At 39.2% G+C, this 120,017-nt stretch overlaps 8 protein-coding genes and 1 long non-coding RNA gene across 20 annotated transcripts; 4 read left to right on the top strand and 5 right to left on the bottom strand.

Moving 5' to 3' along the window:
• Positions 1 to 19,555: 19,555 nt before the first annotated feature.
• LOC115732137 lies at positions 19,556 to 24,548 on the bottom strand. Of its 3 annotated transcripts, none has more exons than XM_030662800.2 (6): positions 24,392 to 24,548; positions 22,347 to 22,531; positions 21,243 to 21,981; positions 21,063 to 21,149; positions 20,099 to 20,271; positions 19,556 to 20,021 (listed from the first exon to the last, which is right to left on the bottom strand). In XM_030662800.2, the coding sequence occupies exons 2-6, from the start codon at positions 22,431 to 22,433 to the stop codon at positions 19,824 to 19,826; spliced, it is 1,284 nt and encodes a 427-aa protein (XP_030518660.1). In that variant the 5' UTR covers positions 22,434 to 22,531; positions 24,392 to 24,548; the 3' UTR covers positions 19,556 to 19,823. The 3 variants fall into 3 exon arrangements, with proteins under 3 accessions (XP_030518660.1, XP_030518667.1, XP_048127031.1); XM_030662807.2 differs by having other exon boundaries at positions 22,347 to 22,526; positions 24,392 to 24,546; XM_048271074.1 differs by having other exon boundaries at positions 22,347 to 22,492; positions 24,392 to 24,543.
• Positions 24,549 to 26,779: 2,231 nt separating this feature from the next.
• LOC115733081 (uncharacterized protein At1g03900) lies at positions 26,780 to 30,195 on the bottom strand. Its single transcript, XM_030663752.2, has 8 exons — positions 29,895 to 30,195; positions 29,154 to 29,185; positions 28,351 to 28,451; positions 28,190 to 28,262; positions 27,996 to 28,027; positions 27,674 to 27,764; positions 27,407 to 27,518; positions 26,780 to 27,309 (listed from the first exon to the last, which is right to left on the bottom strand). Exons 1-8 carry the CDS (start codon positions 30,003 to 30,005, stop codon positions 26,995 to 26,997), a joined length of 867 nt encoding a protein of 288 aa, XP_030519612.1. The 5' UTR covers positions 30,006 to 30,195; the 3' UTR covers positions 26,780 to 26,994.
• Positions 30,196 to 34,836: 4,641 nt separating this feature from the next.
• LOC115729615 lies at positions 34,837 to 35,357 on the top strand. Its single transcript, XM_030660230.1, has 2 exons — positions 34,837 to 34,967; positions 35,063 to 35,357. Exons 1-2 carry the CDS (start codon positions 34,876 to 34,878, stop codon positions 35,355 to 35,357), a joined length of 387 nt encoding a protein of 128 aa, XP_030516090.1. The 5' UTR covers positions 34,837 to 34,875.
• Positions 35,358 to 61,425: 26,068 nt separating this feature from the next.
• Positions 61,426 to 65,610, top strand: LOC115731585 (exportin-2-like). Its single transcript, XM_048271053.1, is given in 3 exon segments — positions 61,426 to 64,271; positions 64,273 to 64,528; positions 65,276 to 65,610. Coding segments are annotated over 2 exon segments (2,925 nt in total). The 5' UTR covers positions 61,426 to 61,598; the 3' UTR covers positions 64,525 to 64,528; positions 65,276 to 65,610.
• Positions 65,611 to 76,240: 10,630 nt separating this feature from the next.
• LOC125312603 lies at positions 76,241 to 76,627 on the top strand. Its single transcript, XR_007196649.1, has 2 exons — positions 76,241 to 76,290; positions 76,381 to 76,627. It is a non-coding gene; the product is annotated as an uncharacterized LOC125312603 (long non-coding RNA).
• Positions 76,628 to 77,860: 1,233 nt separating this feature from the next.
• Positions 77,861 to 78,907, bottom strand: LOC115731680. Of its 2 annotated transcripts, none has more exons than XM_048271104.1 (2): positions 78,482 to 78,907; positions 77,861 to 78,407 (listed from the first exon to the last, which is right to left on the bottom strand). In XM_048271104.1, the coding sequence occupies exons 1-2, from the start codon at positions 78,505 to 78,507 to the stop codon at positions 77,990 to 77,992; spliced, it is 444 nt and encodes a 147-aa protein (XP_048127061.1). In that variant the 5' UTR covers positions 78,508 to 78,907; the 3' UTR covers positions 77,861 to 77,989. The 2 variants fall into 2 exon arrangements, with proteins under 2 accessions (XP_048127061.1, XP_030518225.1); XM_030662365.2 differs by having other exon boundaries at positions 77,861 to 78,390.
• Positions 78,908 to 79,569: 662 nt separating this feature from the next.
• LOC115731654 (14-3-3-like protein D) lies at positions 79,570 to 82,944 on the bottom strand. 4 transcript variants are annotated; one of them, XM_048271098.1, is made up of 7 exons: positions 82,704 to 82,944; positions 81,700 to 82,006; positions 81,492 to 81,579; positions 80,772 to 80,881; positions 80,520 to 80,662; positions 80,049 to 80,098; positions 79,570 to 79,964 (listed from the first exon to the last, which is right to left on the bottom strand). In XM_048271098.1, the coding sequence occupies exons 1-7, from the start codon at positions 82,768 to 82,770 to the stop codon at positions 79,962 to 79,964; spliced, it is 768 nt and encodes a 255-aa protein (XP_048127055.1). In that variant the 5' UTR covers positions 82,771 to 82,944; the 3' UTR covers positions 79,570 to 79,961. The 4 variants fall into 4 exon arrangements, with proteins under 4 accessions (XP_048127055.1, XP_048127054.1, XP_030518214.1 ...); XM_048271097.1 differs by having other exon boundaries at positions 79,570 to 79,928; positions 82,704 to 82,943; XM_030662354.2 differs by having other exon boundaries at positions 80,049 to 80,101; positions 82,704 to 82,942.
• An 892-nt stretch (positions 82,945 to 83,836) lies between these two features.
• On the top strand, positions 83,837 to 89,763 carry LOC115731638 (protein CONSERVED ONLY IN THE GREEN LINEAGE 160, chloroplastic). Of its 4 annotated transcripts, none has more exons than XM_048271089.1 (9): positions 83,838 to 85,134; positions 86,090 to 86,139; positions 86,263 to 86,440; positions 86,680 to 86,760; positions 86,869 to 86,960; positions 87,713 to 87,805; positions 88,665 to 88,733; positions 89,007 to 89,167; positions 89,500 to 89,763. In XM_048271089.1, exons 1-8 carry the CDS (start codon positions 84,817 to 84,819, stop codon positions 89,161 to 89,163), a joined length of 1,038 nt encoding a protein of 345 aa, XP_048127046.1. In that variant the 5' UTR covers positions 83,838 to 84,816; the 3' UTR covers positions 89,164 to 89,167; positions 89,500 to 89,763. The 4 variants fall into 4 exon arrangements, with proteins under 4 accessions (XP_048127047.1, XP_048127046.1, XP_030518173.1 ...); XM_030662313.2 differs by having other exon boundaries at positions 89,007 to 89,196; XM_048271090.1 differs by having other exon boundaries at positions 83,837 to 85,131; positions 86,087 to 86,139; positions 89,007 to 89,763.
• A 401-nt stretch (positions 89,764 to 90,164) lies between these two features.
• Positions 90,165 to 96,873, bottom strand: LOC115731597 (phosphoenolpyruvate carboxylase 2). Of its 3 annotated transcripts, XM_030662257.2 has the most exons (10): positions 96,373 to 96,868; positions 95,435 to 95,826; positions 95,244 to 95,328; positions 94,352 to 94,574; positions 93,731 to 93,834; positions 93,548 to 93,635; positions 93,275 to 93,429; positions 92,009 to 93,007; positions 91,090 to 91,476; positions 90,165 to 90,645 (listed from the first exon to the last, which is right to left on the bottom strand). In XM_030662257.2, exons 1-10 carry the CDS (start codon positions 96,538 to 96,540, stop codon positions 90,346 to 90,348), a joined length of 2,901 nt encoding a protein of 966 aa, XP_030518117.1. In that variant the 5' UTR covers positions 96,541 to 96,868; the 3' UTR covers positions 90,165 to 90,345. The 3 variants fall into 3 exon arrangements, 2 of the variants coding, with proteins under 2 accessions (XP_030518117.1, XP_030518159.1); XR_004014263.2 differs by lacking the exons at positions 90,165 to 90,645; positions 91,090 to 91,476 and having other exon boundaries at positions 92,835 to 93,007; positions 93,275 to 93,476; positions 93,513 to 93,635; positions 96,373 to 96,870; XM_030662299.2 differs by lacking the exons at positions 90,165 to 90,645; positions 91,090 to 91,476; positions 92,009 to 93,007; ... (4 more) ...; positions 95,244 to 95,328; positions 95,435 to 95,826 and adding an exon at positions 96,037 to 96,071 and having other exon boundaries at positions 96,339 to 96,873.
• Between the last annotated feature and the right edge of the window lie 23,144 nt (positions 96,874 to 120,017).

Genomic DNA, 120,017 nt, shown 5'->3' with positions numbered 1-120,017 from the left:
GATTTTCAAGAAATCGTTACTCACGTTAACTCATCATTAAACTCGTTGCGAGCATAAGCATAGCGCGCAGCTTTGTATGCATTCAGCTTCACGTTGAGTTCCGCTACCACCCCAACGAGTTCAATGTGAGACCGCGAGTAGAACTCAACGTGAGGCTAGATGCATACAAAGCTACGCGCGATACTTATGCTCGCAACGAGTTCAATGATGAGTTAACACGAGTAACGATTTCTTGAAAATCTTTGTTTTTTTAACTCAAGAACTGAGGTTGATATATGTATTTCCTTCAGAAATACGTAACGTCTTGCCCTTGATGATGCACGAGAAAACACAAGGTGTGATCTCTATGATACCGTGGAGGAGATTCAAGACCATACTACTTTGGTCTTGGATATTGTATCCGAAGCCAAGGCATTTGTATCAATGCCGTCGCGTATCATGTGAGGTCGTCGTCGTTTGAGACGCGTGCAGATCGGATCGAATGTTACGCCTGGACCAAAACGAATATAACCGGACGTTTGGAAGCTACCGGGCCGACTCTTAAGGCGACCACCGTTACCTTCCCCTTGCCATGACAAGCGTAAGAGTAGTCTCCATCTTTTTTTTTTTCTTTTGTGCTTTTGGGTCATAGTGGCCCAACTATCCAATGTAATGTATTTATTTTCAATGCAGACATCTTTTGCGCTATTCATTTATCCGAAAAGCGAACAAATTTGACAGAGTCGAGCTGTTTAGTATGAGACTTAAGATATGAACTTGACGTAAACTACTTACGAAGCAAATGCTAAAACAAGTCACATGGTGTATAGTATTCGGAAAATGTTGGCATTGCCCGTTACTAGCTCTTAGCAAAATAATTCAAGTAGAGATACACACCGACTCCTTCATTATTTGACATGAAAATTTTACCTCCTTCACCACCGTAAATGCCAACGACGCTGAAATGATATGCCACCCTCTCGATCACTACTGCCCGCTTCTTCACGCTCTTATTCCGATTCCTTCATGATGGTTAAGTTAGTCTAACCTCTTTTTTTTTCGCTCACTTAGTGAACAAGTTGAGCACATTAACTCATCATTAAACACGTTGCGAGTATAAGCATCGCGCGTAATTTTGTGTGCAGCCAGCCTCACGTTGAGTTCTGCTACCCAGACTCATTGGGCGAAAAGGTGGAGAAGAGTGAGAGATAGAGAAAAAGAGAGAAAGATGGAGAAATGAACGAGCAGTGTCTCGCATTTTAAAGGAAGAAGCAGCGTAGGTGGTCCTCCTCTTGCCAGAAAAAGCCCTGACATTTCTTGTGTCTAAAAGCATGAAAAGGTCTCAAAGAGGTAAAAAATTTATAGCTCTTTAAGAGTAGGAAATTCAGCAACCAGGAGAGGAGTGACGAAGAAGAGAGAACTGACTTCTTTCATGAATCTTCTCTATAACTTAGCTTGGAGCTACCGTATTCTCTCTCCCTGAACTTTTTCAATCATCTATGAAGCACCGACACGCCAAACCTCTCGGCGTGTCGGTGTCGGACACGGACACGCGTCCAACTCGTTCTGACACGCGTTTGACACGGGGTCAACGCGTGCTGGAGGTCCGACACGTAGTCAACACCAGCAACGCTTCGGGGACACGCGAGTCGTGAAGAAGGAGGGCGGGAAAGGCAGATCCGAAGGGCAGAGATCGGTGGGGAAAGGGGGAAAGAGCACCTCGGGCCATGAGAGGGATGAGGGAGGGAGCCGGCGATGCGCGGCGAGCGTCCGAGCGGGGAACAGCTTTCGTGTGCGAGTGAGCAGAGAGCAAGCGGGGAACAGCTTTCGTGTGCGAGTGAGCAGAAAGCAAACGAGCAGGAGGACAGAGCGAGACAGAGAGGAGTGAGAGGAGTGTGAGATGTTTTCAAGAAGCAAAAAGGAGGATGTCGGGGGGTGGGGGGGCAACGGAGAGAAAAGAGAGATGAAACATGTGAGATGTTCTTTCGGTGATTTTTTCAAAAAGCAAAGAGAGAGAAGAGGGGGAGACGTGAAAGAGGAGGGGAAGAGTGTGCAGACACATTAAGAATTTTTTTTAATTCATTATTTATTTATTTTTATAGGCTGATTGGATCAAATTATGGAAATACCTATGGTATGAGCTTTCTTTTTATTATATGAACTCCTTTTGCAAATTCTCCATTTTATAAAATAAATTATAAAAATAATAACATATCATGCATATATAAAAATATATTTAATATATAACGTGTCCCCAACGTGTCGGAAATTTCTATTTTTTAGAAATGACGTGTCGACGTATCGTGTCGTGTCGCGTGTCAGTGTCGGTGCAACGGAGAGAAAAGAGAGATGAAACATGTGAGATGTTCTTTCGGTGATTTTTTCAAAAAGCAAAGAGAGAGAAGAGGGGGAGACGTGAAAGAGGAGGGGAAGAGTGTGCAGACACATTAAGAATTTTTTTTAATTCATTATTTATTTATTTTTATAGGCTGATTGGATCAAATTATGGAAATACCTATGGTATGAGCTTTCTTTTTATTATAAGAACTCCTTTTGCAAATTCTCCATTTTATAAAATAAATTATAAAAATAATAACATATCATGCATATATAAAAATATATTTAATATATAACGTGTCCCCAACGTGTCGGAAATTTCTATTTTTTAGAAATGACGTGTCGACGTATCGTGTCGTGTCGCGTGTCAGTGTCGGTGCTACTTAGTCAATCATCGAGTTAAGCATTAGTTCTCTCTCTTCTTCTTCCTTTTTCTCTGCGCTTTCAGCGAGGTGGAGGACGCCGTAGTCGCTTGTAAGTATCGAAATCTTTGTCTCACAATTTCGTTTGCAAATACAAAGTCCGACGTAATTATCACATGATCTCGGCTAAAATTAGGCAAATGAACATTCCTATAAATCAGCCAATGAGACATCATGTACAATCAACAGTGTTACACGTTTTTCTAAGGGGAAAAAAAAAGAAAAAAAGAAAAGAAACCTAGACCTCTTCGGTCATATATACTCACAGGATTGTCATGAGACTACGGTTATTCAACAACAGAATTAACAATCATGAGCCCAGCATAATCCAAGAGTCGTGACTCGTGAGATATTCAAGCCGTGTCAATGAATGCGTAGAGGGGAATGATTAGAGAAGCCAATTAGAAACAAGCATCCTTTGATCAGCTCCAAATATGTCTGTATTCACACAGTCAAATAATGGAGAAGCGATGTCGTTAACGTGTATCGGGCAACGTAGTACCTGGCCTTTCCACGTGGGGCTCTTGTAGACTTCTCTAATTGGCTTAAGAATAGCTGTAACTTCATTGTCATGAAGTTACAGCTATTCAACAACAGAAGTGGGAGGTGCTGAAAAGCAGGAAGGACAGAGGAGGATTAGGTTTTAAAGACCTTGTTACTTTCAACAAAGCCATGTTAGGGAAACAAGCCTGGAGACTCTTACAATCCCCTTCGGCCCTTTGGAGTCAACTAATGAAAGGGATTTATTTCCCAGAAGGGAAGTTTTTAAATGCAAACAAAGGATCTAGACCATCGTGGGGGTGGCAAAGTATACTTGTGGGCAGAGAGACTATAAAACAAGATGTGAAATGGTCAGTGGGAGATGGATCTAGTATTAGAATTAGAGAAGACAAATGGTTGCAGCGGGGCTGCATTGGAGCGCCAGGAAGCCAAGGAGAGCCTCAATTTGTAGCTGAATTGATAGATCAGGAGTCCAAACAATGGGATGAACAGAAATTGACAAATTTTTTTGATGAAAACCTGAAAAGGGAGATTCTAGCTATTCCACTCAGTTCCAACATGACGAAAGACAAATTAATATGGACTGGCGACGGCTCCGGGGAATATTCAGTTAAAAGTGGGTACAACAAAGTCCACTCAGTAGTTTTTATCAATAACAGTGACCACGCATCCTCATCTTACCAGCCTCCCAGAAAGTTGTGGAATTCAATTTGGCTATTGCACACTTACCCAAAGATCAAGTTTTCTTGTGGAGCATATGCAACAATGCCCTCCCCACGAAAGAAAATCTCTTTAAGAGAAATATTGTACCTGACCCACTGTGCCCTGTTTGTGGTCGAGCACCAGAAACATTGGAACACTTGTTCATCCTCTGCGAAGGCACCAAACCGGTATGGACAGATTCTCAGTTCAGTATTAACTCCTCTCCTCGAAAAATTACCAGAATCGAAAGGTGGATCTCACAGATACTTACCTCGGACTCTACTTCACTGTCGAACGAGCTTTTCGCTGGAATACTTTGGCGGATCTGGAAGGGCCGCAATACCCTGGTCTTCCAAGGGCTGCAGCCATGTCCGAGAACCTATTCAGTAGATGGAGAAGCAGACCAATTTCTTTTCAGGAGATGGAACCCACTCGTGAAAAATCGCAAGAAAGGCAAGGACGATTCACCTGTCCGATGGGTTCCCCCGGAGAAGGGGACCATGAAATATAACGTTGACGGATCTCGGATCAGCGATGCCTTGGAGGGATCGATAGCTGGTATTTGCAGGGAATCCGATGGACTAATTATTGACGGCTTCGCCGTGAAAGTTGAAGCTGGATCTGCTCTGGAGACCGAAGCCCTAGCTGTTCGTGAGGTTCTGTCGAGGATAGCGAAGACACGAGAAGTACACTCATCTGATCTGAAGGTAACAGTTAGTACTGATAGCATACCAGTTAAAGAGTGCTTATCAGACCAAGTTATCTGCCCATGGAATGCGAAGCCCATCTTGGAAGATAGTAAACAGCTCTTGGCCCAACTCGCTGGTGTCTCAATAGTTCATGAGGACGGTGGGAAAAATCAAGTTGTGGATTGGACTGTGAAAGCTCACAGAAGGAATGCTCTCCCCAAGAATTGGCTGTCTATGCCCCCTCGCCCACTATGGGATTTATTGTGTTTTGATTCTGAACTTAATGTCTTTCATCCGTGAGTTAGTAATGAAGTTTATCTTATGACCAACAAAAAAAAAACAACAGAATTAATAATCTCTCGCTCATGTGTCGGTGAATGCCTTTTTGGTGACAAAAAAAGTGGGTGTGAGAATTAAAGAGGTGAGAAGACTCCTTTACTTTAGTGTTGTGAAAAGTAGCAGTGTGATAAAAAAAACGCATGTAATACTTGTCTCTCCAAAACACTGGTGCTCTCCTATCATAAAGTCCAAGCTCAAAACAGCCTCTGTCCCTCCGTTCAACTTCTTTCCAACAGAGTATATGTTGTTGGTCCCCACTTCTCAGACTTTCCTTTCTTAATCACCTGCGCTTTTTGGAGACCACTCAAAAATTTCTGGCAAGGGTAGCTTCAACCAGCGACGTTGAGGCAGGCGGAGAGAGACACCAGGTCAAAAGAAGATTTGGAGTCAGTGACGGGGGAGAAGAAGATTTTTCCCACTTTGCTGATCGTCCTCGAATGAAACTGACGCTGGAGTTCGATTGTTTAATTTTGATAAGCTGTACAAAATATTATATACAAACGCGGGTTCCGGGCATAATGAGAAACACAAGACTCCTTTTGTATTGTTTTGTATTCTTTGCAAAAAAAAAAAAAGGGGTTCACGGGAAAGAAATGGGCTGAGGTCCTTTTGTTGTCCTTTTTCTTGATGAGGTGACGGGAGAGGATAGGGCTTGAACGTTTTGCTGTTATTGCTTGTTGCTTATTGGCAAGAAGACTCCCTTTGTGTTGCTTTCTTGCACAACACTGGAGACAGTTTGCATTAGGCGAGGTGGGCGTAATGGTGGGCAGTAGCGTGAGTAGATGACCAAGCTTGCACCCTGGGATTCGTGAAAAGATGGGAGAGGTGAAGAGGTGGATGCCCACTCTTTTGCATTGAAAAGGTTTCGACGTTGTCAACAACGTAGCATCTCTGTACCTTTTTTTCATCCATGTTGGGATTCGTATTGATTGATCATCTTTTACTCCTTTTCATGAAAAGGACCAAACCTCCAACTCCACTCCCCTTCTTTCTTTTCCCCTTCCCCTCCCCCATCTTTTCACCGATCCCTGTCCCTCTCGAGCACGAAAGGGACGGACACCATTAACATGGGAGTGATGAAATGCACCCATGTGCATCCACCAGGTGTAATAAAACAACACTCCAAATGAGATAGTGATGGACGTGGATGCTGTCCTAACCCCCCCTTGTCATCTTTCATTGTTTCATCTCTCCTTTCATTGTCTCTCTCATGGATTGATGAATTCCTTTTTTATGAATAGAAGCGGGTTCTAGCCTTAATGAGATGAGACACGAGACTTCTTTTGTTCTGTCTTTTTATTTCGTGCCCATCACACTTGCGACTAACATTAAAAAAAAAAGGTTGTACGACGTGGCGTGTGAGTAATGGGCAATAGGGTGTCTAGATCTCCGAGCAATGAAGTGAAGGGAAAGCTTGTAAACTTGGGTTTTTTTTTTTTTAACGAGAGGTTTTGAAGGTTTTTCTTTGGATTATCCTTCCTTGTTGTTGCTTTCTACAAAGAAGAAGGCTCGGATGGATTCTAATTATGAAAAAAAAGAAATGTAGTTTTACTAATTGAACGTGGATTTCCTTTCTTTTGTCTTTTGCCTGTGCTTTGTGTTTTCTTGGATTTGACTATGACTACTCATGGCTTTTTTATCGTCTGACATTTCTTGGGTTTCTTTGCATGAAAAGAGGGTCTTAAGGAGAGTTACGAAGGAGGCAATGATCACTAGGGTTTGGTTTTGGTTTCTTCGGCAATCCAGCTATTCCTGTGCAAAATAGAATAATAATAATAATAATATTTCACAGCTCCTCTCTCTCTCTCTCTCTCTCTCAACCTTTTCTCCGAGTGATTCCCAAGGCCAATCGTGTGACGCCACGTGGATTTCTATCCTCGAAGTGCGAGGCTTTTATGGAGGAAAATTTATTCGGTCGTTGGAGGGGAGGGCAACGACAGAGAAAGGCCTTATTCCGGAAGGGAGGGGTGTGAATTTGTTGTTGCTTGCTCAGTCATTTTTCATTGAAACGGCAGCCTGCCAGCCAGAGAGGGAAGAGAATGCTCCGGAATTTCATTTTTTTTTTTCATTTGACAACAGACACGTGTCGCCATTTGAGAAGAACAAATTAAAAAAAAAATACATAGATACCGGAAAGAAAAGGGGAAAAAAAAAGTGGACGTTGATGTTGAAATGTTTACACGACATTCACGAGAAGGATGTGTTCATCCATCATAACAAGATCGTGCTGCTCTGAGAAAAGTTGCTTTTGGATTAAAAAAAAAAATCCAATCTATTACATACACACTTCTTAAGTAAAAGTAATTATAATGAAGTTTATTGCTATCTCTCTCCCTTTTCACTGTTCAAGTCCCGAGAGACCTTTTACATTAACCATTTTTCACTCTGCATTTATTCACTTTTACAAGGAACTTTAGAATATTTTAACATGGCTTTCTCAAAACAATTTGCATGGAACCGAATGACTTGGGTCTTCATCAGGTTTCAGAGAACGAAAATTTAGAAATCAGTTTCTTATTCATATGTTTAGATAGCCGTGAGGCAAGGAGTTCAGACCAGACAAGACCTGACCTGAGCAAAAGCAAAGCTGAATCATGTAAAGTCTCAATCGCCATCAATTTCCCTGCAAAACTCCAACTCCTCTTTTTAACGAAAGAAAACAAAGAGCCCATGAAAGACTCAACCCTCGTTCAAGTCCCCTCTCTCTCTCCGTGCAAACTCTCTCTCTTCCGTACACGCGTTCTTTTAATGAAAGAAAAAGGAGCAGTGACGGGAGGAGAACAAGATTTTTCACATTTTCCTTTTGATAGATGATTTGATGTAAGCATGTAAACAAATTGTGTTTACGAGGTTGTCGTTGTGGTTGCCGGTTGTCCAGTGATTTGATTCCGAGGTGCATGAGAAACCTACGAACCGTCAATGGTTGCGCGTACTCTATGACCCGGAGAAAGCGGATCAGACTTCACAACCACCCTATCTTTACCCTCATTAACTCATCTCACCTGCTCGCGGCAGCAAAAGCTTTTAGAGGCAGAGGCAGAGGCAGGACTTTCCAATTTCAGATGCTTCTTGCGTCCCATATAGAGCGTTCAGACAAGACGAGCATGGGAATCGTACGAAAAGATCAAACATGGAACATCTTTAGACAAGATATTTTCAAAGATGTTGGACCATATCAGTTCTCTGCTCTTTGATATTAATACGATGAAAGCTACTTCAAAGTCCAACTTCCAGCAAATGACAGATATATTTATATCTACATCAAAGTAAACAAACTTTAAGATGGTTTAATAAACTCTGTCTCTACTACCATAAACATGTATTCAAGTAGTATATTGGGTGATTCCCACGTCTAGACTTCCCTTCTTACTCCCTGCTCTCTTCTGGACCAACTCCGTATTTCTTGGTAACCCTAGCTTCCATCCGAGGAGATGTTAAAGCAGACGGAAAAGGACTGGTCAAACCCCGGTCAAAACTTAAATTAACCATTTTTCACCGTGCATTTATTTTACTTTTTCACGGAACCTTTAAAATATTTGGAAATTTTTCAAAAAATGGCCCAAGCGCTCCCGTTCTCTTAAATAAAGATATGAAATAGACTTTGTTTCAAATAAAAACCCGAAATACCACCATTATCTCAAAGAAGGGCCTGAAATGGCTATAGTTGTTTCAAATAAGGGCCTGAAATTTTTCGACCGATCAAGGGCAATTTTTTCAAAATGTAAATTTCATCTAATTTTTTGTCAAATTAAATTTAAAAAAAAACAAAAGTAAGAAAAAAGAGCAAAAAATCAAGTGGGAGCACCTCCCGCCTGTGGTTGCCGCTCCACAGTCGGTGGGGCGGCGGCGATAGCCGTTGGGCTCAGCGAGGGCCAACGACCCCACCGACTAGAGGTGAGAGCTGGGAGAGGGCTACAACTCTCTCCTAGATCTGGGCAAGGGTCGCCTGTCAACCCTCATGTAGATCCAACCAAGGGCCTTGGCCATCTGCCGGGACCAGGGTAGACGGCGCCCTTCGACCCATCCCGGTCTCGGCCAATGGCCGCAGCCCTCGCTAAGGCATTGGCGACCATTGTGTTTCTTTGTTTTTTCTTTTAATTTTTTATTTTTCTTTCAAAATCTCTTAAAAAATAGAAAAATAAAAAATAAAATAGAATAGTAAATAACTAAAATGCCTCTAACTAAAGTGACTCAAGCCTTTTTTTTATACTAATATAGTCACTTCAAACTCTTATTTAAAATAATGTGTACTTTATGCCCTTCTTTGAAATAATAAGAGTATTTCAATATTTGAAATAAGGTCTATCTCATATCTTTATTCGAGAAAATGAAGATGTCTTTATTTAGAATTTTTCAAAATATTTTAACATGGCTTTCTCAAAACAATTTGCATAGAGCCGAATGACTTGGTCATCATAAAGGTTTCAGAAAAGGAAAATTTAGAAATCAGTTTCTTAGTCATATGTTTAGCTAGCTGTCAGGCAAGGAGCCAGACCTCACCTGAGCAAAAAGCTGGATCATGTCAAGTCTCAAATCGCCATTAATTTCCCTGCAAACTCCAACTCTTTTCAACAAAAATAAAGGAAGAGCACAAGAAAGTTTCAATCAGAGCTAAATAAATCTTTAAACTATTTCGCCGGAACTCTAAAACATAAAATTTCGGAGAATATTTCTTACCTTTCGGGAAAAGAAAAGATTCGATTGATAATTAGGGATGCAAGACGTATGGGTACCAACATTTTAAAATAAATATATCCATGGAGCCTGCCATCTCTATATATCAAATGGATAGACTAAGAGAGAAATCTTCCTTATCTGGTGAGATACCTCTTCGTAACCACACCAAGGATCCAGAGAAGCCCCCGATTACGAAGGGTCCTCGTTCAAGTCCTCTCTCTGCAAACCCTCTCTCATCCTTGCGCGTTCTTTTAATGAAAGAAAAGGAAGAGCCAGAAAATCTCCATCTCTCTTGATTAAAGATTCTTTTGCCTTTTAGAGAGGCTTGTGAGTATGCAAACAATGTTTGGATTCGGTTTTAATCACAGCAAAGTAAAACGTAAAACAACGAGAAAGAGAAATCGAAACACGAGATTTACCTTTAAATTAGAGCTACATCCAATATAGAATTTTACTATAATTAATACATTGCACCTTTCGCTACATCTCTCAATTAAAAGTGAAAAAATGTATATATAGTAATAGTTATTATTGAGCTCAAGCCCCAATTATCAATAAAAAAATATGAGCTTAAATCGTAAAAATCTTCCGGTGTCCAAAGGGCGCTGCCCTCTTGAAACCTTGCCGGGGCGGTTCTTCCGAACTCTCGCCCGCTCATCGTTGGGGAGTATGAACCATAATCCCAACAAATAAAGCCGCATGATTACCAAAAGGCAAGGAAGAGTGAGTGTGTACTGGGGGGATCGCTCTCATCTTTTCCTCTTTTTGTGGGCAGAAAAGTGATCTCCCTAGTTCCGTATTGATTTGGTTTTTGCTGGAACAATTTTATACTAGTTAACAAACAAAACGCGATTATGTTTCAAAAGTTACTTTGTTATATTCACAGGAGCTATTTTTTTTTTTTCTGGAATTTTTCTAGTTCAGGGACAAGCTACTTTGCCTTCATGCGCCGACGGACGGGTGAGAGAGTTGTGGTGGCATGAAAGCCCAGATCAGCCCCACAACCATCCTCCTTTGCTCGTCATTTACTCATCTCACATGCTTGGAGCAGCGAAGGCTTATAAAAGGAGAGGCAGAGGCAGTGTCGTAGTGATCCCAACACCGTCACAATATGAAAAAGGCTGTACAACGTGACGCGATAGTAATGATCCCGTGGCAGTGTTTTTAAAGAAAAGGAAGAACACACGTAAGTGTCACGCGCCGAGGTTTTCATGGCATGATTGGTTGATCCCATGGCTTAGGGTTTTCTAGGGTGCTCTTGTTGGAAAATATAATAGAATTGAGTAATAATGTAGTCGCACTTTGAGGCATGTAATCACTCTCTTTTAGGATCAATTTGCTCCCACAAAGTTGCTACAGGTTTTTGGCAAATTTCCTTGAGAATACAACAAGGTTACGATAAAAATACTAGATAGCAATTCTAGCAAATCTCCCAAAACTCTCTACGAAATAATAAAGATTGGTTGTCTCTCTTTTAAAGGAAAACGAAAAAATAAAAGCTAACCACGGAAATTGAACAGAATTGTCCTTTATATAATACTAATAGAACACACCTCTTGGTATCCAAACTGCCCATGTACGTCCAAACTACCCATGTACGAACGCACATATTCATGTCCGAAACATTGCCCATGTACGAACGCACCTATTCATGTTCGAAACATTGCAATTTGGACATGACCGTTTGTGAGTAATAACAATCATTCGAACAATCATCATTCGGATGCAACTATAATATCCGCAATCATTCGGACAATCGCCGTTCGGACGCAACTATAATGTCCGAAACATAACAATCATTCGGACACAACTATTCGTAAGTGACAATCGTCGTTCGGACGCAATCGTACCCATCATACTTATTCATGTCCGAAACATTACAATTTGGACATGACCGTTCGTAGCGATAACAATTATTCGAGACACAACTGTTCGTAAATGACAACCGTCGTTCGGGCGCAACTGTTCATGTTCGAACCCACTCACGGGTATAGTAGGGTCTAGCTCACTTGCCCATTTCTTTATTCTGAAAGACTATTGTGGCCTTATAACTAAAAAATATATTTGCACTCTTCTTTCTATCCTATATGAGATTGAAAATGCAGCTTTTATTTTACAAACAAACTTCAACAGCTTTAGGATGCTCTAGAATATTTTCAAGGGCTAGTAATATTGTAATTGTCTCGTATTCCAGAAGCTTCGATGGTTAGATGGAAAAATATGATATTAGCCATTAAATCGAGATACGTTCAAGGGTCGTAATCCGAGGCCCTCTATTATATAAAAAGGTGTTTTCCCCTCATTTGATCATAAAAAAAGATCTAATAAAGAAATACAAAAGCATTTCATCGAGAGCTTCTCTCTAGAATTCTCTTTCTACGATCCGAGTAGAAGCTCCAACAATATAAGGAAGCGCAAATCAATCCTCAAGTGTTGGCCCGTGACACAAATCCAATTTCTTCAGTAATCCTCGTTCAAAGACCTCCTCTCTCTTTCATCCGTACATGCGTCCTTTTAATGAAAGAAAATGAATTGGTGAGAAAATCTCCATCACTCTAGATTAAAATGGCCTTTCAGTTAGTCCATATTGGGGGACCGGGCTGAAACGTGACCTCCCTAGTTCTATATTGATTTGGTCTTGGGGGAACAATTTTATATTAGTTCACAAGGTACTTAATTATACTCGCAAGAGGTATTTTTTTCTTCATTAATAGACGCATAAATACGTTTAACTTCATCACTCTTCAATGACACACATAAATTATCATATCTACACATATTAGATGTGGTCTAGTTATGCAATAATATCTAAAATAAGCAAAAATTACATCACGAAATAAAGGAGACCAAAGTAATGTGGGACAATTAAAATGTTCAATTAAAGTCCCGTGGTAAATTTTAGAAATGCAAAGGGTATTGACAATTGTGAGCCATTATAGGAATATGTTAAACATATATATAGGGCCTTCCTAATGGCCGTGGATCATGTGCAGATGAATAAGTTAGTCTAGGCACCGAGCCCTCATTTTATAAGATGCTTTCTCTCTCTTTCTTGGCTTTTTGGCCGACGTGGGACATGGAGTAAACGAAAAGGAAGAATGGAAAGGGAGAACGAAAAGGGAGAAGAACCGTGGCTATTTTGCCCCACGTAGCGTGGGTATTTTGCCGATCGACGCTAGGAGCTTGAGAAGTTGTTGAACCCTATTCCAAACCCCGTTTTTGATCAACTCGTTTCAATTGGGAGGCTCATTACTGATTACCAAGATGCGAGTGATGCGGCTGGGTCTGCTGTGGCTAATGGGGATGAGGCACTTGATGATGATGTGGGTGTTGCAGTTGAGTTTGAGGATAATGAAGATGACAATGAGGAGAGTGATCTCGATTTGGTCCAGGAGGATGAAGAGGAGGACGACGATGTTGCAGAACCAACCAGTTCTTTGGCCATGCAGATGGGTGTCGGGATAGATGATGATGATATGTGGGAAGCTAGTGAGGGCATGAGCTTGAATGTTCAGGACGTCGATGCTTATTGGCTTCAAAGAAAGATTTCTTCGGCTTATGAACAACAGATTCATCCCAGCAGTGTCAGAAGTTTGCAGAGGGGGTGCTGAAGATTCTTGCAGAGGGGGTGCTGAAGATTCTTGCTGAAGGGGATGCTAAGGAGGTTGAGACTAAGCTATTGTTGCACCTTCAGTTTGATAAGTCCATCCTCATTAAGTTTTTGTTGCGGAATAGGTTCAAAATCGTATGGTGCCAAATATACTTGAATCCTATGTCTTTTCTCTTCGGCTGTTTGGGTGTTTTTCCTATTTATTTATTTGTGAAATATAAAAAATATATATTTAATATACAATTTATTTCATATCGAAATTCTCTATTTTTTGAAAACTCCTATATGGGCGGGTTATGTCATATCCCGTGTCTCGTATTGCGTTGGTACTAACAAGTGATTGAGGACTAAGAGCTTTTGCTTCTGTGAAAAGAAGGGTTTCTCTTTTTTTACGTTATGTATATATTTTGTTGTCTCTTCTTTTCTTTCCTTTTTGGAATAATGAATCTTCATTATCCTCGTACCTTCCCTGCAATTTAATAAGAAACACGAAGAAAGCCCCAAACGTCTCGTCAAAAGGCAATGGCCTAATTATGTTCCCCCAAACTTCCATTCGAATTCGTGACGAGTAAGATAGGATGGTGCTGCTGTAGCCAGAAAATTTATTCCACGGTCGATAAGAAGAAAACTAGAAGAACGACATGATAACGAATCAAATTTGTCTTGCGGAAGATCGAAGTTAAACATTTAAAGAAAAAAGATTTGCGTGTGATGTGGGCAGAGAATAATACTTTCAAAGAGATCACTGCATCAAACTTCCTCTTTTTTTTTTTTTTTCTGTCACCAAGCTTTTTTGTGTGTTGGATAAATCACTTAAACTTCCATGACTTTTTATTGGATACATAACCTTTGGGAAAATTACTAAAAAAAAGTATTAAACTTATTGTAATTGTATCAATTCAGTCCTAAACTTTTTACATTTATGTCAATTCAGTCCATCTGATCAACTTTGATTAAAAATCACTAACTTGACAAATTTTTAATAATATATTAGTATTTTCTTTTTCTTTTATTTCTATCTTCTTTTTCGTCTAGCCCAGCTGGAGGAAATGGGCTAGGGTTCCGGCGACGACCCAGAAACCAGATTGGCGCTACCTCAGAGTCTGCTTGTCGCATTGCTCACGAACGACCTCATGTTCCCCATCGTTCTCCTCCAGTTTCTCGCCACTAGTGAGTGAGCTCTCCCCCTATCTCTCTAGGTTTCTGAAATTTGTTTGGTCAGTTATGGAAAAGAGGGAAATTGAAATAGGTGGGGATGGGTTTCCAAGTCAGAATCAAAACCGAGGTTTGCGATTTGAAAGCATAGAGGGAAGGACGGACTGAAGAATTTCGCTGAGCAGAATGACCCAGCTCGTGACGTCGACCGGACATGGAAAGTACGGACTAAGTTTCCTCTTTCATTCCCCATAGGTGACCGGAGGGACTCGGATAAATGCAAGCGAACCAAATCTCAATTTTTGTGTGGCGAGGGCGAGCTTTGCTTGAGGTCGGCATCCGATGAAGAAAAAGAAAGGAAAGAAAGAATGTTTAAAAGATAAAAAATCGAAAAAAATATTAAAATATTATTAAAAAATTATCACATCAGCAATGATAGTGTCACATCGACTATTTTTGGTCAAAATTAATCAGATAGATTGAATTAACATAAATACAAAAAGTTTATGACTGAATTGGTACAAATACAAAATGTTTAAGATCGCACCGACAAAAAAAAAAAAAAGTTAAAAGATTGAAGTGACACAATTACAGTAGGTTTATAATTTTTTTGGTAATTTTCCCCGTAACTTTTCATGCCATTATCTTTCTTTTTTTCCTACGGCAAGCGACACAACGAGTGATATATGCATTAGGCAACTATCGACATCACCATGATTTGCTTAACCCAAATGGACCATTCAATCCATCTAGATTATCATCTCGCGCATTACTATGAATATATACATGACGGGACAAAATAATTTGATGTAGATATGAATAGAATATCTTTGATTTTTTGTTTCAAGTAAAACTGTAATAACTATGATAGAGGACGAAATTTTATCTTAAAAGAATTATTCAAATTATAAAGATGTATCTTCTATATAATCTTCTTTTTTTATCACTCATGATTGGCACATCATCCAAATACAATGCCTTGTAACTAAAAAAGTTGTATATATTGATCCATCAAAATGCGGATCTTAGAGAGGCATGTTAAAAAATGGAAAAATTAGTTAATTTTCGATTGGACGACTCTGTGAATTTTAACTATAGATCTCTATAGATCTTAGAGCCCCTCTGAATAAAAAGATAATTAATACGGTGGGTGATGACGGAGATGATAAAAGTTCAAGGCGATTATTTTCAGTCTGTCCTTCACAATAGGTGTTAGGTGAAGTTTTGCCAAAAATAACATGACGAAGTTTTACTTCATCTTTTATTTTAACTTTTGTATTGATTGATCTTTTACTTCATCTCTGAAGGTGTCCTTCTGCTCAGTCCCCAACATTGAGCGAGTGGTCTTGTTTCATCAAAGGATCAAACCAACCCCCACCCCCACCCCTTCTTTTGTTTTCCTCTTTACCTCGTCCATCTTTTTCATGAACCCCTGTCCCTCACGTCGCCCACAACTGTTGTTTACCGCTGCTAGATCCATCCACTTGCGGATAATTAGTCAAAACAAAAAAAAGACTAACGTTTATTAACAAATTCACTTTTTCTCGCGAACCCGTTATTATTTACCGATGCTAACGAGAACACTATGGTGATGATCATGTTGGCCTGTTTCGGCCAGCGGTGCTTTGTCAATTCTTCTGAAACAGAAGAAGTTCAAGTATTGATCTCACCCGCGAACATGCTCTCATATACATGACATGGGAGTAATGAAATGCCCCCATGTGAATCGACTAGGTGTAATAAAATAATGTTCCATTGGAGAGAGGGGAACATATTTACTGACCAAAGGCGCGTCATTAAACGCGTACCCAATAGATATATCATAGGGGAATGGTTACAAAGGCCAAATAGAAACAAGCACCCTTTGATTCCGACCAAAAAAAAAAAAAAAAAAACAAGCACCTATTGATGAGGTATAAATAGATACGTATTTACCCAGTCAAAGAATGGAGAACTGATGTTGTCAACATGTACTAGTCTTGTAAAAGGGTGTCCAACGTGATGTGGGAGTAATGGGCAGTAATGTGACCAGATGACCTAGCAGTGACTAGTGCGCATTTGAGGTCTTTTTAGTGTCCTTCCTCTTGATGAGTTGAGAGGTGAGGACAAGAGGATTTGAAAGTTTTGGTTGTTCTTGCTTATTGCTTATTGACACCATTGACATACAAAACAAAAAAACCTATCAGAAAAGATCTCCAAATAATCACCACGTGAATACTCTACTCGATATATCATCTTTATGTTGATTTATAAAAGATACTTACATAACTCCGAACTCGTGAGATTTTGTGGGACTGCCGTAGTTTAAACTTTAATTATTAAATCGTATTTTAAAATTTAGTTATTAAACTTACGTTTAGTCTGGTCTTTTTTGCCTAGTATTAAGTGTAAACATAATTAGAGAGACAAACGCTAATATCATATAAGATTTTGTGGGACTTCTGCCATCTGTTCTAAAAACTTAAGCAGTATGTATGCCAACAACACCCAGCTCTTTGACCGGCCAATGGATCTAGCTGCACGCCTCCAACAAACCTTTGTTTATCTTTGTGCGGTCGATGTGCGGCATATTAAAGTCCCTTATAAACAATCAATTCTTTTAGTGTGATCTTTTTCGGCTCTCATGCATGTGTTTTTTTTTTTAATGTATTCGGTCAATTTGAAGGACGGTATGCTAAAGCAACATTAACTGCGGCCTGGAATAACCTGAACGAGGTATTCACGCATTTACTGCTGCAACACTTTAACGATCGCAGTATCCTCGATCTCGTGGAAATTGACTAGGCTGGCGACGGAACCTGGCGGAGGATCCGCTTCCTGATGGTAGGGGCCGGATTCACGTAGGGCGACCAGAGCTTCTTCCACTTCCCGGTCTAATTATTTGCAAAATAATCCAGTTTCTGCAAACACCAATGTAGATCTTTTTTTGCCCTGGTGGAAACTTAGAACTTGGTAATCGCGCTTAAAAGTTCAACGTTGGACGTCAACAACATTTGCTTGGATTGGTAATCCTTACGGTTCAGAGATATAGCGTGCTTATGGTTTGATTGCAAGTTTTGTCCAATAATACTGTATATGTATTCGCAAGCTTTTTCATGGAATTAATAAGGTCTAATGATTAATCATGACATACACCATCGATGTTTAAAAATATTTCCACGAGTGATTCTATCCATCATTAATTTTGGAATTATAACTCTTTATTATCTCGCTAACCCTCTTTGATAGTATCGGTAGTTAGATAAGATCGCTTGTCAAAAAAATATTCACAGCAAATGATATTTGCTCTAGTTTTCCCTTTATTTATTCAACCTTGGCCAACATGATTTTTTTTAAACGATATTTTCCCATTTTCTTTACTTATCTGATTTATCTGGGATTTGTCATTGGCGTAAAAAGCAAGTAGAAATTTGGCGAGAATAGTTGGGAGGAGGTAAGATTTTGAGACATGGAGTTGGTGTCAATTTTGTTTCAAAGGTCTTCGGGAGTGCTGAATCAAATTCACTCTTCATATCCTACTTTTGAAGGATATTTTTCTGTAGGGAGAAAATATTTGCTGGGACTAGCTTATTTTCCGCATTTGCAACGTTGGAAAATTCGAAAAACGTTTTCAAAGAAGTTATTTTCTGCGAAACAAATGGAGCCATGGAAGAAACTTGCACCTCCAAAAGTTAGTGAAAACGGTTCATTTATGTTGTCGGTGATGCAAAGCAAGGGGTAATGTTGCATTGCTCCGTTGAATTTTATTGGAGCCCGTTTCTAGTTCAACTAGAAGTGGACCGTGCAAATGATACCAGCATTCTCATTCTTGACAAGATCTACGCCTCAGCCAAGAAATAGGAACGTGCCAATGTCATGATCTTTTTGACCCAAAAAAAAAAAAACAATGTCATGATCTTCAACCCCGGTCGTTGGTGGAATCACTTTCATATTATAAGGCCTTTAAACAAGACCTTGAACCATATGTTAATACCAACGGTCACCCAGTTGACTGCCTATCGTTACTTATGAGCTTGGACAGGAGCCAGAATTACTATTTCGCAGTTGGAACTTTGTCCCAGTGCAAGAAGGAGCTATTTTCAGAACATGGAGACAGAGCTAGCATTCGAGATAGCCCTGAAGACTCGGGTGTGGGTTGGATCGTTGTCAACGCAACAGAAGCAAAAGTCCATTTTCGAAGTATATCGCCAGAACATCATGGGAAGCAATGGCGTCACAACGAAACCCAGCCTATCATGGACAATTCGTACCAAGAAACATTTCCACACACCATCAGAGAAATCACAGAGAGAACCATAGAGAGATCGACGACTCCGGTAATGTACCTTGACATCACAAAACTGTCGGAGTATAGGAGAGATGCTCGTCCGACAGTGTACACGAGCAGGGGAGGAAAGTTATTGACAGCAGAAGAGAAAAGACATCCAGAAGTTCACGCTGATTGCAGCCATTGGTGTCTCTCTGGACTGCCTGATACATGGAACCGGCTTCTGTATGCATACTTGGTTTTAGACAGCACCAGAGGGCAAAGGCAGCTCTATTTCTTCACATTTGGCAGTCTGACTAATTTGGATGAACCACTCTATTTCTTTCTTCTTCTTTTTCGAATTCTATTTTGTTCAAATAACAGTAGAGGCATTAGGAAGAGGAACTAGAAGACGGGGCTCAATTGGCATTAGTAAAAATACCAACAGCAGTCATGACAGAGGGAATGTAATCCAACCGTCTGAGCGATTGAGGCACGTTTCATTTCTGTGCCCAACATAGTAACAGAATTTACTCTAGCTTTCTCATTGGCCAGTACAGATGATATAGCTGCCAACGCAAGCTGTGATTTAGGCACCTGACTTAGCTGCCTTGCAAACACTCTTTGATGTGTTGCAGATGCTTCCATTGTATTTTTTAGAGGAAGTAAAATGAACACTTTCCGATTTGCGAGCGCCATCTGCATTACAAGACAGTACCAAGCTAACAAGAACACCAGGTTTGCCCACCACGAGAAGTACAACCATGTCTTCATATGCGCAGCTCAGGTGCCACCCCACCAACAACATCTTCTACAAGAGGATGATCGGTCGTCTTCGACTTAAATTCTCAGGGATACCATTCTAGGAGAGACAAAAGGAAACTAAAATGTACAAGAATGAAGCAAATCTAAAGAGAGGATAAATGGAATAACTTGGGTCACCTCCATATAGCTCTTACGCATGAACAAAGCCTTACCCGGCATGATAGAGATTTATACAATAATAAGTGGGTCATCCTCTTTATGATAACACGTAGAGTAGCTTTCAATTTTGTAGCAGGAGAAGATTTAGCCTGCCAATATAGTATATTTAGATCGCCTTCAACAAGAATGGAGGCTGCACAAACTATAGAAATCTAATATGTACAGGATATTTGTTAACATGCTTAGAGTAACTCCCACTCAGGTTCGGAATAATCATGAGCTTGTGTTTTCTCCTCCTCCTCTAAGTTGAGAGTTGGCCTGGACCTTCTTCTGCAATCTTTACTGGGTTCTGCGTCAACTCCATGCCATGTAGCAAGTTGCTCATACTCCAGAATCCTTGATGACTTCTTTTTTGAAGAAAAGGCATCTCGAACTTTTTTCTGATGGAAATGTCCATTAAGGAAGATTCAAGCACCAAGGGAAAGAAGTCGAATGAGATTACAAAGACTGAGAATACCTTATATGATCGGTGTTTGCCTTCCCTCCGAGCAACAAAATGAATTTCATCATTATTCACAACGATGCAAGATTCCTCAAGTTTTGCCTTGTCGATTTGATTGAAGGTTGCGGCATCTTGTTCAGTGTCAAAATCGCCCTTGGTTGTATTCATCCTCGAGCCATTTGAACATCCTACAATATTTGGTTGCTGTAATTCTTATGCTTCAAAACAAAGTTAAGCACCATTTAAAGTAGTCACACATAGCAAATGATCATCAGCACTGCCCTATTTTTGAGCAGGTAAATCTAGATTAAAGGGAATTGCGTACTTCAAGTCCATATCATCTACTATGAGGAAAAGAAAACCGCTGCATGGAACACAGGTGGCACTGACATATAGACCACTCATGTGCACGCCCACAAACACATGCACATGCACATGCGCACGCAAGCGCACATAGTCGCATTCTCACAGCATCCCTGGACTTTATACCAGGGTTTGATGACCCCAGACATGTGTGGGTACACTCGTGCATTTGTGTGTGTTGAGCGCACACGCGCACACTTATGGTACCACTGGACCAGTCTTGTTTCTTGCTACTATGCACAAATAATGTTCTTCTTATCATCTTTCTTGCCCATTCGAGATCAATTTATGAGGAAAATCATGTGGCAGAAAACATGGGTGTGACTTCATTACAACAGCAAATGGCTAGAGCTTCCAATATTAGTCATAGGAGAAAGAACAAGAGACCTGGAATCCTCAAAGAACAATGTAAAAACCATTGAATAAGCTTAAGACACCAAAACGCAAAAAGGGTCCATCTGGTTTAGTGGAAATGCTTTGGTTCCTTTAGAACCCAGTCAGCAGAACAGACTATGGGTTGATACTAAACATGGCATCTTTCTCCAAGAAATCCTAGGCAATCATTAATATAGGCAATGTAGAAGTCCTGAATGCAACGAGACTCATTAACTAATACCTGGCAGAGGGAAAACGTATCTGCTGCAGATGTTTTCACTCATTGTAGAGGAATCCACAGAATCTGCCTCGATATCTGAGAAATAGACTGAAGCACAAATATACAAGTGGAGAGAGAGGTAAGTCTAATGTGTGATACACATAATTAATTTGATTGAGGTGGAAAAGAAAGAACTATTACCATATGACTCGACCAATGGAACACCAGAAGTCGAGGGAGTTTTAGTCTCTCTTTCACAGGTCGCCAGAGATTGATCCGATATAAGTTTGTTTAACAGTGCGCCATTACCTGAAGATTCTGGTGCACACCTACTTCCTCTTTCAGTATTATTGATATGATTTTCCATGGTGTCACCCTTGTTAATTTCAACAGAAGCGGAGCTTGCAATTGTGGTTTGATCATGGGCTGATTCATCATTTTCAGTCAAGAAACCTATAAACTCTGGCTCACCTGGAGCGATAACCTTTGAAGTCTCAGCAGATGGCATACTATTTACACCAGAGTTCTCATTGACAGTGATAGCTGATTCAGGCACAGATTTATCATCAGTACTTCCTGAATGTAGGTCAGGAGAAGCCTTTTGCAGGGCAGAAACCTGAAATGGTGTTTGACAAGTATTATCTGCACAAGAAGTTCCTCGAAAACGCGGTGCACGTAGGACATCTTTCTTCACATCACCAAGTATTTTTGAATCCTCACTCAGTTGATAGATAGCCTTTGCTGGTTCTCTTTTCCGACATACTTTCACCTTCTTGCATACCTGGACATCATTGCATCTTACTACAGAAAATTCAGGGGCTGTCACTTTGTCAGAGTCAATGCATGATGGAGGAAGCATATCTTCCACAACTTCCGAGCAGAACTTCTTAACACTGGCACCAACAGTCTGGACTTGATTCTCAACAAATTTAACTGTATCCTGTCCACAGAAAACATCAACTCGAAATATAACACATGCGAATGGAGTTCATTTACAGATTTAGGATCAGAGAGTGAAACTAAAACAGTTCGTTCAACCATTGAAGATACGAACAGATATCTGTAAACCTGACAACAAGAACAGATGAAAATGGTATCATCAACAGCAGAAAGAAGAAAGCTGAGGTGGCATGCACTAAGAAAGACAATTTCAATCACAGTGGTAGATATCTCAGTTAGTAATGAGAAACTGCGGAAACGGATCCACCAACCGCCCTCCTCTTTACAGTCCCTCAACAGCTCATGATGGTCATAGCTAGGCAGCACATACACAAGCAAACCTTCGACTCAAGAATTAATATGTACCTGGTACATGATTTCTTCCACCTCCAAGCACATAGCTTCAAACTTCTGGTATATGTTTCCAACCCATGTTATGCCTTTTACATCCATAGTTTAATTGCCAGAGATTTGGCCTAACTGAGGTTCTGATAAGTACTTCACCCACTCCCCTCGAATTTCAGGCAGTTATAACTCCTTCAGCATCTGCTCTACGTGAAATTTGTCAAAATAAGAAAAAATTCAGAAATGCTCAAATGAAAAGTCAAATGCAACATAGACCCAAGTTGATAACAATACCGTCCAAATTAAGGGCCTGAAGGCATCAAAGAGTGCAACAAAGGGCTGATGCAATAAAGACATAAGCTTATTGAGGCAAAGTAATCATGAATATGAGCAATGTACCAAACTAGAAACTAGCAACTGATCGCAGCATGTTTAACGAACCCATCATCCAAAGAGAACAGCTTAAACGGAAAATATCATAATCTCATCCAAAGTCTAACAATATGAAATCAGAAACCTTTAACCAAGCATGCGGATACCACATGGAGTTATGAATACTAGTATTTACTGCCCAACATATAATGAATGGCACCATCTTAGATGCAAACCAAAGATGCTTGATAGTCTATGAAAACCCAGTGTTCTTTGCAGATTCATGTTAACGATAGCTGCGGTATAATTTCTGCACACCATCCCTCAGACCCTCTACTTCTACTGACAAGAATAAGGATAACAACATGTTACTTAAAACATCTCAAATATTTATGAAGCATCAATTTTATCAGACACCATTGTTCTGGAAATTACCAAAAAGCCATCCTACCAAGCAGACATTTAAGTGATAGATTATCCATCAAGTCATGAACTACCTATTAGATAAAAAGAAATATTGCAGGATAGAAGTTCTTGCTCTTATTTCAGATTCTATAATAGGATTCAGCAAGTGAACAAAGGGGATCTGAAAATCCCATTCTCATCATTCATATGAGTTTGTGATTAACAAGCATATCAAGAAGGCATATCTCTAGATGGCTTAATAATGCAAGACAGAAACTATGCTTCAGGAGTTCCATGTCAAAGATGTAACTTAAGTGGAGCAACCTAGGTTTGAAGCTGTAATTCTTCAATCTCGATTAACTTATTGTTTGAATGATGTATCTAGATGTACATATGAAACTCGCATTCTTGTAAGTAGAAATATGGTTCAAAGCTTCGGATAAGAAATTAATGTCCAAGCACTATAGCTGCTCTTCTGACAAGAAAAGTCGAAAAAGAATTTGTTGTTGTTGCATACATAGAAGCTTCTGAACAATCCCAGCTCCTGATTATTCGCGTAATTGTCAAATTACGGTAAATTGCTCGCCAGATGAGGACAGTGCCAAATCGGTAGTAGAAAGAGCTAGCTAATACTTTGCCAGATGAGCACAGTGTCAAATTGGTAGTAGAAAGAGCTAGCTAATACTTAAAAGGCGACGCCAGAATAGTTAGCCACCAAAGTATGCACCATATTCATCTACCCTTTCTTGCTATACACTCGAAACTTCAGCAGTCCAAAGCTTGTACAGCTCCTAACTAATCACTAACAAATCACGATAAGAGTTTCAGAGAATAAACGAAAATTACAGAAAGGAGAGGTATCAAAACAATTGCTCCATGAAGTATATTACCCTATCATTGAAGCTGCAACAGAGCAAAATAAATCAACCGGTCTCCACTCGAAAAGTAAGTATTACCTCTCATATAGGAAAAAACTACCAAAAACGTCCATACCCGCGACCCAAGAAAAAGCAATTAAATCTCAAGGACATAGAAACCAAGTTTCGCATAACATCGTCAAGCTAAGCGACACTCTCAGTAACATTCAATCCATCAACCAGCTCCAAATAAGCAAAAACAGAGTTTCCTCGGAACAGGCAAGTCAGGTTCTTCGACCACTAGACTTCAATTCAATCATCAGAACAAGTTCTTCGCATGATCGTCCACACGATGATGAAAAAGAGGAAGAAATATGCACATGCCCAGCAAGTCACGATTGAAATCAAATTATCGAAGATTGAAAGACTTACGTGCTGCACGAGACAAAGAAAACCCAGAAGGGAGAAGCTCCGGAAATTTGGTATTTCGCTGCAAAATCCCAGCTTTGGTTTTGCTTTTATCTCACACAAGCATTCAACCAAACTACGAACAAAGGGAAAACTCAGAGAGGAAGAGAGGGCAGGGAGGCGTGCGGACAGTTCTTTAGGTTTATTTGGGGGACCATTGACTGACACGTGGCATGATCATGATATAAAACATTGGTCAGGATCTTCAATTAGGCTTGTTCTGACTTCTGGCTCCCCCAACCCCAAAAAAAAACAAAAAGGCTTGTTCTCTCCTATTCTTATTTTTCTTGGTTGAGCTTTTTCGTATCATTCTTAACGCGATTTTCTTCAAGAATGCCCAAAAACAAAAGTAAAACAATATTATTTTTCTTACTATACTATCCCTCTATAATCACTATGTTGAGAATTACAATAATTTATTAGTTAAGCATGATTGTTTAGTATCTTAAATGCACTCGGTAACAAAATCATTCTTATTGTAAAAAAAAAAAAAATTTCTTAAGATTGTAAATTAAAGGTTAATGATAATAGATTCTCGACCTGAAATTAGGAACTGACTCTATGACTTTTCAAAACAAAAATCGAACCAGCCAATTCGGAAATCGTCGGAAGCTTGACAAGGTTGTTTTTCCAATAATGCATTTGCAAAAGCCAAGGGCAAACTAGACCCAATACAAAGAGGATGCCTGCAAAATAAACATAAACAATCATGATCGTTTTATATATATATATATATTTCAAATATACCAATAGCAGCATCATAATCTCTAACGTCTTGTGTGCAGATTATAGCATTAAAAAGAAAAATACCATAAAAAAATATGTCAATGATTAAATTTTTAGATAAGCATGATTGGTGTAATATATTACAAAGAGAATCGAATGCATGAACCACTAATCCAACTAGTCCAATAAACCAAATTCACAAATAAGAAACTCAAGTAGCTCGAGAGTGAACTTGGCTCAAATTGGATGAGTCGATCTCGAATAACACCAAGCTAAGATCGAATTATGTACCCAAAGTAGCTCGACTTAGCTTTGCTCTAACTTAGTAAGTCTTTGAGTTCATATATATAGTACAATGACCTACTATAAATTAAGATCCACAGTTTTCTAGGCAATCGAAATCAATGAAGCATGTGATGCACACATAAAGTTGATATCGGACGGAAAGGGCGAGTAGAATGGGTGCGAAAACGAAACCTTCTTTCTTCGGCCTAAATTGAGATGGGATATAGTTGAAGAAGAAAACTGGATCCAATTTTGTCTTATATCACTCACTATTGACTTAGATGAATTATTTTGCACGCATCATAAACTCAATCTGTAAAAGGAAATTGCTTCCTTTCAATTAGACAAGTACACCAACTTTCATTCTAATTCGACACATCCGTATGCATCAAATCGTAAATACTTAAACCAATTATCCACATCTCTAGCTTCATTTGCCTTCCCCCCACCTAATTGCATGAGCTAAAAGCCTTTTATAAGTAGGTTAACAAGTTCGATCTCCTCAGTTTAGGAGTGTAAATGTAAAGTCGGCATTACGACATCTCATATTCTAGGGCATCACTGATACGTACTACATTCGTTGTTTCTAAGATATGATATGATTGTTTTGCATTCGATTAATTCGTGCAAAATGGGGGAAGGGTCGTGGTCCTATCGATTGCAACATTTCCTCTGCGGTCGCAGCGCCTTGGATACGTCGACAAGATCAATGAATTGAGATTGAAGACAAGACATTTGCTGTCGAAGCACACCGTAGTAAGTATACCAAATCCCTCAAGGTCAACGTCAAATCGAGCGCTCGTAGGAATTCGCAATAAAGACAGACTCCTGATCGCGATAGGCGCCCAACAACAACAAGAAGTGGCATTTGATCAAGTAAGTTGGTTAAATTCAAATAATAATAATAATAATAATAATAAAGGAGGGAAGTAAGTTGGTTAAATTCAAATAATAATAATAATAATAATAATAATAATAATAATAATAAAGGAGGGAAGACTGGCTCCCAAAGTCTGAGAACAGATATTCCTTCCTAAAGAGAATATGTAATATAGTGGCAGGAATAGATAAAGTGGATGCACCATACGACAAGTAAGACGCCCTTTGCTTGGATCAACCTAACATGGCGAACAAATAACTTGCGCAAGCTTCTCAAGTCCCTTATGCATATGGAGATGGTAGAGACATGAAGGTGGCTTCATATGCGGGTGGCTTTCTTCGTGCTTCAGATAAGAAAAAGGCGAGGGCGATGCAGGCATAGATCGTGCAGATCAACTTACCAGTATGCTTCTGCTTTAAGATTGAATCACGCATAAGAACACACAAAAAAACAGAGAGATGTGGCGATAAAAGCACTTCCGAAAACCTCCACCAGTTTTACCAAATGAATGAAATTGAAGCGCAGCTGACATAAACTTAAAAATTGCAAACCTTCTTGGTCTACTTATATGAAGAAAAAGGAATAAGATGTTTGGTTGATTCGGTGTACATCGTACCCTGCAATGTGTAATCCCATGCACTGGGACACCCCTATACATCGGCATCTCAAGTCCTTTTCACCCTGCTGTTTGAAAGTCGCCAAAATCATCATCCGGCAGTTCTTGCGCATTCTGGTCATCGTTAGAATTTGATTGCCCTAACTCTTCTTTATTTGAGCTGAGAGCCTTATGTTCAGGGAGTTGCAAAGGAGATGGATGCGGAAGCACGTCTGCTGTAGACTCACGAACAGAAGTAGAAGGTGAAAGCGGCGCCGGGGGAGGTGGGGGTGGTCTGAGGCATACCACGGGCTCTTCCTTATTGGCCTTCTCCTCCAAAGACAAATTGCTCAGACTTCGCTCCAAATGTTTCGACTTGAAACTACCACTGCTTTTCTGGCAAGATTAGAGGGCAAATGCTATCAGCTAATGAATGAGCACAGATCGATTCAGTTTAGCTTTTGGATCCATAGATAGATGCCAGATATCTCACGTTCTTTAATTGGAGTTTAAGAGTCTCCCCTTCTTTCAAACTGTAATCAACTGAAGAATTGTGCTGGTAATGCTGTTCCATCTCTTCTGCAGTTTTCTTTTTGTCCAAATATCTTGACAAATCAGCAAATACATATTTGTAAGATTCGGCCAATAGATTTCATCATTTAAGACAAGACATTATTCCAAAATCTGACAGAAAAGACAACATATAACGGTAAGGAGTTGAATTCAGATTCCGTATAGATAGTTGAGAACAGAGAAGTACTTCATGTGGTCATGCAAGGCTGCTTGGAAATCGTATGCCTCCGTTCTTTCTCGAAATCCAATGCCAATGAAAGCATGCCGCATACGACCACCTGCACAGCTTTAAGCTGATCAGCATCATAGTTTGTCTATGGGGTGAAAGGTTGTTAACAGACGTCCCTTCAATCTGCTTGCAATGTCTATCAGAAACCAGCCTTGTCTTGTCTCAGAGTTGCTCCTCAAGGAACTTGGAACTCGTGTAGTGTCACTAACATTAACAAACCTTCGCACTCTTTTCAGAACAATAAAAGTGCAGTATGTTTATCAACAGATGGCAAACTCACCAATATTTTCTTCTACACGAAGAACAAAATATCTGCAAAGCAAGAATGTTCAAATAAATCCCACGGAACCTTAACATTGAAAAGAAAAAGAACCTCAATGAAAAATCAGCAAAAATAATCAGATTAGACATTATCCGCCGTTAATATTCATGTCCAAGTATCGTCAAATTTGTCTAGCAGAAAGGGTATTCAACCTGCTGCTGTCAATTACAGGTTCCACTGGATGCGGCTCTCCATTTCTTAAGAATGCCCGAGCGTATAAGTCACCTATTTTAAACAGAAGAACCAAAGTTGGAAGAAAACCAATATAAGACAGAAGGGACACATCTAATAGCAGCTCGACATTTATGCTAACCAGTAGTTTTGTCTTCAAGTCTGATAATGCATTCTTCTCCCTTGCTGACTACTTTCAATGCTCCCTCCCAAGCCCACTTGTTCACATTCCATTCATCCGCCCTAGATGAATTTCAGCTGCATGCTTAATCATTCTGGATGTGTGGGAAGACATAAAGAAAACAACAATGCCAACGAGTCTAAAAACACCAACCATCTTCTATGGGAATGAGTATCAAACTTACATTGCAAAAAATCAAACAAAACCTAATGTCACAAACTATCAATAGTTGTCATCCTTGTATTCGCGCACATGAGCAACATGTTCTTGTTTCTGGAAAAATCTAAAAAATGCTCCACATTGTTTCTGCATTGGACAAGTCGTGATTTTACTTTTCTGCTTCCGACACTTTGCAGCAACCATCATGCTTTTGGAAAGAAATATGGTTCGCTAAAAAAGTCATGATATTATAAGTTAGAAGTCCAGAAAACACTCGCTCGTGTCCTTCCATAACTCATATCTAATAAAAAGTTATATGGGTGCCGTAAACTTTAACACTAAGTTGGTAGGGATTCTGCATCTGCCATCTTCGAGATAGTTGCAACTTACAAAGTTAACTTTTTGATAGATTTTTCATTGCTTCACCGGTTCAACTGTCAAGTTGACTGAAGTAGTTCCGATTATGATTCCAAAAATTAACCCTTTTGTCAGTTCACATCACATAATATTCTGGTCACGACAGCAGGCTTACTATCTACTTTTCCCTGAGATGCAAAGCAAAAACTGCAGCAGTGATTTTTCCTTGATCAGTCAAGTTTTAGCACCTGTAAGAAGCTGCACTTTTCCTTGGCGGTATCTGCAAAAATTACACATAAACTCAGCACTTCGTACATTAAAAAAAGCTGATTTACAAAATTGACAGCTCCAAAACTACTTAAGAGCACAAATATCATAAAAAAAGTGCTCTGCTATCGTCTGAAAACTGAAATGTTGGTGAATTTCTTGCTTCAGAAAGCCATCCTATATTTTGCCATCGTGTTAACCACGGATTCTGTCTTCCCAAATAAGATCAATTCTCCATTCCATAGAACCCCATAATTCTGCCCAAGATCCAATGTAATCTTCCCACACATGATCGGACTCAAATATAAAGTCTCAGTTAAAAAGAAGCCCCCTCGTGTTTTAACTCGATGCAAGGCTGATTAGCATGGATTTAATCTTCGTTTGTTAAGGGAAATTTGCGACTTTTACCACTTTGGATATGGTTTTTGAAGTGTGGTTCCGCGTTAAAGCCACGCTTATCTGCTAATTCTAATGTTTGCAACAATAATACATATCACGCATGACGGAATCATCGCTGATATCCCAACACTGATCTTCTACGCTCTAAGTCAATATCAGTGTATCTTGCTGCAATTCATGCCAAGATCAAATCAACCACGAGCGAGAATCTACAAAGTCAAGCACAAAACAAAAGAGAGTTCGAAAATTCGCATGCGACCCAGCAAAATTTCGATAGATTAAACGGGGCAAGGAATGCCCTTTTGCGATGATCAAACACATACCAAATAGACGTAACACTCGGAGACTTGGAACAGGACCAGCTCGACGGCCTCTGCTTCGTCGGTGTCCTCCGAGCTCTGCTGATCCTTTGACTTCGACTCCTCCTTTTCCATAGAGAGCGAGATTGATGCTCAGATCGGAAGATGGGAGCACTCTTCTTCTACAGGGAAGGTAACTTTCAGTTGAAGCTAATTCCAGAAGAACGCGCAAATGCTCCAGAATTTGGTTGTCAATTGGTGAACAGCTCTCCTTTGTTGGTTTTCTTTTAGGGGTTTTTGTTCTCGATTGAACAACGTGGGATTTTCGAAAAAAAAAAAAAAACAATGTTTTTTTTGTGGGGGAGGGGGAATAAAATTGGAAAAGAAAACTCCCAACCATCGATCGGGTCCTGAATATTTTAAAAGCTACAATAATATTACATGATTTGATCCCAATTATTTAAAAAGGTGCAATAATATCATATGACATATGAACAATGGATTAAGTTTCTAACCCGTGATTAGGATTGAGATTAAAGAACAATTCATGAGTATGTTCAAAACTTAAATAAGTCTTTTAGACTAGCAATCCAATTATCATGTTTCATGGTTCAATTTCGAATCCGTAGTTGAGAAATCTATTAAAGCTATAATCTCGGCTCTCAAAGTAAAAAGAGTGCTTTTTTTTTTTTTTTTGGTAAGGTAAGAGTGCTTTTTTGTTAAAATATAAAAAGTTATACTGAGTTTGAGAATTTATGAATACATATTATGTTACTCTATATGTTGACAGTGAAATTTTCAAGTATCTTGGATGGAAAAAAGTAGTAAAAAATTAATATAAACACTTCATTAGCGATAATATTATTCTCACAATGTCAATCGTTAAATATCGTTAACAAAAGATATGGCTGATTTGGAATTTTGAAAAAAGATATCCAATCGGAGGGTGGTGTTTTGGAAATTTGCCTAAAATCTGCTGCAATTTTTGGTCAAACGTCGACGTTTACAATTTTGATATGGTCAAACCAAGCCCAAGCTTTGCTTCGACCCAAAAAAAAAAAAAAAGCCCAAGCTCGTTTAATGTAAGGTAAGATTCGGCCTTCCGCCCCTCATCCAACGGTTGAGCTTCGCAGGCCCAGTTAATATGTTTTCATTTGTTTTCTGTCTTGTCGTGTACGTCATTCCATAAGAGACATGACCATGATCTTCCACGATCGCGAAAAATTTTCAAAACCACATTTTAGGAAAGTTTTAATAAAGACATGAACTTGGACCGTTTTCATAAAAGAGCCCTAACTTCAATTTGGGGTTTCTTTAAGCTGGGTCAAAGCATAAAATTTCGAACAAAACTGACCTTAATGTTGTTGTCTTGCCGCCGGAGCAAGCACTTGAGCAGCACGTGCAAAACGGCTGACAAATTTGACAAGCCGATGAATTCGGGCCATTACACGAGACTCAGTTGGTCATTTTAAGCACTTATTTAAAATAAAAAAATTAAATTAAAAAAACATAAACCAATAAATTTTACAAGCCAAGTGAATCATAAATGAGTCGGATTTGTACCCATTTTCAACCTGTATATAATTAGACTTAAAATTTAAATCGATTAATAACCTATTTAGTAGAACTTTACTAACTAACCCATATTTGACCTACATTATTGAATATGAGTTAAAATATGGATTTCCAACCCATGTTGACACCTGTAGTTCTAGTGAAGTAAAGCCATTGGTCATTGAGGAGTGGGTGAAATTAGGGTGTGTTTGAATTGGTGATGAGACAGTTTTTTCCAAAAGAATTATCCTTTCCCTCTAGTTCATGTCTCTCACATCAGTGGAAGACTTGGGAGGAGTTGGGGGGGGGGATTGATTAGTCATCTGCCAGATGATGTTCAATGGCTCAAGATGGGGGAAGCAAAGAGTTTCTTCTTGTTGTGTCGCATGCTACATGTGGATTAAACAGACTCTTTTACTCTTTCTACTTACATTAGGACATCTTGAGCAGAATAATCTTTTCAACTGCATAAAACCCCCTACGGGGCGAGATACATCAAACTCGTAATAGCAATCAGACACATATATGTATATGTAAATGAAAAAAAGAAAAAAAAAAGCTACCTACCTTGCTGGAATATGTCTTAAAATTCAAGCATCGCCAAGTTCTGACTCTTGACTAGGAAAAGGAAAAAAATCTACGAAGAAGCAAATGCAGTGACAAGAAAACGCATGGCGTTTGCAGAAATTGGAATATTTGGCAAATAATTAGGCCGGGAAGTAGAAGAAGCTCTGGTCACCCTTCGTGAGTCCGGCACCTACCAGCAGGGTGCGGATCCTCTGCCTGGTTTCATCGCCGACCTTGCCCATTTCCACGCGATCGAGGATACCGCGATCATGAAAGTGTTCCGGCAGTAAACGCGTGAATACCCTTGTTTGCTCCACCGTATGCAGGACCAAGACCTCGTGCATCTTGATCAAATCGATGATCTCGTTCAATTCATTCCGGTATGCAGTTGCAATTGCTTCTGCATACTGGCGTTCGAATTGACTGAAGACATAAAAGAACATGCATGAGGATCCCCCAAAAAAAAAAAGATTCACACTAAAGAATTGTAATACTCACTTGGCAGAGAGTTCACATCGGATTTTAATATGCTCGTCATCGGCCACGCGAAGCTTGTCGAATGCTTGTTCGAGACGGCTAGCAAGATCCATGGGGTGATCGAAGAGATGGGTGCGAAGTTTTTTTTTTTTTTTTTTTGGGTCAAATGGGTGCAAAGTTGAAGAGCGCACATATTTATATATAAGCGTGTAATGAAGCAACAAATCGAATATATATGGTGTTTATTACAGAATCTTTGATAAATCAGCACGAAGATAATATCTAAGATTTGATTTTTTGGAGATTTCTATGATTTTATTTTTATTTGTTCCTTCCATAATGGCTACAAATAACAATTAAAAACAACGAAACTTTCAGACCTTGTTCTCCTCTCCTCTCATCCCATCAAGTAAAAGCACACTAAAAAGATAATTTTGATCGAAAATGACTGACATGGACATCGATCATCCTACCTAGAATGAGTAGCGCCGACATGAACATTCTCTAACAATGCTTGATCATTATTTGAAATTCTTGTTTTGTTTTTTTTTTCTCTCATTTTGGCTAGCGAGGGTTGCAATAAAAAAAATAAAAAAAGTTTAAAAAATCATAAATATTGTCCAAGTTAACATCGGTCATGCTACGTAAAACGGTCATCGTCCTCGTCGGCGATTTCCAGCTAAAATTGGCCGAAAGGAATCAATTGACAATGTATAAAAATATTCAGGACTAAATTGATATAAAGGACCGAATTGGTATCATTGCAATAAGTTCGAGACATTTTTTGGTATTTGTCCCAGCTGTTATGGATGGCTATTATTCAACCTGTTATGTGATGGTGGGAGAAAATATATATGTATCTTAACATGTGCCTTTTGTATGCCTCTTAGTTTAGCTGACTCTCACTAGGGTAACTATGCTCCCAGTTCGGTACCTCAAAATGGCTGCTCGACATGTCCAATCTCTGGCACGGCCACCGCCAAATCTCCATTTCAAGTTTTTTTTCTTATTTCTTTGCTCTTTTTTTTTTGTTTCCTTATCATTCGAGTTCAAGGCCAACTTCTCGCACAACGCCAACAATCCTACTTTGGGAAAAAGAAATGAGTCGACAAAACATTAGAAAATATGAAAAGAAATTGGGGTTCGCGGGTTGCAATATGTGAAATGAGTATAGTCTCCCTAGCACCTGCCGTACTGTAAAAGGAAAATTGCATATTGCTTGTATAAACTAAATAGTAAATGATTTTAAATGTCTCGGTTTAAAGAAAAATAGGTTACATGTGAAACGAAAGAAATAGCTAAAGCAAACCTTTTTATACTTAACAGGAATCTTTTAACACATAAGAAATCATGTGCAAGATCACGATCTCAGCAACATTTACTTTTTGTCTTTGTGAAATTATAGGTGAACTCAGTACAGCGGCTGTCAATGACTTTCTGCATGGACTCAGAGTTAGAAGTGGTACCTATAAAAAATAAAATGAAATGAAATGAAAAAATATTCGGTAGCCGCGATTATAAGGGATAATAAACTGCTCCAAAAGCTCCGAGGAAATTATCTCTTTTAATAGTTGGCGCAAAAAATATTCGAGATAGAATTAAGATTGAACAGAAATTATGGGTTCAAAATCGGTAGTGAAGAAATCTAAAGTTATAATCCCTTTTTGTTTGGGATCGATCAAAAGTAAAAAGTACACTTTAAAAAAAAAAAATTAAACATACTATACTAAGTTTGAGAATATAAGTAGATATAGTATGTCAATCTACATCTCAATATGAAACTTTCAAATATCTCATAAAAAAAAAGGGGAAAGTGAAAAAATAAAAGTTAATCTAGAGATGCCACTAGCAATAATATATTTCTTTTTTGTGAAATAAAATTTCTTTCCACAATGTTGAACACTATACATGGTTTAAAAGGATATAGCTGATCGGGAATCTTGAAAAAGATATCGAATGGGAGGGTTATCGGATTGTCCTGAAAAGGAACAAGAAGAAAACGAGATTTAAAGAAGACAGGCTAAGGTGAACTCATGCCCGCGTCTATGGATTCTTCATCTCCAAGAGGCTTCCATCTGGATCTGAAGCCGAATCTGCCGACAAAGTAACCTCGTTAGAATGTCTCGTCCTCTCTCTCTCTTCGCTAAGTGAACGATGCATGTACACAGTCTCAGATTATCGTGGAGAACTTTCGGTCGTATACATGCCGATAGAGCAAAAGTTGAACTTTTTTCTTGTTTGGGATAATGGGTCTTCAGTATTTTCTTATCTCGTTGTTGTTTCCGACAGGAGGTTGAGTTTTTTCTTATGTTTTGTTTGTTGAGTTTTCCTGCTTCCTATTTTCCATCAATCTTTCTAATAAGGGCCGTGTTCTGAAGGAGCAGTGGGATTCATATCACCTCCACCCATGGACAGGGGTGGCCGCCTCCGCAAAAGTTTTAACGCATATGTCGTGGCGCAGAAGGCGTGGTTTGAAAACCAATATAACCTAGACCTCACGTGAGTATTACAATGTTTGTTTTTTTTTTTCAAAAAATCTTTTTAAAAAAAATCTTTTTTTTTGGCTCTTATATATATAATTTTATCGTCTTCAGAATTCAAGAACGTCAAGAGTTTCATGATGCACTGGAGCTAGCACAAAATGATTTCGACCAGATTATGGACTTGATCAGGGAGTACGACGTTTTGGTCCTAGATACGATAAGCGAAGCTAGGGCGTTCGTATCCGTGTTGCCACAATTCTTGAACAATCGTGGTAATCTAAAATGCATCAAGGTCGCGAAGGTTGTCGTTGACAGCAAGAAGGACATATGCCGGGGCATACGCCACCAGCTCGAAAGTGCCGGACTCGGGCCGCGGCAGACAAATCTTAATTACCGCATCCCGTAGACTTCTCTTTTTTTGTTTTGTTTTTGTGTTTGTTTTTCGGAACATACCGCCCAGTTATAAGACATCTTTTGTGTCATTCATTTTTCAGATGCTCCCCTGGGTTTTAAATTATTCTCATTTGAGTAGAACAGTGGAACGGAAAGCCAACATATGGAACCAACATCACAGTGGAACTTTAGAAACTGCATGGGAATCATCTAGCAGAAAGTTCAATGTCCCATTATAAATGCATCTATTGCTCACCTTAAGATTTGGCGATTATGTGACTTACCCATTAAACAAATGTGGCTCTTTCCCCTGAAATAATTTGCCATTGACACGTAATAGTATCAATTTGCATTGTTCACTGAAATTTGAATGGCACTTGTTCAATTGTATAGATGTTTTTTTCTTTGTTAAACTTTTGTGCACACGAGTTGGTTCTCGGTTAGACCAGCAATGCACATCGTATCACGTATGGGAACCTGCTGCCCAAGAGAGACGTATGCCTTTATGTCATCAGAACTCGCGTCTGTGAAAAGTCGCATAAACGTGAGTTATCAGATACTATTGCTTGCAATTCTGGTAAAAGAGAAGTGAAAGATTTGGTACACATTGTATATACATAAATATCATATAAATGCGGCGAATTGTCAAATTCTAAACAGAGCACCTTTGATCCAATAAACATTTTTTCTGATTTTGTTCCCTGGATGAGTTTAGAGAATCAGAACATGTTTGGTAACTACAAAAAATTTGTATTTTCGGGACAATATCTCTTTTCAATTGTTTTCATTTAAGTCAAATAATTGCGTTTTGTTACTATAAATTCAACATATATAGCATCACGAATGAAATGAATATATTTAATGCATAATCCATAATTAGTCTACTTATTTTGTGGGGCATGAAGACATATGCAAGATCAACATAAGCTCAATAGGCAATTTGCACTTAAATTTTGGTCTTCTTTCTTGGAAAAATTACCAAAAAAGAAGTCCTAAACTTATTGTATCAAATCAGACGTAGACTTTTTTTTTCAGCCAATTAAGTCCTAAACTTTTTGCAGTTATGGCAATTAAGTCCATTTGGCCGGCGAGTGATGACATGACAAATTTTAATAATATTTTTTCATTTTTTAATTTTTAATATTTTTCTGTCTTTCCTTTTCTTTTTCCTTTTTTTTGGTTTTGGGCTAGCAGCCTTGCTGGTAACCGAGCAAGGGTCATCAACCTTTGCCGGCCCTTGAGTAAGCCAGCCCAAACAAAAAAAAAAAAAAAAAAGAAAGGAAAAATAATAAAAGTAGAAGAATATTAAAATATTAAAAATTTGCGACATCAGCGCCAATGAGCCACATTGGCAAGTGGCCGATCAAATGGACAGAATTGGCATAGTTGCAAAATATTTATGACTTAATTGACCAAAAAAAAAGTTTAGGACTTTTTTTTTTTATAATTCTACCATTGTTTCTTCAAAGTGTTCTAGAACAAAGAATCAATTTTTTTTATTCTTGATTTTTTTTGGTAAAGATTGTTATGCTCAAATCACCAAGAAATCAATGAGATCCCTTATTTATGATGCTTCAACGAGCGAGGTCGACCTTGCCTAATGACGGTGAGGGTCGTTGGCAACCTCGCTAGCCACAAAGAAAAAAAATTGGAAATAAATATAAATAAATAATAATGAAAATTAAAAAAAATTAAGCTTAAAAAAATTATCTACGTAGCACAGGTGAAGCCACGTAGGACAACCGTTGTCCTCATTTGTGAAGAAAAAAATCGAAGATACGTATGATTAGAACTTTTGAATCGCTGATCTAGGCCACGACTTTCTAATCGCAGCCAAAGATTTAGCCCGATATTTACTAGAAATCTACTTCCACATAGTACACCACTTGCGGCCAACCACCTCCTACAAGAAATTATGTGAGCCATACATGACTATAACACCTCTCCTTCTGGTTCATTTTTAGGAAGAAGAAAAAAAAACTAAAGCTCTTCAGTTATATATAATCATTGAATTGTCAAGAGATTACAGTTATTGAACAACGGAACTAAAAATCCGGAGCCCGGCACAACCCAAGACTCGCAGATCGGGGCAGCAGTGGAATCAAAAGCCGTACCAAGCAACTTTGATAAGGGGTTTCACTTTTATTGCTTTTATATTTTGTTAGATATATTTTAGATTATGCCAGATAAATTATGATATTTTGAGCATCTATAATATTCTGGATATTTTTGCTCTAATTGACTGTAATTTATGCAATATTCTATTTCTATCTACCCATCGAAGTATACATAAATTCTTCAATTCTCTTTTCCGCTCTTTTCTTTAATTTATTTCATGTTTTTCGTTTTAATTGGAAGAATGATAGAATATAGAGTTGCGGAGAAGGATTGGCAGAGATATAGATCTGGAGCGAATATCGAGTGAGTGTATTGCAATTTCTTTTCTAGTTTTTTTTTGGAAGAGTGATACGAGATACAGCCCTAAATGAACTCAACGAGATCATCAATCTAATCAAGGATGGTCAGTATTGCTGCTGGATTCACTGGAGCAAGCGAAGATGCACGTAGCACTGATGAAACCGCACTTCCTTGATCGCATCGATCACATCGACCTAGATTGCTTGAAAGTCGAAGCCTATGTTAGCAAGCATACCGCAAAGAAGATAATTTCCGAGCTGAAATTGGCCAGATTCAGGGTCGAGCCGGCCAACCTAATCATATGTTTTCCTGGCCAGTAGTTATCTTCTTTTGTTGTGCTTTTTTATTTTCCTTCAGCAATGTAATGAACTTTGCAATGCAAAGATTTTGATTCTTCGGCATTTAATTTCGAATAGGAGTTTGATGCTAGGCGAGGTAGTGGCTACCATCGTTGGAGCCAACCATACCTCTGCTCCCTTCGCCACGTCTGTCTCTGTATTTGTCTCGCTCTCACATCTAACTCTAGATGTAATCTCTCTGATGATGGAGGCATCTCAAGCAAAATCGAGTTTTTTTAGTGACTATGTGTCTACTAATATATTGACTGACTTTGACTCTTAATGATTATCTCTAATGGTGATGAAGATTTACTTCAAATTATAATGTCATTGCTTTAAACATTTTGTCAATGTGAAAAAAATTGGAAAATTCTCCAAGTTTCCATTTGGTAAAAATAAAAAATGCAAAAAAAATTCGGTTCATGTTGGTTTGTTTTTGTGTGACAATTTTCTATGTTGAGAGGACTTATCTCATTATTATTTCAAACAGAATCTCTATGTTATTGTGCCAAAGTTGGATTTTTTTAATTCATAAATTTATTGTTGACCAAAATTTGACCTATACTAACTTCTGAATAAGTTGTCCAATTGACTCAATTATTTTTACTAATGAAAAGCTTGCTATCCAATCTCTTAGAACTATGATTTGATTTTTCGTAAAAGTTAGCATCCTGAATTTTCGAGAATTAGACCGGATAGACATAGCGAAATTTTACGAATATAGCCCTACCGACGGGTCACCCAATCTCCGATTCACACTAAATACAGATACATTACTTCGGCCTGTGCAAACTTAAGTATGCATTTAAGAACCGAAACTCCTTCACTTAGGATTTGCAAGAATCGCAACTTAAGTGGAACTCATCCACCCTGTCGTTTATGGATAAACTGTTCAAAATGTTCACAAAAATCGCAACTTCTTCAAGCTTGTTAAGACAAGCCTGTTAATGCAAATCGACTAATCTCAACCAACTTAAATTCTAGGAATCGACAAGACCATCCACGAATTCTTGAGAAACAAATATGAAATAAATTCTAAGCAAAGGAATCCACGTACACTCAATCAATTGCACTCATCATGATTGCAAAAAGCTGAAGGCGCGTGGCTTATGAGAAAGTGATTGAGAAAAGCACGAGAATGGTTTAGAGAATGAGAGGGAGAAAAATACTTATTTATATTTTCTAAGGAAAAGAAAAGAAAAGAGTACTTCTCCCGTGTGGATGGCGTGTTTTTCCGCTGGTGAAGAATTTCGAAAATATTTAATTAGAAGTTTTTTTTTTCGAAAAATAAATGGAGCATTAATCGTAATTGTTTCAAACAGAATTTCTATGTTATTGTGCCAAAGTGGAATTTTTTATCCGTATATTTATCATTGACCAAAATTTAACCTTTACTAACTTGTTGGTAAGTTGTCCAATTGACTCGATTATTTTACCAATGGAAAGCTCCCTATCCAATCTCTTTGAGATGTAATTGATTTTTCGTAAAAGTGAGTATGGTGAATTTTAGAGAATTAGACCCAATAGACATAGTGAAATATTATGGATACAGCCCTATCACCGGGTCAACCACTCTCTGATACACACTAAATGCATATACATCACTCGGGTTTGTACAAACTTAAGTATTCACTTAAGAATCACAACTCTTTCACTCGCAAGAATCGTAGCTTCAGTGATACACACCCACCCGCTCGATTATGGACAAACTGTCCAGAAAGTTCACAAGAATCGCAACTTCTTTACATTTTTAGCTTCTTAAGAGGAGCTCGTTAATACAAATCGACTAATCTCAGCCAACCTAAACCCTAGGAATCAACAAGACCAACCACAAAGTCTTGAGAAACAAACATGAAATAAATTCTAAGCGAAAGAATCCATGTACAATCAAGCAATGCGCCCAACACTAGAGGAGAAAGGTTAAGGCGCGGGGCTTTTGAGGAAGTGAACGGGACAAGGATGAGAAAGAAAAAGAGAATGAGAGGGAGAAAATGACTTATTTGTAATTTTTAAGGAAATAAAAGTAAGGAGGACTTTTCCCGGTGTGGATGGTTTGTTTTTCTATTGAGCGAAGATATGTCTTCCGTCATTTGACTGATTTTATTTTCTTTGCTCCAAATATCGGAGAATGAAAATCTTTAATTAGAAGTTGTTTTCTAAAAATTAAGTGGATCATCAATCGTAATTTCCTCGAGTTAAGCTTTAATTTAGTATCTATCTTGTCGTGCTGGTCTTCCTAGCGATCACAAGAAAAGGAAATCACTTCTATGCTTTTTTTTTTTTGTGGTAAAACACTTGTCTAGTTTCCCGTTATATACCTTGAATAAATAAAAAAAACAGATGACATACAAACCTTTCTAAATCTCGTGTTATCTGCTTAACTGTTTTTTTTTGTTGTTGTCGGATATCCACTTAACTAAAGCATAAATGAATCATGTCAAGATACAATTATTTGTAGAATGTATAATTGGCAATCTCTTCTCCAAGGGTGATGAAGATTTATTTCAACTTTTAATGTCATTGCTTTAGACATTTTGTCAGCGTCAAAGAATTTGGAAAATTCTCTAAATTTCTATATCATAAAATTAAAAAATGCAAAAAAAAAAGGTGGCTCATATAGGTATGCTTTTATTGGACAATTTTCTATGTTGAGATGACTAGTCTCCTTACTATTTTAAACAAAATTTCAATGTTATTGTCCCAAAGTTGGATTTTTTTTATACATTTATTGTTGACCAAAATTTGACCTTTAATAACTTCTCTGTAAGTCGTCCAATTGACTCGATTATTTTGCCAATGGAAAGCTCGCTATCTAATCTATTTGAGACCTGATTTTACTTTTCGTAAAAGTGACCATCGTCAATTTTCACGAATTAGACCAAATAGACTGTCATGGTGAAATATTATGAAATAGCTCTACTGTCGGGTCACCCACTCTTTGATACACCCTAAATGCAGATACATTACTCCAGCTTGTGCAAACTTAAGTGTTCACTTAAGAATCACAACTCATTCACTTAGGATTCGGAGGAATTGCAACTCAAGAAATACACACCCACTCTCTCGATTATGGAGAAAATGTTCAGAATGTTCACGAGAATTGCAACTTCTTCGCTTTTTTATCTTGTTAAGAGGAGCTCGTTAATGTGAATCAATTCATCTCAACCGACCTCAAACCCTAGGAATCGACAAGACCACCCACAGATTCTTGAGAAACAAACATGAAATAAATTCTAAGCGAAGGAATCCACGTACACTCAATCAATTTTGCTCAACACGATAGGAGAAAGGTGAAGGCGCAGGGCTTATGAGGAAGTGATTGAGACAAGGATGAGAATGATTAAGGAAATGAGAGGGTGAAACTGACTTATTTGTATTTTTCAAGGAAACAAAAGAAAAGAGGACTTTTACTGTGTGGATGGTATGTTTTTCCACTAATCAAAGACATGTCTTCCTTCCATGACTGATTTAATATTCTGTGCACCATAATATCAAAGAATTTCGAAAAACTTTAATTAGAAGTGTTTTGTCAAAAAATAAATGGAGCCTTAATCGTAATTTTGTCGGATTAAGCTTTAGTTAGCTCTCTATTTTGTCGTGCTAGACTTCTTAGCGGTCATGAGAAAAGGAAATCATTGTCCAATATCACTATCCAGGGAAAGGAATGACCAATAAAGTTCTGGCTCCATATGTTCACAATGTCAAAAAGTACTCGGGATCTGCAGAAAAGATCACGTCTCGCATTAGTTGTTGGAGTCAATTATCTTATGAACTAATCTACCAACAATGGCATGATAAGTGACGGAATATCATGGCTCATACAATTAGTGAAAGTTTGATTTACATAGACTACTGGGACGCATGCCAAAAAATCTGTGTCTCAAACAGTTCGGTCCGATTAAAATTTTATAGGCTTCAGAAACACCGGCTATCTCAAGGCCATTACATTCGTGCCATTGACAAACGAGGTGAATGTGGCTCAATCTATGAGACTGTACCACGGCAGAGACTGTCCAACTACCACTACTTATGCACCATACAACAAGCCATCGAAGTATTTACCAGTATACCCAAGGAAGGAGTTATGGCACCATCAGGCCGGAGGAAGAACATAGTCATTCCTATGTGACAATTAATCTAGTTAAGAACACATTCTACCCTAAAAAATGTAATATATAAATCAGAAACTCAATAGAGACTTACTTGAAACCATGCGCCATGAGAGCCTCATCCATCTCCCGTGCTACCCCGCCTTGCGGCACTTGACTTCCACGCGCTGGAGTCACCCGCTATCCTCGAACCCTTTCAGATTCAGAATCTCCAACCGACCTACACCCCAGGAATCGACAAAAGCACCCACAAATTATAGAGAAATAGACATGAAATAAATTCTAAGCGAAGGAGTGCATGTATGCTCAATGAATTGCGCTCAACACGAGAGGAGAAAAGTAGCTGTAGGATTTATGAGGAAGTGAACCGGCAAGCACCAAAAAAATAAACAGAATGAGAGGGAGAAAATGACTTATTTGCATTTTTTAAGGAAACAAAAAAAAAAAAGGAGGACTTTTCCCATGTGGATTTTTTTTTCACTAACCGAAGATGTGTCTTCCTTCACTAACTAATTTAATTTTCTTTGCTCCAAATATCAAAGAATCCAAAAAATATTTAATTAGAAATTTTTTTTTCGAAAAATAAATGGAGCATTAATTGTAATTTTATTGAATTAAGCTTTAGTTAGCTATCTATTTTGTGGTGCTGGTCTTCTTGCGGTCACAAGAAAATGAAATCACTTCTATGCTTTTTTTTCCTTTTGTTCCAACACTTGTGTTCTTATGTGTCCATTTTTTTAGGATAGTTTCCCGTTATATACCTTGAATAAATAAAACAAGGGGTGACATGCCAACCTTTCCAAATCTAGCTTTATCAGCTTAACTAACGCATAAATGGATCATGTGAAGATACAATTGTTTATATAATGTATAATTGGCAATCTCTTCTCTACGAGTGATGTAGATTTACTTCAAATTATAATGTCATTGCTTTAGACATTTTGTCAACGTCAAAGAATTTGGAAAGCTCTCTAAATTTCGATCTCATAAAAATAAAAAAATGCAAAAAAAATGGTTCATATAAGTATGTTTTTGTAAGATAATTTTCTATGTTGACATGACTTATCTGGCTATTGTTTTAAACAAAAATTTAATGTTATTGTGCCAAAATTGGATATTTTTTCATGTATTTATTATTGACCAAAATTTGACCTTTAATAACTTTTCCGTAAGTTGTCCAATTGACTCGATTATTTTAAGAACGGAAAGCTCGCTATTCAATCTGTTTGAGATGTGATATATATATATATAGGTGAGTATCATGAATTTCCACTAATTAGACCAAATAGACTGTTGTGGTGAAATATCCGCCGATCACCCACTCTAATACAAACTAAATGCAGATACTTTACTCCGTCCTATGCAAACTTAAGTATTCACTTAAGAATCGCAACTTCTTCCCTTAGGGTTTGCAAGAATCACAACTTAAGTGACACTCACCCACTATGTCGTTTATGGATAAACTATTCAAAATGCTCACAAGAATCGCAACTTCTTCACTTTTTAGTTTGTTAAGACGAGCTTGTTAATGCGAATCGGCTAATCTCAACCAACTTAAATTCTAGGAATCGACAAGACCATCCACGAATTCTTGAGAAACAAATATGAAATAAATTCTAAGCAAAGGAATCCACGCACACTCAATCAACTGTACTCATCACAATGGCAAAAAGCTGAAGATGCTTGGCTTCTGAGAAAGTGATTGAGACAAGCATGAGAATGATTTAGAGAATGAGAGGGAGAAAAAGACTTATTTGTATTTTCTAAGGAAACAAAAGAAAAGAGTCCTTCTCCTATGTGATGGCATGTTTTTCCGCTGGCGAGGAATTTCAAAAATGTTTAATTAGAAGTTGTTTTTCGAAAAATAAATGGAGCATTAATTGTAATTGTTTCAAACAGAATTTCTATGTTATTGTGCCAAAGTGGAGTTTTTTATTCATATATTTATCGTTGACCAAAATTTAACCTTTACTAACTTGTTAGTAAGTTGTCCAATTGACTCGATTATTTTACCAATGGAAAGCTCGCTATCCAATCTCTTTGAGATGTAATTTGATTTTTTGTAGAAGTGAGTATGGTGAATTTTAGAGAATTAGACCCAATAGACATGGTGAAATATTATTGATATAGCCCTACCGCATTAGTTGTTGGAGTCAATTATCTTATGAACTAATCTACCAACAATGGCATGATAAGTGATGGAATATCATGGCACATACAATTAGTGAAAGTTTGATTTACATAGACTACTGGGACGCATGCCAAAAAATCTGTGTCTCAAACAGTTCGATCCGATTAAAATATTTATAGGCTTCAGAAACACCTGCTATCTCAAGGCCATTACATTCGTGCCATTGACAAACGAGGCGAATGTGGCTCAATCTATGAGACTGTACCATGGTAGAGACTGTCTAACTACCACTACTTATGCACCATACAGCAAGCCATCGAAGTATTTACCAGTATACCAAGGAAGGAGTTGTGGCACCATCAAGTCGGAGGAAGCACATAGTCATTCCTATGTGACAATTAATCTAGTTAAGAACACATTCTACCCTAAAAATTATAATATATAAATCGGAAACTCAACAGAGACTTAGATGAAACCATGCACCACGAGAGCCTCATCCATCTCCCGTGCTACCCCGTCTTACGGCACTTGACTTCTACGCGCTAGAGACACCCGCGTTTCTCGAACCCTTTCAAATTCGGAAGCTCCATGACTGCATGCACATGCTCCATATTGTGGAGGAATAGGCAACGCTTGCTCTTGAATTCCTCTTTAACTCCTTGGATCCTTATTTTAGCACCCTTACGCCTTAGCTTGGCCGCACGAAGCAAGTATCTCCTGAAGTAGAGAAAACAGAGATGTAATTGAAGAGAATCTTCATAACCATTAAAATCAATACTCACTTCTTATTTAGGGCATGTTTATTCCGACTTCTAGCTTTAGCATACTCTACTTCGGCCTGTTCTGGCTTGTGTAGGGCCATTAGAAGCTGTTGGGCTAGCACCGGTGCCATCGGGAAGAGAGCTAATCTGCAATGATCTTGAGAAACGGAGAACACAAATTTAGATTAAAAAACCAAATCAAGCATAGGTCAGGAAGCTTTATAAGACTAATTGAAGTCCACAAATGTGTAAGGACAATAACTCCTTCCATATTTTAATGATATAGTACATCAGAAAATAGTCTACTTATAGCTTCCGGTAAGTCGACATTAAACGTTATTATGAAATGGACAACATATTAATTTGCGGCATTTTGGTTTGGTTTTGCTTCTCGCCCGCTTAGTGAATATGCAGAATTTGATGAAATGCTCCAATTATGACAAAGCATGGTTCTACCGTCATAACCCTCCCCAATTTACATATGAACAGCAACCAAAGAACTAACGAGGCACACCTGGAGTACCAAAATGCAGAGACCTATTCACAACTCTCGATCGCAATTGAAACGCCACGTAGATTGAAGCCTAATGCAACAACCGAACTCACGACAGAAATGCTATAAAGAACTAATGATTCACAAAAAAGGACAACAGTCTATATTTACAATCATCATCATCAACGAGCATGCAGCCAAAATCACTTCATACGCAAGGAAAATTGAAATCTATGGAGCCTAATGCAATCGGTGGCATGGAGCTTACCGGGAATCCCGTCGGTCCACCGAATCTGACCGCAAATAAAAAGGAAGAAGCATCAAAGATGTATGACGAACACAAAAGTTTCGGTATCGCGGAAGAGAGAAAGCGAATGAAGGTGGTGAGTGTCGCGACCTAAAAGTCGTGTTTTCCAATTTTAGGTTAATGGATTGCCAAATTACTTAATTAGATTAGTCAATTTAGCTCGAACTCTCCCAAGTTCTACCAAATCGTGACTTAAGGTTCAAATGATTATTTTGTAAAATATTTTTATATTATGGAGCCGCCACTAATCATTTCTTGGTAGGTTGATTAGAAACCTAAATAAAATAGCGGGAGAAAATTATTTTATTTCTGCAAACCGGAGATCTTGAGTTCGGGACTTGGTTACATTAATTTATAAAATTAATGCCCTTTCTGTATCAATTTCATGAAAAAAGTTCGATTTGGTGATTTTGATGAATTCCAACTTGAAGCTTAAAGGTGCAAATTTTTTGGGTTTTCTTTTTATGAATTTTTTTTAGGTTTTTTTTGGTGTAATTTTCGAAATTAAAAATTAACGAAAAATGATGGTGGATCGATTCAAGATTATCTTAAATTTTTCGAATTCAATTTGCATTAATTCCCAAAATTTTTAAGATAATCTTTTTTACCCTATGTCTACATCTTTTAAAACCTATCCTAATTCAAAAGATTTTGTTTATTGAAGGTGATCCATGAGATAGGATTTCTAGAAAATCCTATCTTTCTAAAAACCAATAAGACACGGTTTTTAAGAAACCATATCTTCCTAATCTTCTTTTTTTTTTTTGAGATTCTGTGACATGAAAATTAACATGAGGCATGAATGATTTTTATTTGTTTCTTTTTTTTGAAATTTTTTTTTATTTTTTTGTGATTTTGGGTTTTTATGAATGAATTTAAATTCAAGTTGCAAATTTTTTAATGACAAAGATAATTACCGCTGAATCTCTCAAATTAAGTTTCGATTTGAAGCCTAACAGATCGACCCTAAAAATTCAAAATTCCCGCTATGGAAGTAATTCCACCTAAAGCCCGATAGATAGACTTATTCCCATATACGCGGTTGCGGATTAGGAAATTTTCCTAATCGATCACATTTTGAAAGATGTTTTATATCTTGAGTATATGCGAGGATTTTCAAATTTGTCCCGATTAAGCAAGTAATATATCACAAGATGTTCGAAAATATTCAACCTAGACTTCAAAATTGGCAGGTGATAATTACAAGATTACACGAGAATATTCAATTGTAGATATACATCAACCTCGAAAAAGTAATCAAATATTCTAATCTAGCAATATAATTTCTTAGACGTGCGATCTAATCTTCAATCCATTCGCAAAAATTTAAATTCGGAAATATACCTAGATTGCAATATTGTTTTCCAGTTTGAACCTTGTAGCTCAAGCTTGGTGATGGGATCGGCTCGCGACAACGGCTCGATGGAAAATCTGCTGGTCTTTGCGCTATGCAATGGTGTACAAGGTATTGAAGATATCACCGCCTACTCTAGAATCTTCAATAGCGTGACTCTTCATATAATTGTTGATAGACTTTTCGATTTTCGACAGTCGCCTATCCGACGCGCGTGTTTAGTGTCATTATTGCTTTGTAGTTTTTTAAGAGTCATTATTTGTTGTGTGTCTCGAGAGTCTTTTAGTATTCCGATGTGTAATTATTGCTATGTATCTGGATGAGTCTTTTCATGTACCTAGGGTATGTCGGGAGTCATGGTTTTAAGCTTATATATAGGCGAGTCTTGTAATCGTTTCGATAAGGTGAAAGTAAGGTGAATACAAAAAGTTATAGAGTCCATCCATCTCCTCCCTTGGAAACTTCTCTTGTGTGAAGAGAATCTTTCACCTTCGATAGTCTTCGATTATCTTGAGGATCGAGACGTGTTTCGCGACTACGAGTTTCAACATTTGGTATCAGAGCACGGTTATCGGGGACCGTGAATCAAGTCTTCCGGAGCGTGGTTCGTGAAGACGGTGATCAGCAACCATTGTTCGTGTGCAAGCGGTCGAGGACCGGAGTATGTCGAAGTTCTCACGGAGTACGATCAAGGACTGTAATCAATTGATTGGGACCAAGCCGGTCACTTTTCTCCAATTAGATGGCAGACGTATCAAGTTCGACGAACGGTATTGAGAAGCTGAACAATTCCAATTATAATAATTGGAGTACCCGCATGCAGTTTTATTTGCGGGGTCAAGATTTGTGGGATATTGTTGGTGACAACAACACCACGACAGCCACAAACGATGGTGATATGAGGAGATGGAACATCAAAGCGGGTAAGGCTCTTTACGCTCTTGTTGTGACTGTTGAAGATGACCTGTTGCAGCATATAAAGAGTGCGCAGACTCCCAATGAGGCATGGGATAACTTGGCAGCGTTGTTCGCGAGGTCGAATGATGCCAAATTGCAAAGGTTGGAGAATGAGCTGCTGTCGATGTCATAACAAAATATGACAGTGAGTCAGTATTTCTCCAAAGTTAAGTCTATTTGTGACGAAATTTCGAAGCTAGATCCGAATAATGCCATCTCCGAAACGAGAATGAGAAGGATTATTATTCACGGGTTAAAGCCGGAGTATAATGGTATTGTTACGGCTACTCGTGGATGGGCAACTCAACCAACGTTGACCGAACTGGAGAATATTTTGGCCAACCAAGAAACTTTAGATAATCAAATGTCTAAGGTTTCGATGAAGGGAGATGAGAGTGCCCTCTTCGGTGATAAGAGAGGGTTCAAGGGCCAGAGGAGAATCGGTGCTGACAATAAAGATGACAAGCCGGGAAAAAGTCATGTCGAAATGCAAAAGCAGCCAGCTCGTGGAGAATGGAAAAAGCGTCCGGGAGAGACGAGTCTTCAATCAGGGGGAGCTTGGCGGAATCACTATGGCAATGACAAAAGACGTAGTGGATGATGTTACGTCTATGGCAAAGAAGGTCATTTCGCCAGAGATTGTCGAGCAAAGAGAGTTGAAGGAAATGTCGCAGCTTCATCGAAGAGGAGTGATTTTGATGACAATGTGGAATGGGATTTTCATGCGTCTGTCGCAATGGAGGTGCAAGACGAGCTCGCTGCCTCGTCCATTGCCGAGTTGAACCATTCGATGGCTTTAATCACTGTAAGTGATAAGTCGATTAATTATGATGTTGACTGGATTGTTGATTCGGGGTGTTCGAATCACATGACAGAAGATCAAAGCAAGCTGTCGAATACGCTTGATTATACCGGTGGGCGTGTAGTCATTACTGTAGACGGCTCGAGGTTGCCAATTTCTCATATTGGTGAGACGGTGATAACTCCTCGATTCAATTCACAGCGAGTTGAATTGAAAAATATGTATCACGTGCTGGGGATGAAAAAAAATTTATTGTCTGTGTCCCAGCTCATAGACTTGGGTAATTATGTTATATTCGGTCCACGAGATGTTAAGGTGTACCGAAGTGTGAAGCCCACTAGTCGACCAATCATGGAGGGACGTCGATCGGAGTCCGTTTACGTGATGTCCGCTCAAACGGCATACGTAAACAAAACTCGGAGGAATGATACACCTGATTTGTGGCATACATGGCTTGGGCATGTAAGTTATCACGAGTTGAAAGTGATAATGCAGAATAATATGCTGAAGGGCCTCCCCCAGTTGAAAGTTCAAAAAGATGTGGTTTGTGTCGGATGTCGGTATGGAAAGGCACATCAGCTTCCTTACGAGGAATCATCATTCAAAGCTCATACGCCTCTCGAGCTCATTCACTCGGATGTGTTTGGTCTAGTGAAGCAATCGTCTATTAGTGGATCAAAGTATATGATCACATTTATCGACGACTTCTCCAGGTATGTTTGGGTTGATTTTATGAAAGATAAATTTGAGGCATTTATCAAATTTAAGGAGTTTAAGGAGAAGGTAGAAAGTGAAGTAGGCAAGAAGATTCTTTGCCTTCGTGCTGATAACGGGGGAGAATATACTTCTAATGAATTCACAAAGTATTTGAGAGAGTGCAAGATACGTCGACAGTTTACTTGTCCGTATACGCCACAACAAAATGGAGTTGTTGAGAGGAAGAATCGACATCTAGCAGAAACATGCGGGAGCATGCTACATGCGAAGAATGTTCCACCAAGATTTTGGGCTGAGTGTATGAAGACAACGGCTCATGTAATTAACAGATTATCACAAGCAAGGCTCGGCTTCGTTTCACCATACGAGAGGTTATGGAAGTGCAAGCCCGTGGTAAGTCATTTCAGAGTTTTTGGATGTGTATGTTATGCATTTGTGCCAGAACACCTTCGCAGCAAATTCGACAAGAAGGCGGTTCGATGTATTTTCGTGGGCTATGATGATCAACGTAAAGGGTGGAAGTGTTGTGATCCTATAACATGAGGTGCTATATTTCAAGGAATATGGTGTTCGACGAATTGTCGTCATGATGGTCACCTCAAGCCGTCGAATTGCCAAATTCACAGCATATCGAAGAAGAGTTTCAAGAAAGGCTGAAAGAATTTGATGAGGATCAGCCTATCGAAAGGATGTTGAAAAGGATGTCGAAGCCCAGTCACAAGGTTCGACAAGTTCATCCGGTGAGTATCGAATAGAAATAGAAGAATTTCGACCAAGTCGGGTAGAGGAACCTGAAGAAGAGGAGCCTCAACTTCGAAGATCACGGAGGCAGAGGAGGTCAAACCCTAAATATGTCAATGCGGCGTTGGATGAAGATGTTAGCGCAGTGGAGCCGTCGACATATGAGGAAGCATCGAAGGATGCAGAGTGGAGGAATGCCATGGAGGAAGAGATCCTCGCACTAAAGAAGAATGAGACGTGGGACTTGGTGTCGAAACCCGAAGAGGTACGTCCTATATCTTGCAAATGAGTTTATAAATTGAAAACTCGACCGGATGGGTTGATAGAGAGATATAAAGCACGTCTAGTTGCTCGAGGTTTTTCGCAAAAGTATGGCGTCGATTATGAAGAAACCTTTAGCCCAGTGGCCAAAGTTACTACTGTTCGAGTTACGTTAGCACTTGCAGCAAGCAAGTCATGAAATCTATGGCAGATGGATGTGAAAAATGCTTTTCTTCATGGAGAGCTTGATCGAGAAATATACATGGAGCAGCCGAATGGTTTCAAGAGCAAAAATCATCCAGAATATGTCCGCAAGCTAAAGAAAGCGTTATATGGCTTGAAGCAAGCCCCGAGAGCATGGTATGGGAAGATCACGGAATTCTTATTGAAAAGCGGTTATTCTGTAGCCCAGCGGACTCAAGCTTGTTCGTGAAGGCGTAAGATGGAAAGATAGCAGCTGTGCTGGTTTATGTGGATGATCTCATCATTACTGGAGATGATGAAGATGAGATATATCGAATTAGAGCCAATCTCTCTGTCCGTTTTCAGATGAAGGAGTTTGGACAGCTGAAGCACTTTTTGGGACTCGAGATTAATCGGACAAAGGAAGGATTATTCCTATGTCAACAGAAGTATACACGAGATCTCTTGGAGAAGTTCGGGATGCTCAATTGCAAGCCTATATCTACTCCGTTGGATGGGAATGCAAAGCTGTGTGCTGATGAAGGTCGAGAGTTAGAAGATTCGACCACGTACAGACAACCGGTAGGTAGTCTAATTTACCTTACCATAACTCGACCCGATATCGCTTTTGCAGTGGGAGTAGTAAGTCGATTTATGGAGAAGCCACGGAAGCCTCACTTGGATGCAGCCAAGCGTATCCCGAGGTATGTAAAGAAGACGTTTGATTTTGGCCTTTTGTACAAGAAAGTCTCATCGAGTGAGTTAGTCGGTTACTGCGATGCCGACTTTGCTGGAGATCAATACACAAGGCGCTCGACTACGGGATACTCATTTAATCTTGGATAAGAGTAGTATCTTGGTGTAGTAAAAGACAGCCGACCGTGTCTCTGTCGACGACAGAAGCTGAATACTGAGCAGCAGCAATGGCGGCTCGGGAGAGTTCGTAGCTAGTGCGATTATTGAAGGATCTCCATCAATCGATAGATTATTCGACAACATTGTTTTGTGATAATCTATGTGCTATAAGTTTGGCAGAAAATCCAATTTTTCATGCTAAAACAAAGCATGTGGAAGTACACTATCATTTTCTCCGAGAAAAGGTCTTGCGGGGCGAGATCAAAATGGAATACACCAAGACAGGTGATCAAGTTGCTAATATCTTCACCAAAGGTCTTGGAGCAGCAAAGTTCGATGAGTTTAGAACTTAGCTTGGTATGGTCGCGAGATCTGTCCTAAGAGAGAGTAGTCGGTGAGGGGGAGTATTGAAGATATCATCGCCTACTCTAGAATCTTCAATAGCGTGACTCTTCGTATGATTGTCGATAGACTTTTCGGTTTTCGACGATCGCCTATCCGACGCGCTGTTTAGTGTCATTATTGCTTTGTAGTTTTTTAAGAGTCATTATTTGTTGTGTGTCTCAAGAGTTTTTTAGTATTCCGATGTGTAATTATTGCTATGTATCTAGACGAGTCTTTTCATGTACCTAGGGTATGTCAGGAGTCATGGTTTTAAGCTTATATATAGGCGAGTCTTGTAATCGTTTCGATAAGGTGAAAGTAAGGTGAATATAAAAAGTTATAGAGTCCATCCATCTCCTCCCTTGGAAACTTCTCTTGTGTGAAGAGAATCTTTCACCTTCGATAGTCTTCGATTATCTTGAGGATCGAGACGTGTTTCGCGACTCTGAGTTTCAACACAAGGCACGTTTGGCGAGACTTGTGGAACACCTATGAAGGGCCTGCAAAGTCAACAATATCATTCAAGGAGATTACTACGCTGCATGTGGACTAGGCTTCGAAGGATTCTAGAGAATCGAGGCTCTCTCTTGAGATATATTAAAAAAACTTCATGGCAACGGTCTCTCATCGCAGGATAGAAAGGGTCAACGGCAGTGAGTCGGACTAGCGGGGGATAGTACCGACGAAGATGCTAGAACAGGATTCATCATCGTCATCAAAAGTAGAGACGAGACAGCTCGGACGAGGCGGCACAACGACCGATTCTTCATAGCCGTAGGCTTACTAGGTTGGAATGGAATCGCAAATCTGAAACTTCGTGGCCGCCCGTCAAGACGTTCAACAAATCAATAAGAAGTGAAAACCGCGAGCGATGACCTTCAGTACGTCTCGTGTGGATCTGCAAGAAAAGGAGAATTAAAGCAAAAAATTCACTTTTGTTGTTGACCTCACATGATCGTCACCTTGCATGGGGATGAGGACGTTATGATGTGGGCGCCCACTAATACTTGGACTTGTGGTGAAGCCTTAATGCCTGCAGATCAACTCCATGAACGAGAGACAGAAGTCCCTCTCTATCCTTTTCTTTTTTTCTTCTTTCTCTCAACTTCTCACGTAATTTTTTAGCTAGAAAATTTTCCCGACTCCCTCTCTCTCTCTCTCTCTCGCCCATAGCTCTCGACATTCTCCAATTTTCCCCCCATTTCGGCACTGAGAAGGATTGCTTCTTATAGGCGCGAGGGTCAGAGCACCGAAGGAAAAAACAGCAGATTTTATTTCATTGAGAATATGTTATTCTTTCTTTGCCATATTGACCGATTCTCTTCTTCGTGGGGATATCTTTTTTCAATTTACTAAGTCTAACTAATTCTATTAAACTTAGAAATCGCATGTTTACGTCCGTCTACCATTGATCCAATAAATAAAAAGAAAAGGCAATGCATGACTTGACGAAAAATAAAGTATGAATGTTAAGTTTTTTTTTTTTTTTTTTTTTAGAACTAAAATTAGTTCTAATTTTATGTAGAAAATGACTAAAAAGAAGAACCAAAATTTAGATGTCAACAGAGAGAGGGAGGAAATGAGTAGCTAAGTGCGCTCACCTGGAGGAAATTTTTTGAAAACTGAAGAGGAAGTTTGCGCTCAGTTTCCTCTTTATAGTTGCGTGGACGGGTTTCGGGTCGGACCCACACCTGATTTCGGGCACCCAATTTCAATCCTTCCGCGCTCGCTTATGAATGAATTAAGTTAGAATTCCAATTTTACTCGGCAAAAAGCATAATTTCGATGGTAACTCGGTACATTGAGTGAAACCTGCATTCTTATTATATAAAACGGACGCATCTTTAAATTTATTAAGCAAAAAATTAGAGCTCATGCTTTCGAATTGTTTTATTCCATGTGTCTCAGTCAAAATTAGAATAGACTAGAGATCAATTCAATTTCGATGTAGTGATAGATTTTCGTAATAAATAAAGCTATGCCCGATACACCTTATTAGGAAAATATCTCTATTCTCACATGTCATCACATCACGTGATGTGAATATGAGATTAACTACCGATTAGCGAGTGATTTAAAATGATTAAGCATAATACAAAAGCCTCTCCCTTGAGGTTTATGAAGCGGTTCATTTATTATTCATAATCCCCGCTACTGAGATTTAGAAAGAAAAAAACAAAGAAATGAATTGGTACCTAATTTTTGAAGTAGGACCTCCAATTCAAGAGGACGATTGGTAATATATAAACTATTGTCTAAACTATGAAGTGGGCCCTTTTGACTTGCTGCACTTTGGTTGGGCTTTTTCATTCTTGGCTGCTTTTATTGAATATGAATAGGGGAGAAGTTGTATGATTGTAACATGATTATCTTCACAGGAAAGAAAACTGAAATATGTCACAAATGAGAAATGAATTCCTTTCTTAGATGGAAACACAACATACCCCTGAAAGCACCTCCGGACTATGTATCTGCATAGGGAGAGAATTTGGACGGTAACTTTGGTCTTCTCCCCGAGAGTGCCAAACGAATCGGCAATAGCTTGAACATAGGTAGCAATTTTACAGGTGAAAGAATCCTACTAACATGTGTGTTAGCTCCAAATGCGTTCTTCCATATTCCGTGACAAGGATCCTGCACCAAGTAACGGTGGAGGTGTGCTAGCTAAACGCGGGCTTTCGGAGCAAGCAAATATTCTGAAGAGCTACAACGGATTAATTCTCTCCAAGGTCGAAGATGCGCAAGTGCTAATAGATATGCTGCACTCGCACTTCCAAAGTTGTGGCAGCATCCAAAAGGTTCAAGAATTGAGTTTTGATGGGGAGATCGTGCAGGCCGTGCAAATGGAGCTGCAATGTGCTGGGTTCATCCCGAAGGGCTATGCAGACGGACTCCTTGTCACTCCAATCTTTGGATTCCTACCACCAGCTTAGTCGATCAAAATAGACTGTTCTTATTGATTCATCCGTTTTAGGTGGTCCCACGTCATTCTGCTTGTAATAGTATCTATGCACTTTATTTTTATTTTGTTAGTCTTTTAAAGTAGTTGTCTTTTAATTTGTATTGAGTCTTTATGTTTCTTTACTGCAAACTCTTAATTAGCAATGAAATTATCCTTTTTCGACCAAAAAAAAGTAGTTGACTTGTTATCTCCAGCGCGTTTTATACATAAAGTTTGTGACTAGAGTTTAAAAATATGCGATTAGACATGCCAGGAGAAGAGAAATAACTTCACTTGGAGACAAAACAACTTCAACATAGTCTAAAATACCCCCGACTTCTCAATATTTAAAAACAAAATCTGGTATATATATTATTTTATTTTATTTTATTTTTGGATCCGAGTCAAGATCAGACTTGACCTGAGAAATAGTTAAGTTGAACCATTTTTAGTCTCAATCGCCATTAATAATACCTTGTACTTTTAACGAAAGAAAGGAAAAATCACTCTTGCACACGCAAGCCTGCTTTTGACAAAAAAAAAAAAAAAAGGGACAGCGTCTCATATCTCATTTAAAAATTTCTATGCCTTTTTTGCCCTTTCGACTATCTTATTCCTGTCACCATCAAATTCAATAATTCATATCTTTGATATATTGATGCCACGTCCAATTTCGTGCAATAAAAAGCCAAATTCGTGCTCCGCGTACTCCACATCTCGTATTTTATCTCGGACTATCTTAGGCCAATGATAAATCCTAGATAAATTAGATAAGTAAAGAATACGAAAAGCTTGATTTTTAAAAATTATATTTAATTCCTGTGAAAAGAAGGGTTTCTCCTTTTTTTACGTTATATATATTATTTTGTTCTTTTTCCTTTTTGAATAATGAATCTTCACTCTCATCATAGCTGCCCTGTAATTTAATGAGGAAGATGATGAAAGTCCCAAACGTCTCGTGAAAAGGCAATGGCCTAATTATGTTCTGCCGTAGCCAGAAAATTTATTCCACGATTGATAAGAAGAAAAGTAGAAGAACGACCTAATAATGAAAAAAATTTGTCTCGTAGAAGATCGATGTTAAACATTTAAAGTAAAAATATTTGTGCGTGGTGTGGGCAGAAAATAATACTTTCAAGGACATCACTGCATCAAAAACTTCCTTTGTTCTCCCCCAAGCTTTTGTGTGCATTGGTGGCCACGGTTCGGAATTGGCCAATTCCGGTTCATGAACCGGCAGTTCCGATTCGTAGCCACTTTCCCACGAGAGGTTTTGTCTGCATAAATATCCAGTTAGAACTACCGCAGGATGTATGCCTCTTAAAAGTACAACCACAACCACTCCACCAGTAAAAGCTTTCAGCAAACATTGTCCATCCAATGTCATCAATGTTCATGAAATGATTGGAAAGATGATCCATAAATACATGTAAGAGAGGCTTACAACTAGCATGTATCCTTATGAAATTGTTACCTTCATGGAGCAGCTGTGCAAAAAAAACATCTTTCTAACATACGAGCCGACACTGACACGTTCGCTGCAAATACTTATATTGAGAGATGTTCAAGTAATACTATGAAAGCATAAGTATCTAAATGAATGTGAACAGAAAAATTAGAACTCAACCTTAGGATGAGAATGGTGGAGGACAGATGCAGTGCGCATGAGAACTAAACTCAATGAAAGACCGGCTTCACTTTCATCAGGAAAGTTAGTCACAGTGTGAGTTTGATGCAACTCTGAAATCTTTATCCTTGAGCTTGTGTCTTCTCATTCTATAGAACCGACTAGATTATCTTCTCAGTTGAACGAGTAAGATGTAGTACAGAGAACTAGCCTTCGTGAGAAGATGTGATTGTGAGATTATTGGGTGGCAGATGGAAGTTCAAAAGTCATGATATATGTAATTATAAGAAGAGCGAAGCCATCAATAAGTGAAGAACCAAATGGTCCAGAAAGAGGTCATCTTACATTTAATTTCTCTAGAAGAGCTGGTCGCTGTTGCTTTCGACTCAAGAATTCTTCATTACTTGCTTATCCTTCTTTAGAGTGGCTTGAAGGTATACATGAATGAGACCCCTACAAAGAAATCAATGTTGAATGGTTGATAGTATCATGTTGGCGTTTTCTAGTAATTCGTAAAGCAGATGATACTGAATTTGTACCTCCAAATCTTTTAGATTTTGATGGAAAGAACTTTGATCTGAGACTACATTAGGATCAACTTCATTTGTCTCCTCTTCAATATTGTCTGCTGCCCTAGCTGCAAGTTCTTCCTTCTCAAGTTCCTCCCCTTTGGGCATAAGGCGAACATAATCTTCATCTTCATTTACAAATTTCCCCTTGTCTTTCACAGAGATACTAGGAGCATCTTCTTTTCGACCTGAATTAAAATGGGAGAGGAGGTGGAGGCATCAACCCTCTGTTAACAATTAGAATACTAATACACACAGACTTACAGCGGACAAAAGCTTAGGTTAAGACAACTACCAAATGCAACACATTACAGATAAGGACATAAGATACCAGATTCAGATGCTCCTTCATCAGATTCCTCCCCAGAGAGTTCTTCCCTTATCTCTACCCGACCCTCCTGGTGTATAAGTGGAATGCAGATATACTTAGAAAAACGTGTCAAGATGAAGATATGCCCGAAAAACTTCACTGAAGCTGTAAAGAGAAATATTTCTTTCAGCATTAAGGCTTTGTTTGGGAGGATAAGTAAAATTTGAGGCAATGAAAATGGGTGCGGAAAAGTGGGGATGATTCCAAACCTTTGTCAGAAGCAAAAAGGACGGAACTCTTAAATATTTAGCATTTTCTTCTCCTATTTTCTTTCCCTAGCTCTCCCAAGTAGAGCATAAACAGGAGGCACAGCAGATGTGCCTTATCTAGTGAGTAATAAGATCAAAGTTCACTCATGATATCAATGTTCCGATGGAGTTTGTTTGCAAAATCTATCTACACCAAAACACTTCAAGAAGGTTAAGGCACATTATAGGCTACTGTAGGAATAATAGTCTAATATCTACCTCAATCAGCTGTCCAGAAGCTCTTTCTAATCTCATGTGAGATTCAACTTTAATTTGTCAATCAGGAATCAACACACGATCATCAGAAATTTAGATAAAATCTTTGTCTACCAGTTCGAGGTCCAACAATGGTCCAAGGAGCATAGACAAGCTATCATCCTGAAAGAACCTATAAAAACTCCATGAATTACAAATCTGATTACCAACACAAGACAACAATCATGAAAACTTTCTAACGTCAGAAAATCTAAGAGAACCAATCATTCAACGACCCCAATTAGATATCAGTACCTAGATCAGATGCCACGGAGACTTCTGTTCTCCAAACATAAAGCCTCATTACCTCTCATAACAAATACCGAGATGATAAAACATGATACGATGAAATTTACAGCTACTTCAGAAGCTGTCCCGTCAAGTGTTGAGTTTCGATGGGGATATATATATATATATATATATATATATATATATATATATATGAGAGAGCGACAAAAGAAACACTTTCAAAGTCATGGCGATCTGCGGCGATCGGTGGAGAATGGCAGGCGGTGGCTGGCGGCAATAGGTGGCGGCGGCAACGGGTGGCGGCAAGCTAAGGTGACAAATTTAAAAAAAAAAAATTAGTTGTATTTCACAAAAGTCCCTTGGCTCAAAGTACCTCTAGAGGTACTTCGGGTGAAGAGCCTTTAGAGAAAATTGAAATAAGGAACCAAACCAAGACATGTCGGTTACCGAACCAGTACTCACCGGTTTCAAAAAATTGAAATAAGGAACCAAACCAGTATATGTCGGTTACTATCCAAAATTAGACGGTTGGGTACGGTTTAGTCGGCGTTGGTTGGAAACTCGATTTTTTTGCTAACCCCTACGACCTGCAATAACCGCCTTCTGCCGCTAATCGTAGTCGCTCATCGCCAATCTTCATCGGCCGCTCCCCATCGCAACCCGCGAGCGCCGCCAACCGCCAACCGCCAATCATCGCTGCCCATTCATAGACCTCTGCCGGCTGCCACCAACCACAACTCGTGACAACCGCCACCCACCGACCACCTCCCACGAACGCCCCCCCCCTCGGCCAACCGTCGCCAATCGCCGCCCATCTCCACCTTCGACCACCGCTAATCGCCACCAACTGTCGACCATCGCTCACCGCCGACCTTCGCCGGCCGTGACCGCCACCCCCCGTCGCAAATAGCCGACCGCAGCCGCCGCCAACTATTGCCAACCGTTGATCAGCGTTGCACCCCCAAGCCGCCAACCGTCAACCATCTCGCGCCTGCTGCTACCGTCTACAACCGAGTCGCCATCTCTGCTCGCCGCAATCTACAATCGAGTCTCTGTCTCCGATCGCCATAGTAAAAAAATAAATAATATTTTTTTGATAATGAAAATTATTTATTAAAGAAATTTTAAAAATGAAGCAGAAATTTTACGACCGCCAACAATAATTGTTCACGGAATATTTTGTGTTAATAAAGTTGCAAAAATAAAAAATTTTAACTGTTACCAAACGAATTTTCCGATAAAAAATCAACATATAGAGTAGAAGTAGAAAAATCAACTTTTGCTTCTAAGTAGAAGTAGAAAAATCAACTTCTGGCCAAAAATTGATTTTTGGAGTAATTGCCATGCGCGCACTTAGTATCTCCCCAAAAAGGAATTTTTTGTGCTAAATCTAATGTCACTAAATCTGATTGAGGGAGATATGGGTCGCTGATTATCCATAAATCGCAAGTCTTTTTGGATTCCTCATGGACATCATTATAATGACTTCTGCAGAAATCAAGATGCCCCACCAAAATCCTTCATATCAAAGTTCTGTAACAACATTCTTTTTCTTTCAAGATGTCATCGACATAAATAAGGAGAACAATAAATTTCCTCCTACTGATCTTGTAATGTATACACCGATCTAACTTGTTCTCAATAAACCCAAAAGAAATAACAACATTATGAAACTTTAAGTACCACTGTCTAGAAACTTGCTTCAAAATGTAGATAGACTTTTTCAACTTACAAACTAGATTACCTATATCATTTGCTGCAAAATTGTTAGGTTATGCCATATAAACATGTTCATTAAGATCTCCATTTAGAAAAGCAGTTTTAACATACATTCGGTGAATCTTCATGTAAAAATAAGTTACCAAAGCTATGATCACTCTAAAAGGGTCTTTTGAAGAGACTTGAGAAAAGGTTGCCGCATAGTCTACTCCTTTTCTCCGAGCGAATCCCTTAGCTATTAGTCTAGCTTTAAATTTCTTAATCTTTCCCGTGGAATCCCTCTTGGTCTTAAACACCCATTTACAGCCGATGAGTTTATAACCTTCAGGTAATTCAACAAGCTCCCAAACATCATTACGTTTTATAGATAAATGGTCTAGCCGTTAGGACGTTAGAGTCTAAATGCAGTAACCGAGTTTCAAAGTCTCGGTGGAACCTTTTTGCCGCATCCCTTATAGTACTCCTCCCAGTCCCATGCAACATGATGTAGCAATTTTGTCTTTCATTCTGCATGTTCTGTATAATAATTTGGTGTGGGATTTGTTCTGTTTTAATTTTCTTTAATTGGACTACCATAATCAGTAGAAAACTTCTATATTTTTTGTTGTTGTTAGAATATGATTTCGTGAATTTTAGAATTTATGAATTGATAAAGTCTACAATGCGTCCATGATATACAAAGAAGCAAAAAAATATGTTCCTTTTCAAAATTCAAATTCACTGTGGTTCTCTTACCCTTTATTATTTGCTAGAAGGATATCGATTCGCTTTTTCAGGAGAAAATCGATAGCTTCTCTAAAAATAAAATTGTCGGATCAATATTGTATCCAAGTTGCCTTCAAATAGGTAGATCCTATTTTACATCGAGATAGGTACGGTGCTTTAACAGGTTAGTGGATTGTTATTGTCATTTGTAGTGTGCTATTATAATCCGTTAGGGAAATTAGTACGTGAATTGGAGCCTCATAAGAAGACCTCAAGTCGGTTCTTATGCGCTTCTTAACAACGATGGAATAGCTTGTCTTGCGACATTTGCAGAAAATTTGCTGTTCCCATGGGCCGATAAATTTGTAACCTATACAAGTTACTCTCTAATCAGCATGATGTCTGCGGCTAAGTTTTTGTTCATTAGCTCGCTTAATCTAAAGGCAATCGTTGACAGGAGTATATGGTTTTCGGTCACTTAAAGCTTGGAATTCATTGCTTGCTTCTCCAATTTGGGCCCATGAAGGTGCAGCCCAAGTACCATGGGTCGGGTCGGGTCGGGTCCGCCCTGTCCGGGTTTGCGCTAAAATTCAAAATATATAAAGAAAAGCCCAACTTTCCCTCTATTTTTCCTTCTCCTGCCCAGCGCCACTCTGCCAGTTCTGGAAGTGGAGGGTTCTGCAATCGCACCCGCCGTCGCTTTTCAAAATCTCACCTAAAATCCTAGCCATCGGAGCTCCTGCTCAAGCTGTAGCTACCCATGGAGTGGAATCAGGAGACGCTTCAATTCCTCTCCCAATGATTCCTCGACACCCTCTCTCCGGCCCCCGGCCCCCGCCGCCAGGCCGAGTCCTCCCTCTCGGACGCTTCCGAACGCCCCAACTACGCCCTCGCCGTCCTCCGCCTCGTCGCCGAGTCCTCCGTCGACGAGCAGATCCGCCAGGCCGCCGCGGTCAACTTGAAGAACCATCTCCGCACTCGCTGGCCCCCGTCTCCCCCCGATTCCCACGCTCCCGCCCCTTCCTCACCTCCGATCCCCGACTCCGAGAAGGAGCAAATCAAAGCCCTCATTGTCCCTCTGATGCTGTCCTCGTCGGCCCGAATCCAGAGCCAGCTCAGCGAAGCCCTAGCCGTGATCAGCAAGCACGATTTCCCCAAGCTGTGGCCTGCGTTGCTCCCTGATCTTGTGTGCAATCTCCAGAAGGCTTCGCAGGCCTCTGACTATGCCTCCATCAACGGGATTCTCGGTGCCGCCAACTCCATTTTCGATAAGTTCCTTCACCAGTACAAAACCAATGATTTGTTGCTCGATTTGAAATATTGCTTGGATAATTTCGCTGCGCCTTTGTTGGAGATATTCCTGAGGACTGCTAAGCTAATCGATGAAACTTCGTCTTCTGGTCAAGCTGTAAACTTGCGTCCTTTGTTCGTGTCTCAGCGGTTGTGCTGTCGGATTTTCTATTCTCTTAATTTGCAAGAGTTGCCGGAATTCTTTGAGGATCATATAGGAGAGTGGATGGGTGAGTTCCAAAAGTACCTTACTGCTAGATATCCTGCACTTGAGAGCGTTGGCCCTGACGGGCTCGCCCTTGTGGACGAGCTTAGAGCTGCTGTGTGTGAGAATATTAGTCTTTATATGGAGAAGAATGAGGACGAGTTTCAAGGTTATTTGGATAAGTTTGCATCTGCTGTTTGGAGTTTACTTGGGGACGTGACTCAGTCCTCTAGTCGTGATAGGTTAGCCATTACGGCGATTAAGTTTCTGACGACCGTTAGTACGAGCGTGCACCATAAGTTGTTTGAAGGTGGGGGCGTGATTCAGCAGATATGTCAGAGCATTGTGATCCCTAATGTGCGTTTGAGGGAGGAAGATGAGGAACTCTTTGAGATGAATTATGTTGAGTTCATTAGGAGGGACATGGAAGGTAGTGATCTTGATACTAGGAGAAGGATTGCATGTGAACTTCTGAAAGGGATTGCTACATATCATAAGGCAGATGTTACTGCCATTGTGTCTGCTCAGATACCGAAGCTTCTGAGCTCATTTGCTGCAAACCCAGCTGCCGACTGGAAGGACAAAGATTGTGCCATATACTTGGTTGTTTCACTGGCGACAAAGAAGGCTAGGGGTAATGCTGTTTCTACTGATGTTGTTGACATTGAGAGCTTCTTCACGTCTGCTATAGCACCAGAGTTGCAGAGTCAGAATGTGAACGAGTTTCCCATGCTAAAGGCGGGTGCTCTTAAGTTCTTCACATTGTTTCGGAGTCAAATACCAAAGGGCATTACCTTGCCGTTGTTTCCTTATGTGGTTAGGTATCTTAGTTCGGAGTCCAATGTAGTTCACTCTTATGCTGCAAGCTGCATTGAAAAGCTTTTGCTTGTTAGAGATGAGGGTGGGAAAGCAAGATACACCTCTGCAGATATGAGCCCCTTTTTTATGGATACAATTAACAACCTTTTCACGGCTTTGCGATTTCCCGAATCTGAGGAGAACCCGTACATTATGAAATGTATCATGCGAGTCCTTGGGGTTATTGACATCTCCCAAGGGATCATCGCTGCACATTGTATCGCTGGGTTGACCTCCATTCTGAATGAAGTTCGTAAAAACCCAAAAAATCCAGTTTTTAACCATTATTTATTTGAGTCAGTGGCTGTTCTTGTCAGGAGGGCTTGCGAGAAGGATGCCTCTTTAATATCATCTTTTGAAGGAAGCCTCTTTCCTAGCCTCCAGGCGATATTGGCCAGTGATCTTACTGAGTTCTGGCCCTACGCATTTCAGCTGTTGGCTCAGCTTGTTGAATTGAACAGACCACCCATTCCAGCTAGTTACATGCCGGTTTTTGAGATTCTTTTGTCACCTGATCTTTGGAATAGAGGTCCAAATGTCCCTGCACTTGTGCGTCTGCTTCAGGCATTTCTTCAAAAGTCACCGCACGAACTCAGTCAGGGAGGTAGGCTAAGCCAGGTGCTTGGCATATTCTACAAACTAGTCCTGTCCACAAGCACAGAGGAACAGGGCTTCTTTGTCCTCAACACTGTTATTGAGAATCTAGATTGTAGTTTGATTGCGCCCTACATGCCCCACATCTGGCATGCCTTGTTTACACGCCTCCAGAATAGACAGACCATGAAGTTTGTGAAGTCTCTTTTGATATTTATGTCACTGTTTCTGGTCAAGCATGGTCCCTCTAACCTTGTCGACTCAATGAATGCTGTCCAGCCCAATATTTTTGTCTTGATTTTGGAGCAGATTTGGATACCAAATCTGAAGTTGATCGCGGGGAATGTTGAACGTAAATTAACTGCGGTTGCTTCAACGAGGCTGCTCTGTGGAAGTCCACTAGAAGCTAGTGGACATTGGGAGAAGAAGCTAGACAGCATTATGACCTTGCTTTCACGCCCTGAGGAGGATACGCTTGTGGAAGAGGCCAGATGCTCCAGATGTAGCTGAAAATGTCGGTTATACTGCCACTTTTGTCAATCTCCACAATGCTGGAAAGAAGGAAGAGGACCCTTTGAAGGATATAAGGGAACCAAGAGAATTTTTGGTGACTTCCCTGGCAAGACTGTCTGCCCTGTCTCCTGGGAAGTATCCTCAGATCATCAGTGAGAATCTTGATCCACTAAACCAGAATGCATTACTTCAGCTCTGCAGCACTTATAACTGCCCTATTGTTTGAGAAGGTACTAAACAGACTTTGCAAGTCTGTGTCTCTACTATTTCTTTCATTTCACTATGCAAGACATGTCTGTGTTTTTCTGTTGGGAGTATGTCTTGCAACTCACGGAACATCAATGCATTAGAATCGACAACTGATTATTCAGAGTAAAATGGACTTAGTTTGTATTTATTTGTATTTCGTAAGACCTTATGTCGTAATGACTTTTTGGAGCATATTTCATGGTTCATTTTTAGCAATAAGCTGGAAAACACAAAGGCATTTCCGAAGTTGCTTTGGGAGTATAAGTTGGATTACCGTTATTTTGTACACTTTCATATTCCGCTTTTGCCCTTCACTCTTTCTTTTTCAGGCTGACGAGATTAAGTGACCCAACTAGTCATTTTTTAAGTTATGGAAAAGTTTGGTGATGAGATCTTTCTATTACACACTTTTATATAGTTTCCCTTGCGTGCCCTACACGGTGTGATGTCTAATGACACGTCTAAGGAAACTTTATCGAGTTTAGGTAAGCATTTGTATATCATCTGTACTTCTGTAGTCCCCTTGCATCCTGAACGATGGGTTTTATAGCAAAAACCTTGGTTAATTAAAAACTTAAATTCCGGTTGCTGATCCTGCTTGTTCTAGGGTTATTTTATCTAAAATCCAGACTCTTTGCAGTTGCTGAACAATAACACCACGCATTTTGTTGATTCTTTGTTCTGTGAAAGACGGTCACGAGGTCTTCTCATCATCAGTATCTTTTTGCAGATATGGAGGCTCATTTGGTGGTTCTTTTTGCAAGTTGCATGCTGCTTAAAGTTATGAGCAAATGGAATTAAGACTTCCAAGTGGTGCCGTTATCTTGTTGGCGGATGGGGTTTTACAGAGCGTTTTACATGATAATCGCATCGAAGCTTTACACGGTTTTGAGTCCTACAGCTCTTTGGTCATAGTTTGGAAATTTTTTTATTTCAGGTTGTATAAATCTTTATTTCGTTGTTGATTATACCCTGAGTCTTGCTTTAAAATGCGGCAGTGACTGTAAATCCTGTTCCAACTTTGCCCGAGTCTTGCTTAAAATGTGGATGTGACTTCAATCCTGGTCAAGATCATTAGTTGTATCGTCGTTTGGTTCTTCTTTCTTTTATCTTCAATTTGCTATAAGATGGTCACTTCTTTGTGTGACTTGTCATCTTGTCGATCACAAAATTAGCATCTTTCTGAGTGAAGGTGGATCAACCTAGTGTCCCTCGAATGGGCTCCTTGTCCCATGGACTCGTGGCAGAGGCTTCTTTTTCCTCCTCATGACCTCAAAATGTATTCGAGAGTAAATCTAGCAGCTGGTTTTATAAGGACTGGCCTACTATGTACATCTACAACATCGATTGCACATCCGCCAAAGGCGGGGAAAGCTACATTGATTTGAGAAACTACTAATGACCAGAAAAATTTACACATTGGCAAAACTAATTCCATGTCAACCGATTACGCAACCACGTGCATTATCTAAAAGGAGGCAATGACCACCCGACGGTCCATCCCCCAAGCAAAGCTCAAGCCTAATGCCACGGTGAGCGCATACTTAGTAATGTCTAGCCACATTGGTCCCCGTTTTCCCTGTCTAGTATTGGCATTCTTACGAGGTTTCGTCGGCACTATCATACCTTTGCGAGGCATCCAAGGATGGGATGGCAGGGACAGGTGTGACAATTGGCTGATCAGTGTTCTCATAGCCAACGAGTGCCAAACGCTCATGCTGCGCTAAGAAATGGACTTGATTTTTCAGTCAAATCTCAAGAGCGAAAGTGTTGTATTAATTTTATTTTTGGTGTCGTGGTACCAGCTTGGAAAAACATCCCCAAAGTAAGCTGTTTCAGGCCAGGACCGAAATGAATCGATCCGGCCTCGGAAAAAACATGCCGGGCCAATCTTTCTTTTGAGAAAAAATAATCGATTATAGGTACAAAAAATAAAGTGTACAAATGAAAATCACAAATTTTTACTTTCTGATTCGATTTTTTAATGAGTATTTTGAGACATCCGGCGGTGAGAACTGTGACATACTATCATCGATCTCGCGAGTCACGAGGCTTGTGATTTGATTAAGAAATGCTCGTGTTGAACTGAAGTGGGACTACCAAACGTAGGTTGCCTACCTTTTTGCTACTTGGCAACGTTGGCTATAGTCAAATTTCAGTTCTTTAGTGCCTGCATGACAACGATTTTAATTCTAAAAAGTGATTCTGATTAAAATTATTTTTTTTAATTTTATTTTCTGGATGAGTTTTAGAGAATCGTAACATGTTTGGTAACTGCACAAAATTTTTATTCCCGAAAATAATTTCTCTTCCCAGTTGTTGTCATTTAAGTCAAATAATTACATAGTTATTTTGTGAAAATTTATCCTACATTTCGAATGGCCCAATACCCAAAAAAAACCTTCAACTTTAGCATTTGTGATAATTTTACCCAAAACTTTTTTTGTCTCATAAAAAACCTTCGACTTTTATATTTGTCTCAATTCTACCCCAAACTTTTGCTTTTGCCCCAATTCTACCGGCCTAGTACCGAAAAACCCCTCATCTTAGCTTATATCCCAATTATATCCAAAATTATTTTTTTGTCTCATAAAAAACCTCTAACTGTTACTTTTGTCTCAATTCTACCATCGTTAATCCTCCGTCCATAATTACCATTAGTTAATCCTATGTGGCATTTTCACATTGTTAATGAATTACACTTCAAGAAAGCCGATATGAAAAAATTCATGAACTTCTCTTCTATAGTTTGCTACCCTACATATTGTCGGGAGATATATAATCATTCAAGACGGCATGTTTCGTATTCTCTTCAGCACTCAGAAGCCCAAAAAACGGCTAGACATGGAGATATTTGGACTAACGATCTAAAATCTTATCGTCCCCGAAACCTATTGTTTCTATATTTTGAAGATTTATTGACAAATTCGGCGAGAAAACTCGAGCCATGTAGGATTGACTAATTGTAATTATTGACGGAAGACCGATAGCGGTAGAGTTGGAATAAAAGTAAAAGTTGAGGGGTTTTTATGAGACAAAAAAAGTTTTGAATATAATTGGGACATATGCTAAACTTGAGAGTTTTTTCGCGTATTAAACCTATAGAATTGGGACAAAAGTAAAGATTAAGGGTTTTTTATGAGACGAAAAAAAGTTTGGATACAATCCTTACCAAAAAAAAAAAAAGTTTGGATACAATTGTCACAAATGATAATGTTTGAGGTTTTTTTGGGTATTAGGCCCATTTCGAATTAACTGAAGATTAATTAATATTGATTATCTTATATAACATATTGCATATAATATTTTTTTTGTGCTATTTTGTCTAATTATTGTGTCATAACGAGCCATTTTAATCTTAAAAAATGATAGATCATGTTGGGTTAGTGTGTAATTTCGGATTAGCTTGGGCCCTCGCAGGCCTATACCAAATCGCAATGAAAGAATATCGAATTTGATCTTAGTGTGATCGATGGCATGTGTATATGTGTATGCAAATGCAGTCACCACCAATCTTTGAGGAAAATAGATCGGGAATCTTATTGAATGATTGGGAGAAACCGTTCGATTCTACTCAACCAAAGAAATCTAAGATTCAGGGACTTGTTTCCATCGACGCCTTTTTGGTAACGAAGTTGAGTGTTTTCTAAAAGGGTTTCATGCAAATTTTTAATTCATTTTTAAACCCATGTGATAAGCCAAGGCTAAGGGTTCACACATGTTGTTTTTGTCTTTTCTTGAATTTTCTAAAACTAGACTAAGTCTAAAGTGATTAAACCTAGGCAAATCACAACTAGTGAAATCAAGTACGCAATCAATCGTGACATTGATCAATTGCATTATAAACCCTAATGAAGCTACGAGGGTTTAGAGAAATGTGGTTTGGGTTTACTTTCAAATGTATTTATGATTTTCCTATAAAAAAAATCTATGAAATCTGGGGAATCTAGGCTCAAATGAAAATGAGGTCAAACTACCCTAAACTAAACTTTTTGTATTTTTGGAGATTTTTTTAAATTTTTAAATTTTTAGATTTTATTTTTAATTTTATTTAATTTTTTATTATCTTATATATGTTTTCAAAAAATGAGACCTCGTTATGTTTTAGGTCGAGTGAAAAGTGATGAGAAAACCGAAAGGGAAAAGTGAAACTTTATTCTGTTTTGTGATTCTTAAACATGATTCTTTTTCCGGAACTAACTTTTTTTTATTCTTCTTTTTGCTCCAAAACTGCTCTCGGGGACAGAATCAAAATCTAAATTATTTACGTTACCAAACGTGATTCTCATCTTTTTTTGTTCTAGATAATAGAATCGGAGAATCAAAATTGTTACCATGTAAGCCCTTAGCGGACCTTGGAGATGCATCTGTACTCTCACGTAACATAAAAGACTTTTGATTTACGCTCCGTTTGTTTCATGGAAAACAACTTCTCGAAAAATATTTTCCAGATTTTTCGGTGTTTGATTTATGAAAAATGATCTAGTCGGGGAAAATGTTTTCCATCCATGGAAAAAGTTCCTTCAAAAGTAGAAAAATTGTTTTCCTCTTTTTGAAAAAAGTAAAATATTTTCTCTCATCTTTCGCCCTTCACTCCTTCACAATCCTTTCCTTTTTTATAATTCTTTTCTTTTCTTTTTTTGAACTTTTTATTTCAAAATTTGTATTTTGTATTTGTTTTCTCTTTTTTTCCTTCCTCCACAGGCGAGGCTTGATTCTTGTTCTTGTTTGACTTTACCGCTTTGTGAACCCAAGTTTCGGTTTGGCTGCATTTCGAAAGCAAACTGGGCGACCTCGCATTCCAAGTTCGGAACAAGAGCACCGACTTCTTCTCTCCGAGGCCAGAGCTCGAGGCTGGCAAGGCTCGAGCTCGCTAGATTCGGGTGAGCTCGTCTCTTACCTATGGAGCCTAAGTTTGTGAAGAACCAGTGGTAGCAAATGTGGCAAGCTTGAGGTTGAGCTTGCCGGCCTCACGAGTCGAGCTTGAACTAGCCGGTGAGCTTGCTCATTGAGTTTGGCAGCGGTGAGCTCAAGCTTTGCCGGGGCCAACTTGTGGAAGGCTGTCTAGCTCCGGCGACCAGTAAGGAAAAATAAAAATGAAAAAGAATAGAAATAATAAATCAAAAGTCAAAATATTAAATAATAAAAATATTGAAAAATTCGAAAAAAAACTTTTTTACTGAATGGCGGAAATTTTTTTCCAGCTCATTTTCAAGTCTCAACCAAACAACAGAAAATATAGTCATTTTACTGGAAATTAACTTTCCAGAAAATATTTTTCAGAAATAACTCATTTTTCGCAAAACAAACAGAGTCTTAGCTGGAAAAATATATATAAAAAATGGATATTTAATGTATTGATACTAATTCAGCCCTAAATTTTTTCATTGAATCAATTTACGCGTATGCTCTTTTACATTGGAATCAATTCAGTCTATCCAATTAATTTAGGCTGGAAATCGTAGGCGGAGATATCGGCGATCTTATGTGGCACGGACGATGCTGCAATGGATTTTTTTTATATATTGTTTTTGAATTTTTCTTTCTTTTTATCTCCTTCTCTTTCTGCCATGGCCAATGAGGATCAGCCTCCTTGAGCTATGCCTAATCGAGGGCGAGTGCCGACGAGGCCCCCTTCGCCCAAGCCTAGGTAGCCTTGCTGGGCGTTGCCTGGGCGTACTCGGTCTTTGCCCTTGCTTGAAATGCAGATTGCATTCTATATTTTCCTTTTGTTAGTCCATTGTAATTTTGGTTTAGAATTATTATCATTGACCCTTGCCCTCGCCCAAGCGATGCCCGGCAAGACCTCCATGGTCCGGGCTCGGCTCAGCTTCGACAAATATGGTAAGGGAGGCCTCATCGGCGCTCGCCCTCATCGACCATGGCAGAAAGAGAAGAGAAAGAAGAAAAAAAAAAAAAAATCAAAACAAAACAAAAATTAAGTAATTGTAAAATAATTTAGCATCAGCGCAACTCGTGCCACGTATGACTACCAACATCCACATCAACGATTTTCAACCTAAATTGGCTAGATAGGCTGAATTGGTAGCGATGTGAACTGTTTAGGAATAAATAAGTCTAATTGAAATGTCCGGAATTTTTTTTTGATAAAAAATGTGTATGATTAAAAAAGTTTTTTCTATAGCGGAAAATATTTTCTGTGACTAGCTTATTTTTAGCTTTCCAAACGTTGGAAAATCCAGAAAATATTTTTCAGGAAGTCATTTTTTACAAAACAAATGGAGCCTAAATTGATACAAATAAAATAGATTTATGACTTTTTACTATTTTTTCCTTGATTTAGTACCGGCAGGCAGCAGAGCCAAGAAATTTAGCAGCCTGAAGATGCTATGGTGGATGTGTCAGTTCGTCTGTGTCGGGCTGATAAACCAATCCTTTTTTTGATGTTTCTAGCAATCTTTGACAGTAGTTTTTCCAATGCGTCTTGCAACATGATAGATTCAAAATAGTTTGGAGTGTTTGCACTGTATCGCCATCAGTAAAGTGCATCCATAAGAACTTTTAGCTGAAAATATGTCCTTTGACAGTAAATTTCTTCATCATATCTAATTAGATGTGTATTGTTGCCACAGACATATGATCAATAACTACATTGCGCATTTATGTTCCGTAAATATTGGCATCGGTTTTATTTGCTGTTTGGTGACGGAACTAGACCATTTGTTTTTCACCAACATCGCAAATCATCATGGAGTGTTGGCATCAGTGAGAGAAAGCTAACTTAACTGGTGAACTAAGTAATAAGTCTACACAACATGTCTCACCTGCAAAGTCTGCAGCCTCGCGTATCTTGTTTTGCATTTATTGTAGGAACGGTCCATTCACTACACCCTTTGGAGGATGTTCAGAGTTGATTGATATTCTAAGAATTTCTGTTGTAGGGGCTCTGAGACCTTTGATCATTTGCCCTTTTTTAGACAAAATGGTTTACTTTATTTGGCAAATTAAAGATCCGGATGGAAGACAGGCATTTACTGTATTGGTTTTACTCCACTGCCAAGTCTTAATGAGTTAAGCAAACACGTACTCGACCATCATTCTTTTTTGCCTCGCAATTGTCCGTCTCTTGATTTTCAACGATAGAAAATGATACGTATTTCTCAAAGAAAGTAACAGAAAAAAGGAGATGCATTATCAAATCACGGTCATGAGACTGACGGCGTGATGATTAGGGGGTGTGGATTAAAGGAAAAATAAAGAAAAAACGAAAAACTAAAACAGTAAATGATGAAAATGCTCGATAAGGTCAAGCTCTTTTTTAAGATTGATATTGTTACTTCAAATTTTTATTGCGAAAATAACGACACTTTAGATCTTTATTTGAAATTTTAATAATTATATTGTGAAAACGATAATTTTGGGTCTCTCTATCTTGTGGATTGAGCCGTGTGCGATTGGTCAATTTGGGTCAAAGTCATTATAGAACTGTCTTGCGGTTAATGGATAATTAGCTACCCACATCTTCCCGAATCAAATTTAGTGACGCACGACCTAAAAGAAAAAAGGAGATATTAAATTTTCCTTGGATGACATGTCAAATCAACTATTTCAGTCGATCCCTTTTTTGTTATTTTCATCGAATTAAATTATTTATAGGGACAATTCCAAATAAGTGCCTCAAATGTCATCATTTTCTTAAATAAGAGCTCCAAGTGAACCTTATTTCAAATAAGGGGTTCGGCCTTCATTTTTCAAACAAAAGTCTGAAGTAAACCTTGTTTCAATTAAGGGTTTGAAATGGCAATGAAATCTAAAAAAGCCTCGTTTCAAGGGTATTTTTGTCATTTTGCTTTATTTATTTTATTATTTATTATTTTTTTTATTTTCTTAAAAATTTTAAAAAATAAAGAAAATACAAAAATCGGCGGGATGGCTGCCCCTCCCTACTATGGCTGCCGCCCCAATATCAAGGGGGTTGGCGAAGGCCAACAGGGTCGTTGGTGCCTCGACGAGAGCCGGCAGGGTCGTGAGTGTCTCGGTGAGGGCCAGCGACCCGCCACCAATGGTGGGGGCGGCAGTGGCCTCCTGCTTGTGTGTGTTGTTTTTTTATTTTAAAAAAAATAGAAAAAACAAAGAAAAACAATTTCTTAAATGGAGAAATGACGAAATGCCCTTTAGGCCATGCTTTTTTTTTAAGACTCCATGACGACTTCAAGTCTTTATTTGAAATTTGCTATGTCATTTTTTTTATTTGAAATACTATTCACTTAGAGCTCTTATTTGAGAAAATAAAAATTATTTATGTCTTTATCTGAAATTTTTTATTGTTTATATGACCTCGCAGAACTTAGCATCTCTTGATCATGATGTTGATGGAACACAGCGCACTTGCACAAGCCATACAGAGCACAACGGGCTGCACGTGAAGATCACAGGAGAAGACCCAATTTCTTCAGACACATGACATGAATGCTAATGATCCCCCATTTCTTTTCTTTATTTAAGGAAGGAAAATAATTTAGACCAAAAAAAAAGGAAGGAAAATAATAGTGGGATCTTTGACGAAGGTCAAAAGAAGGGAGATTTCCCTCCTATAGGGGTTTTCGTGGCTTGTCCGCTTGATATTACAGGAACGGCAAGCTCCACGAATGCGTTTCTTATTTTAACGTGTAGGTGCCCGCCCTTCATCCACTCCTAATTGTCAAACAAATGTTTTTATTCCCCATAAGGTTGGGAATACCCTTGTAGTTTTTATGTCTCAGAATTCATACGAAGCAGTTCGAGGACTTACTTAGGTCTAATTCTTTTCTTTATTTAAGGAAGGAAAATAATGGTGGGATGAGAAAAGTCACCATTTCAATTGCAATATATTTTGCCTAAAAAGGATTGCAATAAATGGAAACCTACACGCGTGACTTTGCTCATATGGATTCCTTTTTCACCAAATTGGCAATACAGCTATGGTGTTCTTGTTGAAACCCCTGCCCTGCTCCTCGATGCGTATATTAAGAAAAAAATAGAAGAATGAAAGAGGCCCTTTCGTGCTCAATGGTCTCTCTGACTCTCTCTGCCCGAAACAGAGTTATGATGGTTGGCTGCGTGACGAGTTGACCAAGCTGTGAGCTGTGTACATTTACCGAGGCCTCCACCTTTATTACTGGCCTTCTTGATGAGAGGAGAGGAGGGTTCGAAGGTTTTCTTTGGATCGTTGTTGCTTGTTGCTTTTCCCAAAGAGGAAGAAGGGTAGGATGGATTCTCTTGGGATGGGCCATTCGTCTTTAACTAAGGTAGTAGTGATCAACGTCTCAATCAACAATCGAAGCTCAGTATATATACATACGCGCCCGACATATCTCTTTCTTTACGATCACTTCTCGATAACTCCTAGACAATGGCTTCAATCCTCCTCTACCAAAGGTATCTTCTTGCATACATTAGCGCGTTCAGCTCATGGGCCTACTACGATGAGGACGCACGCCCGCGTAGAAGGACGATGAAGTGAGTACTGAGTTTTTTTTTTCCCTTTGCTCTCTCTTTATTGTCTTTAGTGAGCAAGAACGTGGATGGGTTGGATGGTAAATATACTTGAAAGGAACGAAGTATTGGCCATCACTTCACTAGAAACAAGCGAAGACACGGACACGGTTCCTGCATACATACTTCGGAGATAGTGGCAGTATTATTTAGCTGGTGAAAATGGGCTAACCTTAGCCAGGAGATACTAAAATAGCTGCGAGGGTCCGAATTCACTTAAGGAAGAAGATTCCGTGGTCCTTAATCATCCACTTCCTCAATTGGAGGACAACGGAATCATCTGCTTTCTCAATTGGAGGACAACAGAATCATCTGCTCCATCAGGTGAATTCAGGCCCTCGCAGCTATCTTATTGTCTCCCGCTCGGTCTCCTGGCCAAGGTTTGCCCATTTCCACCAGCTTAATATTGCCACGATGTTTGAAGTATGTATGCAGCAACTGTGTGAGCATATTCGCTTGTTCTAGCGGAGTGAGCGTCAATACTTACTCTATATTTGGTACCGAACAGAGTCTGTTGTCCGCTGTAAGTGGTGCCCCGCTAGGACGTTGATGTCCTTGCTCACTAAAGACAATAAAGACACCATATATGAGAGCAAAAAAAAAACAAAAACTTTTTCAGATAAAATGGTACTCCTAATGAACTGATTCCGACAGGAACCGAGGAATTTCCGCGAGCAACTCGCGATGGACTTTAACGACGGCGATGGAGAAAATGCAGATTGTTGGTGTCTCTCATGGCCAGTGTTGTTGCTGAATAGGGTCATATGAATCCCTTAGCGTTGTTCAGCTTGGAATAATTTAGGAAAAAGAATACTGGTGTCTGGAGTTGAATTGCATTGAACTGAATGGGAAAATTTGCTGTCTTCTCCTGTGTTCATTAATACATTCCTTGGTGCATCTCAGTCATGGGTTAGATAATTTCTTAGTTTTGACTTACATGTTCTTATCATGGATGTATTCATTTTGCTTCTCTAGAAATGATTGGGTGCCTTCTGCAACTCTTCCATCTAAGAGGTTGAAATTGCAACCAACAATCATACCATCTATAGAAAGCAGTCTTAGCAGCCTCAGCCGCGCCTAAATGATATATGGGAATGCGGTTAAAGTATTCAAATTTGCCTTAAAATGTCTGACACCGGGCTAGATTATATTTTCCAAAATAGAGTTGGTATGTTTGATTGACTGGTAAATAATGCAAATTAAAGTTGGCAACTTAGTAGAAAAGTCAGTTAGTTGTTCATAAAAATGGAAATAAACATTGGTGGACGATTCAAATGAGAGTTGGTTAACCAAAGTATGCCTATAACTTTCACATCTTGCTGCTAACCTAGTTCCGTGGACTGCATCTTGCGCGCTCAACTGGGTTGAGTGAGGAGATAACCTAGTCTGTTCTTTAGAATGAGAAGATACAAAATCAAGGATAAAGATTTCAGAGTTGCAATCAAACTCATACTGTGACAAACTTCCCTGATGAAAGTGAAGCCGGTCTTTCATTGAGTTCTGTTCTCATGCCTCACTACATCTGTCCTCCACCAGAGTATTGTCATCCTAAGATTGAATTCTAATTTTTCTATTCACATTCATCTAGTTGCTTATGCTTTATCATAGTATTTTTCGAACATCTCTCAATACAAGTATTTGCAGCGAACATGTCGGGGTCAGCTCGTGCGTTAGAAAAGGGATTTTTTTTTTTTTTTTATATAGCTGCTCTATGAAAGTAACAATTTCATGAGGATGCAAGCTAGCCTCTCTTACATGTATTTATGGATCATCTTTCCTATCATTTGATGAACATTGATGACAATGGATGGACAATGTTTGCTGAAGCTTCTACTGGTAACTTGGGGTTATACTATTAAGTGGCATACGTCCTGGGGTAGATCTAACTGGATATTTATGCAGACAAGAGTTTGAAAATTCCTGCATTGGAGAGGATGATCATGTAGGATCATAATGTGGAACTGGAGATGGTAGAAGGAAAAGTTCGTGCACAAGTTTGTGTTTTCTGTAGCTAAAAGGACAATGTCCCTAGGAAGAAACCCCCGCTCTCTGTTGGAAACACCATTGACATGACCTTGGCTTCCAGGAAGTATAAATGATATTATTGAGGCTTGCGTGCCTTGCAGGCGTAAATTTACCAAGGATGAAGTTCATTTGCTTGTCAAGCACTGGGAGCTGACTTTCTGAGTTCAGGTCTCTGTTCAATCTTCCAATTAATCCAGGGGAGCCCTCTGCAACTTCATCACAGGTAGGAACTGCAGTTCCATGCAGCTGCTCTGATCTTGATATGAAAGCCGTGTCGCCTCTGACGAACGAAGTAACTTCCAACTTTCTGCAGGTTCATGGTTCTCAATGTTCAAAACCGCTGTCAAGATTCAGAATGCAAAGGAAATAGGTACCGCTGCAGCTTCTTTGAGTCAGTTGCATCTCAAGCAGCATCATGGACAACAGAGTTTCAAGCAAAGTGCTCGAGGATGTAGAGCATGCAATGTTTTGGACTAACACACTAGTGATTCATCACTTTCACTGATGCTTCTTTGCTGATCAGTCTTTGGCTGGTCATTGAAAAAATGCAGTTTGACATGCGTCTCTAGTTTGAGTTTTCCAGCTATGAATTACAAGAATGTGATCCGGAGAGAGACACAGATAGAGCTTTAGCCCCACGCATGATGACAGTCATAACTGGAAATGTGCGTGAGTTGATCCTGTACACGGCTACATAGTACATATCATAACGAACGCTGCTGTAGCTGGCCTGCTGTTCCCCTTTTCCAAGGACTGCCATCTCGATACTACTTTGCGATGGATAACTTGGTACTGGCTAAGTATTTCAAGCTGGAACCAAGTCCCATTTTCAGTATGTCAGCAGTAAAAACGACCATCTTAGAAGCTGAAGTCGGCTGGATGTATAATACGATACTTTATGAATCTTGAAATTCAAGAAATATATATAAGAACCGACTAGCGGCGCCAAAACGGTAGACTTCTTAGAAATTCACAAGGCGATTGACATATGGTGAATCAATTTCATTGGGATGGGAATCTGTACAGAGTCTCAACGTGAGAACCAAGAAGAGTACATGACTACGTAGAACAACTGCTGTGAGTTCCCCATCTTCTTCAGGCACCTCAAACAATTACCTCAGTACAAATTGATATAACGCGAAGGGATTATTTATTTGTACAAATATGCACACAGTGTTTGCCTTTGGTTGTACAGTTTATGTTATTACCCCACGACTATAAATGTGAAGGAGTACTTATTCGGAATCATTTCGCTTTCTTCCTTGAAGTCATGAAGCAAAAGTCGAGGGTCTTTTATGATACGGAAAAAGGGTTTAGGATAGAATCAAGGCGGAAGGGTAAAGTTTGGGATTTTTTTAAGGTGTTAAGCCATATAAAATGTAATGTCCGTAGTTCATACCTCAATTTGTCATCATTGGTTGTAAAAAGTATATTGAAATTCTAACTTAAATTTAGGATTCTTTTGTGATTGTTAGTTTGAACTTCAGGACACAAATAACTTGCAAGTTTCAACATTTTCAAGTTGACCAGCTCCCATTACACAAAACAATTTCAGTGATTTTCCTTTGGCCGTTAGTATTTACAGGTACGCTCAAACATTCATCCAGTACGTCGTATTGTGTAAAGCTACGACACCCTTTCTGAATTCATATGTTGTAAGAGGGCGAAGAACCGAAAACAGCTTCATTATGAAAATGTCCAAAACCTCACTATAACGACGATAAATTTGATTCGATCAATACAGGCAACCTTCGATACTTGTTATTCTTCGCCCTTAAGTAGCCAACGCTCTTAGGGAAAGAATTAAATAAAAAGAACCCTCCATGGAGTAAACCCAATTATAGATTATAGGAGGCTTCTAACTGTTTTTGCCCAACAAAATAGCAGTAAACATCAGACTTCCAGATCATTGACACTTTGATTCACTGGCCAGCAGCAAATGCCTCAACAGGGAAGCTCTTGGTGATCCCGGCGAGGCTCTTGAATTGGATCTTCCCGGATGGAGGGTCGGCGGTGATCTCCGACACCGGCGGCCACAGCATGAGCTCCTTGGCCTTCACACCCTTGAGCTTCTTGATCTTGCCCTTCTCGATGTAGCCCTTCACCTCGGCGTCATAGCTCACCAGCTTGTTTATCATCTTGAACTGATGTTCAACCTTCTTTTGCTGGACAATCCACATGTACCCAGTGCTTTCCACAAACCCAACCTCCACCACGTTGGCCAGTGGGAGGAGCCCCTGTGGGAGTTCAAACTTCTGCAGGAGAGAGATTGCCAGTTTGAGCCCCTCTTCTTGGCCCTTCTTCACGATGGCTCCTTCCTTCTCGGCCATTGTAGAACAACTGCGCAAGATCAGGAGTCGAAAATAATTTCTCTAGCGAATGAGCTGAGACTATGTGGATGGCGGATTTTATACTCATTAGTTTTGATGAGGTCAGGCATGGAAGAGACAAGGCAGAGGAAACCGAGGTGAGCTTGAACATAGTAATCCTCGCTTGTTTGGTTTGTTTCGATCTTGTTCACTTTTCCCCCTTTGTCCGAAAGCTTTCATCTTCGCAATTAGTCATCATATCAAACATAGACATGAAAAAATTCGCCATCCCTTCTAAATCAAGACGATGAGATTTATGTACTGGATGGTGCTTTTTAAGTTAAACTAGTTCCAATGATTAGATGCATCTGCTGGTTAGCACACGAAATATCTCACAAAATTATCATGCACTTCACCACCCAGGTTGGGCATAATTCCCCGTTGTCCTAAATGTTTCTTTGTGAATCTATTTACCCTCACAATTATTACTTAAAGCTGGAAGTGGCATTCCGGAACAAAGTGATACAGAGAAAGGTAGTTACTAAACCTAAAATTTCTCTAAAATTAAGGTAAACAGAAGATCGTTAGAAATAACAAGCTGCAACAGTAGAGAGAATAGCATGTCCATAGGTAGTAGACTTGAGACTCATTTGACTACACAATCTTATATCGAAAACCGATATAAAATTATTGAGCAGTAGAAAAATGTCCATAGCCATCTAAACAGCTTAGCTAGGACGTGTACTTATCAATAAGAATCGGTAGCTTCTGCAAATAAAATGCTGAGTTCTTCGCTAATTAAGGTCTTTGGACATTCATATTATTCCCCGCGCTATAAAATGGAGTGATTCGGAGGCATCTTGTGTATTCTTTCTTACCAGAGCTGCTATTGAATTGACTAATTCCGCTAGTGGTGCAGTGGTAGTTTCCTTAAAAAAAAAACCAAATACGTACTTCTCCAGGCACAAATTTTACAATGAAAGCATGGATTTGTATACCTGATCCCCAAAGGAAAAGGTGCATGTTCCCATCGGATGAACAGTTACTGTGATTATGCAGACACAGAACTATGGACGGCATGGTTGCAATGAAGAGTATCAGAAATTTCCAATACTCACTTTCAATTCAACAAAATAGTTCAAACCAAGAGGCGGGCTGCAGAACATGTAGAAGTTTCATATCCAGTCCTCATAAAAGGGCAAATCAAACACTATAATAGCATATTAATTGCATAGGATTCTGGCCCAAACTTCACAGGCAGACGTAGAAGCAACCAAACACGTTGTGATTGACACTGGACCTGACACTGGACCAAGAAAATGACGTAAACAGAACAATCCAGCTTGACAGTAGTACAAATTTTAATAGTAGGAAAAGCGCCATATCAAACCAATTTCCATCCAATCATAACCAAAAGGAGAAACCTGAGGAAAAGCAACCCGACCGACCACACCTAAGCAAGAGTACTCAGTACAGGACTTAAAATGACATAGTACAGTAGAATAAGGTTATATCTCCAGCTGTGCATATTGTGAGCTCCATTCGATTTTCACTGCAAGGCATATGATTCAAGCTTACACCTGTTTTACTGCAGAAAAAAAAAATTGCCAAATGGTGAGTACGAAGTGTGAACTCATCTTTGCCACAAAGCTGGTTTAAATGGACGGCCTACCTCTCCTTCCTCCATACCAAGTTTAGCTGAGCCATTTACCTTTTGTGCATCTTCTGTTACAAGATGGAAAACAGAAACTAAAGATCCGGAAGATGAATGAAAGGGGAAGCGGAGAGTAATTTAGACTTCAGAAGTTAATGTTTCAAGTTGGTTATTGAACACTGAAAACCAACATTGGTTTCCTACATACAGATACCACAGAAAAAGCATAATCAATTAAATTGGGAAACAAAACAGAATTGTCCCTTTGCCTGACAGTACGATTCTCAAACAATTAAATGTTACACAAATACATACCCATCAAACTCCCTGTCCTCACATAAAAAGGAAAAAGAGAAAGTCGACCCAAGGAAACAAAGTTGCAATTAGAGTATGATGGTCATTTTTTAACTTTTGAAGACAATGACATATAAGTGAAACAAATCCCAAAAAATCATTCAACAACATTCATAACAAGTTAAATTCTCTCACCTCCTTCGATGTCAGAGGTCCACAATGTGAGATTGTCCCTGAGAAGTTGCATGATCAAAGTGCTATCTTTGTAAGACTCCTCATTGAGGTTGTCAAGTTCCGCTATTGCATCATCAAATGCTTGCTTTGCAATGTGGCATGCCCTGGCAGAAAAGAGGACAACAACAAAAAAAAAAAAAACAGTAAAATAAGAAAATAAAAGTCAAACAGAGACATAAACATCAAGCTAAAGTTCATAACCATCACACAGACCTTTCAGCTGAGTTGAGGATCTCATAGTAAAACACCGAAAAATTCAAAGCCAAACCAAGGCGGATGGGATGTGTACAAGGCAAATCAGACTCTGCAATACTTGTAGCCATCTGATTGGGTACATGCAACAAAAGAGCAATTAGAGCGTAAGGAAAAGCGAGAAAGAATTGAATCAGGCATTAAAACAACAATTGGGACACACATATCATTAAGAATTTAAGATAAGACAGCTATATTTCGTATTGACAATCCCTGAGAATATCTTAGCATTAAACAGAGTATTAGGTTGATCATTGCCAAGACTCGGATTATCAAGCAGACAGAAGAAGACTTATATTCTTGTTCAGATGGAAAACAGAGATCCTAAATTTTACTCGAATTGTCTCATGGAAAAATAAAAACAAATATTTCAATTTAAATCATCTCATGACAAATTTGAAAAAGAACAGAACTAGTGGTTGGTCTGATACAACCAGAGTTATTGCAAACAATAGATAATAAAGCTTCAACAGGGAATGCCACAGACATTCCCCGAACAACCTTGTGCATAAACTTTACAGCAGAGACTGAAAATTGCAAATGATATATTCTAAAGGAAGGCCAGACTGGGTGATCTTAGTCAACCAGCATTCTCCTTACATTTTCCCTACTTCCTTAGTTGGACAATTACATCTAAACGGGAAAATTCACCAACTATATAAAAGAAAACCAACTACGAACCTCATACGCTTTCATTGACAGTTCAGCAACCTCTTTCTTCTCGTCACCAGCCTTAAATTCTGCAAGATAACGGTAGTAGTCTCCTTTCCTGTGAAGGCCAAGTTCCACCAAACACATGGATGGACCAATTCTTAGTTATCTCTTGGCATAGAAAGCCTTACTCCAGAAACAGGGAAAAGTCGTCTACTAGCAACATATGATATCTTACATCTTATAGTAGAAAACTTTGGATTCACCGTCTGATGCTGAAGGAATGACATGCTCATCAAGTACAACCATGATATCACTGCAGATGCTGGATAGCTCTGATTCAACCTTCTTCCTGTAATCTTTGATTCGCTTCACGCTGATATCGTTCCCCCTTGCATCTTCCTTTTGCTCTATGGATGTCAGAATCCTCCATGATGCCCTCCGAGCCCCAACAACATTTTTGTACCCAACAGACAGCAGGTTTCTCTCTTCAATGGTTAATGCAACATTGAGCTTCGCAACCTTCTTCATTTCGTCCACCATCTCTACCAACACAAATACTATCAGAAAGGTAGAATGCGAACCAAGAACAGAAGAAACAACCTTCTAGGGAGACAGCATCTAGTGGACCCCCAATATCACCTATCAAGCCGATACCCAATCACGAATTTCACATATTTCAACTTCCAAATGCGGGATCATTATAAGCTTAGCTTATGTCAGGAAAATGTTGAGACTTGACAGGATCTTGATTACATGCCACTGAGCAGAAGGAAAAACAGTGACCACCATCAGATAAGCTACCTTTTTTTTAAATTTTTTTTTTATTGAAGATATGACTTTAAATAGTAAGATCAAGGATCTTATCGTAACTAGCCTCACTACACAGAATGTTCAGCTGCGAATCGAAAGCAGCAGAATACGCTATAATCCGAGGATACATCACAACGAACCAAAAAAGCATATCACGCCCAACTCACTAAAGATATCAAATTGACTCAAATGCCGACTGATCGACTGCAATTAAAGCTCTTCTAATTCGCAACACCTAAGCTCGAGCTAGTAAGATGAAATACGCGAAGCACACGCACCGAGAAGCTGCTAGCAATCCATGATTGAGCCAAAAACTCAAAACAGTGCTTCAAACCAAAATTCAAGCTGTTGGGCAACGAAATCACGGACCAGAAAAAGGAAGGAGAAAAAAAAGGGTATGGAGAGAAACAACAGAAAACCCTAACTGACCCTCGTAACGCTCAGCTTGCTCCGCCAGCTTCGCAACGTAGACTAGGCTCTCGCGGGAGGAGTCCATAGCTCGATCTCACAGGAATGGAGAGAGAGAGAGAGAGAGAGAGAGAGAGAGAGATTAATATGAATTGGTATCGATCGATCAATCGATGGATCAACACGGCGAATCAAATCGAATTCTGCGAGTAATGATTTAGACATGTTGGAGCGAACAGTAGGACTGTGGTCGGGAGTAGGTTGCTTTTTGGACAGAAGACGACCGGATGCCCAATACAAACCTTCCACGTGTAGATGCCAAGGCAAGTGTCCTTCTTGGAGTCGTGGTGTACTATTGAGATGAAAAAAAGATAACCATACGACAATAAAAGGAAAATCGAACACATCGACCATAATTGTAAGTTTAAACAAAACAGTAGAATAAAAAGAAATTTGGACATCATTATAACATGTGATCAACTTAAAATCCCCTTTTAATTGAAACCCAAAAAAAAAAAATAATAATAATAATAAAAGAAAAAGAAAAATTAGAATTTCTACTCATTCCACGTTAGGACACCCCCCCCTAGTCCTCCTAGTCACGACAAGGCTATTGCTCCTCTCCAGCCTCTTCCTGGAGCACTGATGCTTCCAACACTGGCACTGCCTCTTCCTTAGGCTCGTCGAACCGATCGAGACCGACCTCCCAACCTCCTCGCCTCGATCGCCGCCATCCCTCTCGCTCTCGCTCTCGCTCACCAGCCCAACTCCCATCTTCTTCTCCTTGCTCTCCAGCCACAGCCCTCTCATCCTCTCCCTGACCTCGCACCCGCTCTCCTCGTGCCGCCCCCCGCAGAACCCACAATCGCCGGCCCCGTCAACCGACGACCCCTTCACGCCCTTCACTTGCTCGTACCCGAACGCCAGCCTCAGCACGTCGTCCAGCGACTCGGGCCTCTGCTGGACGACCCACTCCCGGAGCTCCCGCCTCAGCCCGTCCACGAAGATTCCCTTGATCAGTCCCTCGGGGAGCCCGTGGTCGGGCCATCTCTGCAGGATCAGCTGGAGCCTCAGGAAGTAGGAGCGCACGCATTCGTCGCGCCCTTGGTTCAGCGTCGTGAGTTGCGACCTCAGTTGGTCCAGGAGTTCGATTTTCTGGTAGGCCTGCAAGAAGGAGGCCTTCACGTCGTCCCACCCGAGCAAAGAGCGGTACGGCTCGATGTTCAGGTCGTACCACAGGGCCGCCTCGTGCTCCAGGGTCACGGGGAAGATCCTCGACATCGTGTCGGGGGAGTCCGCGTCGTTCGCCCGGCAGACTTTGGCGAACCGGCTCAAGTGCGCGACAGGGCATTCCACGGGCGTGCCGCGGAACACGGGTATCGGCGCAACATGAACATAAGGCATTGCCTGTGGAAATCTCGGCGACGTCGAGGAGGCCTCCGGTTTCATAATGCTGCCCCCAGCCTTCGGCGCGGGGAACTGCACGGAGATGGATCCCGAGCCGCCATGTGTCCCAACATCTTCGGAAGCGGGATTTTCGTACTCGTCTTCACCGGACTCGCATGGTGACCGAGACGAACCGAGGTAATCAATGTTGACGTTGTCGCGGGTCGAATCTGGAGACAACAATCTACGGCGGCGATCGCGTCTAGGACTGTAGGACGCAGATGAATAGCGAGGGGAGAAGAGATCCGAGTCCGAGGGCGAATCAGGAGGCTTCGTACGCTCGGGACTCATCTCTAGAGAATCCAAGGAATGGAGCGGGAAGATCGTGGAAGGAAAGTGGGAATCGGTGAACGACACACCAAGTAACTGTCGAAATGTCGGGACGATGGAATCATGCGAACGCCAGTAGCGACGTTCCGCTTGACGCAAGTGCTGGGTCATCGTCATTCGGAATAAAAATGACGTCATAATATCTTTACGAGCGACAATGGGAAACAGATGTGGAACGCTAACGGACACATACTCCTGCAACATCTTCTTCTCTGATATTTTCCCGCACTTTCTCGCCTCCCCTTCCAAGTTCTTCATCGACGCGCGGCTCTGTAGGTTGGCTGTTTCTTCGGTAGCGACGGCGGCCAGGAGGCTCTGAACTACGCTATCCACTCATCCTCCTCTCGAACCATCGTTGATGGCGATTCTCAACTATATCTCGGTGACGTCCGCCGCGACGCCCGTCCCTCCGGACTCGCAGACGCCTACCCCGCCGAACCCTAGGCCGACGAAGATCATACTCCCCAAGAAGAAGCCGATGAAGTGGTCCACCGGCGTCGCTCCCGGCGAGTACGGAGGCCCGCCGACGACGACGAAGCTACGGAAGTACTGGGGCGGCGAGGGGGAGGATCCGCTCAGCTCCGACGAGTTCATTTGGAACAAGGACTTCGTGGGCCGGTTCAAGAGGATGATCCAGGAGGAGGACGGCTCCTCTATCGAATCGCCGCCTGTTAATGTAAGTGCGTTGAGTCTCAATTGTGTTTTTCTTTTTCTGAAGTCTGGATGCTGATGGTTAGCTTCTGGTTGATTGTTTATTGCTTAGAGAATCGATTCGTTGGAAAAATATGATCTTGTGTTGATCAAAGCATGGCCTTGCCTTGCCAGAGCGCCCCTCCATTTTCTTTTCCTTTTAGTGGAAATTCGGTTTACACATTTGAAAGATTTGGTTTGGTGGTGTGGTTGACTGGATAGAATTGGGCATTGTTCAGCATGTATGGTGGGCTTTGTTCAGTATGTATGGTGGGCATTGCGATTTTGCTGGCATGTACTCTCTCTTATATTGGTATATGCATTCATGAGAACTTTGGAGCCGCAAGTTGTATGAGCTTTATGTTTCATTCGATTATGTAAATGCTGAATGATGAGTTGATGCAAATTTGCAAGGTGATTTCGTCAGCACACCTAAGTTGTCATGCTTGAGGGGGGAAAAAGAGGAACCTAGCATGGGAAAGAAAACTCAAGCTGTCCAACGATTGAAGTCAGCAAAATGAAACACAAATTATTGACGGTTTTTGTTTTTGAGGGCATTATGTGATGACTGGAGAGAACAGTTTTTTAATCGAAGGAAAAGAAAAAGAAAACACCACAGTATCTAAGTAGAAAAGAAAAGAATGGGAACATCTGGACAAGAAGAATTGATTAAAGAGGTTGGATTAACGGTGAATGTGTTCATTTCTGACCTTAATTTACTTATCAGTTAATGATTTGGAGAGGCTACTCAGGTTCAACCTATGAAAGTAATTGTCCTAGCTGATGAAGACCTACAAGCTTCTCAGCAAGAAATGTTCTCATTGGCCAAAGGCCTTGGTATACCTGTAGAATTTGCAGATAGAAGGTTTATCTTGCAGACTTTTTCTGTGGATTTGTTGCATGTTATGGCTCCAACATCATTTCTTTTTTGGCGTTTACAGGAAAAGCCTTCTGGCTTTTTGAGCTTGAACAGAGTAATGACCCTTGACAGGTTGGTTCTTTCTCCTTCCATGCAATACTTTAGATTCTTCCTCAGTGCCTTATTTATTTATTATAAAAAAGGTGTAATGAGAAATTTTATTTTATGGAAAGTTAATGGGTAGGGTTCTTGCAGTCTAGAAGTTGATTTGAGCAAAGAGCTCACGAGACCATTAAAGACAGTGTCAAAACAGCCAGTCGAGGATAATATGGACCAGGACAAATCCAGTACTTTGCCCAGATGGAGACCGGCGCCAACGCGCCGTGAGCAAGAGAAGTGGGATAGAGCAAGTAAAGCTGCCACCGGGGGAAGTGTAAGTAATCTTTATCATCAATCTCAGCCGTCTCTGATGTGCTATGTGTTGGCTAGAGGATCACATTTGATGTAGTCCTGCCTGATCCATTAAGACTTTGTTGAGTCTCATTTGCATCATCTCGAAGCTTGACTTTCAAACTTATGTTTGATTAAATGCAAATTGCTCTTATTCTTACTTCCATTTTAGAATTGTGTAAATATTGTTAGAGTTGGGTTTCTAATATAGCTTGCGTATAGGATGTCATGTTCCGCGAGTTGAGGCGACCTCAAGGTGACCCAAATGTATTAGCTGCTCAGTCAAAGGAGCGATACTATAAGGTGTATTGAGTGGCTACTGTATTTCTTATTTAGGCCTTAGCTATTGCAGTACCTCTCGTGGTGATATTATTATCTCATACTTGTTTGTGATGTATTTTCATTTTACAGTTAAAGGAAAAATTGCAAGTCCTCACTCTTGGTGTAGGTGGCATTGGTCTTGTCTCAACTTATTTTTGTTATTCTCCCGAAATTGGTGCTAGGTGGGTGGATCTTCTAAATATCCGTATTGACTTTAGTTTGCTATATTTTTGGCTTAACTGTTAGCTTGACTGTTTGCTCTTTGTCAAAATTCTTTTTGGAATACCCACTTGTGTCCACATATTCTTCTGCATTTAAATCTATCCTCATATGCCTCATCAATAAGTTCCATGTATTTTTATAAGTTGGTATTGTATGGTTCCAATTCCAAACATTATTTGGGAACTAATGGATCAATGCTTCGAGATTCTATGTTACTGAAATCCATTCGAGTTATAATCGATTTGAGACATCTTCAACCAAGTTCTTATATAAAGGAATGCACACATTGGAAACTTGTTGGGGCTTTTAACGCATAGTGAGTTCATAAGAGTCTAGAAATGGTTAACAAAAATAAGCTCACGATCTTAGTTATAGTTATTTATTGCCTTTAGTTCTATGGACTGTCTGCTTGACTGCTGTTGTCAATGACTAGCTGCATGCAATAATAATGATACTTAGTAGCAGAGATGATGAGTGGTATTTAACTGTGCCGAAATCTCTAAAGAAGAGACTTGTAAACCATAGTTAAGCATTTAAAGAGATTACTATACAGCGCATCTATCTCTGGAATTTTTGCACTTCTTAATTTTGTAATATGGGCTATACATTGTTTTTTTTCTTCGTGGATATGGGCAACACATATTGATGATACTGAAATGCTTAAAAACCTTCTTAAGCGAATCTCTCTGCTTATATTCTGCTTATGTTTCAGCTTCGGTGTCGGTTTTCTTGGTTCCTTGGTTTATATAAGGATGCTTGGGAGCAGTGTGGATTCCATGGCAGATGGCGCTAAGGGGCTGATAAAGTATGTACCTGATCTTTGTTTGACTGTGTTTTGAGCTACACCCGATGGCGAATACCATTAAGATGCAGTGCATCTGTTCCCACCACTGTTAATGGTCATTGGCAGAGCAGCTAGTTGCTGGAGTAGTTTGGTCAGGATCATATGTAGGAGCACCATGTGAATATTGATGGCAATTTAGTAGTGGTTAAGTGATATCGTCAGATGTAGTTTAACTATCTACAACATATGCTGCTAGGATCAGAGGTGTTCCTACTTACCATGTCATGAGCTGCCTGTGCAAATTGTCATCTAGTTCATTCAAGCTAACAGATTTGAACTATGATCATGATGACTGATTGCTCTGTGCATATATATTTCATCAAAGTTGGTGTTTCTCCTTGGAGTTTACCCAATGACATTATTAGTCTTCATGTTGGTATTGCCGTTCAAGTTGACAGCGACACTGTACAATTAGCTTTGTGCATTCAATTGTAGGGATATTTTGCAGCTGTTAATAGTAAGTTACATGATCAGACGGCTTAAGACCTAGGGTGCTATTGCGTATTTGACTGGGCTTTACTGATTTAGTTGTGCCACGCTATGCCCCATAAAAGTTATAGTGGAGTTCAAATGTTACTGAAACGCCGAGGACGATTCCTATTAATGACTTAGCCTCCAGAAGTAATGGTTTTAACATGGCAACTATACAGGTTCAAAAAGTATTTCCTTTCCCCTATACACCAGTTATTTGCATAGATGAAATTAGTCAGTTTTTTATTCTTTTTTCTGAGCTTAAGTCTCATGAACTTTTTCATTGCTGTGCTGATTAATTATGTGTAATGTGAATGCATTTTCTTGTCATTGGAAACTTTACTTGCAGAGGTGCAATTGGACAGCCGAGGCTTCTAGTTCCTGTTGTTTTAGTCATGATCTACAATCGGTGGAATGCGTAAGTAACTTTAGGCTTACTTTACTCTCTAGGACAAGCTGGCTTGTTGCCACCGGAATGCTCTCTCTCTGAAATGTACTCCATTTGACAAGTTAGTGCTTTGAGTTTCTCAGAGAACTCGTCTTTGTGGTTTTACTGGAGTTCACTTTTGTACTATTCAACCTGCATCTTAAGTAACACTACCACCCTTGTGGCCTTTTTAATTTGCTTGGCAAAGCATTAAATTGTAATGTATTCCTCGTTCGTGTTTAACCTAATTGTTCTTGGGTGCAGGATCCTTGTTCCAGAATATGGAACAATGCATTTGGAGTTGATACCAATGTTAGTCGGATTTTTCACCTATAAAATTGCTACATTTGTTCAAGCTGTTGAAGAATCAGTCAGCACTCTCACGAAAAATGACAGAGTCCCAGATGAATCCTCTTCTTAAGCAGATGTTACAAATCCAGAGCTGCTTTTGGGGGTATGTTATGTTTTAATCTAAGAAATGGTTCGTGTGTTGTTATGAGAGCTTTCGACTGTCATCAAATCAAAAATTAGAACTTCATATTATATTGTGTGATCTGCCTACTTTCCCTTCTGTGGTTGTCTAATCTTCACTCATGGTCTATGAAGTGTCAGATAGCAAATCTCTCAGGCTATTTATTGTCGATGGCAATACCTTTATGTGAAAAACACAAGGACAAATTGAAGCTCCTCTTGCTTTACTGAACTAACATGGATATTGCCCTGATAATCTAATTTCCATAAGCCTTTTTCTCTGCAGTTAACAGAGTTCCCCAGTGACAGAACCTGGTTGGGGGGTCTCGGTTTGACCCCAGTAATTCTTATGGAGTGATTGTGCTCGAGACCCTACCCAAGAAGGAGAGTCAACCGAGCTGCAGAGAGCAGGCTGGTGGATCGCACTTGTTATCTCGCCAGACGCATGTTGTAATTCTCGTGCATGGACAGCATGCTGTGATCTGTAACTGTAAATGGATCTCATATATCAGATTGCGCAAACAACTTTTATTCTTGATGAAGCAATTGTTGCGAACAACTTGATTGCCCTTATGCTAATCAAAGTTGTTGGAATTAGCCTGTGGACTCCAACATGAAGACACGAATATTCCAGTTTTTGCAAATTCGATGCCGTTTCTCGTCACCCTACTAATTTCTTCACCAAGGTACATACTTTTATTTTCCATGGTCGAATCTCGAAACTGGTAATGAGCTGCTTGAATTTAATGAACCAAGACAAACTTCAGCAGGTTCCGCATTGTTTTTGTCATGTACCTTATTTTTATTTTTATTTTTTGGCTATTGCCAAGTTTGATGTGTCTCGCCCCTACTCCAATCCGCCCTCTCGCTAATGTACCGCAGTTCTGCTGGGCATAAGATGTATTCTGCCCAACCTCAGCTCTAATTACATAGATTGTACCAAGAGTTTTCTAAAGATCGAGGTTAAATGATATATCATAATGCCAGCAGAAAGAGTTAAAAAAACTTTTTTTGCTGCTTACAAAGCGGGTTCCGTCATAAACAAGGCTCATTTATTGACCACTACTTTGTTCCTGTGATCTCCTAAATACCATGCATTTCTTACAAACCATACTAATATAGAGCATAAGCCTCAACCAGTGTTCTGCATGCCAGCAGCAATGCCCTTCATCGTCAAGATAAGAGTGTCTTCAAGACCTGGGGCGTAGTCGCTGGTGGGGTTCAGCTTCACGAGCTCTGCAGCAGGCTTGCTGCTCGATTCCATGTACTCTTTCGACAAGTGTGGCCTCAGCTTCACATGGTAATCGGTGTCGCGAATCCGTTTCAGGGTGTATGCTTGGCAGACATTGAGAGTCGTGATGTATGCATCACGGAGACGAAGCCTCTGCTTCAAATACGGGTCTCCTTCAAGTAGATCCTTGTGTCCAGCAATCTGTCACCGAGAAAAGCAAGTTTATGTCAATACTACTTTCTAGTCTTAGAGCTGAAGTCCTCTGTTTGTATGTTTTAAGAGAGAAAACCAGGCCGATAGGGCAGGCAGTTGGTAAATCTAAACAGACCTGAACACTCCTGAACTGATCCATTGTGTAGGCGGAACCACAAATAACTGAACCGAATAGAAAACCTGATCTATTCCAGCACATCTATTCAAGATTTCGAACTATTATTGTATATGAACGGGAAATGCCAAGCATTGAGGTAAATTCAGTCCCATTCAGGTCATTTGAGGTTATCCCAACTCAGCTAAAAACTAAAGTCACGGTGCCAACCCACGTGAATATCAACGGAAGCCCTAGTTAACCCAGCCACAAACAATGAGTTTGCCATAGTTAGGAGGTCCAAGAGGTTCGATTTTCAAGATTCAATAGTATATTACCTGGAGAAGAAGGCCCTTAGTTTCCTCATAATTAGCCCTCAAGCGCTCTCCAAATGGCTGCAATTCTTCAGACACTAGAAGCTTGTCATATAAAGCAGCAATTCCAGGATCTCCCTTTGCAAACACCATTTCAACCAAGTCAATGGTCACTCTGAAAAATGGCCACTGCTTGCACATCTCCCGAAGCATGTGGAGATTCTTTATGTCCTTTTGAATGATATACTTAAATGCTGCACCAAAGCCAAGCCACACTGGAAGATGAAACCTTGTCTGAGTCCATGCAAAGATCCATGGGATTGCGCGAAGTGACTCAATGCCTCCACTAGGCTTCCTCTTTGATGGACGACTTCCAATGTTCATCCGACCATACTCCAATTCGGGTGTGGCCTGCAACATTAAAAGAACCACCATTCTTAGCTTTAATAGTTTCTGGAGTCTTCAAGTACCAGAACATGAGCACTTATTTTGACACGAGATAACATTTATAAAGACGAAAAAAGATCATGGATTAAGCTTATTGATGCATAAGCAAATGGTGGCAAGTAAATAATTTACTTCTTAGATATTGTAGGAGATTATGATCCTTATTGCAGAATTCTTCTCTGTGAAGATGATCATTTACAATCTTCTAGTTTACTTGACTTAGAGAAAGGTCCATGCCACTTAATGAATTTTTTTTTTTTTGGGTAAATGCCACTTAATGAAGGTTAGTCTGCATATTTTCCAATTAATGCAAGATAGGGCTTCCTAGTTACTTAGCACCCGGGAATCAAAATCAACAAAATGCAGCAAATTAGATGGGCATACTACATCAATAAATTTTCATATTTCCTATCACCCGATTTGCAGGATCACAGGCACTACTTATCACGGATTAATGGTGGGAAACCCAGAGAGAGAATTTTGAGAAAGAACTTACGAGGCGGAAGTACTCAACGAAATGTGGCTCTTGGAACACTATTGAACGGTATTCCTTTGTTGCAATAACTGCCATCTCATCCATGAGTGCACGCCATTCTGGTTTTGGTGAAACTGGAGGATGCATACCATGCTCGAGTGTGGCCGCTGTAAAACGCTGGAGTGTCCTAAAGCATAAGTGCTCCTCTCCAAACGACTGTTCGATAACTTCACCTTGAACAGTCACACGAAGTGACCCATGAATCGTGTCAGGTGGCTGCGACAATATAGCAAGATGGGTGGGCCCACCTCCTCTTCCAACAGTTCCTCCTCGGCCATGAAACATTGTAAGCTTAACCCCAAATTGCTTGGCCACCTTTATAAGCTCTTCTTGAGCTTTATATAACTGCCAAGCGGCAGAGAAACGACCAGCATCCTTTCCAGAATCAGAATAGCCGATCATGACTTCTTGCTTTCCATCAATCCTGTTTCTATACCAGTCAACCGAGAAAAGACGAGCCAGAGCAGCGGGGGCTGCCTCTAGATCAGCAAGCTTCTCAAACAACGGTACAACCCTCAAAGGCTTCTTTACATGGCATTCACGCTGTAGAAGCTCGACAGCAAGCACATCAGACGGGGATGTTGCCATTGAAATTATGTAGGCACCAAAGTTGTCTGAAGGAAGTTCGGCAATGACATGGAATGTGTCCAGGACATCAGCGATTTCCTCTGTTTTGGGAAGATCAGGCCCAAAGAGAGGGCGTTTGCCACTCAGCTCAGATAAGAGCCATTCCTGCCTGCGTACTTCAGACCATTCGCGATATGAACCAATACCCAGGTGCTTTGTGATAGCATCAATCACATCAGTGTGCCTGTCCGATTCTTGCCGAATGTCGAGTCTCACAAGGGAAAGCCCAAAGGTAGAAACTTGCCTTAAGAAATCAAGAAGGCTTCCATCTGCTATTGACCGATCACCACACGAGCAAAGCGAGCGGTAGCAGAGCTCAAGAGGCTCCAGAAACTACAAGGATGTATCATGAGCTCTTAGTTTTTACAAAGAAATAATAGAATGTAATTTTGCATTAACAGATAAATGTCATTGACGTCTCTAGGACTAATAGTATAAAACAGAATATTATGTATTTCGTAGTTGTAAACTGTTTGAAGTCTCCTTGTCCAGATTAGGCATGGAATAGAGTGTACCGAAAAGACACAGATTAACCATCAAACTCAGTCATAGTTCAAATTTTAAATAAAAAACACAAGGCTTGCATGAAGGAAGAGAGACCTGCTCGACATTGGTAAATGCCGTGTCCTCCGGAATGTCAGATAACCCATTGGCTAACCATTGCCGAGAGCGTTCACGCGTGTTGTACAACTTGTCTCTCACATCGCCAAGAATAACGCGATAGGGTTCATTTGAAGGTACTTGTTTCCAAAACTCTGTAATAGACATTGTAGACAATAATGCAATTAACGTTAGCATTTAGGCGGGGATTTCCAAAGGAAGGACTGATTATATTTGCCACATTAACTGATATCTCGACAGAGGACCACGTACCTATGTAATGTTTCGCATCTCTTTTGGTTGAGCTGTGAAGCATGTTTGCGCGTTCCCTGAGCTCATCACTGCAACGCCACATGGACAACTGCCAGGACAATCCAAATGCGAAAGGAACATGATGGATTGTCAAAATTCAAATGCCATGAACCAATCATTAAATGAGTAAGGACAATTTAATACCTCAAACATCAGATCCTCTATCTGAGAAAAGTATAAATTAGCAGCCATCATTCTCGCGAGCAAGCATACATCCCTAGTAACTTCAGGAGTTACCCTAGGATTTCCTGCGATAAAAGCCACATATGAACGACTGAGCTAGCCAATAAAATTTGTACATGGTTTACTTTGCCTCTTAATACATGCATGGGGTGAGGAATCGGCATAGAAGAGACAGGGAACCCAATTTAGTTGCTGGCATGGTTTGCTTAAAAGCCAAAAAAAAAAAAAAAAAAGTCGGCAAAACCAAAAAAATAATCTTGTCACCGCCTTTCTTCTTTTTCTTGGGTTTTTTACGAGCATTAATGCCACAATTGAGGAAGTTTATAGATTTAGATACAATGCAATCTCTCCGATGTACCATAATGGTCCTGAAGCTAGGGAAATCAATTCATTTATGGTACATCGGACAGATTGCATTGTATCTAAATCTATAAACTTCCCCAATTGTGTTGTCCTCCCTTTAGTCTCATGTATCTATGTACATGTCTATGGTTAAGCACACTAATAATGTCATTACAACAATAATCATGACAAACGCTAATTGCAAAGGACTGCCAGGTTGCTCTTATGAAGATTACAAACCATCACGATCCCCTCCCATCCAAGAAGAGAACTGAATAAGAGGAGCATTGTAGGGAACACGTTCATTTATCCCAATGTTCTTCAATGCTGTATCAACTCGTCGCAAAAATTTTGGAACACCTTTCCATATTGTTTCATGGAAATAGCTCATTCCTGCCCTCATCTCATCTTGTGGAGTTGGGGGAGTTCTCCGAATTTCATCAGTGCGAAATGCAGCTTGAATCTAGACATGAAAGATGAATCACCATTAATACACAGATATATTCAATACTGTCAAATCGCAATCAAAATAGAAGTGCACTATCAAAGATAAGGTACAAATGAATGACAAATTAGTATCATCAGTTGCACCAATACCCATATAATTGTTTTGACACAAATTGCAAATGTCTCCGCATGTTGCAGAACAGTGATCAAAAGAAATTACGGATGAAAATGCCAATACCTATAAATGAAAAGGTGGTGCAAGTTCTAGAACTAGCACCGCTTGTTTATGAATAATGACAAACATATGTAAATAGTAACACTGAAAATATGAAGTAGCAAACAGCAAGATGCCCTTATTAGTTGTTACTGCACAATATCCAATTAGCAAAGTTAGAACTATGTCAAACCACATATAGGCGACAACTTAGCATATCAATCTCATCAGAACTGGGTATATGCCATAGCCCATAGGTAGGATGATATGCACTCAATACCAAAAGCTTCACAGTCATTAAAGCAGTTGCCTTGCCTTCCCCTAAATCACTTAAGCGCGTAACGAAAAAACCGAAAGTTGAGGCAATTGTCATCTTGCATCTCATTGAACTCAATTTCAGGTGAAAATCACAGCTCATAGGATAACCCCATAAGTCTTGTGTTAATTATCCTTCAACTAGCATTTGCATACCTCCCTCTGCAGAGCCTCATCAAGTTCCTGCTTATCATCAGGAGTAATATCTTTGGCATTCAACTGCGTTAAACAGTTGCGGATCCTGGAAGTATACAAAAGGAGATCAACATGCATTTGATCAACTAATAGTTTGTCAACTAATGGCTAAGTCATTAGCAACTAAAACACTTGGGGAGCCCAGAAAGTACCTTGCATGCTTTTGAAGCAATGATCTCCGGACAGATTGAGTAGGATGGGCTGTTAAGACCAGATCAACCGTTTGGTTCTTTAAAGCATCAAAAACTTCCTCAGGAGACTTATTCAGTTGGCCCACCAGTCTCTTCAAGGTTTCTTCAATATCTGACTCAGTTGTCGCCAATGCCTCATCAGCAAAATCCCCCTTCTTCAACTTAATTCGTCTTCGGTATGCAATTTGAACTTCCTCAGCCAAATTAGCCAGATTCAGCATGTGAGAGAAGGATTTCGTGATAACAATAGAATCGCCCGGATCCAAGCTGGTCAGCACATTCCCGAGCTCCTCTAACTTCTGAGGATCCTGCTTTCCCTCATACTCCGCTGAAAGCTCATAACACTCTTGAACCTAAAATCGAAATCGGTCCATAAACAGTTAGCATTCTCATGATCATCCCAGTTTACTTGATAGAAAGCGAAAAGCAAACACCTGAATATTGCAAAAGGTCATCACTCCAAATCACTGAACCAAAGTCCAAAAACAAGCTTCAATTCATCTACATATGACAACGAGGTTGAAGAACAAGCAGACCAGTAAGCAGAACCAGCAACAGTTTACATCATTTGCTAGCCTTCAAAAACAATGATTTGACCACGAAAAGGACTAATGGATACATGGACTCCTCTGTTCCAGGGTCGTATGTCACAGACTAGCTATTCCAAACTTTCTCTCTTCCTTTTTTGGTATAGGTAAACTTGAAACTTCCGTTCAATTGGCGTAATGGATCAATTCAAGCTTCTATAGGTTTCAATAAACCAAAACAAACATAAAGTTTAAAACTTCACAAACATTTGGATTTGTATTCAGGATACTCAATAACTGCCTGCACAAGCAGCAGCATCACAACAACGACCCAGAAAGCTGTATCAACCAGTAATCACTAGAACTCGTTACCGTTTCTCTGATATCTTCACCGTGCAAGTCCTGAAGAATATCGAGGAATCTGTCCAACAGCAGAGCATCGTACTCGACGAGCTTGTCGTCCTCGGACACCTTCCCAGGTGCCAACAGCCTCAATTGAGCATCGATCGAAGAAAGCTTTTCCAGATTCCTAGCCGCCATATCTCACTCTCTCTATCTCTCTCTCCCCCTCAAACTTCTTCTCAGCTTCTCTCCTTTTACTTGTCCGGTCTTAAATCCCTCCGGGCGTGGGTGTGTGGAGAGGTGACAAAAGAAACAGAGCAGGTATAAAAATTGCAACTTTGGAAAGGTTTGATGGGTCACGGAGAAGAGAACGAATCTCGTGAAGTGGGTAGAGAAGATTGTGGAAAATGAGAAAACAGTGAAAGCAGAGACTGCGATCACTGCACGAGAAAGTGCACAGGGAGAGAGATTGAAGGAGTCGATCACGAGAGAGAGAGAGAGAGAGAGAGAGGGGAGCGAAGTACAGAGTGACTGCCTGAGTGAGCTCTGGATTTATAGAAAGAGCAAGCCTTTCGCCGTCTATTAATTTAATTGAAAATGCAAGGTTTCCGTGACCTTATATCTATTTTTGTAGACCCATTATTTAAACCATATAGATTCATTCTTGTCGAAAAGCAATTTAGATCGACTTAAATTAGCACCGAACATGTTAAGCTACAAAATACGTGGCATTTCGTGATTTAACACGATATGCAAAATAGAACAAAATTCTAACTATCGTGACTCGTAAAAGATGCTAATATAATTGACATTTCATAAAACTCTGAATATTCGCCATTTGTATTTTGTAAAAGTTTTTAAGTGTTCTCGATTGGAACCGACGAAATAAAACATAAGATTCAATCCAAACACAACTAAGCATGCTATGTTGTAAGAGAGGCACGACCAGAAAAAAGAAAGAAACATATGGAATTCTAGAAGTTGAGTGCTGCTGTAAGAAAGAGTGAATTGTGGAGCAACATGGACGGTATCGAGATTCTTGCTTCCAAATTTACCGGACGGAATATGCTTTTGGATGATAGCATATCCTCTCCTCTTTTTTTTTTTTCCTTCTTTTTTCGGAGTCGCTACTAGGCTCTGAGGTAAAGGACATTGGGCATGACTTCTCACATCAAGTGAGCAGACCGTGGAATTTGTAAAGGTGCTTTTAGTGCTGTTACCCTATTTTGGTGGCCATCTTTAAATCCTAGTTATTGCATTGACTACAAGGGGGTCTCTCTCTCCCTCTCGATCCCATCTTGTCCGAGACAACATTCGGATCGGATCAAGATTAGATGCCATTTCGATTTGATTCACGTCCGTTTGTTTCGCGAAAAAACGAATGATTTGGAATACATTTTCGTAATGACGATAGCTTGTACTCTTGAAATAGTTAATGAATGAAAAACTTTCATTATCGACAACAATCAATAGTTAAATTTTTTTCGTTAACAATTATTTTTTTTAACATTTATTTATGTAAGCGATATAAGATGATCATTTTTTGAAAAAAAATATTATTTAAATTATTCATTTTTCGTAAAACAAGCGAACCCTCGATAGGATGATTATAGATCATATTGACTGACTTATTTTTTCTTCACCCGATTGTTTTTCTTGAGTGTCGTGTTTATTTTCATAGAACGTGAGATTAAACGAAAAAAGCAAGCACGATATATGCATCCGGTTGACAAATCCGACATGCCGGTACGTCTTTAATTATTCTCGAAAATGCAGGTCGTGCTTTTAAATTTAAGAAAAGAAAGTTGTTCGTATCAATAAAATTCTCTCCAACGCGAAGACTATTCTATCATCGGCCGAGACTGGTGGCACGTTCGAAGCGATTTTTCGCATCCAAGTTTTTTGACTTGCGCTTTTGCTCGACTTCTTGCATTTTAAACTTTTTGACTCATGCTTTCGTTTTCAAGTCACCTTTAAACACGTCTTAGGAGGAACCACCAGGAGAAAAAAAAAACAATCTGCCAAATATCTTAAAAGCACAAAGAGAATTTTGATATTGAAATTTCAATCTTTGAGAAAGAAGAAGGGAGCCCAATAGCAATAGGCGAAGTGTAGCGTAGCGCACGGGAGTAGAAAACAAAAGGGCGATCCTTTCCCGAGCCCCACAAGGTTGAACGAGAAAAAGTTCTTTACTTCTCAGTCGCAATTATTTCACTTAAAGAAATGTATATGTCATATTCAATTTCTATTTCACTCAAACATAATATATGTATACACGATATCTGGCCGAAAACGTCAGTATAACTATAAATAAGTTATCGGGAGCGCGCTTGACCATACTTTTGAAATAGAATTTATGTTGCAGAAATGCTTTCAAAACAGAAATTCTAAAACAACTTTTAAAGAAAAATCCATTTGATTATGCAACAAACAACTTATATTTTTTTAATATGTTTATATTTCTACTTCCGGATCGTTTTTTTTTACTCTATAAGTAGTTTTGAAGTCACGTGGAGAAGTAAAAAAATTACTTTTCTATAGAAATAGAAAAATTAATTTTTGGCCAGAAATTGATTTTCGGAATAGAAGCGTTGCCATGCGTGAAGCCACTCTACTGCGAAATTTGAAGGGACAATAAAATAGTGTTATAAATTTATTTATTTTTTATTTTTAGTTTTGGCAAATGTTTGCAAATTTTCAATATTTTCTGAGATGGGAAAAGTAGTTGTGGGGTCGTGGATAATTTTGGGACGCATGCTACAGAAAAGGGGGGTAATGAAAAGCTTGCCTTGGTTCAATTGACCGTAACCCCATTTGATGACCAATTTGATGGGTACTGGCCATTGTTTTTTTTTTTTGTCCTAAATGCTGAATGGCAAATTAAAGTCGGTACCTTTTTTTTTTCCTTAGAAGCAAATTTTCATTTCATTTAAAAGAGATGTACATCACTTCAAGGTAAAAATAAAAATCAAATAAAGTAAGTAAATCTGAAAAATAAATTAACTTGATATAATAGAGACTCGCTCGTTCCACCATAAAGACGGGTCTGTCATCAAAACTCAATCGACGGACGATTACCGAATCTTGCATCAATGACGAGTATATGTTGAGATATCCTTCTCCACTTTCGATTTTGCCAAAAGGCGATGCGCCCCTAAGTTCAGCTTTCCCAGCACCATTACCGAAAAGAAATAACAATAACACCAATAGATTGAAAGAATATGGAAAACGCCTTGTAAATTCCAAATCTATTTCTAGATCGGAATGGAAGAGCATCCAAATCTAAATATAACTGTAGATTGGGAGAGAAGACTTGAAAAAAAAATATCGGCAGATCACAAAATTACTTTTAGATAAGCCGATTGCTGAAATAGTAGAGGAGCTGTGCTTGATTATATGGAGTAAGCATCGGAGCCGAAACGAGCAAGTAGATCCGGAATAGCTGATTTTGCCAAGGCGTTCATGCTTCAAACTTATAAGCTCATTGAACAAAACTCTTCACAAGGAAGAAGTCGGCAAAATCGTCTGCGAAATCAAGGACAAAAGAAGAGGTCGAGGACACGAAGAGATAGCAAAACACAAAAGGAAGGGAAGAGGACAAGGGGTGAGGGACAAAGAGAGAATGAACCCTCTCTTTCCCTCAGGAGGTTGCTACGAGAGGGGTTTGGCAGCTGTTGGGATGGGGGAAACCCTAGGGGAGCGAGAAAAGGAACATCATGAGCTTCTTTTAGATAGAGACACCTTAAACGTTGGTACTTACCAATGGCCTCCCTAGCGATCTCCACTTCTTGGCATGTACTGTTGGTCCAAATTCGAAACATAGAATAATCAAGAATATGGTTTCCACCTCTAATGTTGAGTGGAAGAATTAGAAGCATCTTATATTTATCATCGATGATGAAGGGCATAAGAAGGTTTAATTTGTTCGACTAAACATCTTTCATTCCGTTCGAAAAGACAAATCAATATGATTTTAATTTGGTCATCAAAATTTTGCCTGAAATAACTGCCCTTTGCGGAATATTGAGGTCCAACTGAACTCTAATTTTTGCCATTATTAGTTACTCTCTAGCATATACATGTTTGCATATGCCAACGCTAGTTTTCTCTACATAATACCACAAATTCTACCGAGTCTATCGACTTCCTTTCTTCTTACGTGTGGCATGACAATTTCAATCACTAAATTTTTTTTTCCTCTAAATAAAAAAATGAAATTTAATTGAATTGAGCTGTGACCAGCATTTCAACTTCAAGAAATTTTTATCGCATGTCGTAATCGGCACTCTAAGCACGAAAGTCAAGTCTCAATACTTATGCTTTGTCACGTTCACTTACACACATTGAGTCTAGCAATTGACTCAGTTAACGAGACATCCATATTTCGAACAAAAAAAAAAAAAAACAAGACATCCATACAATCAACGGCCAATGTACTATAAACGAGAAATAATGATGCCAGATCGGATCTCATTGAAAAAAAAAAAGGGGGGGGAAGAAGGAACTAGAAACACGCTCATCGAGGAAAAGAAAATGGTGAAATTGGTTTGGGTTCTGTAACGAACGCTGTCGTATCAGATAAGCAATTGCGTCTATATAAAACCCCTAGTTTCATAAGTGGGAAAAATAATGTCGGGGGTTGGTCAAACTACAAATTTTCGAACACGTGGTCCGGAATTCTCGGTCAAACAACAAATTTTCCACGCCTCAGACAGACCATCGTGCATGCCAAGCCACGGCACTTCTCTTGGGTCCTTCATTTTCTGTCTTGCTGAAAAAGAAAACCAATCGTTCTCCTCAGAGACATTTCTCGAGAGAGAGAGAGAGAGATTTCAATTTCGCCGGGCTGTCTGAGCGGACGCAAGAGACGCGCCGATCCGAATGCGACGTCAGAAGAGAACGGAGAAAATTCGTGACACTTCGATGCGCGGTGGTGATTGATCCAGATTCCACATGGACGAGAATATCAACGGCTGTCCGGATGTTCCATCCAATAGCTTCTCTTTTCCAAATTTTTCTCCGGTCAAATGGAATATTCTAGCACAAACACGAAGCGGCTTTGTCCTGTGTTTGACTCTTACCTAACAATCAATGGATGCGATACGGACCTCCCAAAGAGTGGGACTTTGGCAATAAGGAAGGGTAGCCGAAAGGTATTGACAATAAGCGACGTCGACTCTTTTGCATTGTGAAGAACACAAACACACACACACACACACACAAAGAAATTTTAGATAAAAAGTGTGAAGAATTCTTGCCCAAAAGCTGAGAAAAGGACATTCGGGGACCTCTTTGCCCACTCTGATAGCGAGGGGATTACTTATATAGCTGCTAAATAATTAATAGATTCAAATGAAAAGCAAAAAAGTCGAGCTAGGCCTAAACCGGCCTACACCAAGCCGGTTTAGTTCTGTTAAGATGCATGTGTGAGTTGTGTTAGAGAAATCCCACGTTGAAAAAATGATGTGATGTTAACAAACTTGGACTTGAGCTCTCTCTTAGTGATCCGACTTCGGCTGCCCCTAATTTGTGTCAACGTACTCGCAAACTTTACACATGGATCTGGTTTAATAATAATGGACCTGTCGACGGCCATATCAAGAAGGTCAAAGGAGAGTGCAGTAGGACGTCACCAAGGAAGCGTGGGTGCATGCAGTATTCTCACGCCTGCTCCGAAAACGGCAATGTTACGTACGCGAATCGATCATATCATCAGTAGCTCCAACTTGGGCAGTTCATTACTAAGACCAAGTTTTCGACACTGGGGGGGCGCTGCCAACGATCATTAGAAGCCAAAAGAATCACGTCAATGGATTCGTGGGATTATTGTAACCACTTCGTTTCTTTTTTCTCTGGGGCAGGTTCCGCCGTGATGAATTGATCGGGTTGGAATGCACGTTAAGACCGGTGAGGCGCGGCGCCGTCGTTTTCGGGTCCGGCGCGTGCTATAGCTAGTCGTGACAAAGACGGGCGAAGCGACGACATGGGTTCGTCTTTCGTGCTTCTTGTGGACGCGAGATTAGAAAGCTTCATTGAGAGAGGTTCTACGGCTCTTTTTGCTTAGCAATCTGCAGGTTGATTATACCACTGGAAATTACCGAAAAAAAGTCGTCAACTTATTGTGTTTATGCCAATTTGATCCTAAATTTTTTTACGATTTGTCAATTTAGTTTTAAACATTTTAATTGTGTCAATTCAATTATAAACTTTTTGATAATTTGCTAATTTGCTTATTCCATCCAATTTGGATTGGAAAATTCTAAGGTCGACAATTTTTGCAAATTTTTAATTTTTTAAATTTTATATCATATATTTCTTTTTTTATTCTTTTCTTCTTTTCTTTTCCACTTTTTCTTCCAAATCTTACCCAACGAGGTCGCGGATCAAGCGAGGGCCGGCGATCCTTGCTTGGTCCGGGTGAGGACATCGCGGCCCTAGCTAGCCACGGGTGAAGGACCACCGCTCATAGCTTGCGAGGGTCGGCCAACGACCTCATCGACCAAGAGTTGAAAAAAAAAAAGAAAAAAAAATTATGCATAAAAAATTTAGACAATTAAAAATTATTTACGCTAATGCCCGCCATGCCACGTTGGAAGGCCGACGCTAACTAGACCATCCCATCGGTGTTTTCAAGCCAAAATTGGCCTAAAAGACTAAATTAACAGATTGTCAAACGATTTAGGACTAAATTGGTACAATTAAAAAACTAAATTGACATATCATCAAAATGTTTAGGACTAAATTGGCCAAATCAAAAAATTTAAAATTAAGTTAGTACAAGTGCAATAGATTTAGGACTCTTTGATAATTGTCCTATTATATCATCGTATGGGATTAAAAAGAAGAAGTAATCCGTGGTTGAAAAGTAAAGGGGCCTTAGCAATTGGGCATTTCTAAAATGAGTTCTATCGGGGCCCAATTAGTTACCTACAATCAGAAATCAGAAGTGCCGATCATAAATGTTTCATTATTCTTGTTCGTTGATTAGCAATTGCCATATCGACGAAGCCCAATCCCTTCTGGCCCGATTCTGCAACGTCTCCATGGCCCACTGACCGTAGGGTCAACCATGTAGCCGATTGGTTAGCAAAATTCCATTGCTCAAATTATGTCCCGATGTCTTGGGTTTCTAAACCTCCCCAACGAATTTGCTTTGTCTTGATGCCTCTTCGTTGGGCTTTTCTTGTAAGGAACCTTAATGTTTTGTTAATGAGTAGACAATTTATGTGATTTTGTGCATTTCGTCCGAGTCATAAGCGGAGTCCCTTTTTCTTAGAATCATAATGGCATTCCTTTTCTCATCCTAAATACTTTTGTCACATGAAAATTCGATAATTTTGGAAACCTTTTTATTTAAATATCACTCGTCGCTTACGGAAATAAATTGAGTAATGCAAACTATTTTTATCATCAACGAAATTTTTGTGCGTTGATTTTTGTTGACAATACGAATATTTGTTATTGATTGAATTTTTAATTCATAGAGATATTCATTTTTTAAAAGAACGTTTTCCCAATTATTAGTCTTCATTGAAATGAACGCATCTTAAAAAAACTATTTTACGTAACGAATGTGAGGTAACATTTAAAAATTAATTTGTATGAAATACTGCTTTTCAAAGTCATGATTCCTTATGAAACAAAATCTTTTTTCTTAAAAAAATCATTGGAGATTCATGATCCTCAGGTGAGAAATCCGTTTGCTTTGTCATAATTTCTAACTCTTTTCCATGATCGACGAACGCAAATTATACTTTTCAGTGGAGATGAACCTAACTCAAAAAGGCACCAGCGCAATTTGCATAAAATTTCCAAAAAGTGTTAAATCTATTGCACTTTTATCAATTCAAATCCTAAATCTTTTAATTTTACCAATTTAGTTCCAATCCTTTTTAAGTTTTGTCAATTGAATTCATCTCGCCGCCTTGGCTAGAAATCGTTGACATGGACGTCGGCCGCTTGCCGCCAGTGAATTGGATAATATTTTAATAATTTTGACAATTATTTTCTTTTCTTCCTCACTTTTTTTTTATGTGGCCGGCGAGGGTCACCGGCCTCGTCCACAGCCGCAATGGTTTGGGCAAGGGCCGGGCGACCCTCGCCGGCCATAATGAAGAAGAAAAGAAAAATAAAGAAAAAATAAAATAAAAATATTAAAAATTGAAAATACAATATTATTGAAAATTTGTCTAAGTTAACATCGGTCGTGTCACGTAAAACAACAATCATTCACGTCGGTGATTTTTGGCCAAAATTTGGCAGATGGACTCATTTGGCAATCTCCACTGGAAATTTTCTCTGCCTCTACCGTGACCTACAGGCTATTGGAAAGTCTTTGTTTACCGCGAAGTAATAAAGTTGGTGGGATAAGAAAACAAAGGCCAACGACGATTGCAAATTTTCTGTCCATACTACCTTTTTTAATGTTATTAGTAAAGCGTCGCAACCGCTATTTCTACTACATTATTGGACTTTAGGAACTTTGCGGCGGAGTACTTGGAGGGGTAAGGTGTCTCGCAGTCCTTTGTGATGCTAGAGTTTGATCAACTCCAAAGTGTAATCAAACTCCGGCTCACCTAGAAAGACATTCTTATTGGCCTAGGATAGAAGCGGATGTCCAACGGTTATGGGTTGTTTGTGCTCTATGCAACACGTCAAAGCTATCCAAGAGGCAGTTGGGGCATTTGTTTAGGACTGAATTGAAGGAAGAGGAAGTCGTCATGTATTGTCTTCTTAGATAGTCAAAGTTTTTTACTCAAATGGAGGAAGAGATTGCCTCTGAAGACTTAATCTTGAGAAGACTTATGTGACACGTCGGGACTTTACTGGAGCTCAAAGTCACTGTTCCAGTCTATTCGGAATCATCTCAAGATCGCTTCTAAATAATGTTCGGATTCCGTAATATCTTTCATACAAATTCCGAAGATCCACGTTTGACAGGTTTTCGATATTAGCAATATTATTTATGGAAGTCTATAATATTTGATTGACAAGATTATTTTCCAATTAGATCGGGAGATTATCTACGATTGGATATTACCTTCCAAGAATAAAGTTTGCTGTTTATTTGAATTAACTCTACTTATGGAAACCGAGGATTTAGTTGTATGGACGATTGAATCTAAAGAGTTCAGACTTAAATCCAACGATTTCTAAATCTTCCCAAATACAGTCTCGTTCAATCACGATTAATGTCGTCCAATCAATGATTGAAGATTAATCCTTTGAAGACCTATCCAACAGCTATTTTGGGGGTAAAGCAAGAGTGTAAAAGGAATATCCACGGTGGCCACCTGAAGAGAGATCAGAATTCACAATTTCAAAGTGCTTGAGTTGTTTAGATTCACATACTTGTTCTTGAGAGCTATAAGCTGTATCTTTGAGAGGTTCTTGCAAGAGTGATTGAAAGTGATATTTCTTGTAACCTCCATTGATTCATCTAGTGGAATCTAACCAATCGATCGTTAGCGTGGAAAAGTGGACGTAAGCTTGCTAAGGCAAACCACTAAAAACTTTGCATGCAATTTTCTCTACTCTAAATCTCCTTTACTGCGTTTAGATCTCCGCACGTGATACAATGAACTCAATTTCTAAACTATATTAGTTTGTGTTTTGAACTTATTTATATTCCGCAATAAAGTTTCAAAACTGTTCAGAATTACCTATTCATCAATTGCGAGTAACTCAAATAGACCCAAAAAAGTTTGGGTACTAAATAAATAGTGAGTTACTTTTTATTTGTAGGTACCGAAGAAGAAAAAGGACAAATGGTTTCTGGATAGTGAATACTCAAGTCATATAACCGATGATCCAAAAAAGTTCATTAAACTATCAGATTATAATGGTAGAAGTGTGTCTTTTGAAGGAAATAATAAAAGAAAAGTCATTGGAAAAGGAACTATGAGGATTGGAAACTTAACGATAAATGATGTTTCTTTAGTCAAAAGACTGAATTACAATATTATCTTTGTAAGTCAACTCTGCGACTCCGGTTATCAAATTTGTTTTCAAGAAACAAAATGCTTAAGTATTAGCAAAAACAAGAAACCGAGTTTTTCGGGCCAATGTCATGGAAACATCTATCTTCTTGATAATGATTCCGAAGAAATGAAGTGCCTTATATCCATTAAAGATGAATCTGAATTATCATATAGAATGCTAGATTATGTCAGTATCAAGCACATATCAAAGCTATCCGCCAAAAAGCTGGTTCAAGGGTTACCACAGACGAAGTTTGAAAAATCAGAACTTTGTTACGCCCGCACTCTAGACAAATAGGTATGAAGCTCTTTTAAATCAATTAATAAGGTTACGACTAAACTTGCATTACGGATGCTCCATATAGACCTCTTTGGACCCAACATAACCTTAAGTCTTGGAGGTAAGAAATATTGTCTCATCATTATTGATGATTTCTTAAGATTTACATGAGTTATATTTCTTGCACACAAAAATGATGTTTTCTCATCTTTTTCAAAATTTACTAAAAAAGTTTAGAATAACAAAGGATATGCTATTTCCTGCATAAAAACTTATCATGGGGGAAATTTGAAAATCAACATTTTTCAAATTTCTATGATGAGTTTGGAATTCAGCATAATTTTTCTACTCCTTACACACCTCAACGAAATGGGGTGGTAGAAAGAAAAAATCGTTCTTTGCAAGAAATGGCAAGGACTCTTCTGATAGAAAGCAAAATTGCTGCAAATTTCTAGGCGTAAGTAGTCTCTATAGCTTGCTACATTCTAAATCATATTTGTTTAAGACCAATTCTTGAGAAAACCACCTATAAGCTTTTCAAAGAAAGAAAACCTAATGTTGCATACTTTCACGTGTTTGGGTACAAATATTTCATTCTGAAGAATGCTAACAATCGTATTGGCAAGTTTGATGAGAAATCAAATGAAGGGTTATTCTTAGGATATTCAACGACGAGCAAAGCCTCCAGAGTCTACAACAAAAACTCTCATGTGGTTGAAGAATCAATGAATGTCAAATTTGATGAGAATATTCAGAATCGAACGATCAATCTCGAACATACTCAAGTTTTCGCACTACCTCAGAGCTCAGAATCATTGAGAAAATTTGAAGGAATGGAAACTCCTAAAGAGAATGATGTTTCTGAAGCGCTTCCGAATCAAGAGACAGATCATTAGACGATAGAAACACCGGAGGAGATGTAGCATGAATTTGAAGATCCGAGTGCTGCTCAAGATAAAAGATTCAACAAAACTCGGAAACACGAATCCAATCATTCAAAGGAGCTGATAATGGGAAACTTGAATGATGGAATCAAAACCAAATCGAAGTTCAAGCAAGCAATGAGTAACAGAGCACTTGTTTCCGAAGTTGAACCAAAAGGGATTGAAGAAACACTTGTTGATGAAAACTGGATTAATGCAATGCAAGAAGAACTTCATCAAATCAAAATCAATGATGTATGGAAACTGGTATCAAGACCCAAAAATAGTCCAAGAATAGAAACAAAATGGGTATCCATAAACAAGCTAGATAACAAAGGGAAAGTCATCGGGAACAAAGCAAGACTAGTTGCTAAAGGTTAGTCCCAAGAAGAAGAAATAGATTACGATGAAACTTACGTACCGATTCTTGGGTTAGAAGCCATAAGGCTACTTCTAGTTTACGCTTGTTACAATGATTTTAAACTTTTTCAGATAGACGTGAAGAGTGCGTTTCTAAATGGATATATTAAAGAAAAAGTTTATGTTGAACAATCCCCTAGCTTCAAAGGACCTAGAGGAAAAGATCTCATCTATACATTGAAAAAAAGCCTTATACGGATTAAAGCAAGCACCAAGTGCTTGATACGAGACGTTAAGTAGCTTTCTATCTCAACAAAAATTTATTAAAGGTAATGTTGATACTATGCTCTTCATTCAGAAGCGGGGTAAGGATATTCTTCTTTCAGATTTACGTAGATGGCATTATTTTTTGTTCTTCTAACGAACTTTTATGTAAGAAGTTTTCAAAAGTGATGCAGAATGAGTTCCAAATGAGCATAATGGGAGAACTAAGATTCTTCCTTGGACTTCAGATACATCAGACAAAAAAAAAAATATTTATTCATTAGGAGAAATATGCACTGGAAATTATTAGAAGTTTGGTTTGGAAAAGTGCAAAAAGACAGAAACTCCTATGTCACATTCTTCCAAACTTGACAAAGATGAACAAGAAAAAGAAGTTGACCCAAAGCTTTATCGCAGTATGATTAGTTCACTTCTATATCTCACAACTTCGAGGCTTGACATACTCTATAATATCTGCTTATGTGCAAGATTCCAGTCAAGCCCAAGAGAATCGCATCTCTTAGCTATTAAGAGAATCATCAAGTATATAGGGACATATCCCAAATATGATTTATGGTATTCTAAGGAATCTGATTTCATTCTAAGGGATATTCAAATGTAGATCTCTCTAGATGTAAGATCGATAGGAAAAGTATATCTGGAATTTGTCAACTTATGAGAAATATGCTTATTTCTTGGTACTCCAAAAAGTAAAGCACGGTTGCACTCTCTACAGAAAAAGCGTAATACGTATCTCTAGGAAGTTGTTGTGCTCGGATCCTATGGCTAAAGCAACAATCGAGAGATTATGGAGTTAAAGACAATAATGTGGAGATCAAATGTGATAATACAAGTGCAATAAATCTAACCAAGAATCCTATTCTTCATTCAAGGGTGAAGCACATTGAGATCAAACATTATTTTATTTGTGATCATGTTCGGAATAGACATGTTCATATTCGGTATATTGACTCGAAGAATCAACTTGCAAACATATTCACTAAACCTCTTGATAAAGAGATTTTCAATTTTATTCGAAATGAATTAGCCATTAATGATCCTCTATCTTGAGCCGTACTAAGAATAGGTTATATGTTGAAGTTCAAAAGCACATTGTACGGAACATTTGTTTAGAAGCAAAATCCAAAAGCTCAATTCGTTAAAAAAATCGAGGTTAGTTGTTTTATCATTGAATTTGCAAGGATTTAAGGTAAGTTTTCTTTTGTGTGTGTGAGTGCGTGTGTGTTCTATCTATTGATTTATTTAGTTTTTATTCGAAATTGATTGTATTTCTAAACATAACCATTTTACAGTTTCCTCTTTTATTTCAAATTTTTGAAGACATGCGAATCGTCACCTCCCCTACTTTTGAAAGAACCCTATTTATGTAAGAACTTCTACCTTTTTTACGAGCCCTAAAACACTCAATCTTACTCTCGGGATACTTGCTTTTCTCTTTCAAAATCATTTTTCATTCTTCCTCTCAAAGTCTCAAACTTTTTCATTGTTGGCTTCGAAATCATCCTCCTCCATGAAGAAAGGTGCAGAAGAAAGTGAAATACGACGAAGAAAGTCGTCTCGGTTGACAAAGGGAACTAGATTTCAAGACTCCACTCCGATTGATGTTTCTGGGTCAGAATGTGAAGATGCCGCAGACGTTGCACAAAGGCGATCAGGTTTGTATAAATCCGAGTTTGATGAAAGAATAGCGTTGGCTATTAGGATCAAACCCCTACATGATTCTCTTAAGTATAGTGGGTTAGGAGATGACACGGTTAAGACACTACTAGACATTCATAAGTTTACTAGCGAAAAGGATTTTCTTACTATTCTAGAATTGTCTTTACAGATCGTGACACCTCTTGCCACGGTTTTACCTAAAAGTGTGTCTCGAAAAGGGAAAGAAAAAGTTATGTTGGTGTACCGAAGCCAAAAAAAACCCCGACTAAAGGAGTTGTCATTGGGGATCGTGTGAAAGAGGAAAGTGAATTTGAGGCAAAAGGAAGGTTTGAGACGATGTTATGGTAAATGACTTCAAGAGAAAAAGATGCACTGTCGGAGATAAGAGTTTCAAGAACAAACTTTTTCTTAGTTAAAAATATCTAAACAAGTATGAGGCTCCGAAAGAAAGAGGTGTTATGCCTCACGGGGTTTTGATGTGAAGTATTTTGATAATGTTAGTATTCTTATAAGCAAACATATGAAGAAAATGAGATTGAAGGATTTTGCAACTATCAGAAGAACCATCTTTCTTGATATAGTGGCTTACTTTTATTCAACCTTGGCTTTCAATGATTTCAACTCTCTGTTTTACAATACTGGAGATGACAGATATCATGCGCATGTTGCTAAACTGGAAAAATTGATGAATGTTGAAACAAGGGATTTTGTGCCCATCGATATACAACCTGAAGCCGCTTGCGACTTCTTGACCGGGAGGGAAAATTACTCCAGAGATTCTAGGGCTCACATTGCTTACAATGACTTCATTTTGAAGTACATTGTAATGCATAATGTTGTAATCGAACGTCTAAGAACAAAGGCTTCATCAAAGATAGATATATCCAAGTATGAAGCCAAGTTGATGTGGGGTCTACTAACTAGTTATGAATTTTCTCTAGCTCATACTATTCTCTTGCATATGTATAGAACTGTACGTAAGTCGAAAGGTCAATTGCTATATGCGGGGTTAGTCTCTCGAATCCCGAGTTATCATAAAGTTGTTAAGCCAAATGAGTTGGCTTAAATTCAGAGTCAAAACATGATTGCTAGAGAGACCATGATCCAGAAAATGGAATTCAGATCGATTGACGGAGGATTGTTGGACAAAAACAAAGAAGTTGTTTAGCTTGAACTAGAAGAAAAGAGTGTAGAGGCGAAAAGATTCGCTAAGAGAAAGAATAGTGTTGCGATGAGAGTTAAAAAAGTTGTTGAGTCCTCCGAGGAAGAGGGTCCGGAAGAAGAGGAAGTTGAGTCAAAAGACTCTAAATCCGAAAGAACTCCCTCAATTTCATTTATAGACATTCCCAGTATTCATGCACATGATGACAGTGACAAGGGAGAAGTAGATGTTACTGAAAATGTTGAAGGAACACATGAGCAAGAGGATCCTAATGGCAAAGAACAGGACCTTCATAAGACTCATGATGATGAGGAAACTAAGGATGTTATAGATGAAGAGAAATCTACAGAGAAAAAAAGAAGATGAGTTCTATCGTGAACAGCACGATGAATTATGGGATGCTCAGAGGAATGAACTTGAGCATGCATCAACCGTTGATGAGCCAATCCCAAGTTCACAAGTTTTTGAAGATGACATGCGGGTTGATAGGCGTAAGAATTTCTCATTGTTGGTATGGAAGTTACTGCTATGATTCATGTTCAATCAACAGAGATTCAAAGAGAAAGAAAGATGAATCTAAAGCCTCGACCGATGTTCGGAGGCAAAGTGAATCTACTGCTCAGATGGAGCAAATTGTTGATCAAAGGAAGCAACCCAGTTAAGATGAAGCAAATGTATAGGGAGAGTAACCTTTGCTAAAGGAATCTACTGCTGATGTTGGAGAAGGAACTCCAAAGGAGAAAGAAACTGTTGTAGCTAAACCGGGGGAAGAATTTTTAGATGCAGCCCCCGCCCAGATTCAAAGGGAGGTCAATGTATAACAAGTTCTGGATTCTTCCGACAAAGGCAAGACACCGGCAATTGGTAAAGGTACAAGCACAACTTTCGCATGGAAATTGACACCGGCAGAAACACCGAATGCTTTTATCAAGGAACTACTGGACACGAAATCTTCACAGAGTGTTGTTTAGAAGGACTTGGAGAAACTCCAGATTGAAGTGCTGTAGATGATGGATGCAATTGAGAAAATGGTTAAAAAGAAACTGAATCTTTTTTAGAAGATGCTCGATTAGTACCGTCGCCTCTTTTGCGTAGAAATGTCAAATTTGGGAACCTATACTTTAATTTGTGATGAGAGAATCTCTCGTGAGTTTCCCCAAACAGTGATTTTTAGAGACTTGCCACCGCTTTTACTAGTACTTCAAGAGGGAATCAGACCTAGCCTACAGATGAACATTAGGAGGGTGATTAAGAGCCAAAGGATGTTCCCTCTTCATCTTCAAAACCACCTCCACCACCTGCTATTTAAACTTGTTTGTCAAATAGCAGTTGTTTGACTTGTTTTTTGATCGACTCTATTATGAACCGCTTTGAACTCTTGCTATCACGTTCTTATTATAGGCTAATAGTTCCGCTAATGAAGTTTGAATTGTGTCCTATATTATCTATCTTTTTCTTGTTGATAATAAAAAGGGGGAGAAGTAGACTCTCTCATTTTATTGCGGAACTGCAGGACTAAGGTTTACATATTATCCTGGAACATACGCTATGGTGAAGTATCTTGCATGAAGAATTCTTTTGAGAAATTATTTCTAATACTTGGAAATACTCAAACAACTTCACTCGCGGTGATAGCTTTACAAATCTGCATATTGTTTAGATGCATATATTTTCGAAAAGATTCACTTAGATTAAAAGTTAACACTTTTGTGAATTCTTTTCTAAGCTTATATTCTATTCATAAATTTTCTTCAAAATCTACTTTTATCGAGAAAGTTTTGTCATCATAAAAAAGGGGGAGATTGTTGAGAAAACCTTCCTTCTAAATATTTTGATTTTGGCAAAACTATCCTTTTTTTTAAAAGAATCTATTTAATGCCTATGAATAATTATTTCAGGGTGAACATGTGAACGAAAGCTTATATTGTTCCAAACCCGATATTTAGACTCAAGTGGTAGTCGTCATGTATTTCCTTTTTAGATAGTCAAAGTCTTTTATTCTAATGGAGGAAGAGGTTGCCTCTAAAGACTTAATCTTGAAAAGACTTATGTGACACGTCAGGAGGGACTTTATTGGAACTCAGAGTCACTATTCTAATATGTTCGGAATCAGAGAGTCTTTACTTCGGAAAACCGCTTTTGAATAATGTTCGGATTCTGCAATATCTTTCGAATGCATTCTGAAGATCCGTGTTTGGCGTGTTTCCGATATTGGCGATGTTATTTATGGAATTCTGTTATCTTTGATTAACAAGATTATTTTCTAATCAGATCAAGAGAATATCTACGATTGGATATCACCTTCCAAGAATAAGGTTTGCTGTTTTTGAATTAACTCTACTTATGAAAATTGGGGATTTGGTTGTATGGGCGATCGAATCTGAAGAGTATAGACTCAAATCCAACGGTTATTAAATCTTCATAGATACGGTCTCGTTCAACCACGATTGATGGCGTTCAATCAATGATTGAAGAGCGATTCTTTGAAGACCTGTCCAATGGCTAGTTTGGGGGTAAAGGAGTATAAAAGGAAGGTCCATGGTGACCAAATGAAGAGATATCAAAACTTACAATTCCAAAGTGTTTGAGTTGTTCAGATTCACATGCTTGTTTTCGAGAGCTATAAGCTGTATCTTTGAGAGATTCTTGTAAGAGTGATTGAGAGTGATATCTCTTGTAACCTCCATTGATTCATCTAGTGGAATCTAGCCAATCGGCTTTCGGCGTGGAATAGTGAACGTAGGCTTGCTAAGCTGAACCACTATAAACTTTACGTGCACTTTTCTCTACTCTAAATCTTCCTTACTGCGTTTAGATCTATGCATGTGATATTCTAAACTCAGTTTCTAAACTATATCATTTTGTATTTTGAACTTTTTTATATTCCACAATGAAATTTCAAAACAGTTGAGAATCATCTATTCATCCCGTCTAGGTGATATTGCTAGATACAATAGTGATGATGATACTGGGGAGAGGTGGTTGTGGAATATAGTATTGTATGGGTAAACGGGTTAGTTTGCTCGTGTATAGTGGAGTTGTGGTTGTAAGCCATTGATAATTTTTGGACGTATATAGCAATTGACCGGCTTTGGTGGTTGTCTTTTGATACCGCTTCCCGGATATTTTACCGTAGTTTGTAAACTGGTTCAAACCCCTATAAATATGTGTGATAAAATAAAGGGCCGAATTCTAATTGATATTCGTAATCTTATGAATATATGATTGCAATGTGTATGTTCTCTGGTTAGTGAAACCATGAAAGGCCATACCCTTTTATAGGCGTGCTCGCCATTGTTGTTTGGGTGTTATTATCCCGTACTTGTGATGTATGGCCGTCTATCTGTTCTTATTTAAGCTTCCGCATGAGCCATTATGTAATAAAAGATTAAAGCAGAAAACGAGTAGCAAGCCTAAAGGTGTGGCGAACCGGGACATCACATACTGAACCTAACTTGCTTCCATTTTTCTAAAAGAGAGGTGCTAAGGTAATGGTCTCTGTCACTCTTATGAGTAATGGAGATATGCTGATCATTTTTAATTAAACTGGTATAAAACTGGAAATCGAATCGGTCAAGGTCGGTTCCTAAATTTTTAGGGCAATGAACCGGTCAGGTAAGGCCGGTTCGGTTCGGTTCAGTTCTAAGGTTGAACTAATTCAATTGTTCACCCATAATTAGAGTGAAATCATCTTGGGGATCACTCCCCCTTTAGTAGACACACCAGCATATCATGTGTATCCGCTGTGTTCAAGTTTTGTTTTTGCAGTTTTTTACTCTAAGTCTTTCCGTTTGTTCACGTTTCTACGTTCCACGACAATCATTGCAATAACTCCACGTGTCTCTCTCACTAGGTGGGGGGTTGGATTTGCACTTGCAAAGGAACAATAATTTAAGCACATGATAATGGATGAAGGTACAACGAATAATCAAAGCATCTAAGAATGTGGCAAGGGAAGGAGGTGGCACCAGTAGGGGTCGACCGCGTCCTTGTGGAATGTGATCATCATCGACATCAACATCATCATCATTCATCGGAAGAAACAAACAGTTGTCAGAAAAATTGGAATCACAACCATAGTCCTTGTTCAAATCCAATCATTCAAAGGGAAAGGGGTTTTGTTTGGTATGCAAAGGGCACTTCATTGTCAATCAAAAGTTAGGAGACAGTGAACGGATTCGTGGGGCAAGTGCGCTTCGCTCTCTTGAACCCAAGCTTGATTACCAGCTTTGTCTATGGCAAGAGATAGAGAGAGAAAGACCCTCTCTCTCTCTCTCTCTCTCTCTCTCTCTCTCAAGGACATGAAATGGCAGCCCATTTTTGGTGAAAGCAAAAGCACCGAAACCCCTCTCTTGAAAGAGACCTTCCCGTTGAGTCGGCAGGTGTTTCTGTACAGCGCGCACATCTTGCCAGGACTTCTCATGCCACACAGCTTGAGTGATATGAGTGATATCTGCTTTGTCTACCCACAAGGAATCGTGTATCACGATAACCCATCTAATGTTTGTGGAGCTTTGCGATTTAGATTTCTAAAGCCGATCCAGTGAGTATGCTTCTAGGGTTTTTATTGCCATTTGTATGCATGATCCAGATCACTTAATATACCTTATGCCTTTCCCTTTTTTCACCTTTCTCCGATTTAGCACAAAATGACTATTGTTTAGTAACATGTAGCAAATCTTGCCAAAGAACGAAACCCTAGTTCATAATTCAGATTTTTAAGGAGAGTCTTTAGTTTGGTTTCCGTAGCTGCTAAAACCGCATAAAAGAAACAGCGAACTTCAATGACATTCGACTTCAGGTGTTCGGATGGAAACCCCGGGTTGTCATCAACTAGAATTGCTTGATCTAACCCTAGTTGCCTAATCCCCTAGTGTAGTCCAAAAATGAAGCAATGATCGATCAAGCAAAGATCATTGAATCGAGTCCCTCGTCCAAATAAGTGACCCTAAGGACGTGGGGGAAATGAGGGGTTTGATTAACTTCAAAACGATTCGCACCTGCTAGAAGAAGCAATCATGGAACTACAGGACCCTTCAAAGGCAAGCTATCATTATAAGCGTGCATGCTCTGGAAATCACCTAACAGCGAACATATACTCCCTAATCATGGATATCTTTCTAGCTGCTACTTTTGCAAGATGGACTTTCATCCCATTTAACAAGTTTGTGTGGTCATTAGTGGCCCTAAACATGTCATAATATGCCTAACATATGTGCTCAGTTTTTCTTCTAGAGCTAATTGCTGGAGGGACAACGACAATCCGGAACTTCATCATCCGATACACAACCATGTAAAGGACTAATTAGATCTCTAATCTAGGAGAAATTAGGGGGGAAAGGAAAGCAAACAGCTGGTGATAGAGCCGAGATTGTTGGTTGGGTGTAATGGTGGTTAGCAACCACGAAAGAGAACACGAGACTATCTGCGCCGCTCAATGCGCAGATCTCGATCTTGTTTAGGTGTCGTACCGGATCTGATCGTTAATTGAGCGTGTTTTTGACGCTTCTCAAGAAAAGCATCAAGTATCACCGGAATCACATCGATATTCAGGTGTGGTTAGTGGATGTATAAATGATCTCTCCAAGAATCATTGTTGCTAGTTGGTGGTCCAAAACTTCTGCATCACCAATGAGAAAACTCTTTGATTGTAAAAGAAGCAACGATATTGACGATGACGGCAACAAGTGACCCGAAATCACTGGTTTTGCATAATTCAAGAAATGATCTTGATAGAAGAGAACTTTTCCTTTTAAGTTGGACCCATTACGCACTTTTATGTATTATTAAATTCGAGATATTTTTTGAATATGACAAGACACATTAAGAGTAGGATACCACGGTTATGTGGATGGTTCATCTCACTTAATCTGGTAAGCTTAACTCAACCATCGGGCCCTACTCTTTTTGTAATTTGTCTTCGCAACAACCGCTTCTCGATAAAGAGTGCGCAACTCTCCTAGATATGTCTTGGCTAGGCTTGAATTGGTTATGTTCCCATGAGAATATAGGAGAAATTATTTGGAATTGAAAATAGCCAAAACATTGAACACAATCCACATGGAAGGCCAATCTCATCCCAGCTTGCCAAAAGGGGGGTCGGTCGGGCTGAAAATTTCAAAAAAGCGCAAGCGCTCAAAAGGCGTGAATAGTGCATGAGAAAGAGGAAAAGAGAAACCCTAAAGCCTAAAAGGCAGAGCTGTAGAAAGTTTGGGTTGTTAGCCAAAGTATAATATAATGGACCCCCAAAAAAATGGAGGAGACAAAAAGGATCTTTCCTGGTATCAAACATGTACAAGAATACACATGCAAAGCAAATTATGGCAGTATGAGCAGCGTCCTTAATACGTAAATTAATCGCGCAACCCTTGTTTCGGTAAGAACAAATTTCACCAAACATGGATAGGTAAGACTAATTATAGGTTTTCCCTTTTCTACAAGTCAAGGCATCACGTGCTGGCTTTCGTGCTTAATTACTTTTGCCAAAAAGGGAAACCGTGTGTTTTCCAACTATCAAGTGGGTATCGTGATTCGTGAGCATCAATACTCTCTCTCTCTCTCTCTCTGGCCTATCAATGTTTTCTTATCATCCATTGATAGCAAAAGCGTACCATTAAGAATCAAACGGAACCCGAGTGAAATCTAGTGCCCAAAAGAAAATTCCAGTCGGCTTATGGATCGACATCTTGGCGTCTTGAAAGGACTGAATCCACCCGAATGCAATGAAAAAGCTAACGGGAAAATGACACATATGTTTTGCGAACTTTAGTTTAATATACAAAGTAGTGTTTAAACTTTTAACTTATTTAATATGGTCCATGAACTTTATCTCAAGATGTAATATGATCCTTGAACTTTTAATTTGTTCAATGTAGTTCCTAAACTTTTGGTACTTATTCAATTTAATCCCTGAAATATATGAAAATGTTCGGTGATAATATTGAACATTTTCATATAGCTCAAAGATAAAATTGAACGTGTATCAAAAGTCTAAGGATTACATTAAACAATCAAAAGCTTATGGATCGCATCAAATATTAGGCTAAACTTCATGAATCACAAATTAAAAGTTTAGCGATTATCTTTTTACATTGGGCCGACTTCAAAGAATACTTGTGTCATTATTTCAAAGCTAACGGAGAACGGAACAAAGTGAAAGAGAAGGACATTATTGGCCTAAACTGGTCCGACAAGTTGCACGTTCATTTCATATTTTCGGAGCTATGATTACGATGAGTAAGTCTGAAAGAGGAAGAGAGAGAGAGAGAGAGAGAGAGAGAGAGGAAAACGAGAGCACAGGGGTTTCAAAAGTGAGGAAATGATTGGTAAAGACAAAAGATGAATGTCGACAATCCTTAGCAATACAGTCCAAAGTGTTCCAGGATATCGCAGCGCAGAACTTAGTCGGTATATCTTCTCGAACTGCTCATTTACGCGATTCCCGTAAAAAGGATATTTCGACTAAAATTTTCTAGAAAATAATGACAACTATAAACAAAGATCATTCAACATTTAATTATTCTATCGGAGCTTAAATATTTATGTTTTCCTCGACCAACGATATGTTTTAGTATTGTCATTAACTATCAATGTCTTAATTTAGTTGACAAGATCTATTTAATTGACCTTCATAAAATATCATGTAGAAAGGGTTATATCGTGCAAAAACACCCTGTATATTTCGCCTCATTTATGAAGTCTCCCTTGTGCTTTTATTGTTACATAATAATCCCCTGTATTATGTATGCAAGGGGGTCTAGACACATTTTAGGATTCGCAAAATATTGTCATGATTTTGGAATTGTGGATTTGTTGTAAGTCCATGCAAGTTATAAAAGCTTTATCGTCATTTATAATTTTTACAATCTATTTTGTAAAGAAAGGGCGGGAAATTTGTCCAAAAGTCTTAAACCTAATCTACGGTGACCAATCCAGTCCTAAACCTTTTGATTGTGTCAATTTATTCCTAAACCATTTATAAATTTGCCAACTTAAATCATAAAACTTTCAATTATGTCAATTTAGTTCTAAACATCTTGACGATTTGTCAACTTAGTCTTAAACCTTTTGACGATTTATCAATTTAGTCCTTTCTGTCAATCCTCCAAATAATAGGTTTAAGATTAAATCAGCAAAATGTTAAAAGGTTTAGGACTAAATTTGGTATAAATAAAAAGTTTGGGACTAAACTGGCACAATTAAAATGTTTAAGACGGAATTAACCATTGTACAACATGTTTAGGACTTTTTGGACAATTATCCCTTGTAACATCTATCCCAAAAAGCTTGAAATCAATCCATAAGACTCCATGTCGTTATTCCAATCGGAATTTTATGTAAATAATATTCAACGGATCAAATCCATAAAAGGAAAATCAATGTCTGCAGCTTTGCTGGTACCATCGGAACATTGAGCGACTAAACAGGTCAAGGCGTCAAATGACTAATGATATCTCGGGGGACGGTCGAGCAATACTTTCGAGTTGTTGGTCTCTGACTATCTTGCAAAACTCAATATAATCTACAGGATCCGATGCGTGGTTGTTCAAAACATCACATGTGCAATAGTTGTATAAAACCAAGCTATCTAATCATGTTCAGAGCTAGAAGCAATTAGGGTGGCAAAAGAACACCTTAAGTGTCAATATTTGTGTACAGCGCTCACTTTGATCCCAATATTGTTTTTTGGGTCACTTAAATGCCAATTTTTTTGAAAAACAATTACTTAAGTGCTAACCCTAGTGAGATCGTCGGAATTTCTCACCGTTGACACTAAATTGATCGTTTTTCTTCTATTTGGCACTTAAGTGATCCAAAAAAAATTTTGGCACCAAAGTAAGCAACGTACATAAATGTTGGCACTTGAGGTGTCCTTATGCCCAATTAGGATATTAGCTTCCGTCGGCACTAAATGATTGGTCCGATGGTTTTGGTTCGAGTTTCTTCTTGCTCGTGACAGTTAGGTTCTTGACGTCCTAATTAAAACTGGGCAACTTGTTTTCCTCGATCAAAATGGGTAAAGTTTG

Source organism: Rhodamnia argentea, chromosome 10, assembly GCF_020921035.1.
Source record: "Rhodamnia argentea isolate NSW1041297 chromosome 10, ASM2092103v1, whole genome shotgun sequence".
NCBI lineage: Eukaryota > Viridiplantae > Streptophyta > Magnoliopsida > Myrtales > Myrtaceae > Rhodamnia > Rhodamnia argentea.
The sequence above is the reverse complement of the archived record's forward strand: the minus strand, read 5'-3'. Positions and strand labels throughout refer to the sequence as shown.

What these genes read in the sequence shown, in the direction of transcription:
- LOC115732137 (XM_030662800.2), bottom strand. Translation starts at nt 22,433, where the DNA reads ATGGATGTAAAAGGCATAACATGGGTTGGAAACATATACCAGAAGTTT. An exon ending in TCCATTGGTCGAGTCATATG is followed by an intron (nt 21,150 to 21,242) that starts GTAATAGTTCTT and finishes TTTGTGCTTCAG; the next exon opens with TCTATTTCTCAGATATCGAG. An exon ending in GCAAACACCGATCATATAAG is followed by an intron (nt 20,022 to 20,098) that starts GTATTCTCAGTC and finishes CATTTCCATCAG; the next exon opens with AAAAAAGTTCGAGATGCCTT.
- LOC115733081 (XM_030663752.2), bottom strand. Translation starts at nt 30,005, where the DNA reads ATGGAAAAGGAGGAGTCGAAGTCAAAGGATCAGCAGAGCTCGGAGGAC. An exon ending in AAAAGTGCAGCTTCTTACAG is followed by an intron (nt 28,452 to 29,153) that starts GTGCTAAAACTT and finishes AAATTCATCTAG; the next exon opens with GGCGGATGAATGGAATGTGA. An exon ending in CCTGTAATTGACAGCAGCAG is followed by an intron (nt 28,028 to 28,189) that starts GTTGAATACCCT and finishes CTTGCTTTGCAG; the next exon opens with ATATTTTGTTCTTCGTGTAG.
- LOC115729615 (XM_030660230.1), top strand. Translation starts at nt 34,876, where the DNA reads ATGGACAGGGGTGGCCGCCTCCGCAAAAGTTTTAACGCATATGTCGTG. An exon ending in CAATATAACCTAGACCTCAC is followed by an intron (nt 34,968 to 35,062) that starts GTGAGTATTACA and finishes TATCGTCTTCAG; the next exon opens with AATTCAAGAACGTCAAGAGT.
- LOC115731680 (XM_030662365.2), bottom strand. Translation starts at nt 78,548, where the DNA reads ATGTTCAAGCTCACCTCGGTTTCCTCTGCCTTGTCTCTTCCATGCCTG. An exon ending in GACCTCATCAAAACTAATGA is followed by an intron (nt 78,391 to 78,481) that starts GTATAAAATCCG and finishes CTACAATGGCCG; the next exon opens with AGAAGGAAGGAGCCATCGTG.
- LOC115731654 (XM_030662354.2), bottom strand. Translation starts at nt 82,770, where the DNA reads ATGGACTCCTCCCGCGAGAGCCTAGTCTACGTTGCGAAGCTGGCGGAG. An exon ending in TGTCAATGAAAGCGTATGAG is followed by an intron (nt 80,882 to 81,491) that starts GTTCGTAGTTGG and finishes GTACCCAATCAG; the next exon opens with ATGGCTACAAGTATTGCAGA. An exon ending in ATCCTCAACTCAGCTGAAAG is followed by an intron (nt 80,663 to 80,771) that starts GTCTGTGTGATG and finishes CTTTTCTGCCAG; the next exon opens with GGCATGCCACATTGCAAAGC.
- LOC115731638 (XM_048271090.1), top strand. Translation starts at nt 84,817, where the DNA reads ATGGCGATTCTCAACTATATCTCGGTGACGTCCGCCGCGACGCCCGTC. An exon ending in CTATCGAATCGCCGCCTGTT is followed by an intron (nt 85,132 to 86,086) that starts AATGTAAGTGCG and finishes TTTTGGCGTTTA; the next exon opens with CAGGAAAAGCCTTCTGGCTT. An exon ending in TCTCCCGAAATTGGTGCTAG is followed by an intron (nt 86,961 to 87,712) that starts GTGGGTGGATCT and finishes CTTATGTTTCAG; the next exon opens with CTTCGGTGTCGGTTTTCTTG.
- LOC115731597 (XM_030662257.2), bottom strand. Translation starts at nt 96,540, where the DNA reads ATGGCGGCTAGGAATCTGGAAAAGCTTTCTTCGATCGATGCTCAATTG. An exon ending in AGATGCGAAACATTACATAG is followed by an intron (nt 93,430 to 93,547) that starts GTACGTGGTCCT and finishes TGTCTATTACAG; the next exon opens with AGTTTTGGAAACAAGTACCT. An exon ending in CATTTACCAATGTCGAGCAG is followed by an intron (nt 93,008 to 93,274) that starts GTCTCTCTTCCT and finishes ACATCCTTGTAG; the next exon opens with TTTCTGGAGCCTCTTGAGCT.